The 144,179-nt window shown below is 40.6% G+C and overlaps 6 protein-coding genes across 12 annotated transcripts; 3 read left to right on the top strand and 3 right to left on the bottom strand.

Moving 5' to 3' along the window:
• Window positions 1-33,688: 33,688 nt before the first annotated feature.
• On the top strand, window positions 33,689-50,919 carry s100p (S100 calcium binding protein P). 2 transcript variants are annotated; one of them, XM_085264758.1, is made up of 5 exons: window positions 33,689-33,771; window positions 47,456-47,563; window positions 48,034-48,204; window positions 48,336-48,531; window positions 48,688-50,919. In XM_085264758.1, the coding sequence occupies exons 1-5, from the start codon at window positions 33,722-33,724 to the stop codon at window positions 48,970-48,972; spliced, it is 810 nt and encodes a 269-aa protein (XP_085120884.1). In that variant the 5' UTR covers window positions 33,689-33,721; the 3' UTR covers window positions 48,973-50,919. The 2 variants fall into 2 exon arrangements, with proteins under 2 accessions (XP_085120884.1, XP_085120883.1); XM_085264757.1 differs by lacking the exon at window positions 33,689-33,771 and adding an exon at window positions 42,522-42,647.
• Window positions 50,920-53,504: 2,585 nt separating this feature from the next.
• On the top strand, window positions 53,505-70,687 carry LOC146546922 (meprin A subunit beta-like). 2 transcript variants are annotated; one of them, XM_085265277.1, is made up of 16 exons: window positions 53,505-53,645; window positions 53,782-53,809; window positions 54,009-54,059; window positions 54,147-54,190; window positions 54,365-54,463; window positions 60,430-60,508; window positions 60,598-60,715; window positions 64,486-64,664; window positions 64,823-65,041; window positions 66,918-67,067; window positions 68,558-68,773; window positions 69,009-69,265; window positions 69,522-69,732; window positions 69,822-69,998; window positions 70,119-70,375; window positions 70,491-70,687. In XM_085265277.1, the coding sequence occupies exons 1-16, from the start codon at window positions 53,604-53,606 to the stop codon at window positions 70,533-70,535; spliced, it is 2,172 nt and encodes a 723-aa protein (XP_085121403.1). In that variant the 5' UTR covers window positions 53,505-53,603; the 3' UTR covers window positions 70,536-70,687. The 2 variants fall into 2 exon arrangements, with proteins under 2 accessions (XP_085121403.1, XP_085121404.1); XM_085265278.1 differs by lacking the exon at window positions 54,365-54,463 and having other exon boundaries at window positions 53,507-53,645.
• Window positions 70,688-71,970: 1,283 nt separating this feature from the next.
• On the bottom strand, window positions 71,971-84,919 carry uhmk1 (U2AF homology motif (UHM) kinase 1). Its single transcript, XM_085265279.1, has 9 exons — window positions 83,241-84,919; window positions 82,471-82,600; window positions 81,543-81,729; window positions 80,557-80,754; window positions 80,356-80,450; window positions 80,201-80,277; window positions 80,008-80,106; window positions 79,787-79,875; window positions 71,971-79,088 (listed from the first exon to the last, which is right to left on the bottom strand). The coding sequence occupies exons 1-9, from the start codon at window positions 83,539-83,541 to the stop codon at window positions 78,942-78,944; spliced, it is 1,323 nt and encodes a 440-aa protein (XP_085121405.1). The 5' UTR covers window positions 83,542-84,919; the 3' UTR covers window positions 71,971-78,941.
• Window positions 84,920-85,379: 460 nt separating this feature from the next.
• Window positions 85,380-91,466, top strand: akr1a1b (aldo-keto reductase family 1, member A1b (aldehyde reductase)). Of its 2 annotated transcripts, none has more exons than XM_085265281.1 (9): window positions 85,380-85,421; window positions 88,024-88,119; window positions 88,769-88,888; window positions 89,059-89,210; window positions 89,490-89,685; window positions 89,775-89,974; window positions 90,379-90,451; window positions 90,544-90,630; window positions 91,152-91,466. In XM_085265281.1, the coding sequence occupies exons 2-9, from the start codon at window positions 88,039-88,041 to the stop codon at window positions 91,215-91,217; spliced, it is 975 nt and encodes a 324-aa protein (XP_085121407.1). In that variant the 5' UTR covers window positions 85,380-85,421; window positions 88,024-88,038; the 3' UTR covers window positions 91,218-91,466. The 2 variants fall into 2 exon arrangements, with proteins under 2 accessions (XP_085121407.1, XP_085121406.1); XM_085265280.1 differs by lacking the exon at window positions 85,380-85,421 and adding an exon at window positions 85,440-85,556.
• lg23h19orf44 (linkage group 23 C19orf44 homolog) lies at window positions 89,874-105,297 on the bottom strand. Of its 3 annotated transcripts, none has more exons than XR_014890770.1 (11): window positions 104,843-105,297; window positions 100,493-100,660; window positions 100,239-100,360; window positions 99,619-100,144; window positions 98,772-99,141; window positions 97,477-97,556; window positions 94,511-94,982; window positions 93,688-93,777; window positions 92,641-92,807; window positions 92,086-92,441; window positions 89,874-90,010 (listed from the first exon to the last, which is right to left on the bottom strand). XR_014890770.1 is itself a non-coding variant. In XM_085265276.1 (10 exons), exons 1-10 carry the CDS (start codon window positions 104,960-104,962, stop codon window positions 92,352-92,354), a joined length of 2,205 nt encoding a protein of 734 aa, XP_085121402.1. In that variant the 5' UTR covers window positions 104,963-105,297; the 3' UTR covers window positions 91,423-92,351. The 3 variants fall into 3 exon arrangements, 1 of the variants encoding a protein (XP_085121402.1); XR_014890771.1 differs by having other exon boundaries at window positions 89,895-90,007; XM_085265276.1 differs by lacking the exon at window positions 89,874-90,010 and having other exon boundaries at window positions 91,423-92,441.
• A 5,726-nt stretch (window positions 105,298-111,023) lies between these two features.
• Window positions 111,024-127,989, bottom strand: LOC146546918 (protein shisa-like-2A). Of its 2 annotated transcripts, none has more exons than XM_085265797.1 (3): window positions 127,887-127,989; window positions 117,883-118,019; window positions 111,024-113,685 (listed from the first exon to the last, which is right to left on the bottom strand). In XM_085265797.1, exons 1-3 carry the CDS (start codon window positions 127,970-127,972, stop codon window positions 113,498-113,500), a joined length of 411 nt encoding a protein of 136 aa, XP_085121923.1. In that variant the 5' UTR covers window positions 127,973-127,989; the 3' UTR covers window positions 111,024-113,497. The 2 variants fall into 2 exon arrangements, with proteins under 2 accessions (XP_085121923.1, XP_085121922.1); XM_085265796.1 differs by lacking the exon at window positions 127,887-127,989 and adding an exon at window positions 127,437-127,865.
• Between the last annotated feature and the right edge of the window lie 16,190 nt (window positions 127,990-144,179).

The raw sequence follows: 144,179 nt of genomic DNA, 5'->3' as shown, positions 1-144,179 counted from the left end.
TATGCTGCAGTTTGGTGTGTGTGTTGTTTTTGGAAGCAGGGAATAAGAAAATGCTGAGGTCACTACTTTGCCTTAAAGTGAATGTCTAGCATTATTTAAGGATTTAATTAAGGTGAGGAAGTTTGAACTGGACTGTCGGAGTGACTGACTGAAGAAGTGGACAACTGTGCACGCCCACTACAAACCACAGGTTTCTTCTTTCCTTTTTAGCCTGCACTAATGGAAGGAGGTTACTAATGGTGAGGCTTCACTAGAGACGGCCAGACAGTGGTTGGATTGCTGGATCAGGGTTAATGAATGAAATCCCATTGGGACCACAAACTACTTATACATAGACATGGCAGGTATTCAACTTAAGTGTGGTCATTATTCACTCAACGTTAGTTCCACTGCTGTGGCAAAACCCCCCCCCAAAAAAACAAAAAAACAAACAAAACCTTGACCTATTTCTTTTGCCCCATCCAAAAAGAATTTGCAAGATATTAGTAATGTCAGAGGAAACAAACCAGATCTCACAGGATGTCTGCTGTTGAAACAAAATGAAAGAAGAACTTGAATTAAATTTAGAAACTAGGAAACAGCTGCCAGGTGAGGCCACAGTGCTACAATGTTTCCCAAACTGAGAATGATGAAGGTAACTGATCCCAGACTTAAACATAAAGCTGCGCAGCGCTGCCAGCACTGGGATATCTTCCATTAAGGTCAAGTATGCACTAATTCACATCAGAATGTTCTCAAAAAGTCACAGAACAAAACATCTGATTATGTAAACAGAGAAAGAAACAAAACTGGAGTTTCCCGTAATTCTAATAATAATAATAATTAAAAAAAAAACCCACACATGCACACACTCATATTTTAGATGAGGAAAGGAGCAGCAGTGACTCATGTCTTCCATGTTAACCTGTGGAATTTGATTTTTAGAGTCAGAACTAATGAAGAACACATTTTGTAGACTGTGGCAAAGACAGCTGTAGGAACCAGGATGTCAGCCATTAGTTTTGGACTTTGGTTGAACTAGTTTTAAAGCTTCAAGGGCAAAAATTGCAATAATCGGACAAAAATGTTGTTATCGATTTTTATCAGTTGCCAACTGCATCCAGACCCCTAACTCCAGTGTCCATGTGCGTTAGCTATTTAAAAAAAACAACAAAAAAACAGTCACCCTTGTCATAATTATTATGCAATCCATTGAGAACAAAGGGTATTTTATCATCAAGTCAAGATCGGAATTAGATTAGTTTTACTTTAGCTTTAGACATACAGCTTTATAACAAAGCTTAGCATGCAAAAGGTAGCTTTCACCGTCTAAACGGGCAAGCAGGCATTCTCATCTTGGTTATTATCACAAATTGTGGCTAGCAGTCTCAGTGGGAGCTTACATGGTGCAAAGGAGCTCAAAGACCCACAGACGATGAAGGAGAAAGTCCAGTAAGCTGCAGTGATTCTGTGTACAATCCACAACTGCAGTCCAATACTGCATGTTACTATTATCAGAGAGCATTGCCATGTCCTCTTTCAATCCATCAATCTCTGTGTGTGAAGATGGAAGAAGAGACAGGCTGGGTTAACAGTTAATGAGCGAGAGACAGGGGAACATGATGGATGTCGGGGTGGGTACTAAATGAAGAGGGGAGGTGAGCAGAATGAATCACAGGGTAGTGAGAGAGAAACTGGAGAGTTAGAGAAATAAAGGACAGCATAATGAGGGAAGTGAGATAAAATTAGAGGGTGGAGGCGGTGGTAGTGGTGGGGGGTTAAAAAAATGGGAGAAGGAGGGGGAGGAGTCAGAAAAAATAAGTGGGAAACTGTAGAAAAGAAACATAAGGAGAAGTCTGCAGATGTGTGTGTGCTGCAGGAACAGGCAGGGTGATGGGAGGCTGTGGTGCATGATAAGCACTGTTATTTATAGATCTATGGAAACAGGCGAAGGAAGACTGCAAACCAGCGCTATCAGCCGTCTCATATTATTCCCGGTTGAGTGGAGAGGGGCACATGTGTGGAGAGTGTGTGCGCAGTCCTGTGAGAACTGAATACAAGCATTGAAAGATGTGGAGAGTGTACTTTGCCAGTCTTATTGCTAGCTCTGGGTTAAGGCTCAGCGCCAGGCTTTTTAAACTTCCTGTCCATCCTCGTCTTGTTATCCCTGTCCCGGGAGACAAAGCCTTCTGTGTCCAGGCTCCAACACTGTGGAAGTCTGTTCACCTTCATTTTCTCTCCCTGAGCTTGGTTTAAAAGCTGTACTGCTGTGTGACCGTTAATGTTTCTGGCCCCATTAGTCATGTTATATTAGGAATAAATTATAAACTCTTGTTATGTCCTCCTATCTAGAGGGCTGAGGCACAACATGATAAATACATCGACCCCCTCCCCATGTCCCAAGCAGCCAAAGAAATTAAGACGTTTTAATCAAGAATATAAGTTGTATTTAGTCTTCAGCAGATTTATGAACACAGGACAAAAGAACAAACAACACTGTTTACCAATAAAAGCTCAGATAACCTAATCAAAATTAATTAAGAAAATACGAGCGCTTATCTACCTAGACTAACAAAAAAGGAGAAAACGGTGCAAACACTAATCAGAGCTCATCTTGCTCCATCTAAATACAGATCAAACTTCAGTTACACAAATGCTGGCTGGGTGGCTGAAAGGTAAGCAGATGGTCCGCTGGAAGTGGCAAGCATCTCAGCTCCTAATCTAGTGTGTAATTAATACACGCAATGCAGGCATTTCCATGAAAGGAAATACAAGGTAGACATAATGAAACAACTATTATTAATATCTATTAGCTCTGGATACTGGCCCGTCCGGTGGATCCGGTGAATAGTTTCTAGGCGTCGGGTCATCTTCTCCTTAGTCTAGTCGTCCCGTTAATTTTTTTCTTTAGGCCTATATTGTAGTTCTACTAACCTGCTGGATTGTTTTTTATATGTGTGAAATAGCTAGATGTGTCCTCCACAAATGCACTTCCACGTGTGTTCATGCACAAACAAATAAAGTCAGCAGTTACACTAAACTGTAATTTAAAATTGAAACAAAACACAGAAATATCGTCCATTCGTATTTTGAGATAATGATGGATCTGTGTAGCTGCTGCTCGCCCACACGTCCTTGTTGCAGGTGTCATTGTATGGAGAGAAACTCTAGCAAGAGAAATCAACTTTAATAATGATGATAATGATCTAATACAGTAATAGGAAACCAGATAAAAACAGAACAAAAAACGTCGACGCTGGTGAGATGTTGGTGACAACTCTGAGCCAAGATCGTTGTCCCTCAGCACAACCCTACAGAGATACAGTATACGGGAGAAAAAACATGCTCATATCTATAAGCTTCACAGTTAATGTCCGTGAACAGTCAGCCACAGATAATAATTTCATCTTTACAGATTCCATCAGCAGGTTCAAATTCCAGACCATTCTCCCTTTTTATCTCTTTTGTGTCCCACGAGTTTCTCAGAGTCAGCAAGTCTTCTGAGCAAATGTATTACCATGCATTAAAAGGTGAATGCGGCACTGGAAGAGTAAAACTACAGCCCCTGAAACATGCTGATGTTGAATTATTTACCGAGATGTATATCCAGCAACAGCTTTGGACCGAAACAGAATCACGTAGGACATAAAGCTCTTTGTACACTTTTTAGTAACCCGTTCTTATTCATTAGAAAAGAGGTAAGTTGGGAGAAAAATGGCCTGCATGCATTTTTTTTAATTTTACAAAACACAAATATTGATGCCATTAAAGTGTCAGAGGTTCAGTACAAGCTCTCCCTGCATTCATTCTTTTCTCTTTCAAAAAAAAGAGGATTGTGAATTTTTGTTGTGAATTTCTGTTGTGGATTTTTGTGGTGAACACTGACAGACTGTTCTCAAACGTATCAAACTGAAAGGCTGGCCCACCCACTGAGGCAAATAACATGGTTAAAGGTGCTATGTTGGTCACACAAGTTTTGGATGACTCACCAAATCCTCTTTGACATATTTAGAGCAAAGGCTTGGAAATCTGTCTGAAATCTGTCAAGAGCTGGAACCAGTTATAAACAGAAGAGAACATTAATTTCACACTGAATCTGGTTTTTCAGTCTTGAAAAAATTTGTTTGGCTCTGCCTCATCTCGTGGCTACGCAGATATTGGGTAAGGTGGAAGGGTTTTGTTGTGGCATAAATCTGCATGGTTAAAGATATGACTAAAAGTCATGAAAATGCAACCGGCAGCAACAGGATGAGATCTTCAGCCTTCTTTCAAGGTCCCCCTTTAACTCCTAAATCGCAGACTTTTGGAAATACTGCAACACAACAGCAGCGAGTGAACAAAAAAATCCCCAAATTCAGTCAGTAACATCTGTGACCCATGGGGAACAGCCTCACACTCAATGGACAATGATGACATGAACTGTCTGTGGCTCAGTGAGCAGGGGAGATAAATATTTATTTAAAAAAAAAAAGACATTTATGCTTTCTGCTAATAAAAACTGCAAATAAGAGAGTTTAACATTTCCAAGTTTATTATGCTACATTATGTACTTTCGCTTTTTGTCTTCATTAATTTAATCTTCACTTTGTCATCTCACCTATTTTTAATCCCTGTGCTGGATTTATCTTATTTAAACATTGTAACACTTTATTCACTATTAAGTATACATTAAGTATACATCCACCACTTCAACCCTAGCGTCATTCATTTTTTCTTTTTCCTTTCTTCATTGTCTCTGTGGAGAGTCTTAGGTGTGTTTTTTTTAAAGAAAGTAACCTAAATTACTAAATTACTACATAACTGTATCAAAATTATGTTCTTAGCTTCAGCGTGCTTGAGTAATGTTAATTATCCTGTAATGCATTAGTACTGAAGCTGGGATTGCACTATGGTATTCAGTGCTTCACCCCAGCTCTATTGCAGTGACACTGGTAAAAGTATTATGGCAGAAATCTCTTTCCCAGCACTTATTTGCATGAGAAAACCATCTCAAGGACACTTTCACCTCCCTCCCTCGTCTCCCTCATAGTGGATGATGAAAGCAAAAGAAGCAGAAAGAAATGAAATGGGACCGGCCTGCCTTTGGAGTGAACAGTAAAGGTTAAAGTGACATTTCATTTTGCTCTCTACTTTGACTTTGTTATTAGTTTTTGGGGGGTTTTCAACGCGTATCCGGTGTTCTAAAATTAGTGTTGTCTTCATATTAGACTCCTTAACACGTCCTTCATAAGTCTACATTCCACACTTTTATATATACAAAGGCTGGGTTGTGTTTATAGAATCATTAGCGCTTCTCAAAAAATGCACAACTCAGTATCGTCCCACTGAAGCACACATGGGATGATTCTGCACCTTTTGATTTACATCCAGCATCAACAAATTGAATCAAACCAGTTTCCTCCTGGAGCGACTATAAAGGAGGGCCGCAGCCACCGTGGCACCAACCATTGTTTTCTTGACTCCATCTGAAGCCTCAGTGTTTGCATATTTGCCACCACCGTGTTGTTATTTTGGAGCTGCACGTGTGTGGATGAAAGGGGGGAGTGCTCTTTACTGATGGCATTACCCAGAGGCGTGTGTATGTTTCAAATCATTTATATTTCACAAATAATTGTGCGCCTCCTTGTTTGCCCTGTTGAAGAGTTAGTTGTTATTAATGGTTATCATGTGTGAATATTTTCTCATGATTACAAGTAAAAATGGTTCAGAATTAATACAGGCCCTCAGTAAACTACCAAGCTCTCCTTGCAGCCAGTAAGATCATTGAAATATACAGTAGTGGGATTGTATCATTACATATTATATCATTACAGGCAAAGACCATTTTACTAGTTCTGGGCTGGATCCACAGCTGCCTTTAAAACTGCCTTAATTTTATTCTAACATTAATTCAACAGAGTGCTGGGAGCATTCCTCAGAGATCTTGGTCCGTATTGACATTGTAGCATTGTGAGTTGCAGCCTTATGTTTCTGCTCTTAGCTGGCAGGAGTGGCGCCTGCTGCGGTCTTCTGCTGCTGTGCACATCTGCTACAGGCTGAACCATTAATGGTTCAATGTGTTGTGCATTCAGAGGCGCTCGGCTGCATACACTGATTGAGAGTTTATTTGAATTACTGTTTCCTTCCTATCAGCTCAGAGCAGTCTAGCCATTCTTCTCTGACCTCTGGCATTTTTGCTCATAAAACTGCCACTCACTGGATAGTTTTCTCTTTTTAAACCCTGGCAAAACTCCCAGTAGATCAGCAGGTTCTGAAAGTTCCACGTGCATTATAAAGCATTTGAATAGATGTACTTCAGCAAGTGTGTATTGAATTATACCAGATGTACTGGTAATAGTTACCTTCGACAAGGAGGTTATGTTTTTGGTAGCATGCATGTCATCATTTTGTTTGTAAACAAGATAAGTCCAAAAGTTTTGCCTGAATTCTGATAAAACTTTTTAGAGGTCTAGAATGGGGTCATGTTAACAATCCATTAAAATTTGGCTTACATCCGCCAAGGTCTTCAAGGTCAACTCAATGATTTATTGGTTGAAAACTAACAAAAAGCCTTACCTTAGAAACAATGATTTTTACAAGTGTGGTGTGTATTGTCGACATATAGAAAGTACCCTAAAAAGATTTTAAAATATCACATCATATTTTACCTTTGACCTCTTCTTCAAGGTCCACAGACTGATCTGAAGGTGAAAGTAATAATAATCCTGTCTTTAAGTGATGACGTGATGAATCCTGCTTCCGGGCCGAAACTACTCTGAGTTTTTATTAAGGCTGTTGTGTTTTTAACACGTTTTAATGTTTTGTATCATATTCTGTTTAGTCTCAGCAAGCCCCTAAAAACAGTCAGTGATCACAGCCTCTCTCAGTTTTTATTACTGCTATTCATTTTAAAGCTCAGTTTTTAAAAACTTATGATGTAACTACAGCCCAGCCCATGCAGCAGTATAATGACTAACCTCCTATTGTGGATGGATTATCTCAGATGTTCCTGACTGAAGTTTGGTCCGTTTACAGCATCCTGCCATGCGATTGCATTTGTCCCTAACCATCGGGAACCCTCACGTTAACTTTTATCGAGTGGAAAAAAGTTAGCATTCATCCTCCAGCTATGTTAACATAGCTGTGTCGCTAGCAATCACGTAGCACATCATTATATGCCAGCTAGCCAAACTTGAATCACCCTACAAAACATCACTGCTGTTGACATTCCTGTCTTCATTTATGTTGGAAGCCATAGCAGAGCTGTATGTCTTAATTTGTTTCAGAAATCCCTCAGGCTGAACATGGTATATTATATTTAGATGGAAACTAGTGAGCTAACTTCCTGCTAACTTCTAACTCCGTTAAATGTAATAAATTCTGTTTTTATGGATGCCTGGATGTTAAGCTTAATTGTTACACCTGGTAAAGCAGCAACACTGATCATTTTATTACAGATGAAAGAATGCAGACAGTTTTTCAACTCTCAGTGATCCCGGAGTGATCGTTTGACTTTGAGACGTGCAGCGGAGTTTGGACTCAGACTGGGCTAATGACGTCAGACTTAAAGACCGGATAATGTTTTATATTTCCATTTAAAACTGTTTATTCCAGCCATTGTTTGTATTGAAGGGAATGATATGTGGAGATTCTAAATATCATGTTACTTTATTCTGACTTTGTTATGCACGAGCCAGTAACAGGTTATAACTGTGTAAGTACATAGCTATTTGTTCCTGTGCATGCATGAAATCTATTTCACTTGTATGCTGCACATAGAGGGCCACCATTAGTCAATGTTCTCTGCAGTTTGAGAACACTTATTATTGAGTTACTCAGAAGTGACACAGGAGGAAATAAAGAAGAAAAAGGCTCTTCAATCTAAAAGTGGTGCAGGTGGAGAGGAGCCAGTGGGAGGCTGAAGAGGTAGGGACACTGAGGCCATGTGAAGGCAACGAAGAGGAGGAACATTAAGAAATTGGATGAATTAATGATGAATCTCTGCAGGCAGGCAGCCAAGAAATGAAAGAGTGTTCGGATGTGTAAGAAAGATACACGTATTCTCATTCGTGCGTGCACACACACACACACACACACACACACACACACACACACACACACACACACACACAAAGAGATAAACACAGTGGAAGATGGGGAGAGGCATACAGAATGAGAGCAGCAGAAATAGCTGGTATGAAGCAGAGGGTGTATATGAAAGAAGTGGAGATGGGCTCAGTGCCAGCAGAGTAGCAGAGGCACGTCTGTTTCTGTACAGTTGTTGGGCTGGATGACAGAAACTGGGAGGTTTGAAAGAATTCATCATAGAAGTCAAGGTTTATTCCAAGGTTGAACCTAGATCACCAAATCAATTTTATATTTAGCATTCAGGGATCTTACTTACTTTATACCAGGCCATTTGAAAATGCTCAAGGCTTATCTTGGCTATTGATATTTTTTTCACCACACTGCCACTTTTAGTTTAGGGCTAACGCTTTATTTTTTCCCCCTCTGAAAGAAGTCGTGTCGCACAAGAAACAACCACTGACAGCGAACTCAGGGGAGCAAAGAGCCAGAGTGCTGCTGCAGCTGTTTGGCACGTCTTCAGCTTTAATAACACGAGAAGCAGAAGGTGATGTAGACCAAGCGATCTGGAACTCTGTGTGAAAAGTGTTTAGATAATGATCACCATCCAACAGCTATCAGTTTTATGACTGTGAAACTGATGCTTTCGGCTATTTTTTCAATAGAACAAATTCTAAGTCCGAATCTAAACAGCGTGATGACAAAACATAAAATAATTACAAAAATTAAATACGACAGGAAACAATCATTGTTTATTCCTGCATATTTGAAAGTAATGAATCTGACATTTTTAATCTTTAATGCACCGAGCTCATTGCAAAAACAATTGACACGAGATTCCGAATTTTTCAGTTGCCACACCTCCAGAATTTAGCGACATAGATAGCCTCAGCCATTACTTATTTTTATTTCTGGCTCTCTTTAACAATGTGTTATTGACTTGCCTTCCTCCCCTCATCACCCAACCAGTTCACGAGCCTGGTTCCTGGAAGCTTTCTGTTTTAAGGGAGCTTTTCTTTCCCACTGTCGCCAAGTGCTTTCTCACTTGGGGTCGTTGATTGTTGACCCCAAGTGAGAATTATTGTATTATTGTAGAGACTCAAATTCCAAAGTGCTTTGAGGCGACTGTTCTTGTGACTTGATACTATCTAAAAATACAATGAATCGAACTTCTCATGCAGCTCTTATCCACTCAGGTCCAAAGAGTTTCTCTGTATATGCTTTGAATGTGGGTTTTAGTGTGATTATCCGGATAGTGTAGCTTGTAAATAAAATAGTGATGGCAATAGTACGCTCTGTCTATGACAGTAATTTGATTTTATTTGAGCCAGCGCAGCTAATTGGTGAGTCCAAACGGGCTGTGGATATATGAGTATGTTAGTTTGTTGTCCGATGATGGAAATGGCAGTCACTGAAGGGTGTGGTCTCCCTATTGCCCTGAGCTGGATAAGCACTTAAGAAAATAGATAGATGGATAGTTTTACTACATGGATTCATTTGCCTTAGAGAATTGTCATTTGTTGCATTTGTATAAGCACTTGGAAAAAGAAAGCAAACATTGCATATTATGGGCTAAATGGGGGCAATTAACAAATTAATAGTTTGTTTGTTTAGAGGCCATTGGTACATAATGTTTCTAACCTAACAGGAGTCTGCTGTTAAACTCAAAAAGCAAAATAAGACACTAAAAACTGCATATCCCTTAATCCTTTCATCTTTTTTTTTTTTTTACATTTGTCAGCAGAATAATCAAAGTGCAGCTCCTGCCAGGTGGCTTTTCTCTCTCTACTCTGCACAGATGACTAAAATAAAAAAGGCTTTTATGCAAATGTTAGAGAACCTGCGAACTGCAATGGTGCCAGCACAAATATCCAGGCTGCCAGAGAACGCGTGTGCACGGAAAGTGAATGAGAAACCGTCTCTTGCCAATATTCCAGTCAAGGTGCCTTTGAAGATGCTGCAGCAGAAGAAAAGTAGATGTGATTGTGTTGTAAACATCACGAGTGTGAAGGATGGTTTAAGGCTGCTGCCGAGAAAGAACATAGAAACCATAAATAATCTCACAGTTTTATATATATATATATAAAAACAGGTGCCAAATGTACAGCAATGGTGCGACGCGGGCACTGTTGGTGTTCTTTTCTTGACTAAAGTGTGATCTTCCATACAGCTAAAATGCATGCGTGTGTCTGTGGAGGACTGACATGATATCGTGTGACAGATTGAGGCCACCGTGAAGCGATCATGAAAGAGTGGCTCCAGTTATTGATCCTGGGATTAACAGTGGAGCTGCATAGATAACACCACACGCCGCAGCGGAGGATTTTCATGATACGAGGCTATTATGCTTTATCGTTTTAGCTACGATCATCCGAATATTTGAAATCTGTCAGATACTGGTTCTTATCCCAAAAAACCTGTGTTGCATTTAAGATTTTACAGAAAAGCACGGAAACAACCCGAGGATAATAACGTCAGAAAAACAGGAGAGTAGCTGCAGGTGACAGACTTCACTCGACACCTCCACCCACTCAGCATCCCAAAACAAAGAGACACAGATTTTTTTTTAAAAAATGTAGCTGTTTCAAGGTCTGACTTTTTACTGTCAACATATTTATACAAGAATATTTATGCCAGCTTATGTAATTGAGCCTAAAGCTAAACTCTTTAGTTCACTTAAACATAATGCTAGGTGTAGGCCTATAAAAATCCCTGAAATTTGATCTTTCTTTCATCTGTCAGGATCATTTACAGTTTCTCTTCTAACTGAAACACGGCCACATTGAAAGTGATAATAAAATAAATAATCTCTCTAATAAAATGCAATATCATTTAGAATCAATTAAGCAAACAAACCCAGAAATGCTAAAAGGAAAAACGGCTGTACAGTGTCCAAGATTTGCAAGCCATTTGCACTCAGAAAGTCAGCTATGTGTCAGTTTGTGCAGGAAAAACATGAACAGGAGACAACAAATGACCTCAAAATGCTTGGAAGGATAAATGCTCCAACACTCTATGAAAGGAAACCAGGTTTTGTTACATCTTTTCCCTCTGAGAAATACGCCAGCTACTCTATTTCAAACCATATCACGACTTCCTTGATCCATTGTATAAAAAAGGGGGAGGCAGACTACCCAACATCACACTAACAATGATGTAAACACTGTTTAATTTGCAGGGTATGAAGTAATGAAATGGTCCATTTGGGATGGGGAGAGGGGACACGCTATTGTCACAGTGCCAGAGCAACTTTGAAACTGTAAGCAAAGGGCCACAGACTGAACAAACAAATGGAAACATGACACACGAAGAGCTGAAACATGCTGAAATCCAAGAATTTTAGTAGACATGACAGATTATTTTGAAATAGATCTGGGTCCTCGCTCCAGAAATCAAGATCTTTGTCCTTCCGTCTGTCCGTACATATCTAGTTCAGGGTTGCGGGGTGGCTGGAGCCTAGCCCAGTTGTCAAAGCAAGGCGAGGGAAAGAGTGTGCTGCCACTAACTTGAAATACAAGCCTGCATCAGTAAATGGATAAAATAAGCATTCACAGATAAACCTTTGTACATATACATTGTTATATTCATGAATATAAATGAAATCATTTCTGTTTTGACATGCAAAGCTAGCTAATACAATAGCAGTTCAGACCTGCTTCAATGACTGAAGAAAAGCTTGTATAATATTTATTATTTATGAACATATTTGAATGTATCCCCACACATATCAAATGCTTGTGCAGGCTATAAATATATATTTTTTTCTCATTTGAGACAAATGAACTAAGTTATTCCACCTGGTCTTATTTTGAAAGTTCACGAGGAGGCTTATCAGGTATCTGTTGTGAAATTGGTCTTAAGGATGGACAAACTAAGTCCACTGTTTTGAACTGCAGCTGGTGATGGCACTCCGTGGTCTACTCTGAAGATCTCCTGTGAGCTTCTGTGAGCATTGAAATCTTAACTTGAAGCTGACTGAGAAATGGTCCATGCACTGCTGCACTGTTGGACAGTGGACAGTGGCGTTTGAGTCCACACACATGATAAGAAAATCAGTAGAAGGACAGCTAATGTTTGCTCAGCTATTTATTGTAAAAAATATGTATGTAAGAAAACATGGGTGTGCCTCCCTTTACATACACATGCACCCCACTGAAGCAGTCTTTATTGCTTCTTCTTTTGTTTGGTTTTTAGTTTTCATTTTAGGACATCGGGTACCGACTGATCCATGGACTGGTTCTGGGTGTATTTTACCCATGTCTGGGTAAAAGTTATTTAATGAGATATAAGTTGCTGGTGATTAGTGTCACATGTCAGAGGTTGAGAACGTTATTAAAATTTAGCCACATTTTTTTATTTCTAGAGTTGCAAATCCAAATCTCATCACATTTTACAGTAACACCACTTTACAAGTCCACAGAGAGAGATCCCAACCCCTGAACAAGCAGTGGGTAACAGTGCAAATAAAAACACTGACTTTTTTATTGGAATCACAAACATTATTGAAAGCAGATATTTAAAGAGAAATTTGACTTTGTGTCTCCCCGCTGAGACTTTAATTAGAGACACATTAGTTCAAGTTTAAATCCCTGGGGTGATCGGTGGGAGATTTGACTAAATATTATCATTTTCCAAGTTTATATCTTGTTAGAACATAGACAGAACAGCCCCTGGCTCCTCTGCTTCAGAGGTTAGCTACCTTTCATTGACCTTCTGTTGAATAGTTGAGAAACTCCAACATGACTAAATATTCATGGCGTTTTCTTGTCATCCATAATGCATTGTATTTTAAATCCGGTGACCTCTTTGCACCTCTCATGCTTCTCTGCAAGTGGCTCTACACATGGGGAGAAGTGAAAACAGACTTTGCCACGTCCTTTAAAATAAGCAGCTACTTCCTGATACAGTTACTTTCTACAGTGATTTGGATTTGAAAGTAAAAAAAGAAAAAAAAGCTGGCATTACACTGAATCACATCGGAGTGAGGACAGCAAAGTGTGAGCACACGCGACATTCTCATTCCAGAATCTTATAATAATGCCGTTTCTTGTGCATCTCAGTTATTGCCCGCAGTGTATTGCCAGGTTCTAGCATTAGTAAGACGGGGCTGTCACTCATATCTTGTTATTTTTCAGTTTTGTAGGTTACTGCGGTGAAGGGACATGCTCAAACCCAAACCACATCTTTTCCTAAACCTAACAGTTTACATAGTAGTTTTTAGTATCCAAACCTAACTAGAGACTGAATGCAAAAGTTAAGGCAGTGAAAAAAAATTCAAACAGCATGAGGAAAAACAATAGTGAAATAAAACGCAAACCACAAAATTTCACCATGTCTGGCTGTTAAATCTGAACCCAGCAATAACACCTCCGACTTCTTCGACTTTCCTGACAACTCTGCAGATCTTTAAGACGAGGCCATTACCTCTCGGTGGCCCCTCATTATTTAATGACATTGTTTGTTCCTACCAACGCAAACAAGCTACTGTGAGGTTTCCTGAAACTACTTAAATGCAGCCAAGTCCCGCTTCGTTTTTAAGTTTCACTTCCGTTCTTTAGATTTGAACTACAAAACTACTCAGCTTGAGTAAGATCAAGAAAAAAGTTGTATGGAATGAAATATACCCTTTTCAATACATGATAGAAAGCTGCATGTTTTCGGTTACAAGGGTTCACTTCAGCTTGGAAAGCACCTGGTTGCTGACAAGTCAGCCAGCCGTTGAGATCAGATCAAAATATGGACGAACTCACGAGTCATTCTCACACATACAGCATATTACCCGACAGAGGCGCAGGTGAGAAGATTCATACCTAATGCAATGTGACTAGACACTTAAGGCTCTTCAAACTGCCAGGACTCTCACCCTTACAAAGCCTGTGTGATATCCGACTCCCCCATGTGACAAGAATGCTGGTAGCTGTCCACTGAATTTGAGTGAATGCACCCCGTATCCTACCTCCTGTCATAGAAACCAGAGCATTTCCATTTTTGAAGACTGTGTGCTACATGTGAGAAGTATAAAGTAATAATAGGTAAAGTAGAAATATATATCCTAATGTAGTCTGTGGTGTGAATGAAAAGTGTGCACATGTTAATACCAAGTGTTAATGGGACAGTATTGTCCGTTTTTTAGGGACAGAGAAACCACACCCAGGTAATTACATGGGCTTCCAACGAGGACTTTCCACACCCGGTGCAGCATGTGTACTGTGGTTTCTATACGACCAAAGCTGTGTGTGGTCTCAGAAATACAACCTCAGCTGTGATGCTGGGTGTGGTTCTGCTGACTAACCAGGTCAGTGCAGCTACGTTTACCTCCTTCTAAAAACACAAACTAGTGTGGAGTTACACTTTAAAGCTGCATTATTCATATGTTAGTTGTGAGGCCTGTGAGGCTCCCCGCGGCCTTACACATGCTTTACCCATTAATCTTTCGATATCTTTTGCTTGAACAGCACTTACACAAGCATCTTTGCATACCTGATCCTGACCCTTGCCTGAACTGGCTCATCATCTGATCTGTATGCCTTCTCTGATTACCTACCTACTCTCAACCTTGCGTGGGCTGTGCAGAGAGCTTTTTGACTTGTCTTGCTTATGAATTAATATATTAAGCTTCCTAAGAAGAGTGATGCTTCTCTCTGTCAAGCGTTGGCTTTAAGCACAGAAAGCTTTTCACAGACGTCACTAGACACTGAGCAATGCAGTAGATGCATGTTCCAAATATAAAATTTGCCATCTCCAGGTCAAAATGCTCCTTCAGTTTCCAAACAAGCAAACAAGTACTGAGGCAACGTTAAGAGCTAAAAATGATCTAAATTATTATTATGTTCATCTTCAGTATACAATCAGTGTATCTGTTCTCACGGGCATTAGGGTCAAGCGTAGATGACAGAATTTACAAATTTAAAAGGAATTAAACTCCTTTTCACTTAACACAGATTGCACCGACACCCTTGAGGCTTCAAAACGGGACTTCAGAAACGACTGGATGACATCACAGTAGACATCGCTTTTGAAATCTCAAGTGGCCACTAGGGGTACTGCAGTTTTTTGCAGCTCTGTGTTGACTTCATTTTTAGCTCTGGAGGTTGCCAGTTGATTTAGGGTGACTTGGCGAGGTACCGCATGCCTTGAGGTAATAGGTAGAGACACGTGCCATCATACAGTATGGTGACGAAACGATATTGATATTGAAAAAACAAAACAAAATTGCAGCCAAGGGACTGTTTGAGATTGTGCTGATGACAACAGGTGAGTAATTAATGTTTGGCCGCCTGTTCATATTTGCTATCTAAAAGTTGTGATCCTAAGCCAAGTCTCTGCACAGAAAATTTCAGTTGGCTTGTCAGTGGATAATTTCTGAAGCCTTAAAATACTGGCGTGTGGGAGACTGTTAGCTGGAGGGGCTGTAGTGTACAGCAGCTCCTGTGGATTGCTCAAGCAATGACAGCATTTGTGGTGCCACATTTACTCTGTGCCGCCAAAAAGATTCTCATTTAAAACACAGCGCAAGCCTCTGTCACCGCGGTGATATTAAGTACAAAACGCTGTACAAACACAGGTGCTGAGAGTTTACACTATGTGGACATTTTATGTAGGAATGCAGTGAACAGTTCATCGTGTTCTCCTGCTCTCTCTCTGTCCTCCTCATGCAGCACAGTGTCCTCATGCAACTCTGCCAATGTCAGTTATAAATAGCACTGTAGCCCCGAGTGCTCACAGCTCACACCCCAAACACACACACACACGCACACAAATAAAGCCTGAGAATACATTCTGCATGATGAAGACTTTCATTTTCATTTAGGTTTGACCGGAACTGGCGGAACCAAAATGTCAGCTCCCCTCTGATTGACGACGAGTGTTGACATGTCAGTCATAAATCTGGAGAGCATTAAAGCTGATATTAATAAATCAATATGCAGCTGCAGTATATCACACCCTATTAACGGGACTGACATGGCCACAGTGAACTTTGCTTGGGCATTTTAACTTAAATTGAACTTTTAAAGCTTCTGTTTTAATCACCTTTACACCTTTTCCATCTGGAAATCTATTGCAGCCTTGCCATCTCTTCTTCTCTGCCTGCCTTTATCTCTGCAAGCTGGTAATCCTCGGGGTGTCTGTCTGTCTCTTCAACTTGTCTCTCAGTTGGATATGGAGTGCTACTGAAGACTTTTACTGTCTCTCTGGAGGGAGTGAGAAGTAGAGGAGAGAAGGGAAGTGAGAAAGAGGATGTATGTTTTGGACACTGACAGGATTTAAAATGAACCCTGACTCATGTCGGGCTCATTACTTCGCTGTTGAGGGTTTGCTAAACTTTACGCTGAAAGCTCAGGATTATACTGGTGATTATCTGTAAAGATGTAGCTACTGAGGAGACAAAGAAAAGGAGGAAAAGAGAAAATAATGAGTAATCTGGACGATCACTGTGCTAATGTGTCAACACAGACAGAGCCAGTTCATTACAATAAAGGCCAGCATTCTACCAGGAGCATTGAAAGGGGCAAGTGCACTAACTAAAATAACACAATGTAAGCTCTGGTTTCATGCATCTTTTTCTCTGGCAGCATGGCAGTTCAGAGGCAGTTGAAACAAACTTGACATGGTTTGGATATAAGGGTGAAGTCTTCTATTAGAAATAGCTGGAGACTGTATGCCGATATACGTTTGTGATCTGTGGATGACAGCTCAGGTGGAGCGCATCATTCATTTTGAGGAGAGTTACCGTATTACAAACTATTCCACAGAATAAACCTGAAAGCTGACCTGTGTGATCTGCAGAAGAATGCAAAATATTTCTAACCATCAGATGATGCGTGTTACTGCAGTCGCTTTTACTGTGGGTTAAGGTTAGAGTTAGGATGCATGGAAACGTATGTGTCACACACTGAAGGATGAGGCATGTCTCAGGCTGAGGGTATTTATTACACACACATTTTATTTTTAAATTCAAACATTCAATTAACGCACTTCATATCTTTTGACTAAGTGGCAACCTCCATAGCTGAAAAAACGAAGCCGATGCAGAAGAAATAAGAATTGCAGTACCTCCAGCTGCCACTCTAGACTGACTCCAAAGACGAGTGAATATCCATAGGCTCAAATGTTAAATGTCGTAATCATAAATTAGCAATAAAAGGCATATTCATATCCCGATACAAAAAATGATTTTGCTACTTCTAGGCTTCACCTTCTCACTGTATGTGAGGTGTTGATGCTTTTGGAAGAATTTATTTATTTATTTTTATGTTTTGTACAGTCTGGCATCTGTGCCAAATATACTTGGAGAAGTTTTAATGAACTGGTTAATGGACAGCTGCAACATGTGATGAAAATGCATGTGGCTTAACCATGGAAAGAAGTAGATACTGGCTCATTGAAGCATGGTATAAAGACAGGAAATGGGTAAATTGCCAGCCTGGATCTATCCACAGTCAACATCATCAACTTTTTTAGAGGTCAATAATAAACATCTTTTAATCCCATTTCATTTTGAAGGGTGTGAAATACTGATATTGTGTCGAAGCTGCTATTATTTCCAAATCACACAGAATATGTCCTTTTGTGTTGGTGCCGAAAGCATCCGGTTCATGGTAACAGTGCAATATGTATTACTGTAAACTCATATGTGGATGTTGTGAAGAATCCTTTGGCATCACATTTTTACCTAAAAGACAGACAGGACTCAATCTTTTCATGAACATTATAAAATTAAGATAACAAATTAAGTAATTTTTCAGTTTTTAAGACCTGTGCAAGTAAAAACAAAATATAAAACAGGATGGTACACCACGGTAAACAAGTTGAAAAAATGTGGATTTATTCTACTGCCCCCATTACAGCCTCAAAATGTGGACTTTTGAAAAGTCCACATTTTGAGGTGTGATAAAATAGAGAAGCCAGCAGCAAGAGAACAGCATCATTTTACGCCCTGGGATAAGCACATGTTGCTTTATATCTTTGGTTTAATCGTCATAAAAACCAAAGAGCAAAAGAAGCATTTCACCATTGAACAATAAAGGAAAATGGTGCACTATCCCTTTAAAGTGCAAAAAGGCCTGACAAAAATAACACACTCAGATGTCAGTTCTCCATCTGGTTCTCACATTGATGAAAACAAAAAACGCCCCCAAAACCCCTCTTTTAATGAATATAAATCTGTATAATTACAACCAACCATACAGGGATACAACAAAGCCAGGCTTCCTGATGAAATGCATCCATCTGATCTGAGCCCCCACCTCATCATTCAACTGCAGCAGAGCTTCAGTAATTTTTCTCGCTTTGGCTCCTTTTTTTGATCCTGCAATTCATATCATCGTCAGTTTCATACCTGTCAGATTTCCCATGCTCAATAATCCCATTCATTTCTCAGTGTGCTTGAACGATGCCAGGCCATTTGGTGAGGTTAACACAGAGACGGAGCTGTGGGACTGCTAGCAGTGAACTGATGTTCCTGTTCTATTTAAAGCTCCTGCAGCAGTGAAAGACAGATAGCTTCCCTTCATTAGTCTTAACCTGAAATATTCAGCAGGAGGCAGATGGGGAGCCAGAAGGAGGTCGACGGGGACAGAAGAGAGGTAAATGTTCAGAAGCCTTCCTAACTAAACTCCTTCAGCATTATTAGCTCTTCCTATCCAACTGTCAGATCCTGTTATAAAGATCCCAATCTGAGTTACACCTGCAAAAGGGCCAACTGAAGTGCAAAAGGGCTTTAAATTGGTGATAATCTCAACTGACCTCTAAAAGAAGAAACCTGAAGATTTGTACTGACGTGTGGGAGTTTTCTAATTTCATAAATGTCTTTGATGTTATTAAAGCCCCATGTGATCTCGTGAAAAATTTCAGTTGCAATTTTAGCTTCCAGCAACTATGAAACCAAGATAATGTGGATAAACAGTTACTTTTGTATGCAATCCTTACCCAATACAGCTTATTCGTTGTTCATTTCAGTTTTATGTTGATAATTATAGCGACAAAATGTTGACCCTTAGTTAACAAAACTACAAGAGGTTACCACTGTAAAAGACTTAGGCTACGTCCACACTAGCCCAGATAAATTTGAAAATGGCGTATACGTCTGAAAACGCTCCGTGTCCACACTGTCGTTCTCATCTGTTTTCACAGAGTTGTTCATCCACATCTTTAATAGGGCTGTCAAAATTGAGAGCAAACAAATCAACTGCTGTGTAATGCCCTCCGCTATCTTAGTTTAATTGGTCACAAGACTGCATCACATGACTAAAATGTGTCATCGTTTTCGAAAAGGCTCCGGGTTCGCTGTCCACACTGCGACGCGAAAACGGTGTTTTCAAATGTATCCGCTTTGAGGAGAGCTTTCTCAAAATGCTCTGTTTTCCATGACCGAAAACGCCGTCTCAGTGTAGACGCAAGGCCAAAAGGGAGAGAAAAAGATCCGTTTTCAAGCTCTTAGATTAGCGAACCTGTGGAGGAAACATTAACACAGTGCAGCTAATTTATTTACGGATCTCCAAGGGTTTCTCACCTGGTCACCTTTCAGGGCTTTTATTTGGCTGTCAGCTCTTCATCACTCTCTGCATGGCTACTGTGCAGCTCTGCTGTGGTGTTGCAGTCTCCCCTGTCTGAATGTGACATCTACAACGTCTTGTTTTAATTAGATGAACAGCAATCATGCAGTAGCACTACTATCTGTGAGATCCTGGTAGAATGCTTTCATATGCAGGGCATCGCTGAAGAAATGTTTCACTCAGAGCTTGTTGGCTTTGCAACTGATTCCACAGCTGTTATGATGATATGATACGGAGCAGCAGTCACACTCCTCTGTGGAAAGATCAGTCCTAGCCCGACAATCATTCACTGCGGGAATCACAAGTTGGAACTTGTGATTAAAACAAATTAAAAAGCTGAGTCATTTTCAGATATTTATTGACTCTCTGTAAAAAATCCTGCTCTTCATCTCAATAAATTGGCCACCCCACCCCACTACAATCAGCTGATTTTTGGACATTAGTCTTATTTTTATTACTCAGTTTTAATATGTTAAAATTGAAGGAATAATCCCATGTGTGTCCTTCTTAGTGTTGGGATTTGTGTTGGTGTCTGGGACTGTAGCACCAACACAGTCCCAGACACAATATAGACAAGGTTTATACTTTTAAATGGTAATTATTTTAGGTTTTAGGTCATTTTACAGAGTACGTAATGCAAAGAGTAGTGTATAAAATTGTTTTTAATGGTGAGTAATTAGTTAGTTATGTACTGCATTCCTTTTAAGAAAAGTAACAAGTAATTGTATAGATTGCTTTTTTTGAGCAATGACCCCAACATTTATAAGGACTAATGAATAACTACACAGAACAAATGTTTATTGTTAATGTGTATTAAAAAAATAATTTCAGACAATATATCGTAATTTTAAATGACCAAAAATCAGTATCCGTCTTAAGACAGATAAATCAGTTTGGCTCTAATGTCCATCATCGTAGCAGCGTGTTTATTTATTTGTTTTTTTGGCTGACATCATATCCCGTGGAAAGTTCTTAATTATCCCAATTCACAGTTCAATCAATGCCGCATTAGCCTAATATCTCGTAATTACAAGATCTTGTGGAGAAAATTGTAAATATGAGATAATGTACCACACACTGATGAGGCATGAATTGCTTCAGAAGTGAGAATGTTTTTAAGAATTATTCAGTGTCAAAGCCATTTCAGTTACAGTTGTCAGTATAGAAAAACAAATCAATTGTTAATAGCTAATCATTTTATTTACTTTGGTTTAATATGTAGAGGAATGAAAAGCCACTTTCATCATTTAACATATCACAGACCCTCTGGATGTTCCGTTAAGTTCAATTTTATTTATACAACACCAAATCACAACTACAGTCGCCTGAAGGCGCTTTATATTGTAAGGCAGACCCTACAATAACACATACAGAGAAAAAACCTAACAATCATATGACCCCCTAAAAGCAAGCACTTTGGGGACAGTGGGAAGGAAAAACTTCCTTTTAACAGGAAGAAACCTCCAGCAGAACCAGACTCACGGAGGGTCGCCCATCTGCTGTGACTGGCTGGGGTGAGAGAAGGAAGACAGAATAAAAGGCATGCTGTGGAAGAGAGACAGAGGTTAATAACAAGTATGATTCAATGCAGAGAGGTCTATGAACACATAGTGAGTGAGAAAGGTGATTGAAGAAGAAAAACTCATGGCATCATGGGAATCCCCAGCAGCCTACGTCTATTGCAGCATAACTAAGGGAGGATTCAGGGTCACCTGGTCCAGCCCTAACTATATGCTTTAGCAAAAATGAAAGTTTTAAGCCGAATCTTGAAAGTAGAGATAGTGTCTCTCTCCTCAATCCAAACTGGAAGCTGGTTCCACAGAAGAGGGGCCTGAAAACTGAAGGCTCTCCCTCCCATTCTACTTTTAAATACTCTATGAACAACAAGTAGGTCTGCAGAGCGAGAGCGATGTGCTCTAATAGGGTGATATGGTACTACAAGGTCATTAAGATAAGATGAGGTCCGTTCAATGCTAAGTTCTTTTTTGTTGGTCTTGGATCAAATCTAGTCATTTCCTTGTTCTGTTTAGTCTTGGCCAGGAGAATTAAATGTACAGATCCAGTCAACATTGGATCTGGAATAGATCCTGTCCAAGGAGTGTTTTTCCAAACTGTTTCATCAGAGCCATAGGTGTTTCAGAAAGCTGTAAAACTGACAGTGATTTAGAGACACTACCCACGGCCTTCTGTACCACATCAATGTGAGACAGTAAACCTAAGAGGCCTGTTAGCACTATGAGTTATGACAATAGTTGTACTGTGATAAATGTATTATAATAAGTGACTTAATGAGGGAAAACTGAGACATTAGGTTATCACTGACAGTATAAAACATAGACGCAACTTTGACATCACCCATTTCTTATCAAAGTCCCGGCTTTAAGCCTCAAGCTGAGAGTTTTCTAAACATCTTGGTGTTCTGAAATCAAACTTGACGAATAAGGGATGGATCAGACTATGAAACGACTCATTCGTGACCATTAATGGATAATCCTTCTTTGTGACTCTTGGTAACCAAAATTCTGTCGAAAATGTAATGAATGGACGAAATATGACTGGAAAGTGTTTACTGAGGTCACAGCGATGGGAGTTGAAGCCAGTTTTCCCAAACACTTTGATACACCCTAAAATCTTTTCGCCACCAATGATGTCGCCCCCTTTTGGCCATTGAAACAGCTTTCATTTCTAGCTTTGGAAGCAACATCCACCTTTTATACATTTTCTTTTCTTCAGACGTCTTGAGCCATTAATTATCTGCTTTGTAAATGGACCCACTCAGGGGATCAGACTGACCTCTTTTTCTTATTAAGATAAAACCAGAGTGACTCAAGCATCAAAAAATATCCTGATGTAAGCCAGGCATGACTCAGAGGCTTTTCAAAGCCACAATCAGTTATGCCTTTTTATTGAAGCTCATCATTTGGTGCAATTTTAGAAATGGGGACTTTCATTTTTGAAGCAAAATTTAAGATGTTTACGGTCAAATTTATGCTTTAAACACCAAACCTGTGTGTGCAGTGTGGATAAGTGTTTTTCTCTCTTTCTTTTTAAGTAGGAAAATTTTTCTTTGGTCAACCTAAAGTGCTTTTCAGTTTCAATTAACAAAACACTGAATATCCAAAAGTTAGTATTTAGTTAAGCTTGTGCATCAAAAAAGGGTGCATGACTCATTAAAGTGACTGGTCTTCATGTAGCACACTTACTGTTTGTTTATGTTTTTCTATTTCATATTCAGGCACTGCTCGCTCATCAAAGGTAACAGTACACTACTGGAAAATAAACTCTGACACTGTTGACATCAGTCAAATCGCTTGAGTTCAGTGGAAAGCATTCTGTTTGATGTGGTGTTCAGGTGTGTCAGTAAAGGTTTTGAGGGCACGCAAAGCAGTGTTTGCGTTGCTACTTTTACTACAGAGGGATTTGCACAAATGTAAATAACATAAAAATAATCTCAAGGGTCACTTGTAACCAGTTAGTGGTGTCTGCGGTGACTGTCGGGAAATAGTAATACCATATGTTGTATTAATGAAAAAATGCTTACTTTAATTTAAAATATTTATTTGTACTGATGTACTTATCTTTTATTTTAGTTGGCTAAAAGTACATTACTGCATCATGCCCTGCAGCTATCTGTTTCCTGGTTTCGAGGCACTCAATCATTCTTTGTTTCATTTATGTTTTGGTGTAAAATTTAAAAGAACTCCAACACCATATCCTAAATATTTTAAAAAAGGCAAGCTAATATCTACACTTTGTTTTGAACAGGAAGTTATCATGCATAATGACATCTTTGAGTGGGAAAATATTCACTGATTGCATACACCAGATAACTGTTCTCACTCCATACCACTTCCACTTTTCGCTTTATGAAGACTGCACAAAGTTCAAAAACCTACGACTGAAACATGAAATGAAAAAACAGCGTCTTGACGTATTTCAGCGTTCTGCTGGGAAACCTTGGATTGTCATTTGGAGCCTGAGACCTCAGTCCGATCAACAATTTATGGGACGCATCAAAACTCGATCCAAGAAGGTGTGCAACCTAAACAATATCAGACAGGCATTTTGAATATTGTGTGTATTGGATGCGTATTTAAAATACAAAATATGAGTAACTGTATTCCATTACAATTACTGTTTAAAAAGGTGGTATTCAGAATACAGTTACTTTGTTGAAATAAATGGATTGCACGGCGGTCTTTTCCTGTTTCATATATTAGGCTATGCTCTCTCTCGTTTTGGTAATTCCACGCCGGTGGAAACCCAAACATAACACCATTAAGAGTCTCTAAAGCCTGTGTCTCAGTCTCGCGGCACATGTCACCCCTACTTCCGACGTATTAGCCAGAGGTCCCTTTACTACGGTTCGGGGCCGCGGACCTGTTTTATATATGCGTGGAATAGTTTTCTATACGAGATCGCTGCAAAAAGTGCAGCCTTATCTAATGTCCACCTATTCATTTTATATTAAGATTTAAACATCTAGTTGATATTGGTATGGCAAGTAACCTTCAGTTATAGTAATAAATCACACAGCAATAGTACGTTCATGTAGTTGTAAAAAGCATGATAATATATTAAGTAATACAAAGTATTCAGAATACATTACTCTCATTGAGTAACGTAAAAGAATACGTTGCAAAATACATTTTGGGGCATGTATTCTGTTATCTGTAGTGGAATACATTTTAAAAGTAACCTTCCCAACACTGGATGTATAATGGCTTGTATGATTTAAAAAAAATAACTTATATTTTACATGTACTTATTATGTATTATGTATCTCTTATTTGTATTTCCTTTTATTAGTCAGGTATTAGTAGAAAATATAAAAAGAAAAGTTGAGCAGTCTCAGTTCAAGTGGTCCAATAGAGCAAAGATAAAACCTCCCCAGTAGTGCATAATTAGTGACTTGAATAAAGAGTCTAGAGACAGATGTTGGCAGCTTTCCCCTTAACAGAGTCACCAATCATTCTGGATGAATTTGTGGGACTCCCTGCTTGGCATGGCCATAGCTCTCTGGGTTTGACAGCTACATTCAAAGAGTTGAAAGTGAGCACAACAGGCACCAGACTTTATCCACGGAGTTCCCTAAATTCATCAATTAAAAGCTCCATAGCTGCAAGGACAAAATGAACATCCTGCAGTTCAATGGGAAACAAAATATCTAATCTACATTTTAACTTTGGCCCAATCAAAACCGCTTAGAGTAAATAACAGCTGTTCAACATGAGTCAGCAGCAGGAATATTGCTGAATTTCAGCAGATACCACAGAATGTATAAAAACATTCTATAAAAAGTAATTTTAGTCTTTACTGGGTGCACCATTCTAAACGCGTTGGGTTGTGCTCGGACTTTCATGGTGGAAAGATTTAAAAGAGAAACTCAGCCCTCATAAAACAATAAAGTTTTCAGTAGCTGTACAATATAAAACCTTAAAATGCAAAATTCAGAAAAGTGGAAAATAAGCTTTAGTCACACAATGTATTTCTGTGACACAATGCAATACAACACACTATGTAATATTTCCCTCTGCATTGCAGTGCTGTCTTGCACTCAGGTGATGTCCTTGGTGAATAAGTAGGAGGTTATTTGCATCTCCAGATGGCTCACTTATCAATAATTCATCGCGTGTTGAATACGTCCTCTCACACTTTGTTTTCCTGCTGCTGGTATTTTCACATAAAATGCTCATCTGGAGCTTTTTTCCCCCCACAAATCTGTGAAATACAGACTTTGTATCTTCAAACTAGAAACTCACTAATCTGTGGGCATTTTTGAGATAAAGATTGATGAAGAAAAGTTTTATATTATTACCATACATGTAAGTAAAACCGCTCATCACTTGTATTTTTTTTTAATGATGCCAGATTTCTGTCCTTTTCTGCTAAGCACTAAAACTGAAATAAAAGAATGAAAGTTTAAGACCAACGATCTGTATTTTTTCTTACTATTTTTCCACACTTTAGGCTCAACTGGGGTATGGGCCAGATCATATGACCTGGTCAAACAGCAAACTTTCAGTAGGGGCATTTGGCTCACCTCACTCTCATTTTTCATTGAAAAAATTACTTTGTGTGCAAAAGAAGAGGATATAAACTAATATGCACATAAGTAACCACTGAATTCACATTTAAGACAGCACTGTGAGAGGCAGGTCTATAAAATGAATAAACCTAATCAATGAATAAACACTGGGATACCTTTACAGGCTACTCAGTACTTGCAAGGACGGTATGCACGGCTACAAAACGCTGTACACAGAGTTCTCATAGGAAAATGTAACCACATTTACAAAAATGCAGTCAATAGTTGTCTTTGAGATGGCAGTGTACAAAGCAGCACCGACTGGGAGTGCAGAATCTCAAGACCTTTCTATTTTCAAGTGAGATTATGATGTAAAGCTAGCTGCACACACTAACTTTTTTTTTTTAAATTTCCAATGAGACATGAAGGGTACTTGGATACTTTGAGAAGTCTGATGTGTTAGATATAAGCATCAGCTGCTGAGCCCCAGTGGGGTCTGTGCTAGTTACCTCTGCCATGGCTGATGCACGGAGGTACTTTTAAATGAATAATTAGCATAAGCTTAGTTGTGCTGCTGTTACTTATTGCTGCTGTGAGTATTTAAGTCTTTTGCTACCAAACTCCGTGCCTCAGTTTTAAAAGTAAAGGTAACCTGAGGGGCACAGTGACCTTTTTTTTTATTGGTCCTGGTCCCTCGACCTGCTCATAGCTCAACAATTAGTTGACATCTACACATATACAGTACTCCAGCTCTCCTATTCAGTCTTTGATAGATTGCTTCAACAGCTGTGGTAGAAAATGCCTCAAACTTCTCTTGTTTCTGGAAACTATTGCTGGATATCTTATTTGCTAACTTGTCCTTTTTGTGGTCCAGACTGTCTTCATGTGCCAGCCAGTCCTTCTGGGGGCCGAATGGCAGATTTTCTCTCTGGCTTTGCCACTCTCCACCACCTTTTCTAGTATCAGTCACTGCTCTGCTGTCTACCTACACTTCTATTGTACATTTAAACCTATAAAAACTGTAAAACCTCTGTTTTCACCCAATCATGTTTTGCTCCATCAGTTCTTGTTTTTTAAAATGTAAGGAATATTATAAAATGTGAGTTTTAAAGAGCCTTTCACCTTTTACAGGGAGATTGAAGATATAATTTTGATACTATTATGTTATATTTTATGCTCTGACTGATGTTTTGTTTGATCTCAATCAATGGTAAGTAAAGATAGGTACACTATAGCAGTTGGTGCATCAGTAAACAACACTTCCATTTCATTCTTTCTAAACTGAGGACAATATTACTGAATAACTATCTTTTTTAAATATAATTTAGATATTTGGCCACACTTTTACTCATGTCTTTATGGCTTTTTTCCTTTTATATTACCAAACAAAGACAGTATACAGTACCAGTGACAAATAGTGCAATAACACCAGAATCAATATAAGTGCTACATTCGTTGGCTGATATCTAATTTTCAATTAAGAGATCGATATTGCCTCCACACACCAGTAATCACAGATATCTCTGTGAACCTTTTTTTGCCCTGTGTTTCAGCGCTTTCTCTCATTTAAGCTGGAGCACATAGCCACTGGTCTCCTAGGCAACAAGCCAGGTTTCCCGCGGTAACAGATCGCTGAAGCCCATTGGTGGGAGGATGAGGAGCTCCCTGCAGCATCCCCATGGCAACCAGCTCTGTGGTTTCTGAGAAATGATGACATGTTTTTTTTATAACTCTGTAATACCAGGCTCACCCCCAAAGTGACTCTTCACACTGCACACCGCACACACACACACACACACACACACACACACACACACACACACACACACACACACACACACACACACACACTTTTCTCAGCTGGCAAAAGCAATAAACCTGCTCTCTTTTCATTCTTCTTTGTTAGACTGGCTCGATTAATTCACATGAGCAGATATTGTGGTTTCAGTTACACATTACTGACTCTATGCTTTTCACCTGACAGACAAAATAAACAAGCGTTATCTGTCTTTTTGGTGTTAGTTTAGACACACCACAGAGAATAAAATGCAACAAAGGCCATTAGCTCTGTTGAAACATTGTGTGTTATTAATTGTAATGTATCAACAAAATCGAGCCAGAATATATTACCGTATGGTGTGACTACAGACTGTGTATCAACGATGAGCCAAGCCAACATTTGTGAGACAGTCCTTGATTAACAAGATGCGAGACAAAAAAAAGCCATGAATTTATTTTTGTTTTTGCAAAGATATAGCATTGATTATATGTCATAACTTAAATCACTTTCTTTCCACAAAACCAATTTTGCCCTTAAAACCTGAGCATTATGGATTTACAGGAACCTTCCCTTGATGGTTCCTGTTTACAAACGCTGACTAAAATAGATAAAAAGAGCAAAATAAAATCAAAACAGGAACGTAAACATGTTCTCACAAGCAGCTGCTTGAGGCACAAAAACGTATTCATGGTACAATAACATCAAAATGTATTTTACTAATTCAAATCCTGTTTAAAAAAATGTTATTATTGTGACTTAATGAAAATTAACATTATATTTTGGACAAAGCCTCATACGGCATATTCATCTTGCGAGCTGTGCCATCAAACTGGACGTTTAGTGGGAGTGAGGGTTGTGGGTTCTTTCTTTTAGTCAGCCCCTCCCCAATAATCCAATTGCATAATGTAAAACAGTGAGAAAATGAAGCTACTGCTACACTGATTTACTATCCCAGTTAACTTTCTCCTGATGTTTGTTTAAAACAGGGTGTGGCTTAACACGGGGCCACTTTGTGACTGATAATCCACTATATTACAAGTGTGCTTCAAAACGGCACAAGCCTATGTCATGGTGATGTCATGGGGGCAAAGAAGCGAGTCTCTCCCTACACCCTACCATTCTACAGCCTGCTCATGTTGTGTGTTTTTTACTTTTAGTCAGATGTGAGTGGTTATAGCTCTTTAATTTGAAGCCGGAAACGTATTTCTTCATCTGTGGGAATGGTGTGCAGATGCGCATAATCTCAGCCAACGTATTTTATCTGTGATGTAAGGGACTGTCTCCCATTGCCAGAAACACATGCAGGGAGCAAATGACAAGAGAAGCTCGTGATCGCCTGATTATTTTTTTAAATGCATATCAAGGGGAGCTCCTTTAAACCTTTGTATTGACTGGGTCTCTTCTGCAATGTGCTCATCAAACTGCTAGATCCTGCAGGGGTTGCTTCTTGACACAATAACATTGCCATTCTCTACCGACCAAACCACCCACAGGGAAACAGAGGGAAAAAATCCAATCTCTTTTAACCCTTCTTGTGAATGTAAACAGTAAGAAAACACTTTTAATCAGCTGTGTTTTCATTTTAAAATGACCATCTGTAGGACTTAAGGCATCTATCTACATGTTCAGTATAAAACAGAAATAAACGTTCATCCTCATCTCCATCTGACTTTAATTCACCCTCAACTGTATTTCAAGCATCCACACAGGTATTGGGAATGTCAGCTGTCGTCACTAGGTTCAACTCAGTCCCCCCCCCCCCCCAAAAAAAAAGAATTATGTGTTTTTTATTACAGCTTAAAAATCCCAGTGTAGACACCATCTTTAATGTCCAGTCTGCTTTTTTGTTATAAATACTAAGCTAGTTTTCTAAGCTAGAGTTCCTCAAATGGACACCTGGCAAAAAAGTGAGTTATTCCTCACAGCCTCATGTTTATTTATTACAGGTCATCTTTATTTCTGTGTGTCTGGTCACTGAGCCTCACAACACTGGTGGTGGTGGTTCTTGGTGGAGCGTTTTTTAATGGAATTTATGGAATGTTATAATCAGCAGGTCTGTGTCTGTTCACTATAGTCTGCAGATGAAGCTTTCTAGGTAGGCTTTATCAAGTGAACGTTTTAATTTTTACTCTATTTTTAATGACATTTAATGCATATGTTGTTTGCAGATTGAAAATGCATAATATTAATATTATATTAATATTAATATAACAACATTCACACTTTCTGACATATTTACTTTTTTATTATAGCCTGTCTGCAGTCTGCACCAAAAGGAAAAATAATCAAGTTATTACAAACCTACGTTCATCCTGGTTCTTCAGGGCTAAAATACCAAACTGTGTTTCTTTTGATACCTGATCTCACTGAGATGATAGCTTCATTAAACTGTGGAACTGCTGTACCGCTGGCACCACTGGTTCTTATCAAACTCGAGCAATTTTGCACCACTGATGCATTATATATTACTCTGTATATCCAACACTGTATGAAGCCCCCAAAAGCGCAGAAACACACACACACTCGCACACACGCACACACACACGCACACACACACTCGCACACATACACGCACACACACTCAGGCAAACACTGTAATCAGACCCTCTTTGATCATCCTGGTTTGGCTCAGTAGTTGCTATGCCAACAGGCGAGAATAAAAGCTTTGAGCTGCAATAATATGTCTTTCATTACTGATGCAACATTTAGCACAACCCCAACACTGCCCTCACTCACTCACACACACACACACACACACACACACACACACACACACACACACACACACACACACACACACACACACACACACACACACAGGCAGGAAGTTTCTCCTAGTTTTTCTCCAACAGTTTGGCAGATTTAGTATTTAGGTCACCTCTTTGTATAACAAGAGAGGGAGGAGGTATAAGGAGAGAGGTAATGGTTGCTTTTGATTGGTCAGACCCCCCCCCCCCCACACACACACACTTGTTATTGATTCTGATTCTTTCTTCATCCCTCTTTGACTCTTTCTGTCTCTCTGCCCCTGACGTTCCTTTGCCTCTGGCCACATCAGGGCTGGGAGTCTTTCAGGTGTCTTGTCCTCGTCTATTATCCTCCCCCTTGTCTCCCTCAATGTCCCTTCACTGCACTTCATCCTCGCTCATATCTTTGATGACCTACATTTCCTCCTAATGTCTTGGCCTTTTAGTTCCTCTCCGTCTTTTCTGCTTTCCCAGATTCTTGCACATTGTGTTAGAAACACACACACACACACACACACACACACACACACACACACACACACACACACACACAGAGCAACACAGCAGGACGGGGGTGGGGTGAAGTCACTAAGTCCATTTAGAGCTGTTAAGGGTGGAGTTCTAAAATGGGATGCCAAGTTAAGCCTTGAGTGAACCCTGTTTCAAAACACGGCATGTGTTTGTGTGTGACATAGAGAACAGGGATGGCTGTGGATACAGTGCCTCCTATGGACAAACAGCATCTTGCTCCTGTTCACATGTGCAACTCCATACTGACCCCTGCTGAGCCTTGGTCAAAACTGCAACCATGTTGAATTTTTGCAGCACTGTCAGATCCTCCTCTCTGCTTCCACCTAGTGGTAAAAATAATAAGAGCGCCTCTCATTCTAAATTTACTCCATGGACTGCATGAACAGTTTTTCCTAGTAGTAGAGTTTGGTTTCCACATGTAATGCAGTTTTGTTTTTTAAAGTAACTTAAATTAAAGAAGTATTCCACAAATTTTACCTTGTGAACTTGTGGCTCTACAACAGCCTTCAGTGATTCAAAGCTTTTAAAAAAGTGAATTATGCAGCGATTAAGGTCTGTGTCTGAAATAAGCATTGAGCCTTTTTTGTTTAAAAGCCCCCTCTTTCCTAAAAGTGCACTTTCTTCTGATTGGCTGTCCCTTGTGTGGCTTCCGCAAGCGAGAGAGATTCCAAAAAACATCCTATTAAAAACATATGTTCTCATTCATGAAATAAAATTCATACTGTGATGCATACAAGACAAGACCTGTATGCTTCCATACAGCACCTGCATGTGGATCAATAGCTTCCTCTCGGGCCGTAGACAGAGAGTCAGAGTTGGCCATCACACATCCTCAGCCCTGAGTCTCAGCACTGGCTCACCCCAGGGCTGTGTGCTCAGTCCACTGCTCTACTCTCTCTACACACACGACTGCACTCCTCGCCACCACAGCAACATCTTTGTGAAATTTGCAGATGACACCACAGTGGTGGGGCTCATTTCCAAGGGAGACGAGTCTACGTACAGAGACGAGGTGGAGCAGCTGACGTCATAGTGTAAGGCCAATAACCTCCTCCTCAACACTTCAAAAACCAAAGAACTTATAATAGACTTCAGAAGGAAAAAGGCAGAGATCCAACCACTATTAATAAATGGGGACTGTGTAGAAAGGGTGGCAAGCTTCCGCTTCCTGGGAGTCAATATAGAGGAGAACCTTTCCTGGAGTGTGAACACCTCCGAGCTGCTGAAAAAGGCCCAACAGAGACTGTACTTCCTGAGAATTCTCAGGAGGAATAACATCACACAGAGACTGCTGGTGTCCTTCTACAGAGCCACCATTGAGAGTGTTCTAACTTACTGCATATGCATCTGGTACACTAGCTGCACAGGGGCTCAGAGGAAAGCACTCCAAGGGATCATTAACACCGCCCAAAAGATCACTGGCTGCCCTCTCCCCACACTGGAAGTTCTACACAACGCCCACTGTTTTAAAAAGGCCCAAAACATCATAAAAGACACCTCACATCCTGGCCACTCCCTGTTCGAACTGTTGCCCTCAGGCAGACGGTACAGGGCAATCAGAGCAAGGACTAATAGACTCAAACACAGCTGTTATCCAACTGCAATAACACATCTGAATACTACAAAAAAATGTCCATCACGCCACTCTTGTGTTAATCTATGCACGGTCTGAAGCATGTGTGTGGGAATGTATGTGAATGTTTTACTGTTATAGCTTATTAGTATTTTAAGTATTCTATCTATTTTATTTATTGAATTTTATTGTTTTATTTATATTTTGATATTGCTAGGGATGATGCAATGATCGGGGACCATTCTTAATTTCGTTGTTCTCATGACAATGACAATAAAGTTTCTGATTCTGATTCTGATACACTGCTGAACCGTTGAAATAATGTTGCAGTCATTAAGCAATCTAATTGATTAATAAGCCAAGGCTGCTATTAGCTAATTTTCTAAAAGGAAGATTGTAACAGTTGCTAAATTATAAATGTACCCGCTGTCTGTGCTGAAAGTGCGCGTGATGCTACAGACATTCGCAATCTAAGTCTGAGCCAGACCATGTCTGTGCAGTCGACTTGCAATCAAAAGTGGTTGCTCAGAAGTTGAGGGTCTTGTATCCTCAACCTCTCGGTGATCAGTTGAACAGTGCAGCTACCTGCAATTGTTCTCTCACAAAAATAAAATTCAATTCAGTAATTGGACCATAAACATTTCCTAGTTTCATGAAGGTTGCCATCCTATTATTATTGTAGCGTGACTGAGCAAACAAGTTGGTCTTTGCCTGCTGCTGGTTAAAAAAAATAAAAATTAAAAAAGAAGTAAAAATTGGCAGAGGTTCAGTGCATCTACAAAAAACAGCAAGTTGTGGAACTGTTTCAAAAATAATATTCATCAATGTATAATGTGAAGACTTTGAAATATCTCATCATCTGCAGTATAAAATATCATCAAAAAATTCTGAGAATCTCGAGAAATGCTGTAATTCAGTATTGGATGCCTATGATATTCGAGCCTATCACCCAGAAAAGTAAAAAACTGTCAGACCAGAATGGGATAACGATCGTCGCTCAAAAGTCCTGATCTCCCGAGTTCCCAGATGTTTACACACTGAAGTAGAAAAGGCGATGCGACATAGCTGTCACAACTTTTGTGTGCTGCTGCCATCAAATTGAAAATGAGCGAAAATGTTCTTAAAAGTGTATTTTTCCCCCCTATGTTCTGTTGTGAATAAAATATGGGTTATAGAGCTCAAGCTTAAAGCATCAAGTATGCAAAAAAGTTTTGTAATTTTGAATAACTGTGAAAAAATTTGCATTAAACTGTCAACTTTCACTGGATGGAAGGCTGTAGTTGCAATTGCACATCTTTCACTACCAGGAAGGTGACCAAAGCTTCCACTTCCTACGATTCTTTCTCTGTTTGTTTATAAGATTCCGCCTCTTCCTGTGGACCTCATATCATAGTTCACTGACTGTGTGGACTAACTGTGAAGCCAGTCCACAGCTACTCAGTCAGTCATAAACACAGCAACAGCATGCTACACCAGAGGACCTTCAGAAAGACCACCATCCACTGCACCCCACGGTGAGATCACTGCTCTGTTTCTCCTTTCGGTCCAGACCAGATCATACGCATTTCCTTTTTGTTTGTTTTTTTTAAAAGCTCTTTTCACTCTTTTTAGCTTTATGTTTATATGACACAAATAAAATACATGTTTTACTGTCAGATTATGAGAATCTGACTAACACATGTACTGGAAAAAACTTTTCTATAGAACCTAAACATCCACATCCACATTTAGATGTCTCTCATTCCACACATTTGTTTTTTAATAATAGAATTTCAACAATAATCTTTAATGTTCTTGGAAAATAATTATATTACAACAATAATAATACTAGTAATAGTATTTTTTCTCAACATGGATTAGTTATAGCCATGTAGAGATGGATGGATGGGATGAGAGTCTGTTTAATGTTAAGAGGCTCAGTTGTAATAACACCATCACATAATCATGAATAGGTAGTACCTGACCATGAGTACTGTCTTTAAAGACTCTGAACCTTTTATTCTTGGACTCTCTTAGAGTAGCTTTGCACTATTCACAGTTCAAAATAATGCTTATTTTTCTTCTTCTGTGTTGATAGCCAGTGCTGTGTATCTGAGATCACCATATCAAGCACACCCCCACTCAATGACATCAAACACAGTCAAGAATAGAAAAAAAAAACTACCTGAAAATTGTAAAGTGTAAATTTAGAGCCATTTGATTACTGAGCTTCCTGCTCTGAGCAAATAACTGCATCTCCTGACTTTATTATCTGAAATATTGGCCCTGTTTAATGTGACTTTGATGTATTACACATATTTAATGTATTCCTTTACTTAATTACTCACCAAGAAAGTAATTTTGTGACTTTGTGTTACTACTCATTACATTGCTTTTGTGTTACTCTCTAACCAACTCTCTGGCTTGACATGCATTGTGACACATACTAACACCAGTCCCTATCCTAAAGAGCCCATACATACAATATTTCTTTTGTGTTGAAGCTTTAGCACAAAGAAAAATTGAAAACCAGCCCGAAGACACTTCAAAACAATCACCACTGTGTTCTACTGTAGAAACCAGTGCTGGGAGAGAGGGAGGGCAGACTGCCTGCTCATCACTGCCTGCTGAAGATCAGGCTTTGGCTGCTGGGCTGGAATTGGTATCCACTCAGCTTTAACATCACTCTGGGCTTTTCAATAGCTTTGTGTTAACATGCGGTCTGCGCAGATATTTTCGAAAGCCAGTGATGTGTTTGTTTTTGTATGTCCGGAAAACAGCGGCCTGTGTGCAAATATCTGAAGCTGTTTGTAACAAGAGTACAAATATAATCGGAATTGTATTCTGATTACTGAATTTAGTATAATAATGAGTTGCACTGCTGTCTTAACAAAAACGTAATCTATTACTTTGTAGTGCATTACACCCAACACTGGTCCCCTTTAATTTAACTGTCTTGATTTAGAACCAAATAACTAATCATCAAGGCCTAAACAGCTTAGGGCGCCCAGCAGCACAGATAGCCCAGATTGCCCCAGACTCATTGATCAGCATCTAGCAGCTGACAGATGTTTCAGGAAACATCTAGAATAATTGCTCCTATAAAGATTAACATGGCAGACTCTCTAAGAGATATTTTCCCCATCACCTTAGTTGTTCTTTTTTCACCTCTTAGTTCGTTTCCTGTCACTCACTCTTGTTTCCCTTTGCACCAAACACCCTCTCTCTCCTAAATCCCACAATCATCATCACACACTAATTATTAGTGGGAGCAGTGAGGGGCAGTGTGGCTCCTCTGGCTGTTGTTCAGTCTGCAGTATGGGAGGCATGCTGAAGGCTGCCAGAACTGCTCCATGCCTCATAGACATGGACCGCCTGTTGGCTCAGTCTAGAGGACTCTTATTTGATGAAGCCTTGGATATTAAATGCAAAATGTTCACCTAGCCAGGAAACTTTTTGACTGCAGCTGCGTTTGAAGGTAAGTTCAGACAATTTATGAAACTGAGACAAGGTGAACAACTGTTTGTGAAGCTATTGAGTCCTCTGGTGATATATTTGTGGATTAGGAAGGTGTTTGATTACACTGCTAAAGGTTTCAGAGGGGGTTGGGATTATTGAATATGACAGAGATGCAATCTTGGCATCAGAGCAGTTTCCACACTAAGTGAAGTACCTCTGTCTCAGCTGTGTAAAAACTGCCTTTGTCAATCACTGATAAGAAAACAAAGAGATGCTATTCCTTTTATGACGGCTGTAAAGTCTGATGTGAAGCTTGATCATTTGAGTCGATGTTTGTGTATCAGCCCGGCTGAGGAACAATGTTTAAATTAAACACTGAAAAAAATACATAAAGGCTTTCTATAGCAGGGTGTTAAGGTGTGTTTTCTGATTGGTTCAGCTAGATTATCATCACAAGTTAATGCAACCTCTATGATAGTCAAGCAGAAATGTACTTACCTGCAATAAAATGCTAACACGGGGCTACAAACAAATCACACGCTTGCACGACTTCAGCATTGGCACCACTAAGCTTGTGTGTTTGGTACAATGCTGCTGATTGTCCTTGACAGCTCCTGTAGTCTCATTTTTCCACTCAAACACCGTCAAAAGTCACCAACTGGGTAATTAAAGGTAAAGTAATGTAAAGTGTCAAATGCAAATTAATTTTCTCTATTGTAGGACTCATTCTAGTGGCCTTCTATTATGGTGAAAATATGACATATTAACCAGGAGCTAGAGATGAGAAAAGACTTCTGATTTAAAGGTTGCTCTATATTTTAAATTAGTTATAGCGGCTGTATTAATGATTTATATTAATGATCAAATGACTCTGTTCAGTATGAAAGAGGTCACCCACAGTGACAAACCCACAGAGAATAATATTATTATTATTAATTTTCTATTCTCAGCTCTGTGGAGCTTTTTGAATCTTTCAGCAAGTCAATTGTGAATGTTTTGGGACTTTTTTTTAACCAAACCTACATTTTTCTGTCTATATATGAAGACAACACGGATTAATACAAATGTTAGCATGCAAATAAGACATTTGTAGCTGTTGGTGGTCATGGCGACTATAAAGCCTGCTCATACAAACTACAAATTGTACAAACGGTTGTTATATTTCTAAAAAAAAGAAGTTGTTTTTTCTTTCATAATTCAAGTTTGAGTCTGTTTGTTTGTTTTCTCCTTCTCCCTTTGTTCACCATTACTTCAAATGTGATAAGACTTCATGTCCTCATAGCTCCTGTCCACACGAGAACATAAATTTTGCTGCCTTCAGTGTCACATTTTTAAGAATTGAATATACGCATGAGGAAACAAATAAAAATAAAAATATAAATTTGATATAGTCTCAAAATGTTTTCTCCATATTTGGACTGAATGATGCCACCACAGAGCTACTGTAAAGTGTAGCTGTTAATTTAATTACAGCAGCAAAATGACTTTCCAGCAGTCTGGATCATTCCATTAATATTACCTTGCCGTGAGGAGCCGCGGAGTCTGGTTCTCAGCCATTAACACCAGCTGTCTGCACTGCTCTATTAGCAGTCATTGTAACAGTCACAACAAAATATGTGCCAGATGAAGCATCTTTAATCCAGTCTACAGTAAATCACACTGCTTTACCATCTCTTTCACTTTTTCACCTACAGGATGAGAAAAACAGTGAATGTTCATATTATCATGTGGTTTATTGTTTGTTTATATTCTCCTGAGAACCAGCCCATTCATTTATGTCCTCTGTAATAAACATTTGTTTTTGGTCTATATCTTTTGACTTATTTGAGCTATCCTAATAAGTCCTGATGGACTAAATAGAGGACATCCTGGTCTTTCCATTGATATCTCATGTGTTTGGGTGGCCTCTTTTAGCTCCACAGAGAAAGGAAATCGCAAATAACATTCAATGGGAAGATTCATTTTTCCTCGATTATCAGGATATGAAGAAGTTATGAACTTGCAATTTTATCTTACAAATCTCACCGGACTATTATTACCTAGAATCATCAGATCTACTAATTTATAATAATTGCTCGGATGACCTGTGAATGTCATCCCACATGTGTTTACTGTTTATAAAGACCACATATTACCTCCCTTATTATACCAAAAACAGGAGATCCTGCAATGGCTATTAGTCCCAAATGACAAATAGTGACCTGGTGATTTGAGGTTGTTTTTTGTTTTCTCTGCTCACGTTTTCTGCCTCTCTCCAACTCAAGGTTTAGAGAGGCTGCGTTTCTTTATAAAAACCGTGACTCACATCTCTACACACCACAGGGACCCATTCAAACAAATGGAAAGCTCCATTTCCATTATAAGAGTAAAATCTTAAAGCATGATGAGACGGATGAGATGGATGGCAGCATGCATTAAGGAACATCTTAATGTCTTTCAAGTGACTCAACAGTTATTATCTGGCAGCCTATTAGTAACATGAGATGTCTAGTTGAGTGTACCAGACACTTTCAAAATTTTAAATTCAGAGAGATTTTTCAGTAAATTGGATTAAAATATGCATAGCATGAAACACAGATATGGGTCGGGAATGGAGGTTTCTTTTTCTCAGGAATGGTCTCTGATGCCTTGCAAATAGGGCGTTATGCAAAACCAAATTGAGCTATGGACTTCAGTATCCACCATTGAAGTCAACCAATATTGTCCATTTCACCTAGTTCTTGATTTAAAGGAAAATTCAATGAAAGCTACATATGTTTGAAGCATGTTTTCTGTTTGCTTGTCAGCCAGTTATGTAATAGCCAACCGCTGATTTCTAATACGTACCTTGCTGTAATCTTGTTTGCGCTACATTGCTTTGCTTCCCTCCCTGAGCCTGGTCCTGTCTCTTCCTGTTAAATGGGAGTTCTTCCTTCCCACTGTCACACGTCTTTGTCAGGGCTTCACAGCTGGTTAATTTCTTCTTGTTTTATTATATTTTAAGGCTAAATAAACAACTGTTACATGGATAAAATTTTAGTGGTTGGCTACTGCATTTGTGCCTTCAAGTAAACAACATACACTTGCTTAACCAATCACATTGCACCTCCATTTTTAAAGTCAAGGGGAAAAGACCCTGTAAACAGAGTTCTAAGAACTACAATGATCCTCAGTTCCTGCAATTATGAAACAAGCAAGGGAGCACTACTTCGAGCAGTTACTATAAAAGTGAAACATTTGAAATTCAATGTACCCTTTGACGTAAGCCTTATTGCTAAAGCACATGCCACATAACTGTAATGCCCCTGGTCTACTTCCAAATAGGAAGATGAATGCCACCATAGCTTCTCTTGCCTCATGTTTCAAATCTGCCTTCTAACTGATGAGGGTCAGTTAAAGGGAAAAAAAGACAAATAGATAATGTTCAAAAAGATATGCATCAATGCAGAATGATTTCAACCTAGGTGAAAACAATCCTGTCACAATAACCATTTAGCATAAATGACCTTGCCATAAACAATTAGTTGCTTTTGGGGACAACGTGGCCATCCACCTGGGCTTAACATCACAAGCACATCTTTACTACTTTGTCCAAGCATTTCACTACATATCGTACTGTGTATGACTGTGTACGTGACAAATAAAATTTGAATTTGAATTTGAATTTGAATTTGAATTTTGAATTTGAATTTACTGTTTATTCCTCTTTTATTAGTTCTTTCAGTCACAGTACGTATTTTACAAGCTATAGAGTGCAGAATTTCAATTCTAAACAAAGCTGAACAGCTGTGTTATGCTTTCACGGTCTGCTCAGCCGCCACTCAGAAAAAAGACAACTGCAGATTACACACACTGAACAGATGCCATCCGAATAACCTTCCAGAAACAGACCCATGACATCACTGCTGAGACACACCCTCAGTGGCAACATAAATCTGTTTTCATGGTCACTCTGTGGTGACAGAAAGCGAGTGCACATTACAGAAACCATTAAATTTAAGAGTGAAGAAGTGATTTAGGGGTTTTGTGTGTGTGTGTGTGTGTGTGTGTGTGTACGTGTAGGCATGCCTCTGTGTCTAACCCTGTCACAGAGAATGGCAGCACCTGTGGTATCGCTACACCACCTGACGCTCCTGCCTTCCAGGAACACTGAGAGGTTTAAGTTGTCAAAGAGAGACAAGTGCTTAGGTTATGACCTGCTTGAGATGACGCCAGCACGTGTGTGTGTGTGCATCATGTACATGAGGACAGTAATATGTAGGCACCAAGTCCGAGCACGTGTTCATGGCAGTATTTTTGACCACATAAGACTACATTCCTCTGGTGGACATGCTGGCCATGACCTTTTTAACAGACGTAGTGGAAAAATAACAATGAGTTTCTGCTTTTTATAATATACAGATTTTTAGGATTACCTAAAACCAACTGCCATCAGATTAAATTCACAATGCACATGATACTAATACATGACCCATGGATACAGTGCAATAGCTGAGAACACCTCAGCCATAGTTTTTATTTTGCAAATATTGCTTTTAGTCTAGTTCTATACATGTGTAATAACATCTTAATCTATTGATTTATTTTATTTTATTTTATTATATTACATTATTTTATTATATATACATATACAAAGCTGTTGTTTCAAATATCTGTCACTTAAAGGTCAAACTCAGAGCATGTCACATGCTCACACTCTGTGTGGTGCCAGACATTAGATGAGGGCAGTATAGAAAAAACAGCATTAAGAAAATTATGAAAGAAATCAGTCAGTTACAATACTGTATAAGATTGAGAAAAAGCACTAGAATAATTGAATCAAAAATAACATAATAAAAACTCTAAAAACAAATACGATGCAGTAAGTTTTATAATTTAAGCATTTCATTTCCAGTTTGGTCGTCAGTGGTTTCTATAGTCTAGTATTGCTTGCAGCATAATTTCTCCAGGTTTCTATTCTTACAAAGTTCTATTCATTGTTTTCGTATTTTAATTTTTTTTTTATAATATTAACATAAATTTTCCTACTCTCCGAAGCACCTTGGGCTGGAATACAGACTGCATAAAAAACATTGACAGAGCCACCATGACAGCGCCCACTAGTCTGTGAAGCGCTTGTGTGAAGCCTCAAGCTGAGCATAGTGTCATCAGCATGTTCCAAAGCCAGGAAAGATGAGTGAGACGTATATTTGACTAAGAAATAGAAGATGCTCCACACTCCCAAGGTATCAACCATAATTCAATTAAATTCAGTTCATTTTTATTTTATTTATATAACGCCAAATCACAACAACAGTTACCTCAAGGCGCTTTATATATTGTAAGTTAGATCCTACAATAATACATACAGAGAACAACCCAACAATCATATGACCCCCTATGAGCAAGCACTTTGGGGACAGTGGGAAGGAAAAACTTCCTTTTAACAGGAAGAAACCTCCGGCAGGACCAGGCTCAGGGAGGGGTTGAGGGTTGAGAGAAGGAAGACGGGATAGAAGACATGCTGCAGAAGACAGACGGAGATTAATAACAAGTACGATTCAGTGCAGAGAGGTCTATTAACACATAGTAAGTGAGAAAAGTGACTGAAGAAGAAATACTCAATGCATTGTGGGAATTATTTACCAGAATTACAGAGCATTTGGAGACGGATGTTAATCTTGCTGTAGATTTTTATACAGTTAGACAACTCTTTGTAACCTACAGCTGGTCATTAGAAAGAATACAAGTTAAAGCCAATTCCACAATGTCTTTGTTTCAGAGGAGCCATAATATACTAAGAATGAGAACTAATTGTAAAATTGTTTCTAGTTAAACCCAGTGGCCTTGTGCTTTCATTTCTGAAAGCTGCACTAACCTTTCCATTAGAACAAAAATATATCTAAAATGTTGATAGGCCTAGCAGCACTCAACACAGCAGAGCAAAAGAAAGCTCAACAACATGGCCAGTTAAATGGGATATTGATGTTTCAGGATTGCCATAAAACAGGCACAAAGACAGGATAAACTATACGCAACACCAAGACCAAACCAATTTGCTATAATATGCAGCCAAAAAGTGTGACTGAAAAATAAAATTCAAACTGTTTCCTAACAATTTCAATTGTTATCCATTCTGCATTCCCCAGTTGCCACTAAAGCTTCAGGTTCCGCATCATAAATCAGGTCCATCAGGGCAAAGTCAGTCAGTGTTCTGTCAGTCATACTCCTGAGATATGTAGCTAAGCATCATAAAGTGCTGACAGAGTCCTAAGCACTAGCAGTAGATGGTATTAATGGCAGCCATCATGGTTTATGCTCCACATCATGATTCTTGCAGTACAGCGTTTGCAGATTTTCAGCAGGATCTTCACTGCTTAGAATGATTCGCTCTCTGTTTTTGAAAACCTAAAAAAAAATAAAAACTGCTTTAATGTGCTCATTTCAAAATCCAACATGACCAAAGTGGCACCAGAAGCCATGACTTAGAGACTTGACAGTGCCCCTCCCTTCCATGCAGCACGGACACCTCCCACAACCACCCTAAAACATGCAGATGAGGATGATGTAAGCTCAGTGACTGAGATTTGACCCATCAGACAGAGCAGCAGTCAAAAACAGAGCCACAAGGCTTCGTTCGCCCCAGACACAGAGAAGGGGGGGTCTGTGCTGTTTTTTATTTTTAGAACAATCGATCAGAAAACTACATTAATGACAATTTGAAAACAGCAACAGGAGCTTTATGTACGAGAAAATTATTTCATTGTCTCTGACACCGGTAACTGTATTCTTCTTGTTGGGTTTTACTGAGAAATTAAAGCACTGCTGAGGCTTCCTGAAAGGCATCAGTCATAGCATTAGATCTAGTCTTTAGATAAAGAGCTAAATTATCCAATGGGTGAAGGTGTTGTGAAGCATAAGGTGACATGGTAGGGGACAACTGCTCCGACAGTCTGACCATTGACTTTTATCCAACACCGCCGTCAGAAATCAGGTGAGCTCTGTTTCATCATCACTGCTCAGGTGGGAGCCATAAAATCTTAGCAATGCATCCTCTTCTCTAGATTTAGCATTTTCATTTAAACCACCATCAGTATGGAACTATTTGTTACAATATAGCATATTTGTCTGTGTTAGTCCTGGGATACTGAACTCAAGTAAAAGTATTGTTACTTTATTTGCATTTTCAAGCAAAAGCTGAATTTAAAATAGACAAATATTTACACATTAAATGTCAGCCAGTTATTTTATATCTGATGGCTCTCATCTTCTCTGCCACAGACAGAGACATATACGTTACCACCTCATACCACAATACGTGAATTTATGTGTTATTAATTATTAAGCCCTTTTTATATTATATTTACACTTTCTTTGAAGAAGTTCTTAAATTTTATATTAATTTCACTTCTTCTATATAAGTTTTACCTGATTAAGCTATTTTGCCTTGTTATAGTGTATTTATTTTATTAAGCGTTTACTGTTTTAAAGCTCTGTTAAGAGCTGTGTTTAATGCTGTGAAACAGCAACATAAAGGAAGCATATCTTACCTTTTGTCTGGAATAATACCTCCGTCTTCAGGTTGGAAACCTCTGATTTAGGCCCGTTTTATGACATTTCAGTCATAAAACGGGATTCTTTGCTTCCAGTGTTGACATTTCCCACCACTGATCGTCTTATCGTCAGAGTAGACTTCAGTGAAGGTAAAGTGTCGCTAAGCTGCCACTAAGAGCCCCACAGTGCTGTGCTAAAAAGCTGGTCTGAAACTGTTCACCTCAACCAACAGTACAACACACACCTACAAGATAAGTAAATATTGAGACTCAGGCACCCATGGTTTATCAGCCATTGCCCGATTTTTTAACAGACTGTGTGCACTGGCGTGAATGTGAATGTCAATATTAAGTCAATATTAAGCGCTGTCATGTTGACCACTTCTGTTTAAGTAGACAGGTGCAATCAGCAGATTTGCTTCTCTGCTTGTTCTCGTCTCTGAAACAATTTTTGTATATAAATTGAAAAACACAAGATGAACATGAACCTCTTTAGCTTTATTTTTTTTCTGCTTCTGCCCTAAGAGCTCACAGAACCCTTACAAAATGTTATAGTGCTCTATCAGGTTGTTTTTGAATCTTTTTGTGGATTGCATCCTGTTTTTCTGTAGCTAAGGCTTACCATCTGACATGTATTATGATTTAGGACCCAAATGCAGGCTGGGCTAACAAAAGGTGAGCCTTTTATTCACACTGAATCCAGAGTCCAAACCAAGACCAAAGGCTAAGTCCAAAATGGCAACAAACAGAAATCCAAAAATATCAGGGAACCACAAGGAACACATGCTCTGACAAAGAACGAAGACAAGGGCAGGCCAGAGTGACTAAGCACAGACTTATTGGCATAACCAATAAATCAAAATACAAGGAACCCAATAAAATAACCATAGGTACTAACAGAAACTAGAATATTAAAATATCAACAAACTCATGATAGTACAATAATTATTGAAATACAAAGAAATCAAGGGAAACCATATTTAAATCAGAACAATATAAAAGGCAACATAACTGAGGCCGGGGTACAAAGAAACAACCCCAAACCAAAAGCCTTTACTTTGTATTTATAGAAACCAGGAAAACTCCAATAACAAACAGATCGACCGTGACACCAGAGGTTTGCAACTTGTGGTGAATCCTCTGTGGTTTTGGTCATGAAGTCTTCAGATGTTTGTGAACATCCTGGAGGGATCATGTCCTTGACTTGCTGTGCATTCTTACAGAGCTTTTCAGTCAACCTATTAATGGTTTGCAAATGTTTGTCTGTATTTCTGCTCTCTATCTCATCTCCTGGGCACACCTCTTACTTGGATCACATCTTCTAAACTATAAAATGGTGCTATAACTTATAAAACGACACTAGCATTTACATAATATAATGTTTCTTTCTGGTTCAGGTGAGAATGGTGTCTGACCTTGGTGACGTCGGCTTTTACGGACAGTGTGGTGTCTATTTGTGCAGGAGGTCTTAAACTGCACAGGAATGGGTGCAATGTGGAGTGGGCAGTGTGTCCACATACCACTTCATGTGTGACCGTGGAGTTTTTCCATTAATTTACAGACATAAGTGTCCAAATAGCTGACAAATATAACACTCGAAGACACACAGGGCACCCTGCGTAGGCATGCAGTCAGTCAACACGTTCATTACTCATAAATCAGACCCACATATGTTCTCAGTTAAGACACGTGCACAGACACAAGTGCCATTCACACTTATTTTAGCTTACAGCGTAAAAAGAAACTGCAGGCGAACTGATGAATTTAATGCAATCTTGCATGTCCTTGTCAGGTATTAGCAATAAAAAATATTGTTTTAACACTAGCACAACTGATGTTAAAAGATCTGTAAAAATATTTAAAAAATGTGACCCTGGACACACCTACTGTGTGAATAATAAGTCTTACAGTAATAAGTCTACACAGACTTTTGGTTTCATGGGGCACAAATCCCAGTCTCCTGCATGAAAATCCTGCATTAAACATCCTCCCTGCATGGATGTTGTTGCCATGAAGGCAAACCTTTACCTTTTACTGTCCTAGAACACCACACGCTACACACATATACCTTTCACAGCAAGCTTGAAACTCTTATTAATGACTGATGAATAAACTTGGGTGTGTCAGCATTTAATGTAACTGGGTCTCTAGCTGTTTACCATGATGTGAACACACATCATGGTAAACAGCTGGGGTTGCTCTCACCTACTGATGTTTGCTGCAGTACAGTAATGCCTTGGAAACATAGTATTCAAGACATGTTTTGTCTCTAAAGACTGTCTCGTGATTAGGGATGGGTACCGGTATCCGGTGCCATGATGGCACCGGTTCTGACATAAACGGTAGTAACCAGACCGAAAAGCAGCGCACATTTCGGTGCTTTATTTCGGTGCTTCTTTTCCTGAGCTGTGATACGCTTTAGATTCTAGCCAATCATTTTACGTCTCCGAGGATAGTAGGCGGGTCCAGGTACATACGTTCTTTTAGAGCAGAGCTACAGATTAAAAATGTCCAAGGCGAAGTGGTCAAAGTCTGGCTGTACTTCACAGCAAAATATGCAAACTCAGCAGCCTGCAACAAGTGCTTTAAGCTGATACTGTGATACTGTGCAAAGGAGGTAACACCTCGAATCTGATGAAACACCTGGCAACGCATAGCGTTTTTTTTAAAAAGCCGAGAAATGCGCCATATTTGATAGCTTGCTGCAAGACCTCACACCGAGCACATCTACTGCGGGTGTGGTGCCTGTTATCGGGCCCGGAGTTAGAGGAGAGTCCTGGCCCCTAGCCCTGCCAGTGTAGCAGAAATGATGACGGATGATGATGGCAGCAGCAGCCGTTCTTCTCTGCATGAGTAGCTTCATGTTGTTCGTGTGTAATTTACGTTGAGTAGGCTAACCACGTTATTACATTAATGCATGTAAGGTGAACTAGCAAACATCATCATAGCTACATGCGGCTGTCTTCTTGTTTGATGGCAGATGCTCCCTTCACCCTGGCCAAAAAGGCTAAAATGACCAAAGAAAAAGTGGAAAACATGAGAGGTTTTTGGACAAAGTTTGTGTTTTTTCCATTGTTTAAGCACTGCTTCCAGCCAAGAGTGATACCATATATGCCCTATAGCTGCAGAAAAGGCTAACATTGTTATCTTTTTACAAAAAAACAGCTGAACATGAGAGGTGTTTTGGACAAAGTGTGTGTTCTCCATTCCTTAAGCACCGGTTTGAGCACTGTTTAAGCACCGGCACCGTTTCAAAAGTACCGGTTTGGCACCGGTATCGGATAAAACCTAAACGATACCCATCCCTACTCATGATAGGATCACACCAACTGCGATACTAGTGACTTTTCAACTAAAATAAGCCCATCTTCAGCTTCATTTTCATGTTAAAGCCAGCTACATTCCTATAAGGCTTTGTGACTATAGTATGAATGGTTGAGGTACGATTGTCTACAGAAATGCAGAGTTGTCTACAAGTCATTATTTGACTTGGGCTACCAATTAGCCCTCTGGGATTAGGAATTGGAATTGGGCAACCTGATATCGCAGCAAAATGTGTAATAGACACGCCAGTCCACCGTGTCCATTTCACACTTTAGAGAAGTAAAGTGTGAAACAGACAAGCATGCAGAAGAACCAGCAGAGGGAGATATCATATTTCAAGCCAACATGAAAATAATCATGGGAAAGTGTTTCAACACACATTATTACAGTATTTTCATGTATACATAGTAGCCTCCTAGTTTAATTGTTTCTGGCAATTAAGGACCCTGGAATGCACTTCATATGTTTTTGCTTACTTCCAACTTCTTGATTTTAAATATATTATCTCCCCCTGGTGGTAATGCAGCGTGAAATAGACACGGAGGTCTGGCGTGTGTATTACATGTTTTGCTGTGAGACTGGGTTGGATTGGAAATATAGAAGAGTAATTAGCTAGGACAAATCCTAGTACACACCGAACTTCTGTTCACAGACAGGCAAACACCCACTAATGTAATGACAAACGCATTTGTGGTAGTTCCTACTTTCAAATGTGTGATGATGCGCACAATACAGTATCAGTCACACTTTCACAGCTGGTAAGAATCTAAGTATTGTTTCTTTCTTTTTTAAATGTGTGCATTCAACACCAACAGATCAATCTAGAAATACCTTCTGAAGCTGACCAGAAAACTGTCAAGACAATAGAAATTATATCTTGCAGGGTGTGTTGGTTCTTAAATGCTACTTTTTGTATGTTTCACAGTTGGGTCAGCACCTCTGGCAGCAGCAGTGGACTACAATTTGAGCGTTCCTCAGAAAGAATGTTTCTGTGGGCAGGAAGTAAAGCAACAGATGGAAGATCTGATCGCAGGTGTGATATGTGTGTGTAATCGGAAGGTTGCCGGTTCGAGCCCCGGCTCGGACAGTCTCGGTCGTTGTGCCCTTGGGCAAGACACTTCACCCGTTGCCTACTGGTGGTGGTCAGAGGGCCCGGTGGCGCCAGTGTTCGGCAGCCTCGCCTCTGTCAGTGCGCCCCAGGGTGGCTGTGGCTACAATGTAGCTTGCCATCACCAGTGTGTGAATGGGTGGATGACAGGTTGTGTAAAGCGCTTTGGGGTCCTTAGGGACTAGAAATGCACTATACAAATACAGGCCATTTTTATATGTGTATGTATATATATATATATATATATACATACACACACATATATGTGTGTATGTGTATATATATATATTTATTTATTTATTTTTTAATTAATTAATTAATTTTTAAATTCAGTCTTGCTTATTATTATAATTATAATTAGGAGGAGATGCTTCATCAATATTCACCTTTTTTAGATCCATCTACCAGAAGATTCGTGAATATGAGGTCCTGGACAGGAGGAAGACAGTGACAGCTCTGAGGGCAGGAGAGGACAGAGCCATCCTGCTGGGCCTCAGCATGGTCTTCTTCTCCATCATGATGTACTTTGTTGTGGGAATCACCATCCTGCGCTCTTATTCTGACAGGTAATAGGCTGAATTAATTTCAGTAATATTTAAGAAAGGTCTTGCGAATAATCTTATCAGAGGAGTTTCCTTGGAAACTTTCTGCTGCATATCCTCATAACATCAAGTGGAGTCTTTGTCTTTTTCTCCAGCGTGTGGACCGATGAGACAAGCTGCACTATTGTCAACTCCACTATAGTTTGGGATGTGAACTGTTCATACAGCTGTGGAACAGAGTGCTGGAAAAGGTCTCGCTACCCTTGTCTCCAGGTGTATGTCAGCCTTAACTCATCTGGAAAAGTGGTACGACTGTTCCATAACGAGGAGACGCAGGACAACAACCCTGAGGTACTCAGTAATTGCTGGCATCTTTGGTGTGCACTTTTCCATCCAAACAGCACACAGCAAAAATGAGAGAACAGCAGTACACTTTACACTAGTAGCATAATCTAAAAGAGTTACCAAACACAGCTGTTACTTTCACTCTTCTTCTATCCTGTTCAGTGCTTCTACATCCCAAAGTGCCGTAAGGACTACGCAGCCATGCAGGTCTTGGTTCAGAACATTTCCGAGCGTCTTCGGTCTCAGCACACACTTCAGTGTTTCGTGGACCGCACAGACAAAACAGACAGCGCCATCCTGACACAAATCTACAGTCAGATCGCTGTCTTCCACTCCCTCTTCTGGCCCACCTGCACTTTGATTGGAGGAAGCGTCATCATTGCCATGGTGAAGTTGACTCAGTACCTGTCTGTCGTGTGCGACAGACTGAGCCGCATCAAGAGGTGAAGGGTTTCGAGGCTACAAAGACAAGGGGCAATAAGCAGAGTCATGGTGTCAAGACTGAAACACAAAAAGGCTGAGATGTGGTTTGTCTGTGGCAGCTGACACGCTATGACTCGAACATTTTCTGACAATCACAAAGAAGCGTTTCTCTTTGTTATTATGCTTGACTCCAGTGGAGCCTGTGGGTAAATCACAGGATTTTTACTTATGTCACTTGTTACATACATATTTAAGTGCCTGTTCTGCTTTATATGTCTATTTGTTAAATAATTTAGCAAATACTCTTATTAGCCTTTTTGCTAAGAGCTGGATGAGAAGGTCGCTGTAGTGCCAAAGCAAGTGAAACAGCTACCCAAGTTTCAGAAAAGTGTAGATTAACCCTCCTGCCAGTTGCTTTTTAAATTTGTAATTGTCTTTATGCTAAGGAAACGTAGCATAAACATCTTAGCTTAAAAACTAGCATACAGACATAGCATAGTCCCTAGTCATTAGGGGTGTCAAAAATTCATAGGCTGCATCCTCCTGAGGACCCGGCCTTCACGGTCCTCCGAAGGCCGGGTAGGCCGGAAGTGAGCGACTGTGAATTGGACGGTCTAGCCTTCAGTTTTGCGTCACTAGCTGTCTTGGTGGAGTTTAATAAACTCGGCTGTCTTCTCCTTTCTACCTAAAATATAACAGGACACTGGCGTGAATTCTCGATCATCACACACTAATGTTTAATCGGTTTTCTGTTTGACTGATTTATTCAGCTGTGTGAAAACTATAACTTTAATCTCAGCCAAACTGATTTACTCAGGAACAAATAAAACACTGAAAAAAGCCAAACAATAACAGTTTTAAGTTATCTAAGTGACTTATATATCATGTTTAACCTGAAAAGCAAAAGACAGCGGGGATCTGAAAACGATGTGCCGGGAGTCCGGTGTTTATCGCCAGCTCTAGTGAGCAGTGAACCCCGGCTAGCTTATTTGACCAAAAAGTCAAACTATTTCCTTAAGAACAGATTAGTTCTTAAACTTTAGCTTAGTATCAAATTTTTTATTTAAATTATTGTGGTTTCCATATATCAAAGGCTGCTAATGCTTAACCGGTCTTGTCTCTTAGAAGTAGGTTTTTAAACTGACTGGAAATCATGTTGGGGTTTGGTGAAGTGACTGCTGCCTGAAATCTTACAATCTTATTTTTTTGGCTTTAGGGGTATAACGTGGCATAAGATAATATAATAATCTAACAGCTCTTATAGCTCCCTCAGTCAGCTGATGACTCTGAAACCACTTCAAGCCTTTGGTATTTTACAATTTTTGCAGATTTTGAGTCTGATGTTCATTTATTCACAGCTGAGGAGTAACAAATATGTCAGAATTTCTGGGTTTCCATAATGTTTGTCTTTTAAAAATCTACTTTTAGCAAACAATCAAACCCTGACAGTCATTTTTTAAAGCCACACTTATGTAAAACCAGAATTCTTTCTGCACAATAAGTCAGGTATTTTGCAAGTTATATAGTCTCTCTGAGAGATTTTGTTTTTTCCTTTTTCATATCAGGTTGAACTGATTCAGCTATACAGTGTTAAGTAAAGTGAGTTTTGAAATGTGTTTTTAATGATTCTGTGGGAGGAAGATGGGAAATGGTCGTTAAACTAAAATAAACTGAAAACAGCTGGAATTAAGAGGAATGATGGTAAACAGAAAGGTTATCAATGAACTTTATCATCAACCATTAACCGAACATTTTTTATCTATTTTAAATCACCGAGCTCGCTTACCAAATACAGCACATTAATCTCACTCTTTTTGACTTTAGAACAAAGGATAAATTGGTGGTAATCCTTTACAGCCTCCTAATTAGGAGTCACAGCTTCACATGTTATACTACAAACAACTTGGTTTTACATTTTCTTTCTAACATTTTGTTGCATAAATGATTGTACTACCAAATAAACACAAGTTGCCTGTCAAAAAGAAGTGGTGACTGTTTAATAAAGATTGTTATTTATTCATTTATTTTGGTCACTGTACACACCTCCATAATACTCTGAAAATGTCAATAATTGCAGTAATATCATCTTATATGTGTTTTCTGTTTTTAGGTTGCAGATAAACAGATTGTACATGTAATTTAAGTTCAGGCTTCAGACAGCTCCAAACACCCATTTTTCAGGCACAGAACACTAGTTCTGAAAACAGAAGCCACGCCCACCAACAGCACCCACAGCCATCTGTTGGGGGAGGGCTTCCAATCAGAAGAGAGTTGATTAAAGGTAGAGTAAAAGGATAAACTGTGAGGGGAAAAAAACTGTGAATGATGCAAAGTCACTACAGAAGAGTCCAAGAACAAAAATATAGAGCTGGATATTTTTACAGGTGTTAATGTCATGCAACAAGCAGATATGAGCTTCTAAATTGGCCTAAAAGTAATTTGTATAAAACAGCATTTCAGGTGTTGTGGAAAATTTAACACTAACCTTCAACACAACCAGTGAGCTTGATTTGAAGTGGGTTTAATAAACACATTGCAATGTGGAGAGAGCTTCCCAGTGAAACACTTGGACCATCTCTGAATCGTGGCCGCCGCCCTTACATCTTACATACAGAGACACAGACAAAGAACATTCCACAAACTCTTATATGTTGGCCTCTCTCATGGGGGGGGGGGGGGGGGGGCTATACCCCCTCCCTCACAGAGAGAATTATGACATTGCTTTCTGCTTGGCCGTCACCTAAGGATTTACATCCCCGATAAGGAGAAGGAGTCCCACTATCTGTTCAATATCTCCCATTACAATGGCCTCACTGTGTTAACATTCCACATGCATGCAAACTAGTGACAGGAGTGTTCTTACAACAGTAAAGTGAGAAAGTGATATTACTATAACTAATGTGATATGATTAAATATGTGATTAATACATGAGAAAAGGAATCTTCCACCACACCAGTAAACTCAGTATGAAGGCCATTGAAAAAAGTTGACATTTATGGATGTTGCACATTTGCAAACCCACAAAATAACAAGAATATACACTTAGTCTTTTTCAGATATTATGAAGTGGACTGTAGAGAGCAATTTAGAATTAGCTGCACATTTTGTGGTCACATGAAAACACTGTATCTCTCCGGATCAGACGGGACCTGGAAGTGAGGATTATTGTCGACCGCCATCTCATGGAAACATGGAGGCGCAAAAGATGTAGAAGATTTCTGCTATGTAAATAGCAGAAATAGCAGCTGAGAGGGAAGCTGGAGGGAGCCGGAGTAGGCAAACAGCTGACTGCATGGACCCTCGACTACCTTACCAACAGACCACAGTATGTGAGGCTCCATGACTGTGTCCGAGGTGGTAATCTGCAGCACGGGGGCACCACAGGGCACGGTTCTCTCACCATTCCTGTTCAGCCTTTACACTTCAGACTTCAGTTATAATTCGGACGATTGCCATCTACAGAAGTTCTCAGATGATACAGCCATCATTGGATGCGTATCAGATGGCAATGATCAGGAATACAGGGGGGTCATCAGTGACTTTGTTGGCTGGTGTGAGACCAACACACTCCAAATCAACACCGGAAAGACAAAGGAGATGATCATAGACTTCAGGAGGAAGTCACCCCCACAACACCGGTGAACATCCAGGAAAAGACATCGAGATAGTGGACTCTTACAAGTACCTGGGTGTTCACCTCAACAATCAACTGGACTGGACTACAAATACAGACATCCTGTATAAGAAGGGCCAGAGTCGACTCCACCTGCTGAGGAGACTGAGGTCCTTCGGAGTCTGCAGGACTCTGTTAAGGACATTCTATGACACTGTGGCAGCATCTGCCTTTTTCTATGCAGTGACCTGCTGGGGGAGTGGATGCACAGACAGGGACAGGAGCAGGATTGACAAACTGGTGTGGAGGTCTAGCTCTGTGCTGGGATGTCCTCTGGAGTCTGTGGAGGGGGTTGGCGAGAGGAGGATGTTAATAAAGCTGACATCCATTATGAACAACCCACATCACCCACTGCACGAGTCTGGGAGTGCGCTGAGCAGCTCCTTTAGTCAGAGACTGAAACACCCTCGCTGCAGGAAGGAGCGCTTTCGCAGATCATTCACCCCAACAGCAGTTAGACTTTATAACTCCTCAATCACGATGTCACGACTCACTGGACACTGTGAACATCCACGGTCACCACTTCATGCATAATGGACCTTCCATGTGTATGGACATGTGCAGGTACTTATTTGTATTTTTGTATTTCCTTCTGATATCTGTACCTGAGGTAATGCAAACGTTTCCCCGTCGTGGGATCAATAAAGTCTTATCTTAAATCTGTGTCACTGTCTCTCCCAGGTAAAGCCGCATCTGCATCTGTGAGTCTCTCCTGTGCTTCTAAACTTCAAAAATTCAAACCTGTTATTTACTGTCGCTCCAACAACACCAGATAAGTGTTTGGATCCCTGACGCCATGAGTTGAACTCAGATAAGCAGTAGAAAATGGATGGATGGAATTAATAATGAATTATGTAACCACACAATCTTTAACAACCTGAGTCATAAAATGATCGTGAAATTCTTCAGCACAAAAACAGGTTAACAGCTTTAGTTGAGACACAGCAGGCCTTCAGAGAGCATCGCCCTGCAGCTGGAACCATGAAGCTCAGGTGGATCATTCTGCTCTTTGCTCTGGGTTTGGTAAGAGAACCTCTTCATGTGGATACAATGAAAATATTACATTTCCAGGCAGGATTTGAGTCCATTCAGTTTCACGGGGATAATATTAAAGTCTTCTCTGTTGATTGATTGTTGTGCCTTCTAATTTACTTTACAGACAGCAGCCAAACTAACCGGTGATACAGGTGAGCTAGACATTATGTTTTAGGTGGTGATGTTACTGAAGGAATGTTGGACTTATGTCACTGTTCCATATACTTCTTTGTATTACTCTTGTCCGGATATTAATGCTTTAGTAAAACAACCATTTTCAGCCAATTCTGTGTTCATGTTATTAGAGTTCACAGGCCTTTTATCTTATTATCACTGATTCCTTACCTGCAGAAATTGATGTTGACGAAGGCCATGACTGGGACATCATTAACATCAATGAAGGTTTGTTCTCGTTCACTGTTCTTGTTTCATTTTGCTTGATAATGTCTCTGAGGAGTCGGTGAAATTATTTTATTGTTTTCCCTTTAGCGGCTGGGCTGGACCTATTGGAAGGAGATATTATTCAGGAAAAAGTGAGTTTATCCTTTGTCATGAAAAGCCTGAGTTTTATATTTTTATTTCTTTTGGGTTTTTCTATATTTTAGTAGTGCCACTGTGTTAAGTCTGGAGTTTTTACCATCTTTGTAATCTTGTTTCTGTTAGTGTTTAGGATTATTTCGAATTTTGATTGTTTGTGTTTTAATTAGTCTAGCGTTCCTAGTGTCTTCCTGTATCTTGCCAAATCTTTGTCCATGTCACGGAGGAGCAGGGAGGACTCGGCGCAGACTGAAGTCTCAGAAAAACAGGTTTATTTACACACTCCAGGTGCACTATATACAGGTGAGGGAGAAGGGGGCCAGGGTTCCCAGGGGTGCAGAGCGGGGTCGGGAAAAGCGTCCAGAGTCTCCAAACCAAAACACGAGAAATCTGCATACAGAGAACAAGGGTTAGCACGGAACTTTTACGGACAGAGCTCAAAACTGGCTGAGGCTAAAGTAGCACTGACGAGCGTTATTCAACAGTCCAGCGGCGAGGTGCTCTCAGTCACTGCCTTAAGTAGCGGGAGCAAACAGGGTGAGGAGCCACAGGTGATTGCCTACAGGTGGTGGAGGCCGGGAGCTCACAATGAGCTCCGCCCAGGCAGCGAGCAGAGAGAGAGGAGAGAGAGAAAAGACAAAACATAACATGTAGCCACACAGGGCCAGCCGAGCAGGCACGGGGACCGTGACAGTACCCCCCCCTCAACGGGAGCCTCCCGGCGACCCACCAGGCTTACCCGGATACCGACGATGGAAGTCCCGGATCAACTCCTTGGCCAGGACAGCCGACCGGGGCACCCAGGACCGTTCCTCCGGCCCGTAGCCCTCCCAATCCACCAGGTACTGGAAACCCCGTCCCCGGCGCCGAGAGTCCATAATACGAGTGATGGCGTACACCTCCTGACCATCCACAAGCTGGGCGGGCGGAGGGGCCCTAAGAGGGGGGCACAGCGGGCTGGAGAGCACGGGCTTGACCTGAGAGACGTGGAAGACGTTGTGTATGCGCATATTGCGCGGCAGCTTCAGGCGAACAGACACCGGGTTGACAACAGAGTCAATTTCAAAAGGCCCAAGGAAGGTGGGCGCCAGTTTCTTAGACTCGCGCGAATAGGCACAAAGCGAGTGGACAGCCATACCTTCTGACCCGCGGCGTATGCAGGGGCAGGGGTCCGACTGCGATCAGCGAGGGCCTTGTTTCGCTCCTTAGTTCGGAGCAGGGCCGCTCTGGTAGTACGCCAGGCCCGACGGCACCTTCGGAGGTGGTGTTGCAGAGAGGGGACCGCATGCTCGCCTTCAAGAGCAGGAAACAGCGGCGGTTGGTACCCCAGAGAAGCCTCAAACGGCAACATTCCCGTGGCGGACGACGTGAGGCTGTTATGAGCGTACTCAATCCACGGTAACTGGTCGCTCCAGGTGCCTTGGTTGTGGGAGACAACACAGCGAAGGGCAGCTTCCAGCTCCTGGTTGGCACGCTCCGTCTGTCCGTTGGTCTGAGGGTGAAAACCAGATGAAAGACTAACCTTTGTTGCGCCCAGGGTCATGCAGAACTCTTTCCAAACCCGCGAGGTGAACTGAGGGCCTCTGTCGGACACGATGTCGTCAGGGATGCCGTGCAGCCTAAACACATGTGCCGTGAGCAGTTGAGCAGTCTCCAGTGCGGTCGGGAGCTTTATGAGGGCAACAAAATGTGCAGCCTTAGAAAAACGGTCCACAATGGTTAGTATTACTGTGTTACCTGAAGAGGACGGCAGCCCCGTGACGAAGTCCAGGGCGATGTGGGACCAGGGCCGGCCAGGAGTGGGGAGAGGCTGGAGCAACCCGGACGGCGGTTGGTTGGGACGCTTGTTTTGAGCGCACGTGGGACAGGCGGTCACATAGTCTCTAGTGTCTTTTATCAGGGAGGGCCACCAGAAGTAAAGTTGCAAGAAGGAGATCGTGCGATGAAGTCCAGGGTGGCAGGAAAAGCGGGCGGTGTGACCCCACTGGAGAACACGTGACCTGACGGACGTGGGAACATAAAGCCGCCCTGGTGGGCCTGTCCCTGGGTCGGGTTCGGTGACTTGCGCCTCGAGGATTTGGGATTCAATCGCCCAAGTGACTGCTCCGAACACGCAGGAGGAGGGGAGGATGGGCTCAGGGTCAGGGTCTTTCTCCGTAACGGTGAACAGCCGGGAAAGGGCGTCAGGTTTTACGTTTCGTGACCTGGGCCTGTAGGTGAGAGAAAAGTCAAACCGTGAGAAAAACAGAGCCCACCTGGCCTGCCGGGAGTTGAGACGCTTCGCTGACCGGATGTACTCCAGGTTTTTGTGGTCTGTCCATACAATAAAGGGATGCTCAGCGCCCTCTAGCCAGTGCCTCCATTCCTCTAGTGAGAGTTTCACAGCCAGCAGCTCTCGGTCCCCGATGTCGTAATTCCGCTCCGCTGGTGTGAGGCGGCGAGAGAAGAAGGCACACGGGTGGAGTTTACCTTTAAAGCGCTGAGACAGGACTGCCCCAACCCCCGTCTCCGACGCATCCACCTCCACCACGAACTGTTGGTTGAGGTCAGGCTGTTGAAGGATAGGAGCGGTGGCAAACCTTTCCTTTAGGCAGGCGAACGCCTCCTGGGCTGGCGGGTCCCACTGAAACGACACCTTCGGGGAAGTAAGTCTTGTGAGAGGCAATGCGATCTTACTATAATCTTTAATGAAGCGCCTGTAGAAATTGGCAAAGCCCAAAAAACGCTGGAGCTGCAGGCGATTTGGGGGCTTGGGCCAGTCTAGGACTGTTTGGACCTTTGCCGGGTCAGGCTTCAGATTACCTTGAGCGATGATGTACCCCAAGAACGCCACTGAGTCTACGTGGAAGTCACATTTCTCCACCTTCACAAAGAGTCTGTTCTCCAACAGGCGCTGGAGAATCTGTCTCACATGGACTTCGTGCTCCTTCACAGTCTTTGAAAAGACAAGAATGTCATCGAGGTAGACAAAAGCACAGCGGTTAATAAAATCCCTGAGGACATCATTGACTAGCGCTTGGAAAACAGCAGGGGCGTTCGTCAGACCGAAGGGCATTACCAAATACTCAAAATGACCAAGATGTGTATTGAATGCCGTCTTCCACTCGTCTCCCTTTCGAATCCTCACTAGGTGGTAAGCGTTTCTCAGATCGAGTTTGGTGAACACTGTAGCCCCTTGAAGTAGTTCAAAGGCAGAGGAGAGAAGGGGCAGCGGGTATTTGTTTTTGATCGTGATTCTGTTGAGGCCACGATAGTCTATACACGGCCGGAGGGTTTTGTCTTTCTTGCTGACAAAAAAAAAACAAAAAAACAACCCCGCACCTACAGGAGAAGAGGACCGCATAATGCCCGCGGCCAGCGAGTCGGTGATGTATTTCTCCATTGTCTCTCTCTCAGGTTGGGTGAGACTATACAAGCGGCCAGAGGGAAGCGGCGCCCCCGGGAGGAGGTCAATGGCACAGTCGTAGGGCCTGTGGGGGGGGGGAGCATTTTTGCTTTGTCCTTGCTGAATACTGCTGCCAGGTCGTGATAGACAAAGGGAACAGCGGACAAATCGCACTCCTCTGTGGGCTCAACTGTGGTTAGCCGAGTGACCGGGGGGGGGTGGCAGTTTTAAGACAGTTCATGTGGCATTCCACACTCCACCCCGTAACACGCTCTTTCTTCCAGTCTATCTGGGGGTTATGTTGCACCAACCAGGGGTAACCTAACACAAGTGGTGCAAACGGTGTCTTGAACACGAAGAAGCTAATCCTTTCAGTATGGTTACCGGAGAGTGTGAGAGACAAGGGTTCAGTAATATGAGTGATGTCCGGCAAACGTTGGCCTGATAAGGCAGACACACGGAGCGGATTAGGCAAAGCTGTGGTAGCAACGTTCAGCTTTGTGGCTAGTGAGATATCAATGAAGCTCTGCTCAGCACCAGAGTCTATTAATGCAGAATGAGGGTGAATCGCTGTCTGTATCATGAGCTTTGCGGGCAATGTTAAACGTGGATGGGAGTGTTTACCAGACAGGTCGCCCACCAGTACCCTCTCCACTACTGGTGGGCGCGCTCTTTTGCCAGAGCCGGGCAGGTGGAGATAAAGTGACCCTTACGGCCGCAATACAGGCACTCACCAGCGGAGAACCGACGCTGACGTTCCGCGGGTGAAAGGCGGGAGCGTCCTATCTGCATCGGCTGCTCTCCTTCCTCGCCCCCGCTGTACTCACGGGCTCCTCGTGACTCGGGGGATGGGTCTCTTGTTGCCCGCGGCTCCCGCGGTGCGTGCCTCCGCACGCTCCGGCGCGCACGCAGCCGATCATCCACCTGAATACACAGCGACATAACAGCCTCCAGAGATTGAGGGAGTTCACGCATCATTAATTCGTCCTTTAGGTCGTCATTGATGTTGTTTAGTAACGTGGTCCTTAATGCCTCCTGCCCCCACTTTGTTTGCGCTGCCAGGGTCCAAAAATCAACAGAATAATCAGCCATGCTGCGCTTACCTTGTTTAAGGTTGAGTAAGCGGTGACCGGCGGCTTCTGTGCTGGAGCCCTTATCAAACACAGCCTTAAACTTGGAAAGGAAGTCAGCATACGTAATTACAGGGTTTGCTTGAAGTTGAGCCTGGGCCCAGGTCAAAGCACGGTCACGTAACAGCTGAACGAAATAGGCGATCTTGACCTCATCGCTAGAAAAGACATGTGGCAATTGGCGAAAATGCATAGCGCACTGCATCAAAAACCCCGCGCACTTCCCCAGCTCCCCCGTGAATGCCTCAGGTGTGGGCAACAGCTTATCCAAAGACACAGAGGAGAGAGGCGGTGCAGCAGCGCTTGCAGCAAAGCCTGATGTTACCTGAGGAGATGAGGCAGAGGCTGGGCGCTCCGGGGGGCTCGCCTCGGGGGGGCTCGCCTCTAGTGGTGTTCGTTGGGCGACGGCCAGAGCCAAGGCAGCCACCTCTCCACTGAGCCGGACTAACATCTGCTCATGCCGGTGTAGTAGCTCCTCCAAGGTAATCGGGGCCGGGGCCGAGGAAGCAGAGTCCGCTGAGTCCATGGTTGGCTGGACTATTCTGTCACGGAGGAGCAGGGAGGACTCGGCGCAGACTGAAGTCTCAGAAAAACAGGTTTATTTACACACTCCAGGTGCACTATATACAGGTGAGGGAGAAGGGGGCCAGGGTTCCCAGGGGTGCAGAGCGGGGTCGGGAAAAGCGTCCAGAGTCTCCAAACCAAAACACGAGAAATCTGCATACAGAGAACAAGGGTTAGCACGGAACTTTTACGGACAGAGCTCAAAACTGGCTGAGGCTAAAGTAGCACTGACGAGCGTTATTCAATAGTCCAGCGGCGAGGTGCTCTCAGTCACTGCCTTAAGTAGCGGGAGCAAACAGGGTGAGGAGCCACAGGTGATTGCCTACAGGTGGTGGAGGCCGGGAGCTCACAATGAGCTCCGCCCAGGCAGCGAGCAGAGAGAGAGGAGAGAGAGAAAAGACAAAACATAACATGTAGCCACACAGGGCCAGCCGAGCAGGCACGGGGACCGTGACAGTACAAGATGATAGAGATTTCCTTTTTAGTCGCTTCCTGTTTTATTTTGATAGTCATTTGTTTCTTGTGTTCAAATTTTAATTAAATTTCCTGTGTTGTGACCTTGGTTGTTGCAAGCTGTGTTTTCTTTTATTTCTGTTTCCGCGTCCGTTGTTATCTTCTGTGTATTTATGGTTTCTGTCTGCCCTCAGTACTTTGTCATGTTGTACCGTTTCCTGCCGGACTGGATTCTAGTGTTTTCGGTTTGTGGACTCATTTTAGCCCCAGTTGTGGATGTTATATTTGGTCACTTTGGATTTATTTATCTTCTGAAATAGCTTATAGGACCAAATTAGGAACTTAACATCTCCTTCTATTAAAGTCAGTGAAACAGCACATGATATTTAACATAATGAAAACACAGACTGCATATAGAAGATGACCATAAATTCTTGGTCAGAAAAGTGATGGCAGTGCTAAAATGATTTAAATCTGCATATTCTTTTAATGGCACGCAGATGGCGTCTCTTCTGCTTGCAAAAAAACATCCATTTGTTTGTAGTTTTCATTATAGGCTCGAACACTAGTTTCAAGTCATATTACATCATTGAATTCGTTTTTTAAATTTTAGTAATTAGTAGAGTCTTAAAGCAGGATAAAAGAAGGTTCACTGGCTTAGCAGGCATTTTTACAACATAACAGTATTCGTGTTTCCTTTTAGACATCTGACAGAAACTCCATCATAGGTGATCAATATCGCTGGCCAACAATCATCCCCTACTACTTAGAGGACAGCCTGGGTAAGACATTCTGGAAACTCTCATTCACAGCAGTTGTGACTCTATGCACCAAATCATTATGCTTCCCTATTTTATTTTGCACTTTGTAGAGATGAATGCAAAGGGAGTGATCCTGAAGGCTTTTGATCAGTACAGACTGAAGACCTGCATCGATTTCTCGCCGTGGAAAGGAGAGGAGAACTATATCTCTGTTTTTAAAGGCAATGGGTGAGTCAGCCTTCAACCATCTGGTGGCTTGTTAAAGAAACTACAATAACATTTGGTAATCATTCCCATGACCATTCCCTATAAATATGGTTCTAATACACATATACATATATATATATATATATACATATATATGTATGTGTATATATATATGTATATATACATATATATAACAGGGCGAAAACAGGGCGTTGTTGGAATGCTACTACGCAAGTAACCCCGGCGGAAGGGGCTACATGAATAGGATGAGGGACCTATGGATTCTTCGATACCCAACATCCACAATGACGGCGAAACAACTAGTAGCTCAGTGTTCCAACATTCGAAAGAAGGGACTGCTCTCACAGCTAGAGATTGACGAGGTACAACACAAATGCTACGGCAAGGAGGAGTCAGGACGCCAGGTCAGGGGGGAGATATCATCACCCCCACCCGAGATTGGGTACATAGCCCCAAGTGCGATAGGAGAAGGATCGTTGAGTGCGAGAGGAACTGACCTGAAAAATAGGATCATGGCCAAGCTTGAAACCTGGATCCCCCGTAGCCGGTTACCAAGATTACGTGAAGTACCCTCAGAAGGTCTGCTAGATGATGTTAATGCAGCACTACGGGCAATACCTACAACCACGATTACCGACACTAACAAGCTGATCTACAATACGGCAGCAGTGATCAGTGAGATGCTTGGCTACAAGTTGAACAGCCACAAGGGGCAGTACCCTCCATGGAGAAGGAGGCTAGAGGGCAAGATCAAAGTAGCACGGAGGGAGGTTAGCCAACTAACAGAGTTGCAGAAAGGTGCGACAAATAAGGTGCCTAAGAAATACAGCAAGCTGTCCATACCTGAGGCCTTGGAAACTGCCAAGCAAAGACTCACAGCCTTGGCCAGCCGCTTGAGGAGGTACACCAGAGAGATAGAAGGCAGGAGAATAAACCAGCTGTTCTCCACAGAACCAGCAAAGGTGTACTCTCAGTGGCAAGGGAACAATAAGAGAACAGCACCACCAAGGCTGGAGACGGAGCAATACTGGAAGAGCATATGGGAGAAGGATGCAACCCATAACGGCAATGCTCAGTGGCTAGTGGATCTGAGGGCAGACCACAGCGACCTCCCTGAACAGGGTCCAGTAACCATCACAGTGGCAGATATCCAAGAAAGGGTCTCCAGTATGAAGAGTTGGACAGCACCAGGGCCCGACATGGTTCACGCCTACTGGCTGAAGAAGCTGACTGCACTCCACGAGCGTCTGGCAGCACAAATGAACCAGCTGCTAGTTAACGAGAGACACCCGGAATGGCTAACTGAAGGCCGGACGGTCCTGATCCCCAAGGACCCCAAGAAGGGACCGGTCCCCTCCAACTACCGACCAATAACCTGCCTCAGTACTACATGGAAGCTCCTGTCAGGCATCATATCGGCTAAGATGAACAGGCACATGGGTCAATACATGAGCGGGACACAGAAAGGAATTGGCAAGAATACCAGAGGTGCAAAACACCAGCTACTGGTAGACAGAACAATCAGCCGAGACTGCAAGACCAGACTGACCAACTTGTGCACTGCCTGGATTGATTACAAGAAGGCCTATGACTCAATGCCCCACAGCTGGATACTGGAATGCCTAGAATTGTACAAGATCAATGGGACCCTAAGAGCCTTCATCAGGAACTCAATGGGGATGTGGCGTACAACACTAGAGGCCAACTCCAAGCCCATAGCACAAGTTACCATCAAGTGCGGGATCTACCAAGGAGATGCTCTGTCCCCACTGCTGTTCTGCATAGGCCTGAACCCCCTCAGTGAGATCATTAACAAGACTGGCTACGGATACCGACTACGGAACGGAGCAGTTGTCAGCCACCTCCTGTACATGGATGACATCAAGCTGTATGCCAAGAGTGAACGAGACATCGATTCACTGATCCACTCTACCAGGCTATACAGCAATGACATTGGAATGTCGTTCGGACTGGAGAAGTGTAGTCGGATGGTAACAAAGAGAGGGAAGGTAGTCAGAACTGAGGGGATTGAACTACCAGAAGGCAACATTGCAGACATAGAGGACAGTTACAAGTACCTGGGGATCCCGCAGGCAAATGGGAACCATGAAGAGGCCGCTAGAAAGGCTGCAACCACCAAGTACCTGCAGAGGGTCAGGCAAGTCCTGAGGAGTCAGCTGAATGGTAAGAACAAGATCCGGGCCATCAACACATACGCCCTGCCCGTGATCAGGTACCCTGCTGGGGTAATAGGCTGGCCAAAGGAGGAGATAGAAGCCACTGACATAAAGACAAGAAAGCTCCTGACCATGCATGGAGGGTTTCACCCCAAGTCCAGCACCCTGAGGCTGTACGCTAAGCGGAAGGAAGGGGGCCGGGGACTGGTGAGTGTCAGCACCACAGTCCAGGATGAGACAACGAACATCCAAGAATACATTGGGAAGATGGCCCCAACTGACCGAGTGCTCAGTGAATACCTCAGGCAGCAGAAACCCAAGAAAGAGGAGGGAGACGAGGAACCATCATGGAAGGACAGGCCCCTGCACGGTATGTACCACCGGCAGATAGAGGAGGTGGCTGATATCCAGAAATCCTACCAGTGGCTGGACAAAGCTGGACTGAAAGACAGCACAGAGGCACTAATCATGGCAGCACAAGAACAAGCTCTGAGCACAAGATCCATAGAGGCTGGGGTCTATCACACCAGGCAAGACCCCAGGTGCAGGCTGTGTAAAGATGCCCCAGAGACAATCCAGCACATAACAGCAGGGTGCAAGATGCTAGCAGGCAAGGCATACATGGAACGCCATAACCAAGTGGCCGGCATAGTGTACAGGAACATCTGTGCCGAGTATAACCTAGAAGTCCCGAGGTCAAAATGGGAGATGCCCCCAAGGGTGGTGGAGAATGACCGAGCTAAGATCCTGTGGGACTTCCCGATACAGACGGACAAAATGGTGGTGGCTAACCAACCGGACATAGTGGTGGTAGACAAACAGAAGAAGACGGCCGTAGTGATCAATGTAGCGGTTCCGAATGACAGCAATATCAGGAAGAAGGAACACGAGAAGCTGGAGAAATACCAAGGGCTCAGAGAAGAGCTCGAGAGGATGTGGAGGGTGAAGGTAACGGTGGTCCCCGTGGTAATCGGAGCACTAGGTGCGGTGACTCCCAAGCTAGGCGAGTGGCTCCAGCAGATCCCGGGAATAACATCGGAGATCTCTGTCCAGAAGAGCGCAGTCCTGGGAACAGCTAAGATACTGCGCAGGACCCTCAAGCTCCCAGGCCTCTGGTAGAGGACCCGAGCTTGAAGGATAAACCGCCCGCAGGGGCGTGCTGGGTGTTTTTTTTTTATATATATATATATATATATATATATATACATATATATGTATGTATATATATATGTATATATACATATACATAAATACACATATATATATATATATGTATATATATATATATATATATATATATATATATATTACTATGGTTTATGATACAAAATATATTCATGAACTTTTACACAACTTGGTGACATAAATAAACATAATTCATAATACTTGACATAACCAGTAACTGGTAAATGAAATCAATTACAAAATCTAAAAAAAGATAATAATTAAGTGATAAATTACATTATTAGTGGTAGCTTTAATTGTATTACCTGTTTGCCTTCTGCTAATAGTCACGCAGTTTGTGAGTTGAGCCTGGAAGATGGGAGATCTGTGTGTTTAGAGATTTGTACATCCAGATTTCTTCCTCTACAGATGCTACTCCTCTGTTGGCAACCGTCATGTGGGGAAGCAGGAGCTTTCCATTGGTAGTAACTGTGATAGGCTGGGAACAGTTGAACATGAGTTCCTGCATGCTCTCGGCTTCTGGCACGAGCAGTCCAGAGCTGACCGTGACGACTACGTCGACATCATTTGGAATCAGATTCAGTCCGGTAAGAGTGACAAGTGTGAATTACACCTCATTTAATGTAGAATTAGATTAGACAACCATTAGGAGTTTGTGTTTCTCTTATATCCCTGTTGTCAGAATAATGACAGACAACTGAAATATTGTGTCAAATAAGGGTAATTTCTTCTTGGTATTCCTCAGGTAAAGAGCACAACTTCAACACATATGATGACACAGTGTCCAGTGCACTGGGGGTTCCCTATGACTATGGTTCTGTGATGCACTACAGCAAGACGGCCTTCAACATCGGCTCAGAGCCGACCATCGTCACAAAGATCCCCCACTTCATGGATGTGATTGGCCAGAGGATGGGGTTCAGTTCTAGTGACCTAACTAAGCTCAACCGCCTCTACAACTGCAGTGAGTCATGACAACTTGTCAGAAATGAATCACATATAGTACAAGAAATGCAGAAACCGTACAGAATATTCAAAGGTGAGGAAGAAAACATTCCACACCACAAAAACTAGTGAGTGCTAATGAACTATTAATATCATAAATTAAGTGTTAATGGCCTTTTTTTCTTAGAACTATGTTTAACCAAATACTAATCGTGTCATGCAATAAAAATCTCTTTAGTCACTCTAATGTGGATTAGCATGCTAAGCTAACACATTGGACTAGATAAAATCCCCTGAAATAGATTATTATTGTATTAAATGGAGCGAAAACTGAAAATATTTTAAGAGGTTGTTGTTTGTGGTGACTCTTTGAGCATTTTCCAACAATTTAGACAATTATGGCAAGGAAATTTAAAATTTACCCATACTCAACCCAAACAAGTTCTGCAAAGTTCATGTGGTAATTTGTGCATAGTGTAGCAGAAAAACAGAACTGAAAAACATGAGATTCCAAGTAGGAACTCTAAAGATGTCTAAGCACAGAGCATGAAACAAAGCATGAAAGAAACATTTGCTCTTTGTGTTCAGTGTGCAGCGAAAGCTAATCTAGCTCATTTTCAGCATTTTCATATCTTCATGTTTTTCTTAAGTCATCATCAGCTGAACATCAAGATGGGAAGAAGCATGAAGATGGGAACCAATATTTAAATTCATAACACATCATGGGTGTTGTTGTAAAACAGTAGATAAAAATTCTACACGTATATTGAATCTACAGTGACCGATGGCACTTTGAACAAACAATAAATTGAATCCGTTCATTAAAACCAATGTGCAATGATAACCAAGCAGTGTTGCACAGATTAAAGTCTGTCTGGCAGAAAATGATGAGATTATACAGTGATAATCTTGGACAATAAACCATAATCAGTCTTCATAGTTTAATAGTAAACCATAGTTTAATCAACAGATTAACTTCCCTCACGCTACACTGTACAGTGTTATGTAAGGCACAGGTGCCGATTTGTTTCCTGTCTTCAGGTCAACACACAGGAGCTCTGGAAGTCTGCAAGTTGTTTTCTAGACCTAGAAGCTTTTTGTACTATTATGATACATAATATAGCCACATGTGGATGGTTGTACTCTTGCTGTTTATCTGCATTATCACAACTTAGTTGTCAGGCTCTTTATCAGCACTTTGTTTCTTTTTAACAGACTTCAATGCAGCCCAATAAAACTTGGATCTGTGATAACACAGGTGAAGAGAGCGGAGCACATCAATAACTCTTGCAAAACAAGTTTCCATAAAATAAAAAAATTTTACTAGGCAAGGAAAGTTTATTTATATAGCACGATTCAACAACAAGGCGATTCGAAGTGCTTTACAGAGACACTAAAAAACAAAAACAATAAAAAGCATGATTTAAAATTGATTAAAAAAACAGTAGATAAAATCAGAACAGTAGATAAAATCAGTAGTTAAAATGTAAGTTTTGAAATTTAAGCTTAAAAGTGTGGATTTGGTGCTTTATTCAAATGCAGCTGAGAACAGGTGAGTCTTCAACCTGGATTTAAATAAACTGAGTGTTTCAGCTGATCTGAGGCTTTCTGGGAGTTTGTTCCAGATATATGGAGCATAAAAGCTGAATGCAGCTTCTCTGCGTCTATACTATGATATAATATAATTAGAATATATTGATTATAAAATTATACCAATAAACCTTAAAGACCTTATATTAAAAGTGTCAGCTTCCTCTCCTTTTTGCTAATTTCTCAATTTTAGTCATCTCTTTTCCCCAAAGTTAAAACGTATTTTTTGTAAAGAGGGGAAATGGCAGTGTTCTGTCTGTAGGACTAGATCGAGCAGTGAAAGTGTGATTGCTTCCTCTCAACAGCCACGTCTTCCACCTTTGTGGACAGCTGTAATTTTGAGGAGGAGAACATCTGCGGGATGATTCAGGGCTCTGGGGATGCAAAGTGGGAGCAGCTTGCTTCAGTGGCTGGAGGACCTGAGACTGATTTCACCAATTTGGGACAATGCAAAGGTAACCATGAATAATCACAAAAATGTGTGTTATTATGCTAAGCCTTCATGGAAGGATCTTTCCATGCACAAAGGGATTCTTAATCCCAACAGTTCTCCCTTAGTTAAATAAATAGTGTGCACTACAAAAACATTTAGTGCACTTTCAAAAACTGGACTCTGGTTTGTGGAGGGTGGGGATGTCTGAAGAGAGATGTTGAGAGTTCCAAGGAATGATTACCTGTGTGCTCTTATCTGAGTTAAGAGCTACTGCTTTGGTTACATGTATCTGAAAAACAAAGAGAGCTGAGGTGATTTACAGCAGTGACCTGTGCAAAGTTCAGACTGGAATCAAGATAAAGGGATTTATTGTTTTCACAAAAACACGCTTAGTTTGTTAGAAAAATAACTTGCAAGTGTTTATACGATAAACTCGGCAAGGATAAAATGCTTCAGTACTGATCTCACTAAAAGAGAGAATCATTCTTTATTTGGTTTTCTATTCGTTAAGTTGAACTACTGCTGTGCTAACAACAAAAAGACAAACCCAGTATCCCACTGCTTTAATACCAGTGGTACATCAAGAGAATAAAAACTGATGCCTGCTAAGAATCTTCAAACCTATATCCTGTTGTTATATAGAGAAAGCAATGAGAAAAATGTTTGTAGGACTTCACAAACAGATTGGAAGGTTTTTCAATGTGAAAGATTTAAAACATTCAGAAAATAAAGTACTTTATTGTACCTTTAAGGCGCACAACTGCTTGCTACTGAGGTAATACCCTCTAGGTACTACTGCTACTGCCTAGTCTGTACAGTACTTGGCAAAATTCTCATGACACTCCTAATTTCTCTATATTTTGATTCCATAATCAAAATAATAATATCAAATAATCTAAATTTGAGTCCATCTTGTGATGTTTAAAGTGGTGTTGAGCAATAATTTTTCATTCTTTCGTCATTGGCTGCTTTTTCACTCAGTTTCAGTTCAGTCCTTCTACATGACCATTGTAAGCAGAATGCTTTGTTGTTTGTTGAACCACTAACCACTGACCTATTATTCATTTAAGCATTATAAGCACTTAACTAATTTGATGGACTAGTGTTGTGTCTACACAAAACAGAAAATTTAGCAAAGAAACCATTTAAATTGGACCCGTAGGCACTTTGTTACTAGAAGTCTGTTGCAAAAACACATAATTTGTTTCAACTTCTTTAGTCAAACCTAGGAAAATACTAAAGATAATGTTTTTGCACCAAGAAGTTGATTCTCAATTAGCTGATAATTTGGCATATCTCAAGATGTTGAGTCATTAAAAAATCTGAGGAAACTGGGCAAAAGAAAAAGACAAAAGAAGAAGCAGATGCCTTAAAAAGAAGAGAGATGCAACAAGCATCTGTAGTTGTTTGAAATACAGTATTTCAACAATTATTTGTCTTTCACAGGCAATCAGATTTGCTGTAACATCCCAATGTTGATACTTAATATCACCATTGATTTTTGCTGTCCAGGGAAAGGTTACTTCATGCACTTCAGCACAGCCTCTGCACTACCTGGCGAGCGTGCTTTTCTGGAGAGTCGCTGGCTTTATCCCAAATCTGGAGCCCAGTGTCTGCAGTTCTTCCTCTATAACTCCGGGGCAGACGATGATGTTCTCAACATCTGGGTGAGAGAGTACGACAAGGCCAACCCCAACGGGAAAATGAAGCTCTTCCACAGCATTTCAGGTAAGAAATGACATACAGACCGAGTTGTGATTGTGAAGGTTATTGTTAAAGGTGTGATTTGGAAAGTTCTGAATTTGGTGACACTTAGCGAACGCATCAATACATTTAACCGAGATTTGTAAAAAGAACAATTAAATTGAGTTTTAAATGAATGAAAAACTTTATACACGGATGTGTTAAAGTTCGGATATAATTGATAAATTAAGAATTAACATCTGTTCTTCCATCTTTGCAGGAGGTGTCATGGGCTCCTGGGAGCTGCATAACATCAACCTGAATGTGACGCAGAAGGCCCGAGTGGTTTTCGAGGGCGTGAGGGGAATGAATCCATCAAAGGGAGGTTTCTCTTTGGATGACATTAACCTGTCATCCACAAAGTGTCCTCATCACATCTGGCACATCCGTGGCATCAACGAGCTGCTGGCCACCACACCAGCTGGAAAGAGAATGAGCAGCCCTCGCTTCATGTCACCAACAGGTTACACCTTCCAGGTAAATTACTATTTAATATTTATATATCTTTTTAATTCTGTTGCATTAAAAATAACTGGAAACACTTCAAAGTACGGTCCTCCATAATAAATAAAACACTATTTTTGTTTATTTATGACGTTCAAATACATTTAGTCACTATTTTAGAGCCTGTCTTTTTCAAATGGGAGAGAAACAAAAGGTTTTTGAACCAGTGTACATTAGGTAATGAACGTGGAAACCCTGTGGTAGCTTCATATTGCCCTGCCCTCTTCAGGTAGGTGTTTACCTAAACGGGCAAAGCAGCAATCCAGGGTATATGGCCATCTACTTCCACCTGACCTCAGGCCCCAATGACGACAATCTCAAGTGGCCATGTCCATGGCACCAAGCAACCATGACCTTGATGGATCAGCAGTCCGACATCAGGCAGCACATGAACATGAACCGAATGATCACAACAGACCCTGCGAAGATGTCCTCTGATGGTAAGAAGCAGGGCAACAGGTTAACTAATTATTTGTCAAGTCATTCCGTGTTTTCAGTGAGCTGTTGCGTTTCCATGTTTTCTCTCCAGGTACTGAGTTCTTCTGGGATAATCCCAAGATTGTGGGCTCTAAAATAACTGAGTCTGATGGCAGTTATTACTATCGAGGCCCAGGGTTTGGAACAAGTAGCTTCATCACCCACGACAGACTGAGGAGCAGATACTTCATCAAAGGAGACGACGCCTTCTTCCTCTTCAGTCTGGAAGGTGAGGAAGCTTTTAGACAACAGATGGGAACCACAATGTTTTGATCAGAATTACAATTCTGAGACAAATATTATGACCCACCCCTGTTTGGTTAGCCTTGCCATTTTTGGCTTCCCTCAGATCTATCGGACTTGTTGAAGCCGCAGCCTATGCCCGACTCTGTCGTCCACGGTGATGAGAGACCGATAAAGGCAGCAGATCAAGCAGCTCCACAGGGAGCTGTCAATAACACCACTGTAGTCATAGCTATCGCTGGATCAGTGGCAGGACTCATGCTGGTGGTTTCCATGCTGATTGTGGGGAAAGCCTGGAGGACGAATAAGATGAAGAGACAGCAGGAGGGGGTGATCATTCATAACATATCTGGATTCGTGGAAGTGAGTACGACTAAAACAGAGTCAGCACATCTTCAGTTGTTACTGTGTCCTTTCTGTGCTGATTAGTCTAAAGAAAATTTGATCAAATCCACATTAAATTTCTTTTTTATTACAGGAGCAACCAAGTAAAGATGTATCACCTCCTTTCTCTACACCGTGATGGGCAGTCAAAGGAAACATGTGACAGTGGCCAGAACAGAAACTACAATATGAGTGAATCAGTGATTTCAGCAATTGTTTAATCAGATTGTCACCAAGTGCAATCGGACTTTGAATTAAATAAAATCTGACAGCATTTGTCTTTATAGCATTTGTCCACTTTCTGACATCAGTTATATCTTCAGCGCTACAACACAACATCTCAGGGAGTTTTATAGTGTAAAATGACAACATGGAAAATTATAGAGAAATCCACTAGAAGTGGTGGGAAAAATTCCCTCATAGAAGCAGGTGCATGGAAAGCAGCCATCTGCCACAACCGGGAAAGGAAGGAGAAGAGAAGATAAAAGTGATAGACACAAAAAAGCACTACTGGAGCAATGACACAAAGTTAATGACATACAATAGTGGCATATAAAATGGATGGGGAGTGAAACTGGGGTCATGAGTGAAAAGAAGAAAGATATTTAGTGACGCTGAGTCTGTTTTCACAAGACTCCTGGGAGAATCAGGTCAGGATGTTTAGTCATTTATTTTTAATGCTGGACACAACTAATACACATCAGGGGATTATCAGTGTTTTTTCCCTGGTTCTGAACCCTAACCATCGATGTGTACGCATGTATGCATGTCCATCTAAAATTTAATTTACCTGTGTTTACACTACTGTAAATGCTTTGGTTCAGGTGGTAAGTGCAGAACGCAGGACACATGTCCAACGCTGATGGCTGAGGTGCATCAGTGAAATTAGAATGAGGGAATTACGTAAACCAAAATAAATTACACAAAGGATTGGCTGATGATATGCGTTTTTACCTGAACATTATTCTGGATCCTCCCATTGAGTTGGAGAAATATTTTTGGGGAAAGTAACCTAGGAAAAGGTTTGGGAATCAAAGCATTAGTTTTTAGATTTTCAAAGGTGAATAACCTGGATTTTAAGTTTAACGACACAATTACCTTTAGTCTTAAGAGCTTGAGAAAAAGGCGACTGGACTTCAAGTTGTTGGTTTTTTTGAAGATTTTCACCTCTTATCCACGAGGCATCTTCAGTTCTTAATACAATTACCTCATTACTAATGTACAAGACTTTAGAGGATCTCTAACCAAACCTCATCAATCTGGTAAATGGAATTCCCGAGTTTGAACCATGCTGAGATGGTTTCTCACCATACCTGCTGACTGCAGTTCCAACAGTGACCACTAAGAGGCATTCCACTCCATATTACTGGACAGAATGAACCGCAGAAAAAACACAAATTGACTTTTTATCCCAGTGATGTAATTTATTAAATATCATTTTATACTGGACATAACAACCATATTTAATTTTGGACTGTTAAATGAACATTTGTTCTACATATAGGGGTCTTTTTAAGACTTCTGAGAGAAAAAGAGAGAAAATCCCGAGTCCCGAAACACCAGACAGACTGCAGTTTCAAGTCAAGCATTGTTTTTATTGTGATACACTCAAACACAGTGAGTGCCATGGGTTACTGTGATCTGGAAGGCTCTATAGAATGGATTAACACACACAGGTTCACACGTGTTGCATGCATCTTGCATACAGTGACCTTCTTACATTGTGCTTTCTCTAAGCAGACGATCTGTAACAATCAAAAACAATCATCTGTTTTCAGTGACCGGTGGGATATTCAGTAAGAAGGACTCATCACTGAGGACAGAAATCCTCACATCGCTGTGATTTATGAGCAATCAGTCAGGTTTGAGCTTCAAATGGACCCACTGCTCTCTGGAAGATCATCTAACTTTAACATTCAGTAAACTGCTTCTCAAACATAAAATCAACAAGAAGGCCTCAACCAAGAACAAAAGGCAACACTTGTCTTGTGGATTGTCTTTCGACTCTTTAAATGATTACACTAAAAGACCTTTTTTTTTTAATTTGTTCGGACTCGAAATGACAACAATTACTGTGCAAGTTCTCTCGCTTCTCACATCATTTGGTTTCACTCAGCTGGTACTCCGGTCTGGATTTGGTATTTCTGAGCCCTCAGAGATTGTGCTGCCTGCTTGGCATTTATACCCAAACCTGATTTTACAACAGTAGTTGGTCAGATATTAAAGAAAAAGAAAAGAAAACTCAGGTCAGTACTCTGGGACCTGTTTGTGCAGAAAACACACTTTTAAAGCTGCACTAATCAGTGTCTTTGTTGTCAAATGATAAAGGGTAACGTGAAAGATGTCATAAGGAGTGACTGTCTCCTCAGCTCCACAGAGCTTTTTTTCCCTTAACCCATGTAGAATTATTGTTTGGATTGAAAATGAAACAATTACTGCAGCTTTAAAAGATTTAAAAAGAAAAATGACAATTATTCACACGAAGAACACTTTTCTAAACACTTTGTCAATATGCAGCATGTTAAATTCAAATTCAGCAAAAAAACAAAAAAACCCTGAACCAACAGGACATTTCTACTGTTGTAGTGTTCTTGCTCACGTTTAGCTCGCTCATTTCACTGTCAGTTGATGTTTTGTGTAAATGAAGCAGCTGATGTTCTTTATATTTGATCTAATCTTCAGCTTTTATCTGCTGTGCTGTAAAGAATTTCAAGATATTCCTTTGATAATGTGCTTTCAGTAACAGGACATCATACAACAGTTGTGTTAAAGATTAAACAGCTGGCGGCACTTTTTCATATTCACTCACTCTTCAGCTCTAAACTGACTCCCTGTTTGTCATTTCAAAGGATTTTTCGATTGCCTTTGCAAGCAAGCTGGTATATAGAGCCATATCACCACACACATGCTGATGGAGCAGTATAGTCCCAGCACACATTACACATCACGCCATGCACACAGCTAGAAGGCGTTTAACTTTTTCACTGCTATTTCATCCTCCACACAGGTGTGCATACATATAAGACACTATCTAGATGCACAATAAATGTGCAGTGAAGATAAAGTACACTCTGAAAAAATATATCTTTGATGGCAGAAATATAGAAAATGGACTGACTTAAAGCTGCACCTTGATTCACTAGCAGCTACAAGGAAAACAAACCCAGAATTTAAGTGAAGCAGATGGAATATGCAGAGAACAAATCTCATTTTTACAACTTAAAAAAGTTGGAAAAGTAAACACTTATGAGCCACGTTTGAATCACAGCATTGGATTTGGGAAGAAGGATGGAAGACTACAAGAGCAGGCAGGATGAAATTGGAAAAAAGGGGGAAAAGAAGGATCAAAATCCTCTGCACACACACTCAAATGCAGGTCAAAAGTGGGACAGCTAACTGGAAGAAAGACAAAGAAAATCATCGCCCACCTCTGAACCCTAATATTTTTAATTTCTCTGCTGAACAACATCATAAAATACTCGAAGGAGCTCTAATGCCACAAACACACACACAGAGAACCAGATACTTCAAACACTAATGCAGTCGCACATAAAGTAGTGTGCATTAGTGCTGCAACAAGCAGTCGTATAAATGAAGAAAAGAAATTTATAATCAACAACCTTAACTGAGTGCCTAAGAAGTCTATCAAGACAAAATAATGGATTTAAGTCTTAAGTGAGAAGCTGCCTCAGAGACAAGATAGAGATACAAGCCTCAGAGGGCGTAAACAGGAGGCGTAACACTACCGTGGATATTCTGATTTGCTCACACTTTGCTCTATTCTGAGTGATAAAAGTACATAAATACAGTTCCTATCTGCAGGGTTTCAAAAATGCAGCCAGACAACCATCTGTGGATTACTTTCAGGCCAACGTACGTTTTCAGTTGCTCGAGTTGCTGCGAGTGCCAGCAGCATGAGGCGGCGCGGAGCGTCTTTTCTGCCTTGAGCAAAGAAATGTTTTTTTTAACTAATATATTAAAAAACAACAGTCTAAATAAACTTTACCCAATCTCAAAATGTAAAGCTGGACTGTGGCAGACAATCAAGGTCTTTCTAAACACAAAGCTTATTAAGCTTATGATTGCTCATAGAGTACTGGAGTTTTAAATTTGATGCACTGGTAGCAACGTGTTTTATGCCTACCCAGCAATAACTGGGTTGCCGAAACTGAAGAGTTAAGCAACCACAGTAATGCAGAGAGAGTAGAGGAAAGTGGAAAAAACCTAGGAAACTTCCAAGAAGAGTTTCTGATGATGTGTCTAAAAACAGTCATGGTCAGCATGCGTTAACAGTGTTGATGAAATGACTTCCACTGTCAGACACGGGAGACAAAGCTCCACACTGCAAGTTTACCTAAAGAAAATCATAAACAAACTCAAAAAACATTGTTTCTGCATCATAGAGCTCACATCACCATCAGCAAACACCTTAAAAAAAACTGCAACCTGAATAAATATTCCACTCAAACATTTAAAACTGCCAAAGGATTCCCCCCACGTCTCTCTCTCACAGCTCTGTGGACACATTTTCTTTTTATATTCATGCTTCCAGTGAAATAAAGAGCAGCACTGGACTCAGACATTCAGGTAACAAACGCTTCATAAAATCAACGAGTATTTCTATTCGTTTATAAAAGCCAGGCTGGTCACATTATCATTTTGAAGGTGCAGCCACAGACAGACCTGCTTTGCCCTTTTCACTATAAACTACTAACAGTAAAAACCAGAACTCAACTGATTATATACGACAAAAACATATGAAACTAACCATGTTGCAGCGCTTTAACGACAACAGTGTGGATTCATGTTCTGTTCTTTTTCAGTCGAACATCTTTAACTTCGTCTCTGTGCTTCTCTGGTTTATTGTGTGTTGTGGCTGGCAGTCCAAAAGAAACTGTGGATGGCCCCAGTCGTATTCATGAGTAGTGAAACCACCCTTACAGCCCATTTTAGGTGGAGAATAGCTTACTATTTTCCACATAAACAAGGAATTCATTCACAATATTCAATCTCTCTTTGCTCTGTGCTTACATGCCACAGATCTACAACCTGCTTTATCATAAAGTGGTTGGAAGGACTCAAGTTTTAAAAATCAAGATTTCAGGGCAGCGATGCTCTCAGCTCTCAACTCAACAGAGATGCTCTCAACTTTGGAATTCACATTTCAGGCAAAAACATAAAGTTTGTAGAAAAATACATCTTTAGACCTTTCCAAGGATAACGCTGCTGTTTCTCTTTCAGTTTATATTTTAAGTATAATCCAAATGAAATTGGATTATATTAAAAAAAAAAAAAAAAAAAGAGTATAAATGCATAAACTTATTCTCCTCATCGACGTCACCATCTGGTTTCTATCGTGTTTTTATGTTTCAGCAGCATACCCAGCTGCTGCTTTTCACACACCAGACTTTAAAGAAGACTTATTATGCCAGCTCAATATCATTATGACTGGACTCCAATACAGTGACTGCATGTTTCACTCTTCAGAATAACTCCTTTTACCACATACTGAGCCTTACTCTTCAGTCCACCCTGTCTGAAACAAATCGTTTCCTCTCCCTTGGAGCCAAATTTCTTCTGACTAGCAAACCCTCACAAAACACAAGATATATTATGGAAATCTGCCCTCGGCGGCAGAAAACAAGGAAAAGCATAATGGGTCAACTGTAAGGGTAACTTTGAGCAAAAAAACTGAACAAAAAACCTTTGTTCTGTTTAATATAATCAAAGGTGTTTTGTTGCTAGTTCAACAGTAACCACCCATGTTTCTAAGAGCTCCGGTTCTAGAAGTGAATATCCCATTCATTTTCTCCATTGATGTGGACTGGTTTGAATTTAGCGCTTTTCTACTCTAAGCACTCAAAGCACTTTACATGTTGTTGTTCAGAAAGTTAAAGAGTTTTAAGCCTCGAACCAAGCCAACCAGCTACGAGAGGAATCATAAAAAACAAACAAACAAACAAAAAAAAAAAACACAAAAAGATTTTTGGTTAAAAACAATAAAGGGAAAAAAGCAAAAGGTACAATAATATGCGCATAAGTTACTTTTAACGGAGAAGGAACTAGACATCCCACAATGCACTGCACACCCCAGATTCCAGAGGAAACAACTTTCAGCCTTCTTGAATTTAATCGTGTTCCCCATCATAGTGTTGTAAAATAATAGCTGTCAATATATTTTGTAGTTGATGTTTGCGTATGTAGTAAAGTAGAAGTTCTCAATAGAGTAAAGGACTTTGTTCCTGCCTGGAATCACTGTTTGTGGCTTTTCCATTTCAAGAAGGATTCAAGTCAGAATTTGAGGATTTAGGTCGTGATTGTGGGTGAAGTAGTTCTTTTCCATTTTACTCTACTATGAATAAAATGCTTTTTTTGTTAAAACAAGGTTGCTATCTGCTTTCTACAGGAGCACACAGCACTGCTTCATAATGTTGTCGCCTGTAGCCAGTCTGCTTTGGATGGTTACAAAATTACAGCTCACGATCAAAATCAACATGAAGAATATAACGGGAATTTCACTTCTAGAATCTTGCAGTATTAGCATTAGTGTTTACCGCAGCTAACACCTGCACTGTCAAATGTAGCTTCGAGCTTTTGATTAATAGCTACTTGGGCTATAAGAAGAAAAATTAGCAGTGAGCAACTAATGAAGGAGAAAAATGATTTGTTCCAGGTTATTGTTGGTAACAGTCCACTTTAATTTGTGTGGACACTAAAACTGCTGGAAGGTTATTTCATAAGGCATCAGCAAAGGCTTTAGCTATAAGCACATGCCGCTGTAGCACAATCAGCTGTCATAGCAGCATTTTGGTTAGTTAGCTAGCCTGTGAATGTCATAGGGCACTTGTGTAGAAATTGTCTGATGTTTCAAAATACTTTCAGAGCGGTCTTGGTGTTTACTATAAACCCAGTAATGGAAAAGAATAAAACCAAGAAAACAAAAAACACATTCCACTGCAAAAACACCAAAACCTGCTGCTAAAAGATGCAAAATATTAACTTTGTTGGCTCCAGGAAATCTTTATCTCAAGGCTACATGTTTTGTTTTGATTTCTTTTTTCCCCCTCATCATGCAAAAAGCAGCATTTCAAGAAACTGGCTTTAGTATGAAAAGTACTAACTACCACAGGACGATGATGCTACAACACTGGGCTGGCAGTGTACAATCAATCACCTGGATCATGCACCAACACACTGGAAGCTTGTCATATATTAAACCTTATCTAGTTAGTACAGTAGCCTTCACCTTGCAACAGTACTGCACAGCCTTTAAAAGCCACAATGTGCAAGATTTAAAAACAGTGATGACAGCAACACGGACTGTACCAACTCAAGATTGTCTTAAAAAAAAGTCCTAATTAAAGAGGCTACAAATATCCTCCAGGTAGTGGCTTTACACCACTTGATCAGGGTAATCTCCAATGTCCCACTGCACACATCTGCATCCAATATCTGGTTAATGCTTTGGCTCCGGACTACAAAATTACGAGGTAAACGGAACACATCACTGGCTCAAGTTAGAGGAAGTTAGAAAACATTTTCGCCTCTGCTGGAACCTTTTTTTGTTCACAGGCTTATTTACCTACTAGTTCTTCAGTTTTATCTCTTAATTTTCTTGCTTGTGTGCTGCAGTGAAAAAACAACAACAACAACAACTATGCTTACTGCATGTTTTTCTGAAAGGTTTCACACACAATGAAAATAATCAAAATAGATAATAGAGCACATTGGCTTTAAATGAAAGGCTACGACGCATAAGGCTACAGGAGAGGGTGCAGAGACCCCTCGGCTTGCTCAGATAATGGCAGTGAGTTAGTGAGTGAAAACTACCAGCTAGTGGAAGCATTAGTCAAACAATATCTCCCTGAAAACAGGCAGAAGACACCTGGATATTCCCCTGGTACCATGTCATTTCCTCTAAAATGTTTAACCTAAAAAGATATATAAATAGGCAATATTAACAGATTGCTTTCACCACAGTAAATTTTCACTTTGAAGGGGTGTGATTCTCAGGGTGTTTTTGTCATTAGTTTTGAGTTTGATGCATAAAACTCCCTTTAAATTACTACTTAACATCTGCTACATGTTTTTAACAGCATTCTGTATAAAGCTGATGAAGTAAAGTCAATATCTATATATTTATCAAGTGAGATGTCCTTTAGAAGTTTTTAAATGCAGCTATAATTTTTCATCTTGGAACTCTGATGGGAGGTTTTATGAGTGAATGAAAGTGATACGGAAGCTCGAACAGGCACTACGGTCCCCAGAACGCAGGCCTCTGGCTAACAGATATTAAATGAGACAGATCTAGTATATATTAAAGCACTGGATGGATAAAAAGAGCACACAGACTGAAGGTGGAGGCTACACAGCTCAGTTTGCACTCTGCATGAAACACAGATTTGCTGTAGAAAACTGCATGGAGAACTACACTCACTCATATCTGAAAGAGCTTAAACTGCAGGGCAGCTACTCATTGGTGACCTTTGCAGTTGTGTTTTTAACATGCAAACTATGCTGAGGTGTAAATTGAGGATTTAAAAGTTCACTGGACAGTCTGATAGAGGTAACCTCTTTTATAGGCGCTCAGAGGGTAGAAGGTAGCCACGACAAACTTCCCATCGAAGGTGCGGCCTGTCAGCAGCCTCTGAGCCTCTTTGCAGTCGCTGGAGTTGGCATACTCCACAAACACCTGTGGACAGAAGGGAAATGAAGATTTAGTGGGTGCATTTGTTTGTATTTCACGGCTATGCTGAATACATGCTTTCAACTCATTTAGATAATGAGCTGCAAACAATTTTCCTTTATAAAACATCTGATTTAATGGGACTTCATGTTTAAATAAAGGTAAATAAATTTAAAATAAATGTGTTTTCTGCTGTAATGACTGCATTATTAATTGAAGGATATAAAAAAAACAACAACAGCAATAGAATAATATTAAACACAAAGTGAACCCGTCTTCCTTCATTAAATAGGTTCTTTTAGATGTTAAGGAGGAATTGACTTAACCAGGCTGGCGGAGAATGAAGACAACCGGACACCAAATAAAGGTAAATAAATTTAAAATAAATGTGTTTTCTGCTGTAATGACTGCATTATTAATCAATCTTCTGAACTGCATTTATAGATATACATTTATATACAGTGAGACGAAAAGTCTGCAAATAAACAAAAGATCGGTCATGTTTTAATATAAACCTGCAGCAGCAAAGGAAGTGTGAACTGTAATGTTTTCTTTCAAGGCTTCTCTTAATAAAATACAGCAACTGTAAAATGATGGAAGATTAAAACCCTCTCAGATTTCAATTCATTTGAAAGGTATGAAAAAGCTGTATTTGTTTAGAAGGAAAGTTTAAAAAGCAGCTTTAGAAGGACAAAAAGACTCACCTGTCCTTTCCCTGGATTTTCCTTGGGGATGAGCAGAGAAACCACGGATCCGTACTTCTGGCACTCCTCTTTCATGTCCTCCAGGATATCTGGGAATGACAATCCGACATTTTTACTTAACTGAGGCAAGCGATGGAATAATAAAGCTTCGAGAAATCAGTGAAGGATAGAAGCAACACAAAAATATGGAAAAAAACAAAGTAAAAATCATGCTGTTGTACCTTCATATTCATCCTCATTGTGCAGGTGGCTGTCATCGATTAGGTTGAGCAGACGCAGAACAGGAGAAGGCAGCAGAACCAGGTCGTCAATGTGAGGTGCTGTTACACACACACGCACACGCACACACACCTAAGTATAACACACCAGAGAGTTGTGTTTATCTTAGTGAATGTCTCAAATATTGACACTTACCAAAGGGAATACTGAAGAATGGGCTCAGCAGGGCAGTTTCAGCTGAGCATCTTTGTTTTGGATCAGTGACAAGCATGCTGCAGACACAAAGTAACATGAGTCAACAACCAGAGCCATCATGATAAGACTTCACTGTTTAGTGCATGATTCTTTACCTTTTAATAAGGTCTCTGAGGTGATAGACGGGGATGGCAGGGCATGCCAGGCTGTTGTTGGCAAAGACATGGTCTACAATGGCAGCGCTGTTATCCTGCAGGGCAGAAAACCATACTGTGTAAGCTCATGTCTTTCTATTGCACCAAAGGTCTGTGTTATTAGATTTTTCTTTGCTTAAAACTTGGAGAGCTTTGCCATACCTTCCACTCTTGCGAGCGGACGGTGTCTTTGAGTTTGATTCCTGAGAACATCTCCAGCAGGATGATGCCCAGGCTCCACAGGTCGACGGCGGCCGTGCAGCCCGAGTCTCCCTCCATTTCCACCCCTGCCTGAGCCAGGCTGTTCTGAAGCTCAGCCTCCGGTGCGCGGTACCCGTCTGTCTGGATGTACTTGACATCCTGCAAGATAAGGATGTCGTAATTTCACAAACAGAGCTATCCCTGATCCTCTTTTATTAACATTCACATCTAAATACACACTATTTTATCTTTAGCTAACATAAAAACAAAATGAGCACAAAACATTTGTTCTAGTCATCTCTATTAAGTGCATTTATTTCTTTTCAAATAATGTGCTCTAAATGCATTTGATACAGACTGATTCATAAAAGCTTAAACTCAATCGCTAGTTGGTTCAGCTCCAACCAAGAAGACAAACAGAGAGCCTGTGTTAAGAAGTTCTGTCAATAAGAGGAAAAACTCTCAATGCCTTCATAAGGTGAAGCTTGGAATAACAACAGCTGCTTTATCTCCAAATTGCTCAGGCTCTCTCATGGTCTGCTTTCAGCAGCCCGCTACTGGCTGTCAGCTTTCTTTCGTCTGCCCTAAGTCTGCCACGCAAAGTCTCCCGAGGTATCCATGTCTTCTAACACCTAGACCTCTCTTTAGTCTCATCTGCACCTGCAGACATCCTGCAACAACGGCAGGAAACCACAGACTAGTGGCCATCACAAACTGGTCAAAACCCACCTAATCAGTGCCAAACTCACTATTGAATGAACCTGTATCTTCCACCACATCCACCTTTTTCTGGATTTTTAAAAAAATCTGTTGAACAATATTTAAAGTTAAAGAAAATCTCCTGTAAAAAAAACACATCTTTAACTTCAGTCATTGCATCATGTTTTTTTAATGTTGGGGAATAAATTGTTGAGCTTAAAATATTGAGAATAATAACAAAACCCCACCTGGTTTCCCTGTTTGAAGCTGAGGCCAAAGTCAATGAGCTTGAAGGACTCGTCATCAGCGCTCCAGAGGATGTTGCGTGGTTTGAGGTCTGCGTGGACGTAGCCTTCTTTGTGAAGGAAGGCGAGAGCCTCGAGGATGTCTCTGGCACAGTGCTGGACAAGCCACATGGAGTGGCCTTGCTGGGCTCTAAACACAAATGTTGAACTAGGATGTTACACAGGTAACTCACATCCTCTTAGCAATAACAAAATCTAACATTATTTATTATATAACATGATCACTGGTCCAGATGCTGTTTATATTGTTAAAAATCTTGTATTACAGCTGGAAAAAAAAAGGAAAACTGAACAATCTTCACTCCCAACAACTGATAAATAGTGCTGTCAAACTATCCCACAATACGTCACTTTATGTTGTAGTACAGCCACAATACATGCAGCATATTTGTTTGACCAGCAGATGGCATTATGTGCTGCTTGAATGAGGTTTTGACACAGTACACGAGTATGGCAAAACATGAAGCCTTCTCTCCATGCTTTAGGAAAAGAAAACTATGTTACTATCCAATGTATTTAGAAGGTAATAAAAGATTTAACGCATAACGTTGCAAAAGTCTGTAATGTAAATATAGAAACTACTGCCATGAGAAATGCCACTAACTTTTGACAGTTTAAGTTGAAAAGTAGACATGTACAAAATCATAAAATTTTGTCATTTGCAGAGACTATTGACAGTGTCTGCTATTTTAACCTTTGATTATTTTTCCCCACTTCTTTCACTTTGTTAACTTCACTGGTGCTCTCATCTGTTCCAGTTCAGCTTTCAACCAATCAGCATTCTATCTATTCACAGTTTCATCCATACTGCCTACGAGCTATGGCTTCTTTTAATCACTACTCCACACAATAGTGATATCACCTCACTTACCTTACACCTTGGGTACTACTGTTGCGCCTCACCAGCAGCTCAGACACACTGACATCCAGGAGCTCCAGCAAAAGACAGCGTGTGGTCACACCCATAGAGCTGTGGTTGGTAAACACTCCATACAGTGTGACTGAGAAACAAAAGGGGGAAAAGAATGCATCGTTACACACATGGTGAGAATTATATTACTTAGAACTTCATTGAGGTTTTCAACAAAAACAGTCAATAACAGTGCAATGCCAGCAGAAAGACATACCAGTATAAGACCATCTTGCTGATCTGTACAGACATGATCCCCATGACATAAATGGATTATTACAATCCACTGAAGTTAAGCTCTCACAACAACTTTTAAGAACTACTTAAGGCCAGATGAAGGTGTTGAAGACTAGCATGTTACTAGATATGAGTTCATGAGTTATTATAAAGGAAATAAACAAACTAGGGTGGGGACAAATCAGATGACTGGGTTTTCTAAGCAAATACTGCAAAAATAGGCAGTGATTTTCTAATACATTTGACATTTATTGGTTAAAAAATGCTTCCTATTAAGCTTTTCCGCTGTTGTAGATCCACTCTGATCTCTTATACACATGTACTGTTGAAATGGCAGTTTTTCAGATATGTGAGGTTGTTCTACGTCTGCTTTGTAAACGAATGATTAGGTAGGTTGTGCTTCTATACAGGAAAAGAAAAGTAGTTTGTTATGCAACTGTTTTAATGGTCCACATGAGAGCAAACGTTTTACACAAGTGAAATAAGGCTTTTACCGATGTTTTTATGTCCCTGGATGTCTTCCAGCACGGACCTCTCCTTGTGATACCCGTAATCTCCTCCCTGAGTGTCGGCTTGAAACTCCTTCACAGCTGCAGTGGCTCTGCCCGAACTGACCCGGTACACCGAGGCCGAGACTCCCTGGCCGAGACGCGACTGGACGGTCCAAAGCTCGCCGAAGATCTCAAACAGCACCGGCTTCATGCTCTGGTCTACGCCACCCTGTGGGGGCAGGATGCTGTCCGGGTGCGGGGCCTGTACCTTTGCGCTGGGCTCAGAGGAGCCGCAGTGAGCCATTAAGGGAGGGGGGAAAGTAGGAGAGGAGCCAGCTAGATGACTGGTGGCAGCAGCTGCAGGATCATTGCAAAGACGACTGTACCGGGACGCGTCAACAGCAGCGAGAACACTCTCTGACTAAGCCTACGTCAGTGTTCAAACTAACCCGAAAGCAATATCCGAGCATATCAGACGACAGTTTTCTACCCGAGACGGCCAAAGTAAGTTCAAGCCAGTCAGCTGACAAAAAGTGAGCTAACTTATCTCCAAACTAGCCATTGAGTTTGAGCACAGAGATAAACCGCCGCCACAGCGCATGGGCTGAAGCTTCCCCCATAATGCACCGAACAATACTAAAGCGTAAGAAGTTATAACAATAACTTCAGAAATGTTATCCGCTACTGCAGCAAAGTTCGACTTGAGTTGTAAACTCAGGTTGTTGATATTGATCTTACTTCCGTTTCTACCACCCTCCTTCCTTGTTGGTGGTGCATGTTTTTCCAGCACTCTGCCCCCTACCGGTAGGGAGTGTACGTACACTATTTTAGATTAAACAAATATATGATGGTTAACTAAAATTAAACTATAAGCTAAAACGTAGTTTGAAAAACAAAAACAAAAAACTAATATTTAACCGTTTTTTTGAGTCATCACAGGGTACATTTGCAGTCGTAGCGCCTAAGCTGTGGAATAATTTACCCCTACACATCAGACAGGCTCCTACTGTCAATCTTTTTAAATCTTATCTTAAAACGCATTTTTATTTACTGGCTTTTAATACAGCATGAGAGTTATTTGTTATTTGTTAATTCATATTTGGTGTTTGCTTTTAATACTCTAAGTTGTTTTATTATGTATGTTGTATTCTTGTACAGCACTTTGGTCAACGCTCCTGTTGTAATTAAATGTGCTATATAAATAATTAAACTATTAACTATTAAACTACATCTGCATCTATTTCACTCTATCCCTAACATCCCCCTCTGTCACACCAACACTCTGTATGTCCTGTGTAAATACCTCCACGGGTCTCCTCTGAGGTCTTCTTTTCCTCCTGTCTGGCAGCTCAGTATTTAACATCCTCTGTCCATTGTATCCGCTACCCCTCCTCTGCACATGACTCTCTAACTTTGTCTCCAAATTGCTCAGCCTTAACTGTCTCTCGAATGTACTCACAGGACTGTGTAATCCTGTCCCTCCTGATCACGCCTAAGAAAAGCAGGTGAACTGTGGGGCTGTATGAGCAGGGCAAACCCACATTTGACACACCTGCGTCCCAGGTGGATGTGTCCACACAGAGCCCACAGCAGTTTTGTCTTTTGGGGCACCCATATGCCCCAAAAGAAAGAAAAACCCATATGGGGGAAACCCACATTTTTCTTTTAAATCATTGATACAATATCATGCATATTCGTTAATATCCTACTACATAATAACATACTTGGGGACATCCGAAGGACTTTATTAATTTGTTTATTTATTATTTATAAAAACGACGTAAATTTGAAATGGAACATCGCTTCTTTTGTTCTCTAGATAAATTACATTTGGATTGATATCCGATATATGCAAAGTAAGCCACTAAAGCTAGTAACTATTTGAAAGTCCTTAAATTAAGATAATCCAATAGTTTTTACTTTATTTCAGAGTAGACCTTTTCCCGTTCTATTACACGGTTTCTGCATTTTTACGTTATTATTATTATTTTTCTGTGAACTACCTTTAGATTCCCCGGAAATGGAAGAACTATCATACCGGAAAAGGAAAACGTCAACAAGATGAGGTGGTGTTTTTGAACATTTAGCAGAAAACAGCACTCTATGCACAGTGGTCCTACGCTGCAGGAGGACAACCGGAACAGGTCGTTGACTGAAGTCGGCAGCTTTTAAAACCTTGAAACAGTAAGTTGACGAATCAAAGTGAGCACAGAGCCGTGAAGGAGAATTCACGTCACATAATTTTACAGCATGCAGTCACTGAAGTGTCAGCTCCTAAAGCAGACGCTGTGTCGTTTGTGTGTCGGTTTCGGCAGCAGGGTGAGTGTGTGCAGACTTCTACTAAAAACCGACTTTAAAGGGAGTAACGCGAGAGAATGTGAGAGTTGACTTCAATAGAAGCTACAACAGCAGCCGGCTGTTATTTCAACAGAAAGTGTGGCGGCTGATGTTTTTAACGAGCAGCTGTTACATTCATTTTTTTTCTCCTGAAGACAATCTCAGCAACAAGCGAAGCCACCGAGTGACCACACAGCCACAATACTTTATCTAACCGTAGCTCCCTCTTTACTAAGTGTAGCATTGTTTGCTACCATTTGTTACATAATACAAACGTCACTCCTTATTTGCAGATTTGTTAAGGGGGGTTCAGCAGGTTTTTTTTTGATGTCGAAGGACAGTGAGCGCGAGGACAGTGGTATTGAGGTGTGGCAGGGCGCGTGACTTTCCAGAAAACCAGCTGACTTTCAGGGATTTTTTTGAAAGATCTGGAAAATACTGGTGTTTTTGCAGATTGGTCAGTCGAGTTGTAAACCAAATTAACACCGCTTTCCTTTCCTGCAATAAAAAAAGAATGCAAAAGGAAAACAAGTTTAACATACGACATCAAAAAGAGCCGTCAGACCTGCTGAAACAGGGCAAAATATAGCTCTAACCATAAAAGTCATTTTCTAGTTGGCCTCTGAACACGGCCTCCGCTTCTCCCTCTTCTGTATCTTCAACCAACAATAGAACTATTTCAAAGGGCAAAAAGCAGCATGCACCTTGTAGGCGACCACTTTTTTGGAGCCATTTCAGTGGTCATTTGGATATAAAACTGCATGCATGCATGCATTCAACAGCCAAAACAAAGAAACTGCCCTTCTTCCCTCTGGAATCATACTTCTATCAATAATGCTCAGTTATTAGAGTGTCATGTGTCTCTCTATAATGCTTTCAAAGAAAGACATCAGGTGCTTAAAAGCTGACATTGACGTGGGAACCACAAAGTGTGTGGGCCTGTTAGTGAAAGCTACTGATGTCAGTAGATGATAACCAAGAAGTTCACAGATCATTTGTAGATTCTGACTAAATTGTTTCCGAGGAAAGTTACTCCACCCTCTGTTATCTAGTGATCAAGCCTTCAAAATCTCAAAAGGCACCAAGTAGCCACCAGAACTGATGTGGTGTTATGTGGAGTTTTTTTTTTTTATTTTTTATTTTGTGGCTTCATAGTGTAGTAGTTTACACATTTGCCTAACAAGTGAAACATCCCTAGCAGGCACCCAGAAGGAGAGACAAATCCCTTTGAAATTGCATAAGACATAAAGAAAATCTGTTGAATACGGAAGCAGCTGAAAGCAGTTACTATTTGTGCCATCAGTGGAAGATGTCTGAGAGGAATGTGGAACAAGCAGATAGTGTTTGTGTTAGGCGGTGCGAGTCAGAGAGGGCGGGTACAGGTGTCTTGGATCAACAGGAATGTAGTTCCTTCTACACGCTGCCACACTGAGCTCTTTTACATCTGGGCTTGCACTACTTATTGACTGATACACATCTATGGCAGGTATTATCAAAGCAGATGTGTTTCTATGGTGTTCAAAATTAGATGAGAAACAATTTTGCATATATGGGTTTTGTATAATTAATGTTTGTGTGAGTGCACTTTGAGAAATTTCTTTGGCTGCTGAATCTCAAATCCAACTCTGAGAAAAATCCTCAAGTTTCTTACTTTCAGGTCTTTTTATTTGAAGTATTGTAATTATTATATAGTGAGGGGAATGATCACATCCCTCTAGCTGTTGAAAATGCAAGTCAGCAGCCTTCATTTCCTTTCATGCTTCCTTTTCAGCTTTTCCTTTTTCCCTTTGGTGCAAAAACAACTTTGGAAATTCTCATACTTTAAGATGTGCAAGCTTTCAATTCAGAAATGTTTTTCATAAGCTAATATTTTTACTCCTGTATACAAACTTAATTCTAGTGTTCTGGCTGCATTCTCATCATGAGATCTTGTGTTTAATCTAAGCTAAATTTTGATATGGATATATCGCTTACAAAGGCTTTGCACAGTCTCTCCTTGCATTTGTCAGTCAATATGAGTTTAATTGGATCTTCCTTTTACTAGTTGGACAGTTGCTCTACCAGTTCTTCAGCTGTTATTTATATTCATTTGTTTGACTGTGATGTTTGGGATAATAAGTATATGGATCAAGAATCCTATCTGTCCAGCTGTACCTGCTGGACTCATTAATGGTTTGAACTCTGTTTTCAAAGCATAATTGGTCATTCTACCTGAGAATATCAATAATAATGCTATACTGTGAAAACTGTGACATACTGTTGTTACACCGTCATATATTTCCTTTGCTGTCAGTTTCTCCTAAGACCTGTGTTTGTGTGCATCCTTGTCTTTGTCTTAAGTTTATGCAGTATAAAACTACCGAATGGTGTACACACTTCCTACTTTTTCACAGCCACCTGAGTTGAGCAGGTCTTACTGACTGGCTCTTACTCTGCTTTTCTTTTTAAGGTGCTTCTGAGAGGCATGAATGACTTTGCAGTTCTTAACACAGGGCGCAAGATGCCCCTCATTGGACTGGGAACATGGAAGAGTGAGCCTGGAAAGGTAGAAACTGCACTTCTGTCCTCCTGTTTTTAAGCCATTTGAGACTTTCTAATAAAATAAAATGGCGTTGTGTTTACCCCCTTTCCTTCATCTTAATGTCACACAATAAAGTTGCACTTTTTTGTATCCTTAATTAAATTGGCATGTGTAAACTGAGAAGTGCTTTCTGTTTTTTACAAATTCAACTCTGCAGTTCTCTCAGCTTTTTGGATTGTTTTTTTTGTCTTGTCTATTTTATTTATTTATTATTTAAAAAAAAATATTGACAGGGTAGTAATGAAGAGTAGACAGGAACAAGGGGAAGACATTATTTTCACCATATATTATTTTCAATGTATTAGAAATGGGGGAAAAATACAGTTTATTACATTTAGATTGTCCTACATTTAAACTGATTTTGCCCATAAATTCCTATCAATATGCTTCACTGCCCCCAAGTGGACAAGAAATCGTTTGATAAGCTCTAAGTATCCAGTGAATGAAAGTCTAATATAGTATTGTTTTATGTCCGGTAATTGCAGCCCATTTATTTTTTTCACTTGTTGGTCTGAGAATTTAGCAGATTCTGATGTTAAGTTTAGATTTTTTGGTACAAACATTAAGAACGTGTATGGGTACTTACTGAAACTTGTATATTTATTTCTAACAGGTGAAACAAGCAGTTATTTGGGCACTGGAAGCTGGGTATCGCCACATTGACTGTGCATCCATCTATGGCAATGAGGCTGAGATTGGAGAAGCCCTGCAGGAAAAGCTCGGACCCGAAAAGGTAGAACTGCTTCACCAAACTGTTCAAAGCTCCAGTAAAAAAACACATAAAATGTGTCCCCTGAGAGCAACTGATTCTAGACTTGTCAGACTTTACTGACCAGTCTGGTCTACTACTGTCTTTAAAAACAAAAAACAAAGAATTCATATCTATCGTGTTCTGTGCTCCAGTCCCTAAGAAGAGAGGATGTGTTCATCACATCCAAGCTGTGGAACAGCAAGCACCATCCAGATGATGTCGAGCCAGCCCTCCTGAAGACCCTGAAGGACTTGAAACTTGAATACCTGGACCTCTACCTCATCCACTGGCCTTACGCCTTTCAGTGAGCTCAGCCTCCACATGGTCCAATAATGAGACAGTTAGCTTATGTTCCCAAAACCACCTTTGTTATATCAAGATAACTGATGGATTATTGTATATCTTATGCCAAATTAACCTGCTCACAGGTTAATAGTTTTAAAATCTTAAAACGATTTTGACAAGAACTATACTACTTCATTAAAAAGTGTTTATAAAAAAATTATGACATTTCTTAAAAGTTAGTTGATGCTCAAACTGATAAACAAGCCTGTATTTTGAGACCTTCTTGACTTGCTCCTAGACGAGGAGATGTTACTTTCCCCAGAAAGGAGGATGGCACCTTGCTATATGATGACACAGACTACAAGCTGACCTGGTCTGCCATGGAGAAACTGGTGGGAAAGGGTCTTGTCCGAGCCATTGGCTTGTCCAACTTCAACAGCAGGCAGATTGATGACATCCTGTTGGTCGCCAGTGTCAAACCAACTGTCCTTCAGGTACAGGATGTTTGTGATGTTGATGGTAATAAAAGGTGTTTGTAAAATGCCGGAGGTGACCCTGGTATTGCTTCATTTTTGCTGGACAGGTAGAGTGCCACCCCTATCTGGCCCAGGTAGAGCTGCTGGCCCACTGTCGGGATCGGGGCCTGGTGATGACGGCCTACAGTCCACTGGGGTCTGCTGATCGAGCCTGGAAACATCCGAACGAACCCATCCTGCTGGAGGAGCCTGTGATCTCTTCCCTTGCAGAGAAATATAAAAAGTCTCCAGCTCAGATTCTCCTGAGGTAAGTCTATAGATCAGAATATCCAAAAGAACTCTGCTAAAAAAAAAAAAAGAAAAAATGCAAAGATCACACTGTGTCTCTGTTTATCTTCGACCTTTTTACATAAACTTGCCTTGCCTTACATTCTTTGTTTCTTAAGGTTTCCAATTTTACATTTCAAATGATATCATCAAAAACACATCCTGATTCAGCTTGTTAGTCTGTAGCTCAGCATGCATCTAAACTGTGTAGTGCATGGCAACTTTACTCACATTTGTAGTCTTAAAACAGCAAACTAAAGCTAAAAAAAGCAGCATACTACTTGTATAAAACTCGTGTGCTTGATGCTCTGGGCAGAAATGCACACTGGTATGGTGACGAAACCCTTCAGCAGCTTCACATCAACACAAATCCTGTATTTCCAGGTGGCAGACACAACGTGGAGTCGTAACAATCCCTAAGAGTGTGACCGAGTCCCGCATCAAAGAAAACATACAGGTGAAGTGAGATTTAAATAAATGTTACATTTTGTGGTCCAGCTACAGTGAGGTATGTTGTGTTGTATGTAAAGGGTTTTGTTATGTTGTCAGGTGTTCGACTTTACCCTTGAAGCAGAAGAAATGAAAAGTATCGCAGCACTGACCAGAGGCTGGCGCTACATCGTACCAATGATCGAAGTAAGTGGACTTAATCAGTACTCTAATAAATCTTTATGTTGGGACATAACCGCTAAGGAGCTCTTACTGTCTACATCAGCTCTGCAGTGATGAGCAGAGACAGAGATGCAACACTGCACAACGTTTGTGTAAATCTTGTAAATACGAGCTGAAAATAATAAAAATACTATACCTATCCTATGATTATGAAGATGGGGGTGGGTTGAAGTTAGTTTATATTGGATTATGGAGCTCTTATGTGTGATTTGGAAAATGTTCATTATATGAATATTAAATGTTCCATCTCTTCATTGAATACAATAAAGTCATTAAAGAATTATTAAGTTGGCTCATTTTTAAAAAATAAAAAAAAATTTATTAAAAGGAGATGGTTGATTTTTACCAGCTAAGCCATAGTGGAATACGTATTTTCAGACAGTTTTGGTTAAACAGGAAAAAAACAGTTGATGTCAAGAATTAACACATGAACTTGCAAAATGCAAACAAAAAAAGCTAAATGTGTTTAACTTTTGTTACTGCAGGTGGAAGGAAAGCGTGTTCCCAGGGATGCCGGACATCCCTTCTACCCTTTCAATGACCCATATTGACAACTCACACTACAGCCTGAATTTGTGCCTTCAACAACCCCATCAACACACCTTCACCTTCCCACATCACCGATAAATGTTCCTGGGTCCTGCCATCGAAGTTTGTCTTTAGATTTTGTTCAATTCTGCACTTGCCGTTAGAGTAATTCAAGTTAATATTGGTGGTTGAGACTGAAAAACTGGTAACTGTAAAAACACCGTACAGTATGTGTTAATTTTTTAATAAACATTTTGTTACTTCCCTTGCAAGCGTTTATTTCACTGAATGATTATTGGCTTAAGCTGTCTCTTTAATATTATATCTTAGAAGAAAGTGCTTTTAAGATTCTGTTTGGTGTGTCCATTTAAACCCATTCATTTCATCTGGTCTACATGACCACCTCAATCATGCAACAAAAACAAGTCTGTATAATACAGTCAAGTAATTAATAGTAATTTGTGAATTGTGAGTGCAGTTCTACAAGAAGGCTTACATACACCCAACAACCTGTTTCACAAGCATGACATCCATGGTTTGCATGGGGTGAGCATTAAAACCAAATGCATCCTGATAAAGAAGTAATGAAACTTAAATTTCATTAAAAACGCAGGCCATGAAACTAACTCCACATAAAAATTAAAGTTGAGAAATGTGCTGTAACTCCATGCCTTTTTTTTTTTTTTTTTTTTTTTTTTTAAATTCTGTGACTTTGATGCCTCCTTTCTCCACCTATGACTCCAAATCACTGATGGTGTATGAATTCAAAAATCACATTCTTTGAAAACAGAAGTTGTCTAAATAACTATTAAGGCTATTAAATCTCACTTCTGATGAATTTGTCTACCTTCAGCATCAGCTTTCAACTTTGTTGCATTCTGTGTTAGTTACCTTAACTTGCAGGTGCTGTGGAGGTGTGCCCATCTTTACATTAGCAGACCACAGCCTTATAATGTCCACTCCAGTATTAAGAACCTAAAGTGATGGATTTGGCTGCCAGCTCTTGATTTTGACACTTGATATAAAATTCCACGCAGTGTTTTATGAATAATAGTCATTTTCCACTGAGAAGGGAAAAAAAAGTTTTTAAAATGTGTATAAAAATGTCTTTAAAAATAAAGACACAATCCAGCTTCTGGTCCTTGCAATCACAGTGGTCACATACAATGGTCTTCTCTCATCTCCTGCAGTACCTCCTCTAAAGCTTCCTTCATTGTCAGTTTGGGAGATCTGTGCATGTGGATAAGCTGAAAACAGAGGGGAAAGTTTCACTAAGTCACGCTTTGACCAGTATTGTTTTGAAATTACTTTTGTGGAGATGAAAAATAAAAATAATGAGCTGGAAATTAGTACAATGAGTACACTTTAAATGTCTGTTATTTCCATTACTGAGCCAAAAAGCTACAGATAAGTGTTATTCACAGCCAGTGCGTGAGTATACTTTACCTTCTTGGTGTCCTCGAGAGTGGTATATCTGTAGTTTGGTGGTTCCAGACTCTGCACCAGGCTGGAGTGCAGGTGGCGGTTGCTTTCAATGAACCGCCTTGTCATGGCAAGCTGCTGTTTTAGCAGTTCATTGAGAACAAATACAGCTGGATTGAAGGTGCTGATTGCTGATGGAGAACCAAGGGATACACATTGCAGGTTTAAGTTGAAATATTTATGAATGTTTAAATGACAGTAACAAAAAATGTCTTTTAACTATTTAACTGATCTGGAAGGCACTGTCTCCCAGTATATCACCTATAGATGGCGCTACAGCTTCATAATTTTTTTTTTAAATGGCCCCACCACAGCCATCAGTATGACTCACTTGAAATTTGCCATCATCCTTGTACAAACCCTAATAATCCCTGAGAATTACCATCTGAATCCAGGTTTAAAAGATTTTCTGTTATCAGTGTGACAAATCCAAAATTTGACAACTTTCTAGTTTTCTTGACAAAGTGAAGAGTCTCAGTGAAAGTGTGTTTTCAGTGCTGTCTGTTAGTTAATCTGTCAGCAAGATCATGTGGAAAATGCCATCAAAAATCTTATTTTTGAAACATTTTGGAGAAAATCATGATCACTTTTTTTAACCAATGAGGAGCATAATTGGCCTGATGTACTAGTACACCCCAGGCTCTTAGTAGGTACACCTATGGTATGAATTTTAAAATAATACATCGCTTTGTTCTCATGTTATTGCATTCATAAGATTTTCTGAAAACTTGAGCTCTGACCTTGACTTTGAGGTCAATGTCACTGAGATTCAAACTCATCGAAGATTTTTTGTAGGTGATTCTATGGTATCAGTTTGAAAACCCCTACTGCATGCCTGCCCGCCTGGCAGGGTGACAACAATACCCAATCAGACTTTTACAGCTGAGGGGTAAAAAAGCACGTGAAAGAGCAAAATTTTAAACATCGACCATGGGAAGAGTACATATGTTAAAAAATATAGAATGTTTTTTTTAATTATTTTGTATTTTATTTAGTTTTATTGGTTCTCACCTTCTACCATTTCTGCATTGAGGGTATGACTGACCACTGGAGAAGGATTTATGTAGGTCATGCTCACCATAGGGTCCACAGCAGGAATATCTGAAAAAAAAAAAATTAAAGCTCAATGCGATAAGACATAAGTTCTAGTTGCCCACTCAGAAAATGGGGACCTCTCTGGTTCACATCGGCATACATAATCATGGACTCATTTACGTTAGTCCCTGTCAATCAACACCAACGTGAAACAGCGCTCAAGCTTCTCTTCTTTTGTGAAAAGAAGCTTCAGATATTCACTCATGAATTCATCTTAACTTGTATTGATTTCTGCAATTCACTGCTTTCGTCACTCATTAAATCTGCCTTCCAGTGCTCGCAGGCAACGCAAATGCCAAATGGCTGCTCCTGTGACACTTGTTGCATTAAGGATCCAATTTAAAATTCCTTCCTACCTACCTACAGAGTATTGCACAGCCAAGTTCACTCTTTATCTTGCTCACTCAAGTCCAACAACCTAAAATTATTCCTAGTTCTCTGCACATGCCTGAAGCCACGGAGCCTGACCTTTAAAATGCTCTGAAGTTTGTGGATTCTGTGGACTTTCTAAGTCAGCTTCAGACATATCAGTTTACTCTGGCATTTTAGTTACAGGATTTTAAAAAGTAAATAAGTATTTCTCTTAGATCCAAAGAACAATGCAAGATAAAGTTCAGATTAGCGCCTTCATACAAACAAGATCTCCTTTAACTTAATAAGATGATTTAAAGGAATTTTGGTGAGAAATGGTGTCTCTCTCACATCTTAGATAGACAAATACTATGTGTAGCAGACAAACCTGTTGGCCATGTTGAAGCCAGTGGACCAGAATGGGTCTGTACTGCAGTCTCTTTTAAAACCTTTCTGGCTGAAGTACATCTCCTCGACTGTTGATATGAAGCCTGGCCCTCATGTAATAATGACGGTCTGGAGTCCTCACTTCTGCCTTGGCTGTTTGACTTGGAAGTGTGACTGCGATCTGAGGTCCGTGAGGTGGAGGAATGACTTGCTTCTGAGAAAGCTCTCGAATAATCATCTTCTGTCCTCCCATCAGACATGTCTGAATCCAAACCCCCATCTCTGACTTCTGACACCATCTTCTCTTCACCTCCATTTCTCTGGAGATCCTCTGACACTTGACTGGCACTGTAATCTGGCTCTGTTTTGCTCTCACTCTCAAAGTCACTTTGGTAATCCAGCAGCTGGTCTTGTTGCTGTTCCTCCTCGTGTAGCTGCTGCTTTCTGTCTGGAGATCCTGGAACAGGGCTACCCTGTTTCATGAAAGCAAAGATATCAGTCTAGGGAGTCCTTCAGAGAATTTAGAGATCTCAGACAAAGGGTCCCCTGAAGAATATTATACGTATACTAACAATCAGCCTTCACCTGCATGCAAGGAAATTTGACAAACACAATAAAATGCAGTAAACAGTTGCTTTCTCCAGCTGAAGAGTATCTCAAAATGTAAGTTCATCCTCTCAAGAATAGGAGCATTACTACTGCCCCATTTATCTCCTTGAGACAGGATAACTAGAATTCGCTGTATATATCTCAGCAGAACAGCTGTCAGTTGGTTCACCTCCTTCAATTAAAGTCTGTAAACTGGACCACTCAACAGTATTTGTGTTGTTAGTATTTTTGGAGCATTTCTACTTTTTCTACTTGCGCACTTTATACAACATGTCTCATCAACTCATTTACATCAGCATGTTTTCTATGCCTAACTGCTTCTATCTAACATTCACACATCTACTCAAATTGCGGTATCTTGCCCAAGGATACTTGGCAAGCAGATTGCAGCAACCAGGGATCGAACCACCAACCTTCTGATTGGTGGATGACCTGCTCTACCTGCTCTGAGCTATAGCCACCCCACTAATAATAATACAGGTAATAATACGGTTTGGTGTGCGGTACAACACAACAAGAAGTTTGTGCTCTAGTGTAGGTGACTGAACTTTCTAGCACAGCTAATTAGTGTGGTTATTTAGCACCAATTAGCAGATACTTCTAGAATATAGAGTGAATCTGTTTGATTCCCTCTATATAAATGTATCTTATGATATAGGTTTATTGTATAGGATAGCGTTGTTAAAAAAGTTACAAATGCTAATGTTATACTCAGTCTATTTAAAACGTAAACGTAAACCATCTCATTTCTGTGGGCCTCTTAGAATTCAAACTTAGTCCAAGGTTCATTTTTCCACTGCCACAGTGGAATAAAATTTCTATTTCTATTTAGTTTATTTCTATTTAGTTTATTCTAATAAATCTTTAGAATGTTTTTTGACCATTTTAGAGCAGAGAAAGAATCATATTTAAGATATGACAGAAAACAAACTTATAATCATAACCCCTAGGATATCACATGTAAATATCCAGATTATTGCACATATGTGTTTTAATGCTTGTGGTTATTAATGTGAGGCTTTAACACATGGCTGTTTTATGATGTAAGATTTTTTGGTTTCGTTATTAATGCAAATTTCAGTGCACCACGCCAAGGAGAAAATGTCCTTGTGGACAGAATTTAGAGTCTCCAGCATTAATATCAGTGGCGTTACATTAACTTCAGGGTGTCGATTATCGTTCATCACTATCACAGACACAAGGATACAACTTTGCATACATACAGTTATTATCTTTTTCTAAATAAGGATTTATTTAGTGTGTGCACTGTGGAATAATGTTTGCACATAACATCAGGAACCTGTGATTAATACCTGAGTCACAGCTCCTTGCGCTTTCTTTCTCACTATTTAATGCCGTAAGGAACATCAGGCAGTCAGTGAAATCACATCAAGAGCAATTTAAAATATTTCTTCCTTTTCTTTGACACTACTCTAGCTGGTGGCTCCCTAGGTGGCCGGCTATTCTTGTTATATAAACAACAAATCCAGTGTCTATAATAAAGTCTTTCTCATTAAACTCATTGTTTTTATTTTATGTTATTTAACCAAATTATTTTGGTAATCATTGCTGCTCTTTGTCTGTGGCAGCAGCAGTCCTAACCCAACAGCAGACAAAGTAAGCAACAGCTAGGGATCATAGTGAGGCATTTAGCAGCCAACTACCTGGCTGTTCCATTTGGAGCTGATGAGCAAATCAGAATTCTAATAATTTTAACTGCAACAATTATGTCTTGTGGTCCAAAACACAGCTGTTTCCCCATATCTGAAAAGATGATATGTTGATGATGTGTTCATAGCTTGTTTTGACTTTGTGTATAACATGTTTTCATAGATATAATGAGTGCAATTCAACAAATATTTCCTTTAAAGTGGACCTGCTATGCTCTTTTCTTTCATGCATTTACCATTATAGTGACTGACATTCATTTTAAAAATGCTCAAAGTTTAGTCAGGTCATATGTGCAAGTCATCTATGCGGGCCAAAAACTCAAGTGTAGTCTTATATGGTCATCTCTGGCACACAGCTGTGTGGAAGAAGCCCAAGCCACCTACTGCTCAAATCATGAGTTTATGAGGGGTAGCCAGTCAGAGCAGAGTTGGTTGGATGGGTTTTTTTAAGGGTGAGTATGAACAGAGGGGGCTGCACCAAGGCACAGATATGATGAGTCGAAGATAAATATGGATTATTTTGAACTCTGAATCATGCAAAGCTACTCTGGCAGAGTTCAAGAATACAAATATGGTGCTATAAATGAGACTAATAGGTCCTCTTTAAATTATGCTACACTGAATGGCAAACTTTCTCCTTTCTTCTTCACTTTATACTTGTTTAGAACTAATTCCTGTCATTTCCCACCTGTTTTCTTGGCGTTTCTGCATTAAATTCAAGGCGAGCAGGTGCAAGGTCATCCAGTGTCATCACATTAATCTTGAAGTCTGCAGAAACATAAAACCACAATGACAGAATTTAGAGTGTATATTCACGTAGCCAACTATAACATGTTACTCAGTTTATAGCTGCTAGCAGTGCAACGCATAAGGCTACAAAAAGACACTAAAAACACCTGATGATTAAAAACTGAAAACTGAATATTGAAAGAGGCTAACTTGTAAATTGAGACAATCTCATAAAACTGGTTTATGTGACAAACTGGAACATATCGAAGTCTATTACAATGCACGTCAGGGTACTAGAAATAAAGCTCAGGTCACTATGACTGCCAGTAGCATACTGCTCCAACAGTATCAATTACTGGTAAAGATACATTTATTATCAATATTATCAATATGTCTTTGGGCCTAGAAGTTGTACCTCCCATGTGGTAATGACAGGGACACTAGATCACAGTTATTAAACCAAACTATTACATTATTTGTACATTTACACAGCGCTTCACTAAATAGGAATAGTTAAAAAAGAACTATCTATACATATATAATTTTAAAAAAGAATATCCCAAAACACAGATAGTCTAAACTAAGTTAATTCTTTGCACGTTAAACTGTAGTAATTTAAAAAAAAAAACTGTGCATTTTGAGGGAATGACTGATGATGCTGCAAATATGGACATGCTTGAAAGACGGATGGTTTAACTAATACCCGTGTTTGCCATTGTGCATCAGAAGATAAAATCTATTCTTTTTCTGTTGTTATCAAATTAATCCACTATCAAATGCAGCAGCTTGTTAAAACTCACAGTGGCTCGATACAATAAAAAGGTTCTCGAGACACTGATAATACATGCTTTATTCCCCCTTTTCCCTCTGAAAGCACAAATGTTGTTTTCTGCCTTCATGAAAAGCTTTCCAAGAACTGCCAAACAAATTAGATTCATCCTGTGAGTTCATTTTGTCATTAATAATTTTTCTTCAAGTATAACATTACTTCAATATTGAACAGAAGAATGACCACACTGTAACCTTCTTTTATACGAGCAGTAATGAGATGTTCATTTGGACATTAGTGATTTTATTTCAGATATAAAGTCATTAATGTACAAAGGAATGAGCGCCATGTTGCTCTCTCTTTCATAGGAGTGATCAATACATCATACTCCTAGATTGCTATTAATAGTTAAACACAAAGAACACAGCTGAGTCCAATCAACTCTTGAACACTAGGACTAAATGCATTTGATGAGCACCTCTCACCTTCAGAAGAAACTGAACTCATCTCACTGAGTGGGCGTTCAGATCCCGTCTCCACAGGGAAAAGCTCGTCCAGAGAGAGCACTTCACTGCGTCCTGAGAGGGAGGACAGGGATCGCTGTGGGCTTTCTGGCCTATAGGAGGTGCCCGGTCTTTCTGGAGGATGTGGGGAGGAGACACGGGGTGGAGAGGGAGAAGAAGAGAGCACAGAGGGGCTGAAGTGGGCCTGGGCATGGCCAGTGAATCGGAAAGGAGAACTCCGGTTAGAAGGAGAAGCAGAGGAGCGAGGTGGTGCTGTGTTGGAGGGTGGTGAAGGAATTACTTCGGCAGTAAGTGGAGTGGAGTGAACTTCATGACTGCTTTTGAGGAATACCTGTATGAGTAGAAAGCACAGCTGCTTTGAGCTGATAAAACGGTGTCTCTGAGCCATCAAAGTGAAAACATTATCAGGTTTTCACTCTAACCCTTAAAGTGAAAACATTATCAGGTTTTCACTCTAACCCTTAAAGTGCAGGTTGCAGGAAAACAGCCTGATGTCTTAACCACGTACATGTCTGGCATGATTAACAACCACTGTGTGAATGTGGCTTGTCATTATTTCCACAATGAAAGTCTGTCATGCATAAAAGTCTGTCTATTATGTTAAAATGATTTAGCTCTGCCTGCGTAATCATTCAATTTAGACAATTTCCAATTTCCTGTAATAAACAACTTTTTCTTTTATTAAAACTGGGTTCAAAATGTTTCTTTTTCTTATTAAAACTGTTTTCATGCCTATCAGAATGATGCTGTCAGTTTATAGGCTGTAAGTAATGGGAGTGAACCAAGCAAAAAAACCACCCAAGTGTACCTTATCTGACTTTTTCATGGAGGCAGGTCTCCCAGGTCTTAAGAAGCTATAGTCTGTCGAGTCCAGCGAGTCTCCAAGCAGTTTCTTCATGTCTTCTTCATCACTTTCCAGACTGACACCACTCGTTAGTTTAACTGACTTTGTCTCCAAACGCTCTGAAGATGCTACACGATCTGCTGCTCTGGACCTGACTCTCACACTAACATCTACACTTTTTGGAGCCATAGTAAGAGATGTATTAGTGTTTTCAAGAGCTCCAGCTGCTTTCTTCTTAAGGAAACGGGTTCCCCTCAGGCTCTGGTCACTGCTAGACTGTACAGACTGTTGCACAGATGTCTCTGGGGTTTGGGTGACTCTTGCTGGTGCTGATGATGACACTCCCAAATCCGAAGTCAGAATGAGGGCAGATTTTGTCTCCTGTCTGGCCTGTTCCTGCGCCTGCTTGCGGCTCCGGATGCGACTCTCAATTTCAGCCAGTCTAGTCAAGGATGCAGTCTGAGTGGCACGCCGTGAAGATGATGCATTTCTGACCAGCGATATTAAAATAGGTAACTTCACATCAGAAAACGTTTTATTCTTTGTGCAAATTAATAACCACATTTTTATATGTTGAATCTTACCTTGATTCAGATTCAGGGTGCATTTGGTCCCGGTTGACGGGTGACTGGCTGCTGTTTGTTGGTGGTGGAGCCTTCTTCAAAAACCTGCTTCCTCCTCCCAGAGAGCTCTGTGGCCTGAGACCCTAACCAAAAAATTATTAATTAATTAATTAATAAAAAAAATTATACAATTCATGTCAAGTTGGATTTACTGGGTTCAACAACACTAATATGTAGTCTTCCATTATTGAGCAACAGCAACAATTAGCAGTTACCTTGTTTGAATCCAGTTCTCTTCCATGGTTCTTTTCAGCATCCGTAGCTTTAACATCCCCTCCAGACTCAGGAGCTGAACTGACTGAGGACAAGTCGCTCAGATCTGGGAATAATTTGTGTGTTTCGGGGGGAGCAGATCTGGGTTTGAAAGATTCACCTACAGAAACCTACAAAGAAACAGATTATATTTATGTAAGAAGTGCTTTAAGATTTAATCACTGTAGTACCTCATTCTGCTCTTACATGTGAATTATACTTCAGAGTCACAACGACTTGAATGACATCTCTATCAAACCTCACTCTGGATCTCACTGGGAAGCAACTTCTGGCATGACCAGTCATGGAAGCTCCAGTACCACCACATCTGTCACCAATCACTTGAAGGATACGGGGTCCCCTGACCCCTTAACTGGCCCCACACCAAGCATTCTCATTCTCTAAGAGCTCCTCAGCAGTCCTGGACCAGGATAATTCAATTAATCTGTTTATTGACACAGCCATTAAGGTAGTCCGAATGTGGGTTTTACTGGTTTTCAGGAACATCTTTTACAATGTAATTATATATTTTTGTCAAGGAAATATCTTGTTATAATAGCAGCTGTTGTGTTGCTGCAAACTGCATGTTAAAAAAAAAACTAGCTAGACAAGTAGCTTGTGGTTTGTGTTTGTGACTATTGCTAGTTGTCAAATCTAACCTTTAGTAATCATGGATATTGGCTCCTCTCAGGGTAACGCCAGTGGCGGCAAGGTTAAGGATGTCGTGTCCCACCCTTGCCCAGGTGTCACCTACTTTCCCTTGACCATCTCTGAGAAAACCCCATCCCCTCTTCATTGCCTGTATGGCAATCAGGGGGGAGGAGAGGGATGTGTAAGACAGAAAAATATTGCCCACTCGCCAGGCACCCATCAAGCAGCTCATGACTGCTGTCCCAGTGTGTATAAAGAAGATGAGCCATTACTAAACATTTTCCTCAAATTTTGGGGCTCATTTTTTAGCGTGGAGCAGTCAGTGGCATTTCATCTCTATCTGAACAGACGTTCACTTGTGTCAGTGGGACCAAACCTTCCAGGTAAGATGGAGTATTTCACAGCCTCCATGTACCAAAAGGTTTATAAATCAGAAGCGCAGTCAATATAAAATCTGAATGTGGTCATCCTGCTCTCAGCCTACCAAGCTGAGCTGTTTCAGGACATGGGCCCCCTGCTGGATAAGGGCTCAATCAAGGCTCAATCTCTCCAGCCTTCCTGGCCAAGACAAGGTCATTATGAATTCTCCATATAAGCCATCACGAGCTAGGGGATCGTTTGAGGAGGCACTAACTGCTATGCAGCAGGTTAGCGACCTGAGGAAGAAGCAGGGTGAAGCTTTTGACCTCTGGCTTCCCCATAAAACCACGCCACACCAGCCTCCGCCTACCTGCCCAGGCAGCAAGAGGATGTAATGTAGGCTTCAAAGGTCCTACTTAGCAGCTACCGAAGCAGCAGGTGCCTCACCAGCAGCGTCCATCCAGGCAGAGTGAGAAGGCATCATACCTTCTATACGAATACTATATAATCCATTGTTTAGTGATAGATAGATACATACATAGAATAAAGCTGGTCTTTAGGAAAGATTAAAGATTCCATCAAAATATGAAAGACTTAAAATTACACAAATCAAATAATTATTTAAAGAGCTCAAATGCACTTATTCAAAGGAGCTTGCAAAGAAAAGCGTCTGGACTTCTTTAAGTTGCTTGAAGACGTTTCACCTCTCATCCGAGAAGCTTCTTCAGTTCTAAGGTCAAATGGTGGAGAGTCCCAGATTTAAACCTAGTGGGAGTGACCCCCCACAGAGGGACAAAAGGACCCCCTGATGATCCTCTAATCGCCTGAGCCAAGGTGGGAAACTGGGTGTGGGTCCCAATCAGCCAGAGTTTCGGGTGAGCTCATTGTGAAACCTGGCCCCACCTTATCATGCGAATTCCTGAGGTCAGATGGCCCAGGATGTGAGTGGGCGTTAAGGCGTCTGGGAAGGGAACTCAAAACTGGATTATAAATGGCAGAGAGTTGGTGTCGTAAACCCCCGCCTCTGTTCAAAGATGGTCGCTCACAGTGGACATAGATGGCTTCTTTCACTCCTCTTTCAAACCATCTGTCCTCTCTGTCCAAAATGTGAACTTTGGCATCCTCGAAAGAGTGTCCTTTGTCCTTAAGATGCAGATGGACTGCTGAGTCTTGTCCTGTGGAGGTGGCTCTTCTGTGTTGTGCCATGCGCTTGTGAAGTGGCTGTTTGGTCTCTCCGATGTAGAGGTCCACGCCCAGTTTCCCACCTTGGCTCAGGCGATTAGAGGATCATCAGGGGGTCCTTTTGTCCCTCTGTGGGGGGTCACTCCCACTAGGTTTATATCTGGGACTCTCCACCATTTGACCTTAGAACTGAAGAAGCTTCTCGGATGAGAGGTGAAACGTCTTCAAGCAACTTAAAGAAGTCCAGACGCTTTTCTTTGCAAGCTCCTTTGACTACGATGACCTGGATGACTGAGAACCTTCACAGACAAATGCACTTATAGTATCTCACAAGAAATATCTCACAAGAAATACTTCTTTAGAAAATCTGCTGGTAAATTTCTACAAGAGCACCACTGAGAATGTCACATTGAAGTGTTGCTATTGAAAGGAAGGACCTGCATCACGCGGTAAGCACAGCTCAGTGGGACAAAACTCCTGGACCTGAATAGCAGCAGAACAGCCAACTGAGAATGAGAGCCAGGAGTGAAAATACCACCCACCGCGTTCACAGCCTGTTTGAACCACTGCTGTAAACTAGTATCAACAAGCTGAGAAACAACCTCTATGACACTCCATTTTTCTGCTCCATTAAAGCACTGGTAACAAGGAGTAGAACTACACCCACACAATCTGCAATTTACATACATACCGCCCTCAGAGATGTGAACTGCAATGCAAAACCACTTTAAAACCTCTATTTGATCATTTTCATCAAAATTATAAATTTTTATCTGGATTTAACTTATTTGTTTATTCATATCTGCAGTACGGGGGGCCCACAGGGAACGGTTCTGGCTCCGTTCCTCTTCACCATCTACACTGCAGACTTCTCCCACAACTCCACCCAGTGCTTCCTGCAGAAGTTCTCTGATGACTCTGCAATAGTCGGCCTCATCACTGATGGGGACGACAAGGAGTACAGAGGACTGACCCAAGACTGTGGACTGGTGCCAGCTGAACTACCTCCAGATCAACACCAGTAAAACCAAGGAACTGGTGGTAGACTCCCGCAGGCACAAACATCCTCCACTGCAACCACTGAACATCCAAGGTATGGACATTGAGGCTGTGGACAGCTACAGGTACCTTGGTGTTCATCTGAACAACAAATTGGACTGGACTCATAATTCGGAAGCCCTCTACAGGAAAGGGCAGAGCAGACGGTACCTGCTGCGGAGACTCAGGTCGTTTGGATTGAAGGGCCCACTCCTGAAGACCTTCTATGACTCTGTGGTGGCCTCAGCTATCTTTTACAGTGTGGTCTGCTGGGATGGCAACATCTCTGCCGGGAACAGGAAGAGACTGAACAGGCTGATCCACAGGGCTAGCTCTGTTCTAGGATGCCCTCTGGACCCAGTGGAGGTGGTGAGTGACAGGAGAATGGCGGCTAAGCTGCCATCCCTGATGGACAACATCTCCCACCCCATGCAGGAGACTGTGACAGCACTGAGCAGCTCCTTCAGTGGCTGCGGCACACACGGTGTGGGACAGAGAGATTTCACAGGTCTTTCCTCCCCACTGCTGTCAGACTCCACAACAAAGACTCCAACTGATCAAACACACACACCCACACATGTGCAATAACACTAAGTGCAATACTCTTTTTCTGACAAAGTTGTATTTTTACTGTTGTATACAGCATTTGTATTCTATTTTTATCCTATTGTATATCTTATTCTATGTATTCTACTGTACATAGTGTTTTATTTTATTCTCTTCTGTACAGTTGTGTACAGTATTTTATTTATTTTTATTGTACTCTAATTTTTGCTATATAACTTTTGCACTGTCCACTTCCTGCTGTGACAAAACAAATTTCCCACGTGTGGGACTAATAAAGGTTATTTTATCTTACATGCAAAATTTCATTGCATCAGAGTAAAGTTACAATAAAGATTCTGATATTATTGTTACCAACCGTAACGCAAGAAAACAAATTAAATTATTTCATCGCTTTTAACTATGATGCTGAAGAATTTCAAATTTAATTTTACCACAGACAAGGTAACTTTCCCGTGTAAGAACAGACAGCTCTTAAAAAGGGGGGAGACGACAGCTAAAGAAAACTCGGTACATACCCGTGTTTTGGATGAGGACTCTTGCCTGGAGCCCTGAGCGTCTCCTCCATTGCTCCTCTTTGCGGACAGCAACGCCTGAGCTCGATCCACAGCGGAGTTTCGGCCGCCTAGTTTCCACATTTTTAAAACACTCACTTTCTGGCAAACTGCTCCTTGATACAGTTCGATATGTAATATCACATGTTTTGTACGCAATTTCCACAGTAGCTAACCCATGTTATCCTGCATACGAGAGACTATTGTTGACTAGCAAGTAGCTAAAGCTAAAGCTTCTAACTGCACAAAGAAAATTCGACATAGACTCACTTAGATGCCTTTCCTGTCAGTATAGTTAATTATCAATTATGCAACATTCAGGAGTTCCCAATTAAACTACATTATTTCCGTATCCCACCTACTACGTAAACGAGTATGAGTTAGAAGCGTCTGTTGTTTCCATGGAAGAGCTTCCGCCTCCGTCTTCTTCTTCTTGGTAGTAAGAAAGTTCTCCTTGGAGCGCCACCTACAGTTCAGTACAGAAGCTACGTGTATGTGTCCTACATGGGCACCGTTATGTTTTTTTTTCATTCAGTCCATTTTTATCTCTGCACTTTAGTCAAAATTAAATCTAAGCTTTGCTATTTTATGTTTACTTTAATTATATTAAAGCTATTTGGCTGCTATGTTTTATTCATTATCAAAGAAGGTTCGTAATTTGCGATCTATTCTGTTTATACCTCTGTGTCCAAGCATGCGCCCATTTCCCTCCATTCCCCCCATTCCACATTAGTATTGTTTTGTTGGTAATAATAGTAAGTTAAACTAGTTTAGTTATTATTCTATAATTCCATAAATACTACAAAAATCATGGTAGAATGGCAAGAAAATGCAAAATGGAAATAGTAATATATCCTAAACAGACTGTAGAGGTAACCCTGGCCCTGTGCGATCCAGCAGGTAAATGTGAGTCTTTATGATGAGCATGTTTAATTGTACACCAAATTTAACATGCGCTGATTTTAAAACATGCGATAGCAGAGGATGGTTTCGATCCATCGACCTCTGGGTTATGGGCCCAGCACGCTTCCGCTGCGCCACTCTGCTATACGAAGATAACCGTCCGATTAAGCAATATTAACAGGCTTTAGTATATTGTGTGATCTGAATTGCTGTTCATTAAGAAAATATATAGTCTCTCTGTCTATATATATATGATTACATATTTTCGCTGCTAATATGAAAGATAGAATTTTTTTTACATCGTGCTCTTATGTCAGAGTTTTCAAGCGATCAATAGCAGCAAGACAAAGACAAAAAAAATCGTTAACAACTGCTTTGTGTTTATTGAGTTTCTACTAATTATTTTCAAATGTTGTGAGGCGACTATCAGAAGTTTTGAGATAATCTTTTTTGTATTATGAGACCAAGGGGCAATTTAAAAGGAATTCAATTAAATGCACGCATTTTTCTATGGATATTTCGGAATAGCTTCACAGATGCTGCTGAATTGTGCAAATAAACTAAACAAACAGATCAATATATGAAGTACCTGCATCTGGCTGCCTGCAGAGGTTCAGTGCAGATGACACTAAGATGTTCCAGGTTTTTCTTTTTTTTTTTTTTTTTTGCCTTCTTCTGGCTTCTCACATCCCGGAGATAAACACAGTCTGTCTTTTTCACTTTTTCCCGCCCTGTGTCAGATTGCGGCAGCATAAAAGTCAGACAGCTGACAGGAAATGCTGTTTCTAGTTCCCACACAGGGCTGGAGTCACCAATGGCCACGGCCTTGGAGCTGTTCTGTATTATTGAGTTTGTTGTTTTTTCATGTCCTTGTGCCAGGCTAGCTCTGCATGTGCCCAGTCAACATTATTTATTATCAGCCTGTGTGCTAAGAAATCACCTGTTATTGTATCAGGCTGCTGATTCTTTAATGACAAGATAGAATCCCCTTCAGGACATTTTGTTTCCCGTGAGGAAGCTCAAATCAAGCCTGCGATCTTGTTTTTGAGTTTCAACATCATGGGAGTGTTCCATAATTTTAAAGAAAGAAAGAAAGAAAGAAAGAAAGAAAGAAAGAAAGAAATGGTTTTCATTCACACTAGCAGCTCTGTGAGACTGGGCACAGTCCCAGCAGTGAATCTAGCATGATAACATACAGATTAGACAAATGGGAATGTCATTTGTTTTGCAGGTATTTTGTCATAAACAAAATCACTGGACAAATTGAATTTCTGACCTGATGATAGTGCTAGACAACAAAGGAGACGAGATATTGTTACAGTGCCAAAAGAATCCACAATATACATGAAATCAATTTGATTTCAGTCAGCACTTCTGCACTCAAAAGACTATATTTTATATCTGATCTGCAGTGATCTATATTTGGAAATGGTTTATTCAGAGACTTACAGAGAGCACAGCTGTTTCTGGATAATAGAGTCTATTTTTGTATGCTCATAGAAGCAAGACAACAGAGCAAATCAGGCAGGAGTGATGACAGATTTGACCTTAGTGAAGTGAGTACATACATTAAAAGGAGGATCTGGGGTAAAGTGGGTTGCTGATACAGCATAACAGCATTGTAGGCTAAAGAGTTAAAAATATCACACCCTATATGAGCCTATAATTGCCAGCTGTTTAGAAGGGAATTATGTGACATAGCACTGAAGTGAACTGCTGGGATTGCAGTTGAATGTCGCCACATAATTTGCTATTGAGCTCAGGTAAGGTCAACACCTCTTGTTCTTCGGTCCTTAAACTATTTCTAACCAGTTTTTGCAAGTGTGGCTTAGACAGGCCAACGTTTGCGGAGTGCTGGTGTCTTGAAGGTGGAGGTTGTCCCTAGGTCTGTAACAATGCTTGACTCAGCTGTGAAATCTTCCAGTTTATTTCAGCAGTGTCTTTCTTATTAATGTGGCTCTATCTGCCTCTATGATTATGATAACTTTTCCCTCACTTTTTACTTAATGTAAGACCAACGTAGTTCATGTGTGGCGTGTAAAGAGGTGAGTACTCAGCATAGGTAATTCTTGAGAGATCAAACACCAGTTTCGGGATGCCAGTGTTCAAGGCGCAAAGTCAGTAGCTGGACTTCTACGGCTTGAGTTTCTCTCTTATCACAATGTAGAGATTTTTCTAAATCTTGTTCCCACTCAGCAGTTCATTGAGCTGAGCTGAGTTTCAGGCTGACAGAACCACAGTAATTAAAAGCAAGTAATGCTACTGATAAACTCACATCAGTCCCTGTGATTGATATTACCCCTGCTCTACAGTTGAGCTGTTCTCAGTACTTAGATTAGTTGAATCCCGTTGCATAAGCAGACTGAGAACACACAAAACTGATGCAGCACACAGGTGGAAGACTTTTTCCATCCTGTAATTCTGCCTACACATGTCCTTCTATGTGTTAAATCAGTTAGCAAAGTCACTACTTACGTCTAAAAGGCCACACATTTTATAACCTCAATCAAAGAATGGCCGTCAGGACAAAACAGAACTTGCTGTTGCAAAGTCTTTGTAATGATGGGATACCTATAGCACTGGAAAGGACTGAAAAAGAGCAGTACTGACTGTCTGGTCAGAACACAAAAATAGTCTCCCCATCTCTTCCTTTGTTTGTTTCATTGTGGTGATACTAGGAGAACATTTATTGAAATGACTCACGCCTCTCATTAAATTCATTAGATCCACTTATTGGATAAGTGCTATGCCAGAGAGAGCAGTGCCATCCCACACATCCATCCATCCAGTGTGCTGACCTGCCACAAGTCATTTACAAATTACACCATGGCACTATAAGTTCATTCAGTCCTACACACACCATACTGTCTTTATGAATCAGTGTTCTATATCTGATACAGCAGCTCCTCAGTCCTGCGTTATTGCTTCCTTTCCAACTTTCTTTTTGCTTAAGCAGAATTTCACATTTCATTGTTTATTTTCATCATCATTGTATTACTTAACCATCTGCGTGTGGCTGGAAATTTAAAGTGCTGTGAGTTCAAATCGTGTCTCTGTACACTGCCAATACCGATATAATTTCATGGAGAGGCCTCTTTCAACTTCTTGAGATTTTGTTGTCATCATTCGCTACGATTGGCTCATCTGTTTCGAAACAATGAAACCAGTGATGGATTGAATTTGAATTCCCCGTCAGACTGAAATTTTACACTGTTCGAGAAATAAGCAGAAAGATCATTTTTATGGAACACTTCAGGTTAATGCTATTACTTAAATAAGATTGAAGATGAATTTGAATATGAAACCTTTTCCCTTGGTAGTTTTGCAGTCTGCGTAAATGATCAAACTAGCGCTTCCTGCAGGAGTAAACCTCAGGAACAAGAGTACACTATGACTCATTTCAGATCTGCCACCTACTTCCTCTCCCTACATTTGGTGCTAATTATGTATCCGAGTGAAGGATCTGACATACTGTTCCTAACCAACTAGGCTTCAGACTGCTCTCAGTATGGTAGCTTCAAATTACAAGAGTACAAATGAGCACTACCTGTCAAGTGTACAGCAGCAGTACCTTAGAGGGTATTGCCTCAGTGGCAAGCTGTTGTACCCAAAATGAAATACTTCATTTTCTGAGTGTTTTTAAACAGCCTCAAAATGAAACATCTTTTAATTATTGTGATCTCAAAAGAAATTCACTGCAGTTCTTTGGCTGCATCACCTTCCACATGCAACACTTTTCATTCCACTAGTGAAACTACACTGCACACTTATGACAGTGTTGAACCTTCATCCCCACTAAACATCACATACTGTCTGGAAGCCTCCAAAAGATCAAAGCACAAGCATGAAACCGAGCTGCTGTGCCTTATATTAAAACATATAAACTAAAAATTACCATTAAGTGAGGCACCACTCAAAAGATTTGTAACACCTGCTCACTCAGTTTTTGCTTTCACTACTTTGAGCTGCTGCTCTTTACTATCGTCCCGGTCTCTCAGATTAGCTCACCACCTGTTCAATTTCACTTATTTAACTAACCCGCAAGAATGGATTTCAACTATAAGATGTTTATATATTGATGTTGTGGGTCGTGAAAAAGTGCCTCATTTAGCCTAAATGATAGCCCGTCTTGTAAGACCACCAAACTCATGGCACCATGATTACTATCAGACGGTAAGTAAGCAAAAGGTAAATAAGTCTGAACCATTTCAAGAACGTTTCTTTAAAAGTAGTTCCAAAAATCATCAAACAGTGTGATAAAACTGGCTCTCACATCACTACAGGAAAGAAAGATCTGAATGTTCCCCTTTTTCCGTTTTTGCTGTAGATAAGAGGATAAATTCATTTCAGTTACCAGCCTCAGAAATCACCAATTAAATTTACTCCAGGTAAGAGTCGATAAGCAGATAAGCAGCAGACACATCAACATTAATTGTCTGGAATAGACTGTGGCAATCAGGCAAAATAAAAATAAAAAATAAAAAAAAAGGGACACCATGAGGTGAACACTACACCAGTGAAAATGGTCTAATGAGCCGAAATTGTTGTATTTGTAAGACACAGAGAGGATGAAGATGGTAGTATGGCTTTTGCATTGAAGCCTGGATGAAGAGGCTCAAGTTTGACTGCTTTAAAAATAAAAACATTTGTGGCTACATTTGAACTGTTTTGCACAAATTTCATATTCATACGCATACATTTAGGTATAACTTGAAACCATGAACTACTACTAAACTATGCGCTTGGATTGCAGAGGACCAAGAGTTTGCTGGAAAGACATTTGGAGTCTTGATGGTGCTGTTGCAAATGTAAAGAGCGGGGCTGTCTTCTGACATGTGGTTTGATATGAATGACTCATAAAAACATCCTATAATAGGGAGTAAATTACCAGTGAAACTCCAACAGCAGCTCCGGTGCGTCAAACTATAAAATATTCACGATGAACATTGAAAAAAAGTATGTTGAAAAAAAAGCGTACCGTAGTAAGTTCAAAGCTATGTAATAAAGGCAACAAACAGTATGCACACACACACAAACACACACATATAGCTTCATAATCTTTAATAACTTATTTATCAGTAATAGGCACTTGAGCTGCCAAACATTTTTCTGTAAGTACATTTCAACAATAAGAACGATTTATTGTAATTCATGTAGGTCATTAATAAGCCTGACACCTATCATTTAAATAAACTGAGCAGTTGCATTAACATGAAAACCCACAACTACAACATAAAGCTGATTTATTTTTCTTTCTTTCTTTCTTTCTTTCTTTCTTTCTTTGCAAAGTAAACACAAACTGTTCCATAATGTGAACGGGAGATATACAAGTGGGTTTGAAATTCCTCCAGATTCTTTTCACACTCAGCAAAGCACAACAACACTGATGGATTAAAGTGTGGCCAGACCTAGTTTTCATTCCTACAGCTGACTCAAAAACACTGAAATTACAAAGTCAAATCACATAATTCAAATGTTTTGGATTGAAAACAAATAAAAACAGCAAACCAAAAAGGCACATAAAAACAAAGCAAAATCTGTAGCTTTCTTTTCATTTGGTGGTTGCTGAACGAAGCACAATGTACAGTTGGACTGCTTTAAATGCAGTTTTAACACACCCTTGCTCTGCTCTGCTCTGCAGTGGCAGTTTCCAGAGACAAACTGCTGCCATTCGAGCTGGAGTGCCAGTATCAACCACATGCATGGTGCCTACTTTATACTCCAGTACTTCAGGTCTGCATGGATGGCTATAGTTTCTCGTACAACACAAAGTAAGAGACTGCAGCCATGCTAACAGCTCTGTGAGCCCGAATTTAAGGCACAGCATTGTTGTGAGACAGGTGCTAATACTACTGTAACATGCTCACAATGACAACGCTAAGGTGTAGTTGCTAAGAAAGAATAATGATCACCAACTGTTTTAGTTTGGCTTGTTAAACAGCGCTAAATATATGCATACAAAACAAACCAATGTAGCCCCCAGAGTGAACATTTGACCTGATACTGGTGATCGATCTTGGAGTTTTGTAGACATTTCCTTTAAAATCACAAATGTTCATCTGTCATGGTTGTTGGTTTTTGTTACAACATCTTATTTTTTCCTCGCTTTGCTGTCCTGCAGTTCTCTTTTTCTGTTCTTTGTTTCTTTGTGCAAATTATTTGCGTCTCTTTCAGCTGTCTTGATTCACTTCACCTGTGTCTTATTGTCACTTTCCTTTTTGTGCATTTAGTCTGTGTGTTTCCTTCAGTCATTGTCATCTCGCTTTGGTTCTTTCTCTTGTCGCCATTATTTTATCATTTATTTAGGACTTCCTATCACTTAGATTTGTCCTATTTTTAAATAAACTTGGTCCACTATCATTGAACAAAAAAGGAGAAAAAGGCCAAACAAAAAACGGAATTTCTCATTTGCAATAAAAATTATATATTTTTTTCTTTGTAAGAGCTCTGTCTTTATGAAGGCCTGATTGGGAGTGGCAGGAGCAGCTAGCCATTGCTGCTGCACTGCACAAACATATACGCACCCAGCCATTCTTTAGTGACAATGCTGGGTGACAAGTGTGGTGGTTGTAATGGTTACGCTTCACTACAGTAAACAAACACAATGCTGACTGGCAAAAGTACTGTTTGGCAAGAATTGCACATGTACTTTAGCTCTCATAGCCGGGGTCGTGAGTGTTATGTGTCAATGTTCCATGAGAGAAATTGGCATAAAAGTAACCCATGTGTGAAAGACAAAAACCATTTTAAGAGATTGACAAAGCCAGTAATGTTACCTGTCACATGCTTAAAAGGACTTACAAATAAAAAATGTCTAAAATGTGTAAAAAAAAAGAAGGCCGACAGGATTCGGTAGCAGTGAGATGCTTCGGGTTCATTTTAACTCAGAGTTCAACCCTCTCTTTATTGAATGTCTCTTCACCTGTGCTCACTGTGTTTAGAGCCACCGTGTTAAATGAGAAGAAATGGCTCAAATAAATCAAACACACAGCATGTGGGCAAACTCAGTGCGCCCCTCGCCCCCACCCCAAACCCCCCGTTATTTGAATGAGTCAATGAGTTTGTTTGTTTTTTCTCCCCTCAAGGTCCATGTTGGGGTTACTTATCATTTAAAGAAATTTTTTAGAAGTAAGCTCATCCATCTAAAGCCATTTCAAACTGTGGATTTTAAATAATGTGCAATCAACATTTTTCAGTAAATATATTCTTTTGAATACTCACTGCTGGTGATTTGCCAGCATAGAAATATTCAACTATCCATAAAGTAGCAGCCTGTAATTGTACTGTTTAGTTGTATTCCTCCAAGCAGCCTTTTGGGACAGGCAGCAAAATAATGATTTCCAATCAGAGGTTTTGCTGTCTCTGTTGATTAAGTGGAACAATAACTTCTGGGTTTCAGTGCAACAAATAATAGTTGTGACTCTTCAAACTAAAAGTAATACATGCAAAAGATTGCGCCATCAAAATCACATTTGCATCTTTGGCTACATTTTTAATCAGCTGAAACCTTTTCAGTTTGTTCTTTTTCTAAAGCAGGAAAAATTTGTCTCAGGGCTCAAACAGAAATGTTTGCATTTGTGTTCTGTTGAATCAAACATGACAAAATGTAACTATGTGGAGATCAAACTTCAGCTCAGCCTGGATTGTTATAATGCAGAAAACTATAGTGGAGTGGTGACAGGTAGGCGGCCAAGAAACACCAAGAAATAACTCTGGCTAAGCAGGACCCTCCACTTTGACAGACGTAACCGTAGCCAAGAAACAACGTTGGAAAAGGCGGTCAGGGTCCGGGGGTTGGTTGTCACAGTCCAGCCTGCCTCTCAGGAAATGTTTCCTGAGGCCTTGGGGACCAGGTGGGACACTGCTGTTACTGGGCCCTGGTGCTTGTGGGCTAGATGTAGAACCTGGAAGAAGAAGTTCACGGACAAGAGAAGAAATGATAAGGCTTGTGGTTCCACTTAGTACCATTTACTATGATAACGCTGATGATATCTGTAAAGTGAAATCAGAGACTACCTGTTCACCAGGGAAACAAGATCACACTTTCAGCATGATGAGGTAACTGTCCATAATATTGCATGGCTACTGGCTGTCAACAAGAATGACCAAAATGCATGATCATTTAGACAATCTTTATTTAAGCATCAGTTTTCTAAGTGATCCAATTTAGGGTCATGAGGGTGCTGGAGCCTACAAAGAGCAAGATGCCCAGGACAGATCACCAGTCTTTAGAATCACCCATTAACCCAGCATTCATGCCAGATTACCCGACATGGGAGGGAGAACATTCAAACTTTACACAGAAGTGGAGTTTTTTTGTTGGATATTGCAAATTCATGTGTTTTCTTTGCTATTTATGTGACACAGCATGTGAAAAGCCAACCAAAGACATGTTTGTTATCCTAACTTCAAATTTTATTTGTTACATACACAATTCGCAGTACAACATGCAGTGAAATGCTTGTCCAAGCAGACAGGCTGCAGGCGAGGCCACGCCATCTCAGGTCTACCCAGTTGCTGTAGAGATCGTCGTGTGTTAACGCAGTGTGCCAAACTGGCAACAACTTCACTGTCCACAATCACTCTCACAGCTATGTCAGAAAAATATGGCTAACTGAACACTTGATGACGCATAAACTGCAAATAAACAGCACATTATTTTGTCTCAGATATTCCCCTGCTCAGCACAGGCACAGGAGTAACCTGTTGAGTCAGCCAGACAACTTTAACACTATGTGAGTTGTGATCAGTGGACTGTTTCTTGATAACCCAGTGGCATTTGTAATTAGAAGTTTGATCATTTACAAATGTGTTACAAGTTACTATTTATCTCTTTGCACTGTTACTAAACCACAGTAATTCAAAGAGTTTGCATAGTGTGACATCTTCAAGTTACAAATTTACAGAAAATAAAGAAAGAAATCTGTTTTCACATGACTTAAAAAAATTAATACATTGTGGACTTCAACCTTGGCTAATGATAAATTACCAGAGAGTATTGGGAACATCTTAATCCCCCATCTCACCCCTTAATGTTAATCTTGTTTGAAACGTTAAGCCTTAAATTGAGCTTTCCGACTGAGTTAGGTTATACGGCCTCTACAGATATCACTATAAAATGCAAATATTTCTTTTTCTGACTGCAATGCCACCTGTGTAAAGTGAGTGGACGGACAGAGTTTCTGATATACGTTTTGAATGCCCTGCACACCCACACCAGTGCTGTCAATTACTCTGGCAGACTGGACCTCCATTCAAGTGGAAGATTGGAATCACACGATGTCCCCAAACTTCATCGACCAATTATAATGACAGCAGTGTCTAACAGGTGCAACAAACCCCACAGCGGGGTGAATGAAAGAGCAGGTTGTAGATGTGTGTGAAGACCTGTGCAGAAATCTAATTAGGCAACTCGAGTGAAAACAACATTAAAGATATTTAATAATTTATATGCATGAGCAAAGCCGAACGGCACAGGAGACAGGGGTTACACACTTTGTGCACTTCGCGTCTGCTTGTGGAATTAAAGCTTTGTTTGGAGCAAATTATTAGAATGACAACATGTCTCTTTCTTAAATTCAGAACTGCATCCCCATTGTTCTTTGTTCAGATTCAGTTTCTGACCTGAGACAGGTAGCTTTAATATCTGAACACGCACACATCTAAATCTTCAAAGGGACTGCTATAATGCACACAAAAAGTTCAAACTAAGAATCTTAGACCTGCCAAATCAACAACAGGGTTGAAACAACGATGAACATATCAACTCATTTTGAGTAGAACAAAACAAAAGACATTAAAAACTATGAAATAACACATAGGAAACAAAGTTTTTAAGAAAAAGTGTGACATATTTTAAACAAAAACAGTCCATAAGTGCATGCACATTAGTTAATCTGGAAAATTTCAGGAAACTAAAAGTGTCACGGTCCTGAGTCTGTGGACTCAGTGTTTTTCTGTTTGTATTAGTTATCTTTGTTTTCATGATGTGTTTTGATTCTCTTGGGTTTGATTTCTGTCACTGTATCCCCTAGTTTAGTCCACGTCTGTTCAGTTTCCTGTTTTACTTTGAAAGTCTGTGTACTATGTCAATGTGTTGAGTTTTGCCTCCCCTTGTCTTGTCATGTCTGATGAGTCCCAGCTGTGCTCTCCTCCTGTTTCACATTCCCTAATCACCTCAGTATGTATTTAAGCCCTGTGTTTTTCCCTGCCAGTTGTTGCGTCCTCCACGTTTGTTGTGTGTGTATCCATGGTCGTCTTCCTTCAGCATCTCCTGTCTAGTTAGTTTAAGTTGTTGTTATGTATCGTCCAAAGGTGACTCTCCAGCAAATAAAGCCGTCGTTTAAGTTAATGTTTTGTCTCCGAGTCCTGCACGTGGGTCCAGCCACTGACAGTCACACAACTCATCGTGACAAAAAGCACAGATGCAAAACTATCAAGAAGTAGAAAAGAAGTGCTAAGACCAAGGAAGACAGGAAAGAGATATTAGATTAGTGAAAACCTGATACCTGCATGTGTATTTTCCACCCTGAAGCATGGAGGAGTGTGATTCGTGTGATTATGGATATCTGGTTTAAGCAGCATATTTTAATTCACAGCAGACACTGATTAACATCTCTCCAAACTTGGAAGCAGAATGATGCCAATTTTTTTTCAATATATTGTTTGGTCAGAAGATTTTTTGCATATTTCCTGAATATGAAGGGAAGGCTTGAAGCTGAACAAATACATTTATAATAACAACACCAGCTACATGAGCTGGAGTCATCACAAAAACATGCAAGTCTAATAAAGCATGTGAACAGAAGAAAAAACTAACTTGACTTAACTTAACTTCTGTCTTGGCGATAAAGTCTGTTATTCACTCTATTTTCAGTTTGTTTTTATGTCTAATAAATAGTGGGATGAACATGTAGGTCATAAGATAAGATAAGATAACCTTTATTAGTCCCACACGTGGGAAATTTGTTTTGTCACAGCAGGTCATATTATTATTGTCATTATTAATTAACTGTCTGTTTCCTGGTCCTGCATGCATAACAAAAATGGATTTACCAGAACCTCTCTTAAGGACAGCACAAGCTCTCCAAAAACAATTGCTGAAGACAGGAGTGAGAGTGACCGTGGTAAAGCTGTGAGTCATAAAATCAAAACAATGTGCACAGTGAGACTTAAAAGACTTAAAAATTATACTGTGGCCATTTCTCAAACAGCCCACATGAATGAAAAAAAATAAGCTCTAACTTATCTTTCAAAATATCCACCCAAACCCTCCCAGAGTCGTCCAGTCACAGCTCCACAATTGTGAGGCACAACATGGAAACCATTTTACTGACACTTAAAATCATTTGGAAAGAAATCCAGACAGAAAACTTCTAATTGCCCAAACACAAACTTGAGCCAAATCAAAACTGAATTGGAGATAGCGGTTACAAAACACCTGCTCTAAAACATTTCAAACACAGCTCCACCAAATGTAATTTTCTGCAAACATTTTTTATCTAGTACAAGGCTGCCTCCTCACTCAGCAACAAAGTTCGGCTGTCTTGTCAAAGAAGGTTTTCCAGTTTTTTTTGAAAGGAAATCATATCAGGTTCTTTAAGCATTCCTAAATGCCGTGTTCTTGGTTTTTCATTCAAAATACTTCTTTGGAGTAGCACACTGTAAAGGTCACAAATTTGAGATAAAACTTTTGAAAATTCAACTGTAACATCCACCCACACTCTGTGGCTGATGCATTCTACAGTTTAATGCTTCAGTAATTAAGAAAAAAAGCAAAATGTTTTGTTTCCAGATCAAGAAACGATCCAAAGCAAAGCATCTCTCATTGGTTGTGTAGTAATAACTTTTGTGCTTATGAATATATTCATCAGAAGTCTTTTGGGATTTTTTCTTGCTCATCAAGTACATTAATAATGTCTATAATAAAACAAAAAGACTGGCCATAAGGCAAGGCAAGAAATTAGCATTATTTTAATAATAAATAGAGAAGATACCAATTGACGTATTTCAGAACCTTTGGCTCTGACTTTGTCAGAGGCCCAGTTCTACTTAACTCTGTGTATTTTATTGATATATTAGCAGAAAGTTTAACTCTGTACCTGGTGCTCGCAGCGGCAGTCCATTGTCCAGACCTCTGGGTTTGGTGGTGATGAACAGATAGCAGAGGACACACAGAGTGATGATGAAGGCGAGAAGAACCACAGCTGCTATTGAGAGACCCATGAGGGCTCCGAGACTAGAAGACACAGAACAAAGACACACCAGAAAAACACTTCCTGGTTACTGTAGCTCAGAGAGGTAACAATATTGCTGATGGCTAGAAATGTACAGGATGAACAACATCAGGCTGTCAATTTTGGCTCATCCATGGTTACCCAGTTCACACAAACTACCAGACTACTTATTTTGTTGGCCAGTCCTGGTTACAAATTTTGCCATTGTGCTCATATGAGAGGAAAGTTAAACAAAATGCAAACTCTTAAACTAATGTCGCTTGGCACACTGAGTAAGCTGAGATGTAGAGGAGGACAAGGATCATTTACTAGGAGCTCCCCTACAACAAAGTACAAATCATTAATTTCTTTAAGAGATCAATATGGAGGCTAATGTGATGGGGAAATGTCTGCTTGTCTGGTATGTGTACACCTTATCAAGAGTCACTGCTTGAAATTTAGCACTGTCTGTTCTTTTTTATATTTTCTTCTTTGTTCCAATTGTGCATTATTGATAGAGAGTTAAGAAAAATAAGTAATCATTTTGGGTACACCTTCACAATCATCCCTGCTTCTTTTCATCGCATTTTGAACACCTGCTATTTTACTTTCGCACAAATATGGATACAGGCGTTTTGCTTTAAGCACCTGGATGGAGTCTCATGTAGGTCAGAAATTTGAGTTTGGACCACTGCAGACTCCTCAGCCTCATTTTCAGCTCATTCAGTTCTCATACCAACCTGGCAGCAGATCATTATTAGGCACTGATGCTACGTATGCTACGGTTTTGTTAAGTGTCAAACTGTGGGTTCAGAATTTGGCAGTTTTGAATATTTGCAAATTGTTTTAAAAATGTATGTAATTATGAATGCAGAAAAGAATTGTTAGATTTAAATCCACAATACAAAACTATCTGGAAAGCATATGGTTGATTCTGTTCATCTGAATGTAATGTTTTCAACAGTACAGTTTGGACTGTTTATAAGATTGGGGAAACCTGCAGTCAGCTGAGACTGAAGAAGTCACTTGGATGTTTCTCCCATTGAAAACGTTACATTACTACCTGGATGATTGAGCATGCATCAAAATATCTGGAGAGCATCTAACTGCTAATGGTTTCTTTTTCAGTGTGACAATGGTCCCAAACAACTGCCAAAGCCATAGAAACATACCTGAATAGAAAAACCGATATTAGCCTCGGCAGTTGTTTGGGATTTACTTACCTGGATGATTAAGCATGCATCAAAATATCTGGAGAGCATCTAACTGCTAATGGCTTGTTTTTCAGTGTGACAATGTTCCCAAACAATTGCCAATGCCATAGAAACATACCTGAATAGAATAGTGTTTGTTGGGCAGCTTAGATAATGTCACTTCAGAAAAGAATATAGCCCATATGGTTTTCACTGCCCTATGCACAGCCAAGAAAACTGTCCTCATGAACTGGAAAAATAAAAATAATCTTAATTCTAACCAATATAGAAATTATCTATTAGATTACATTAGTCTTGATACAGCCTCTGCCACCACATCAGATCAATTGCTCTGGGCTCCTTTGATCAGCTCCATCACCTAGTGGGGGTGGGGGGTCATAGTTTGGTCCTGCCTTCACTGTTGTGATTGGTGTGGGGGTAGGGACAGGCTTAGGGTGTCGGGGGGTTCCCCGGAGGCATCTTTCTTGGGGGGCTCAACCCGGGGTAGCGGTCATGTCCAATTAGGGGCTCTGTTGGCTCTCAGGTGACGGTTTCCTCGTGGCTACGTGCAGCGGGGCTAGGGGAGGGTCTGTGCTGACGGACGTGGGTTACTGACCTGGTAGCCTGGCTGCCCCTGGGTGGGTCCGGGATGGGCGTGAGGTTCTGGGGGCGCTCCGTCTCTGGGCTGGGGCCCTGGCCGGGCCTCGGGGGCTTGGGTCCTGGTTGGTGTGTTGCCGGGGTTGTGGGCAGGTGGGTGCATGGGGGCCCAGCCCTGGCGCAGGGTGCCGCCGGTGTGTCGAGCCACCTGAGGGGCTCTTCAACTGGTGAGGGAGGTTGTCACATCTTGCAGGAGCTTTCCTCTCTTCAGGAGCTCTCTCTGCAGGAGGGGGAGATACAGGAGAGGTGGAGGAAGATCTCAGCCTGGGTGTTTATTGTCTTATGTAGTCTGGAAGATGAGTGGATGGTGGGGTGGGTGCAGTTTTCTCTGTGGTGGGATTGGGTGGACTGTCCCGGGCTCTGTGGGGCCGGGAGGCGCTGCTGCACTGGGCCCCGGTCTGGATGGGCCTGGGCCCCCTTTCCCTGGCGGGTCGCGGAGTATGGGAGTGCCTACTGGGGTCAGCGGGGGAGCTGGCCCCAGGGAGGGGTCACTTGCCCCTCCCTTCCTTCCCTCCCCATCTCCATCTGCCTCCCTCTTCCCGCTCCACCAAAACCACCCACACATGCAGGACCTTGGAGTAGGGGTATGTCACCAGGGTGCAGAGGAGGCTAACCCCCCCCTCTGTCCCCTTCTGGCTGCCTCTGCCTCAATTTTATCCCACAACTTAGACATTCACATTACTCACACTCTCATTACGCATACATATAGGATCTTGGGGGTGGGCACGATACACGGATTCCAAAAGACCATCAGGGTGTACACCCCACCCCTGGCGTCGTTGCCCACCTCTCAATGTTAAATACACGTAGACATTGAGGGCTATCAGGAGGGACTATGCGCTTACCTGCTGCTCTCTGGCAGGTAGCTCCATGCCCTCCTGGGTTTTAAATGCACCTTAGAACACATATGCATCAACATTACAATGAGCGGGTGGAGGGAGGTTTGGAGTCTTCTCTCACCCCCGTTCTCTGCGGCCTGCTGGAGCGGGGGGGCTAGAAGGAGGAGTTGGCCGTCCAACTGCGGTCTGGAGTGTGGGGCCTCCCTGCTGCTGCGGAGTCGGGGTGGTCTGCCTCTCCCCACCGCAGGGAAAAGGGTAACACCACCTGGGTCTGGGTGCAGTTCCCCCCTCCAGGGGCGGGGGTACCTAGACCCGGTTCGTAGAGTAAGCTTGGGGAGTGTGATCGTGTGTACAGCGTCTCTTTATGTCTGTCTCCACGTTGGTTGAGTGTGGAGTAAGTGCATATGAGAGCATGAGGGTGGGAATGGATGTTTGTATCTGTGTGTGCCTGTATGTCTGTGTCTATATGTCAGGTTGGGTGTCAGGCGCCACCTCTCTGGGGACATCTCAGACCCTCCAAGGTTTGGAGGCCTATCTCCCCCTATCACCACTTCCCCTGCCAGTGGCGGACTCCCTCAGACATCGGTGCGTTGGTGGTTCTTTGTGTCTGGGGGTGGGCGTCCAGGTACACACCGGCTCACTCCTTGGCGGCCGCTTATCGGGGCCTGGAGCCTGGGGCTCGCTCGGGCCCCTTTGGAGGTGGGGTGCCCCCGGCCACTCGGCTTGGGGCTCAGTCACTCAGGCGCAGCTGGCTGCCGGCGGAGCTCACGGGCGCGTAACTGCAACTCCCCCTGGCTTCTGCTCCGCGGCTGCTGAGTGAGCCCTCATCTGGGACTCTCCTCAGCTCTTTCTGGGACAGTGGCGCGGCTGCCCCTCTGTTGGTCTTCCTTGGTCTCTTGTGTTCTGGGGGCCTCTGGATGTCTGGAGTTTTGATCTCCTCCATACCTGCTTCATGCCCTGGAGGACGGGGCTGTGGCCCCCCCACACCCTCTAGCAGATCATTACATGAAGGAACCTTTTAAAAAAAAACAAGCGCGTCCATGCTCACAGGTGTACACACGGGTGATCACACCCACAAACTATACCCTTTTTGGCTCCTACCTCAAAGCACACTGTGTTCTGTTGATCTTATGTGCTGCACAATAATGTTTAATATTTAGTATTTACTGTCATATTCCCATATATCATTGTGATGATGTCTATTCTATTACTCTTGTTCTCTTCTGCTTATTTTCTTTTTTCTTTCTCAACAGGTGATCCAGGTGATTGATATATGCTTTTTTTATTTCTTTTTTTTTTCCTGCTCATTCTGTTGGTTTTTGTCTTTTGCCCTTCTCCCCCGTCCCTCTTCTCAGCTGTTTCTCTTTCCCTCTTTCTTTCTCCCCTTCTTTCCCCCAGTCAAGTCTGTCCCGTATTCAGCAAGTGAAAATAAAATAAACAATAAAAGGTGAATCAAATGGACCATTACGGCAAGGCTGGGATGGTCAATTTGGTAAAGTAAATCTGTTGGGCATCTTTCTTTGCCTTTAGACAACAATTCTGATGGCAAAAGAGCCAAACGGGACAGGCAAAAAAAAAGAAAAAAAAGAAAAGAAAAACCAATAATAGCCTCCCCATGTCATGACTGAGGGTCTAAGACCCTGAGTTTTACATTTTTAGACTTCTTATCTTGCACTCCAGTGGACTTCAGGTAGCATGAATGAATCATTTGGCTTCAACGCTATGGTTCATAACTCTTACACTACTGACATATCCCATAATTTTTTTCAATGCTCCTTAAGTAAATCAATGTTGTCCCTTTTGTCTTTTCTATTTGTGCTCTACTTCCAGTAGTACAGGATGTTTTTCTTTTCCTTCTTCTTAATGCATTCTGTTAAGGACTTATTGAACCTATTATTAAACCTATTGCATTAAACCTATGAGACACAAGCAGAGTGAAAAAAGGACTAATTCTGAGAAACAGCAAATGCAATAAAATTCACTAATTCAGAATACATGTAGCCTCTGCTTATGCACGCTACAAAGCAGTGACTCTGAATCTCAAACTTAACCTCACAGCACTGTTAATATCAGTACCATGGTTAATAATAATGGATTGGATTTCTATAGCAGTTTTTAAGGCACCCAAAGCGCTTTACAATGCCACTATTCATTCACTCTCACACACTGGTGGAGGTGAGCTACAGTTGTAGCCACAGCTGCCCTGGGGCAGACTGACAGAAGTGAGGCTGCCATATTGCGCCTCACACCAGTAGGCGGTAGGGTAAAGTGTCTTGCCCAAGAACACAACGACCAGGACACAGAGCCCAGGGATCCAACCGGCGACCTTCCGGTTAAGGATGCGCGTCCCAACCCCCTGAGCCACGGTCGCCCCTGGTTAAAACCAGTTATGAGGTTACTGAGGTCTGGACCTCACAATTAAAGTTTCTGCAGTAAAAACTGCCGTGAGGTGTTGACTTTGATGGAAAATATGACCTTATAGCTCATGAAAATCAGAAATACAATGTCTTAAATTATGAGAATAATTCCTTAAGATCATAAGACCAAAATGTCCAACATCAGAAATGTATATGCATTTATACAGGCAATACTTCGCTTGGGCTTCTTTTTCACAAATTATTTGTGGCAGTTCTGAGGTGTTACTGAACCTCAGGTTAAATTGATAAGGTACCAGCCTTCAGCTCGTCTACATTTATGAGTCAGGTGTTTTTCATCTTCCTTTTAACAATACCCCACAGAGAATCTGTCACGGCTGCACAGCAGTCGTGTGGTGAATTGAGAAAAGGATCCAAGATGCAGGTACCGGCTGGGGTGCGAGTGAAAATTTATTTGCAGAGGTGATAAAGTGACAAAACAGGAAGAGCAGAGCGGGGAGTAAACAAACCTAAACTGGGAAAACTAAAGAACAAAACTTAAACCAGACACTCACGGGAGGAGGAGCGAAATGCACAAAGAGAGATGGCAGAGAGACGCAGAATGAATACCAGGTAACAGAATAATGCAGACTGACATGGCGTTAAACAGACGACGTGACAGAGAGCACAGGAAAACACAGGGCTTAAATACACGGGGAGTAATCAGGGAATGGGCCACAGGAGGGAGACACAGCTGGGAGCAATAAGGCTAACGAGACAGGGGAGAGGTAAAACTGAACACACTGACATGAGACATGAACTTTCAGAATAAAACAGGAAACTAACAGACACAGAGAACCAGACCGGACACTGAACTTGACAGGCAGACTCATGAGCAGACACAATAACACCATGGACAGACAGAGGGAACACAGAGAAGTGGAAGCAGGCAGGCAAAGAACAGAAACCTAACAAATGGCAAAATCACAACAGAATACACACTCTGAATGAACAAAAGCATAAGGAACACAAAACACTGAGTCCTCAGACTCAGGACCATGACAGAATCGAAAGGGTTCAGGTCCTGCTACTTGGCTGGCCATGCACAAGCACAGTAATAACATGGTCAGCAATGGCTGGAAATGTCACACTGGACTTCAAACAGCTTAGATTCAGTGCCTTTTCCTCCAGACTCTAGGATTTCCAAATTTAATCAGCCTGCCCAAATTCTTGAATAGATTTTTCTTGACAATTCTCAAGGCTGCGGTCTTTCCTGTAGCTTTTGTACATTTTCCTACCAACGTTCCATTAATGTGTTTCAATACAGCACTCCACAAACAGCTAGCCTTTTCAGCAATGACCTTCTGTGGCTTACCCCCCGCCCCCACCCCTGCAGAGCGTGTCAGTGAGCATTAAATAATTAACTGAAAGATTCTAATGTTTACCTCTGCCGATCCATAGAAGCCTCACCCACCTTTTGTCCAAACTGTCTGTTTATTAGTAGCAGCCAGTCAGAGTAAGGCCTTAAAGGGGGGAGGAGCTAAAATGGCTCATTGCAGACAAACGTCGAACGGAAAGGCAGCATCAAACCCAAGAGTGCAAGAAGGAAAATGTGGAGTTGAAAATTAGCATCATATGTCCCCTTTAAGTTTGTTTTTATTTATGTTAGTTAATGGCGTAGCAGGAACTCACAAAATGTGTGGGATTGCACGTGTTGCCCACCCACCAGGCTCTAGCAGCAAATCACCACTGGAAGGTGGCAGTGACATTTTATTTAATATTTGGGAGATGCATTTTCCATGTTAATGTAAAATGTATTAATGCAAAATCCACATGTTAAACCCGGTTTTGATGCAGAGTCAAATAGAAATAATAATTTTTTTTTTAAAAAAGAGCTGCCTCTAACGCAAGGATGTCAAACTCTTTTTGCACAGTGGCCCACATACAGCTCACTTTGATCTTAGGTGGGCTGGACTTAAGATCAAAGGGAAACTCCCCTTTCTCTCGGTGTACGGAGGTTTAACTGCACTTTAATCTCTGAGACATCGCAATATAAGAAAAAGAAGTCAACAGAAGTGCAGTGTCAACTGTATGATAAAGAAATGCTGTTTTAGTTGATAAAATTAATCTGTCTGTGCAACTCTTTGGGCTTCAACTGAAATCAATGTGTAGAGAAAAGGTTCTGGTAGTTCATTTATTGAAGCAAATGATTTATGTAAATATTTATATATTTTATTTATTTATTTGTTTCAATTTGAATACACTGTAAACAATGTCTATTGTTTTTTGTTAATTGTTAATCTATTACTTTATTACTGTTGGTGTGTATAAATGGAAAGTGTTTGTCAGCAGAACAAGCTGTAAAATTTATGAAAATATTGTTAAAAATGTATGCCCTCCTTCACGTTTTCCAAAGATGTCCAGCAGGCATCTTGCCCAGGCTTTTTCTGGCCCCCAGGCCTTTACGTTTGACACCTCTTCTCAAAACTTTTCTTTTTCAACTGAAACACGTCTTTAAAAAACACCTTTGGATGTGCCCCTCGAAACCTGAAAAGGTGCCTCTCAGTTGGAAACACTGTTTATGCAGAACATTTATAGTTAATTAACACATTACATAATTAATTGCAGCATCATGAAAATGCCAGTATATGTATATATGCAGTGTATGCAGGCAGAATGTGAGAACTGATGAAAACCACCATCTTTCCTAATTAACATTTTACTTTACTGTCTGAGAATCCAGAGTATAGAATGTACTTGAAGTAAAAAATAAAAATAAAAAAAATCACAGAATAGAAGCCTGATTATTATTCTCTGTTCTCTCCCCCACACTAAAGACTACAAGAACATTTACTACATTCTCATATGAAGGAACAAGATGTCCTAAACATTCGATTTTTGCACCTGAGCAGCAGAGTATGCGAGTTATGCTCTCTGTTTCCTGCATGATGATATGAATGCATACTCTGTGGCTTAAAAGTGTTAAAGCACCAGTGTTTCACTGAAATTCTTATTACATATAATGACATATAATGATGCAGAGTAGCCATATGGTGTCCGCTGTTGGCTAGTTTCACTGACCTTAACTCCCACAGACATGAAAGCATGGATAGATTTTACACATACACAGCTACTGAGATTTTTGTGCGGAACAGGTGATGTTGCACTCTCTTTTGATGATGTTCTTTTCCAAGGTTTAGGTATGTGAATCTCCCCACTGTTGAACAATGGAGGATAATGTAATATTTTACTGTCAAATATTTTAAAAAAGGAAATAGAAAAATAATGGGCTATGAAATATGTTACATTAATTTTGAGAACAAAATAAGAACATAATCACAAATCTTAAATACCCAAAATAGGAAAACTGAAACATGACAATATGGCCCCTCTACATCCCTACTGGCATTGCAAGAGTGTCTAGGTGCTTGGGCTTAATTGACAATTGTCCACAACTTGAATTGCCTATGGCAACTTAATATGGCCACCATGCCATGCCAGTCATGCTCTCTTGGTTGCAGTTGACACAAAGCCCCTTTTCCTCCGGGGTCAGCATCCATTTTATGTTGTGGCTTATGAGTCATAACACAAATTGCAGAAATGATCCAATTATGTATAATAACCCTGGGGGCAAATTTTGGTTTAACCATATCTCTTGAACATCAAGCATAGAGGGGCCCCTGAGCACAAAAAACAAAACAAAACAAAACAAACAAACAAACAAACAAACTCAACAGTTCTAATTTACTGTTTTAGAAGTTACATCAGATTTGAACATTTACACTTTTTTTTCTTATATTTTTATTTCCGTGTTTCTGATTTCAGTTTCAATTTATTTACTTTAAATGATTAATTACAGTATGCGCGTGCATGCCTGAGAGCAGCGCATAAGTCATTAATTTATCTTCCATCATTTGCTTGCTTGTTTGTGGTACACCTTCATAATTTCCTCTGCACCGTATTGCAGTTAAAACTTCAGATTCATTGAAATTCGTCTCTGCGCTATTAAATTGTTCTAAAGGTTACCCGTGTTCTCTGTCTCAAAACTCCCTCTAGTCTATAGTCTCTCATTATAACAGCCAATTACCATGATTGGAGTTAAACAGACACGAGACGCAAAATGTCATCAGCAAGTTGGCTCTTAAATACAAAGCACTAATAGGAACACTAAATGATTCTGCGCTTTACAACCCATCCACGCGTTTACCTTATATTTCCCTCTGCGGTTCTGTTTAATCCAAGAGATGCCAGAAAACTGGCATCGCATGCTTCCTGCTCTCACTGCGCTCTGGAGATTGCCTGATACATGTTGATTTACATCAATGTCATGTACCATCTATAAATCGGAAAATTCTATGAAACACTCATCAGTGATTTAAGAGTTTACATGCTCTTACCTCAGCCACCACATGTATCCATATTCGTAAGGGAAAAAGCTGTTGGGGTCAGCGCAGCAGTACTTCAAGTCACTGAACCCGCAGCAGTAGAGTGCCGTGGTGTCACCGTCCGCTTTCGGACACGTGAAGTTCTCCACGAGCACGTTTTCTTCGGTGTAGTAACTCTCGCAGTCCGAACTCATGTCAGACGTAAACTGCGCGCACTCGGAGAGCCAGATGCGCGGTGATTAAAACCCGGTTTCATTCCGTCCATTTCCCACTGCCGCAACTTCTCATCACCGTCAAACAGTGTGATCCAGAAGCTGTACCGCACTCACACTCCCTCTCTATCTCCCCCACCCTGTCGTCATGGTACACAGTACATTCGTATAATCCGATCCCCGATATCTTTAACTAATCTATGTTAATGATCAACTACATTACCTAAATGATACATTTGGAAAGATTTACCTAATTAAGTTGCAGTATGCATTCAGGAAGCAGGCAGCTGTTGACCACATATAAAGACAATTCAAAGCTGAGGGCTCTGCCCTCATGGCACAGGTGACAATCAAGTGCGCCAAGCACGTGCCAGATGCATGTCTCTTGTCATCTTGCGACCATAAGCACAGTGGTGGGCTAGGTGAATTGGAAACAATGCATTAATGTGGCAATCATGACCAATCTCCTTCTTACGGCTTTCCTGGTCTGGAAATGCCGTGTGAAAGCGTTTTACATCAAATTAAATCTATCGTTTAATCATTTTAACATGAAAGTAAAGCACGATAGCGCTACCATACCAAAACTCTTCTGTAAAAGTGCTAAAGAGACCAAGGTCACAGGGGCGCCTCCAGAATTTTGTTTATAGGCGTGCAGATATGGGGGCCCCTACAAATATTATGGTGGTTTAATAAAAATGGAATTTCCAGTTTTATTATGCTGCTGTCAAATATAGGTTACTTGAAAAAATGTGGAAAAAAAGAGAAAAATAAAATAATTATCCATCTAGTTTATTTCCTGCTATTAAAATTGATATCATTATAAAAGTCACCTTTAATAATGCAAAATTGTATCGAACATTTAATATTTTAAAACTGAAGTGCTGACTTGTGTGTTACCCAGCTGGAAGCAGCCATTATGAGCTGGTAAACTGTGGTCATAATAGGATGCACATGGTTACAACAACACTGAGACTGTGCCCTTCAAACCATGATTAATTGCAATTAAGGGACGTCAAAGTGTGCAGAAAAAAAAAATTCCCCACATCACAATCAGCGGCCTGGATTGTTGACCCCGGGCGGGTCCATGGATTGATGCTGTTGTCTGTGTTGTCAAGCCTACTATCTGCAGCAGTCTTTAAAAGTCCATTTTTATTTAGCCTCTGCCCACTGCAGACTCAGGCTTCTGTTTGTGGCTGACATAGTCTTTTGTTTTTTAAGCCCATGCTTCACAAGACTGGATGGATTTTGCATGTGGAGAACCTTTTCTGTTCAGCACTTTTGTAAAGTGAACTTACCTTTCTGTCAGCTCCAACCAGTCTGGGCATATCTCCAATGACCTCTGTCACCTTTTCTTTTCTTGACAATCCACAAAACTGATGATTTTAGGCATAACACACCATACAAAATTGTCACTGTTACGTCATTGCTTCCCAGTGGTCTCTTGTTTTACTATGTGTTATATTTGAACCTGCCTTTTGTCTCACTTTTTTTTTGTCTCTTCAAATTTCAGCAGATCTGTATGAGCCATGACTAAAATGTTGGTTCATTCTGTCACACTGATGATCCCTTATAAAAATCTCCATGACTTGAAAAAAAATGGAAGGACTGCAGTCCCACTCTACATCTTGAGTTGATTTAAATGCTGTTACTATCTATCCTCTTCACTTCTTCACTCTGAATGGAGACATGAGAGACAGCAAGTGATTTCTTTCACAGCTACAAGCTTCTTTACCTGGCATTCAGAGGGCACTTGGTGCACTCATCCTAATCATCAAGCCCTCACATTGTTCTGAATTGACATCACAATCTTTTGGCCACTGAAAATTGAGAGCTTTATGCATAGATATGAGTATCCACACATCAGTCCATTTACTCCATTATTTATCTAATTCAGAGTCATGGGAGCCGTAATTGGACTTAAGACAGAAATGCTCTCACATACACATCTATGGTCAATTTAGAAAAATCACAAATTAGCGTAACAAGCATATCTTTGGAGAGTGGGAAGAAGCCGAAGACAGAGCACATGCCGGCACAGGGACAACATGCAAACTCAACACAGCAACGTCCAAGCTAGATTCAAACCCAAGACCTGCTGATGTAAGGCAACTGTCACATCTGCACTGAATAAAAAAGGAAAACCACTCCAATGCTCCAGCTCAGTCACTTTAGTCTGTTTTTCCTCCTCGTCGAGCAGAACAATCCTTTAGAAATCAAGTCAAACGCTTCACCTTTAAATACATTTGACTGATTAAATTAATCATTAATACACATTGTAAAGTTTATTTGTACAATTTCCTGAAGCCTGGTATCAGATCTAGGAAATAATATTTTATAGGTACACTTCTAGATGAGTTACCAGACCATTGGACAGTGTTTTGGAAAAATTATAGGAATAGAACTTTATGTAAGCTTCATATTTTTGTGATCAACATTTTTTGTTTGTTTTTTTAACATTAGTGACCAAATGCTAAATGAACACTCCTGTGATAAACCTTTAATACAGTAAAACTCACATTATCTTGAGGCGTTTGCCTTCAAAATGATTGGAAAGGCACGAACATGGTCAAGAGGTGCATTTATTTGTTTTACCCTCAGACTTTTATACAAGCCAACTGATTTTGGGAGAGGACTCATCCACTCTTTGCCATTAGAAAGACTGCAGTTTTATGAAACTTCTCCATTGGCTTTATTTTTAAACAGAATTTCTAAATCCATCTTTTGTGTTGAGTCTTTGCTATGAACCCAGCAGTTATTGAAGATCTCTGTAGGGAGAACCTGTTGTATGGGCGACCAACTCAGCTGCACTTATCAATTAATGGGCAGACAGAAGGTTGACAAGAAAAAGTATATAAAACCCACTCAAAGTCTGCCAAACATTATTTCAAGGACTCAAAACACAGACACACACACAAAGAACTATGCGCGTCAAGCACAGCATACTGGCAACATGTGTTATGGGGGCTTTTCTCTGTGGTAGGTACAGACAGATTGTTCAGAATTAAGAGACAAATACTGGAAGAAAACTAACTTTAAAAACATGCTCCAAAACAGCAAGGTTCACTCTTTATCACAACAGAGACAGGTCTCTGTTTCTACTTGTTAAGATGTGCATGGAATTAAATCCAGATATAAAACTAAAAAAGAAGAAGCAGGAGGACAGAAAAAGCACATCTTTTTAAGATTGATATGAAATCTACTATGAGGAGTCCGTAAGGATAAAGACAAACTAAATCCAACTAAGTTCTTAATCATTTAACAAACACAAAAGAGGGCTTAACAAAAAGCTAACAGGAGTGAGGAGAAGAACAGGATGATTTATACATATGAGAGTAATCAGGGAAATAGAGACAGCAGGGTAAGGAGACACAGCTGCATTTAATCAAGACCACTTGTTTGCAAAAGAGTGAGCCCCCTGGTGGGCTGCGAAGTTACTGTAGGTGGGCCACAGTACTAACAGGAATTCAGTTTAAAATGACTCACATGTACGTACAGTGAGATATTTATCTACTATTAATATATGTATTGATTGATATAAAACTTAAACAAAAACTGTTAAAATTTGTGATATTACTCATTACTTGGGACTTTCTGGTTCTTGAGTGGCCCACAGTACTCTTGACTTTGGGGATGGCTGATCTAAACAATGGGACAGGAAGCAAAACACATAAAATTCAAAGAGAAATGATTGATAATACTGATTGCTTCTTTTATATCACATTTCTTCTCTGCTTGAGCACCCAAAGTGATTCATACTAAAAGCCATTTTCACTCATACAAATACTTTCTTCCATTCCCAAGTGCTTTCTATCTAACATTACCACTGTGATGAGAAACTAGGCATTCAGTGCTCGAGGATACTTGAGCAACACCTGTGGTAGGTACAGACTGGAACAGACTGGCATAGAACCACTAACCTTCTGATTAGTGACTCTACCTTCTGAGCCACGGCCACGCTGATACCAAATAAGAAAATGCTGAAACATCAAATTTACATACAGGATAATGCTCAAACTGAACAGAGGGCAAAGAATACTATAGAACTACTGAAAAAATCTGAACCTAACAAAAAGCAAAACTGTGAACAAAGAATTTTGAAGCATTTTGAACAGCTTGCAGGTGTCATATTAGATCACAGCCAACTTATAAAGACATGCAATAGTCTAAACGAGAGGAAATAAAAGTGTGTATTACTCTCAAAGTCATGTGGTAGGAGGAAGGCTCTGACCTTAGTGAGGAGCCTTAGTTGAAAGAAGTTTGTCTTAACTACAGAGCTAATCTGTTTATTAAATTTTAAAGCACGGTCAAAAATCACGATTCCTTGCAACTGGATGACAGAAAGAGGCTAAGAGACTGTTTTGATGAGAGTTGTTATACAAATGTGTCTAGCCTACATTACAATAGAAGATCTCTTAAGATTTTTTGGACCTAAATAAAAGGAAAGATCCTGTCAAATTCAAGAGCACTGCATTCCTGAATATATGCTCCTCTGAAGTAACAATCTCAGTGAAACACTCATTAAATGACTTTTAACTCGATCAACTGGTCAAACTTTATGGATTTTTCTATATTTTCTTTTACTGACATAGTGTGATAATTAGCTTTAAGAGTTTTAAATAATGAGTCAGCACATGTACAAGTAATGCCTTTGAGCCAAAATGGGTTTGGTTTTTTTGCTACTCTTGGCACACAGCAGCCCAGTTTCCTAGCGTTTAAGTCTTTTGTTTTCAAGAGGCAGCCAATCAGAAGAAAGCTGAACTAAAAGGAGAGGTGTCATAAAGAAAAATGAGCTGAAGCTACTTGTTTCAAACAGGAGAAGTGTACAGCTTCCCAAAGGTCCATTATAGTACAAACAAGGGCTGCAACTAACTGCAAGAGAACCCCCACAAGACTAAAATATGTAAAGTAAAAAGGAACGGCATGAACTAAACTAACAACAATCAGTCATTATCAAAGACAATGGTTAATAAATAAAAAACAAAAATACATTTTAATTTGAATGATATCAGCACTTGCAGCTTGTAGACAGCTTGTACCTCTCAGAGGGTAAAAGCTACCTCAGCTTCTTGTTCTACACTTGTGAATGACTGCAAAGTTGATTTGAAACATGCCAGACAAGGTAATGAAAGACGGTGAAAGACTAGATCGTCTCAGGGTTCAAAAATAAGCGAAAGAACTTTAAAATCAATTGGCAGCCAACCAACTAACAAAGGACATCGACTGTGTAAATAGTGCTCTCTAGTCTGTTGTGAACCTGTAAATAAAATTTTGCCGCTGTTCTGCTTTATCTGAGAATTTTACTACATCCAAGCTCTGATGTCTAAAATACGTTTGAAAGGGCATTGATTGGTCTTATGTCACGAGGACCCAGGCGCATAAAGCATTGGATCGAAATATGATGTACTGCCAGTGCTAATGGTAAAGGTTCAGAGAAAAGCCAAGGCTTTTAAGCAATGATGACATTTTCTTTATTTATTTTTGTTGTGCATTTGGCTTTATGTATGTAAACTAGTCAGCTACTCTGACCCTGCCACAGCACTGTGCAACAGTCTGCTAGTATTATACCATCATTTTGTTTCAAACTTGGTTTCAGTTTGCATTTTCATGCTTTAGCTCATGGAAAATTATTGTGTAAGAGTAGGCAAACATTATAATTATAGTCTTTGACATAACATCACGTCCTCAGTCTTCAAATAACCTTTGTGAATAGATGAGACCTCAGTAGCGTATAAAAATATTCAGTTTCCTACACTGTTTAGTTCAAATCAGTAACGCTCACCTCAAAATCCTAAAACTGGTTATCATGCAGGAACGTTTACATAAGTCATGGAAATGTGAATAAAGTACTTAATGAATTAATAACGTTACCATATAGAGAGCAAATCAGTGAGAGGGTCGGATAACATTTTGTGGCAGTATTCATAACACTGATCATCCTGATGGGGGCACCATACCTAAAGGGCAAAATTTTGCATCCATGTGCTGACACAGTCGAAGTGGATAAGCTTGATGGTGTTTAGTGTTTTGATGTTAAAGAAATTCACTGTTATAAAAATAAAAGAAAGAGAATTTTGTTATAACGTAAATGAGGATACATGCTGCAGGCTTAGAGCATGTTTCACTTATTTTCAAGCATTCATAGAGTTCTTTTCCTTGCCTTTCTCTTCATGGCAGTCATTAGATGGGTTTGACTTTGAACTTCGAACTGGTTTATTGTGCGCAGTATCAAGCAATGAGGGACTACAAAACTCAGTGAGGGCTTTCTTTGAGAAAATGCTGCAATATTTACATTTTTCACCTTCAAAGGGGATTTTAATTTATTCTGACCTTCCTTCCACAAAGACTATGTTGTTACATTTAGATTTGATAAATTCTGAATTTTTTTTATTATTCTCCTCATAAAACAGTGTTCAAGACAAACTTTAGTTAATTAAGTTCACCAAATAACATCAGAAAACTCTTCTTTGTGTATTTCTCCCCTCAAAATCATGCTCACTCAACTTAGTTTCCCTTCATAGTATCCCCACGGTTGTTCACACCTGACCACCAGTGGTTTTGCTCTCATCAGTCGATCATTGTTCATTTTAAAAGTGGACAATGACCTGAACCACTTCAACTATCAGTAGTTATCAGTCCCATATACAGTTTCACCCCCCTCCTCATTCTAGCAGGTTCTATGGGCTGTAGTAATTCACTGTAATCAATAATTAGAAAAAGGAGCAGCACAGTGGCTGTGTGAAGGAGTGCAAGCGGAAGTTCACTTGTTCAGTGCTGTGAACAACTAGCAGATTGAGTTTCACAACATGTGCGAGCTATGGGGCGGGGAGACATTGTTAAATTTCTTTCCCGATTTCAGAAAAACACATGACCGGCAGGACTACCAGAGCACCTTGCAGCGATATGCCATTCCATTTAAAGTTCGTGGGCCCTTCATCAGTGAGTCAAAGCACACCTGCAGGGTCTGTAAGGGCTGTTTGACAGAGAATCAGAGTGATGGAGCACTGCACTAGATTACCTGACATCCACAATCACTGAAATCCAACTGAGATGGCTCAGGATGATTTGTAACAGGATGTGAATGAAAACAACAAGAGGTCAGAAAATGTGGAAGTTCCTTTAGGACGGCTTGATAATGTTCATGTGATGCATTGTATTGTATTGAATGTATTTTGCATTGTACTATGCAAAATACAACACTTAAAGTGTGTGTATGTGTGTATGTATATATATATATATATATATATATATATATATATATATATATATATATATATTAGGGGTGCAACGATATTCGTATCGATATTGAACCGTTCGATACAGTGCTTTCGGTTCGGTACGCATATGTATCGAACAATACAAAATTTGTAATTTATTTTATCAACTTTCCTTCTGACGATGCTGTCTGTGTTGAGCGCTCAGTGGATCTGCGTTCGACTACTCCGCCTAGGGTCGACAGTGCAGCCTAGGCGGAGTAGTCGAACGCAGATTCACTGAGTGCTCAACACAGACAGCATCGTCAGAAGGAAGAGTGCAGGGCAAGCTAGCGAGACAGAAGTTAAGCTCTCCTTGTAACATGGACCTCCCCCACCCTCATTCAGATCTGGTGTTTGGAATTATTTTGGTTTTCATGTGACGTATGACCCTGAAGTTCTGCTGAGCCAAATAAGACAGGTCAGGGTGAAGAAGTGACAGCCAAAGAAAAGCTTACCACAAAACGGAGAAGTTATGACAAATCAGACTATAAGGCAAAAAGAAAGTGCAGCTTTATGGTTTCATGGACAAAAGAATTTCTGTGGCTGCAATATGACGAGCTAAATAACCAGGGTTGCACATAAGTGGTCCGCAGGTGCGCATTCGCTGTCAAAATAAAAAACACGCACAAGGGTTAGGGTTAAATTTAAAAACTGTACTTTTGAGTTAAAATATATATTTATAATTTTAATAAATGACAAATTAAAAAGGCATGAACATTTTTTTTGTATCGAAAAAATATCGAACCGTGACACCAAAGTATCGAACCGAACCGAACCGTGAATTTTGTGTATCGTTGCACCCCTAATATATATATATATATATATATATATATATATATATATATATATATATATATATATATATATATATATATATATATATATATATATATATATATATATATATATATATATATTAGGGGTGCAACGATATTCGTATCGATATTGAACCGTTCGATACAGTGCTTTCGGTTCGGTACGCATATGTATCGAACAATACAACATTTGTAATTTATTTTTATCAACTTTCCTTCTGACGATGCTGTCTGTGTGGAGCGCTCAGTGAATCTGTGTTCGACTACTCCGCCTAGGCTGCACTGTCGAGCGCAGATCCACTGAGCGCTCAACACAGACAGCATAGTCAGAAGGAAGAGCGCAGGGCAAGCTAGCAAGACAGAAGTTGCAACATGGACCTCCCCCACCCTCATTCAGATCTGGCGTTTGGAATTATTTTGGTTTTCATGTGACGTATGACCCTGAAGGTAAGCGAGTCATGGACTAAAGTAAAACGGTATGTTGGATGTGCCATTCAATGCTCAATTACATGGGTGGGAACTAGTGTGTTAGCGCAGTTAGCTCGTTAACGTGTTGGCCGTCTAGCCCCATGCACGGGGCGATCCGCGGTAGCTCGTTAACGGAGATTTGCCGTGTTGTGGCCTTAAGGTCATTTCAACGAGATTAACCTGAAAGCACTAGTGGGAACACAACGAATATGACTGCACATTTACGCCGACATCATCCTAGTGCAAAGACAAAAACAACAAGCATGCTACTAACTTTAGCCGAGTCATTTAGACAGCTGTTAGCACATGATTCTCCTTATGCTGCTGAGAATATAGCCCAAAAGAAGCGGATAGTATAGCTTTTATTTTGGAAAGAGACATTTCTCTGTAATAAACTCTCTTTTCCAAAGATGAGTGATTCCTCAATCAGATACAGGGCTTGCAATATCGCTAGCCCGACGTCCTGGGGCTAGCGATTTTTTTCAGACGGGCTACTCTGCCCGTCGGGCTATTGTAGGAAGGAAAAATATATGTCAATGCTTTTGCATTCTTTCAGAAATGTAGCTGGGTAATTATGTCATTGTCATCGGTGAGCCACTGTCAATATGTGACATATTGAAATCGCGTTTGAATTTGCGCTTGTTTTTTTGCTTTCACTTTGCAATCGCGCGAACTGTGTATAGAGAGCGACAGCACTGATCTGTGAGTGATGATAATTTGTGCACCAATTCCTCTGACATCGTCTTATTAATCGTTAGCTTACTATGCAAACATGACAAGTGAAATCTCCCGCAGCAAGCTTAAACATGTGAGAGGTTGATCGCGCAGAGAATCGCTGAGCTTATGTGAGTGTGTGTGTAAAAGCAGCAGGATTTATATTTCAGTTCTGCTGAGCCAAATAAGACAGGTCAGGGTGAAGAAGTGACAGCCAAAGAAAAGCTTACCACAAAACGGAAAAGTTATGACAAATGAGACTAAAAGGCAAAAAGAAAGTGCAGCTTTATGGTTTCATGGACAAAATAATTTCTGTGGCTGCAATATGACAAGCTAAATAACCAGGGTTGCACATAAGTGGTCCACAGGTGCGCATTTGCTGTCAAAATAAAAAACGCGCACAAGGGTTAGGGTTAAATTTAAAAACTGTACTTTTGAGTTAAAATATATATTTATAATTTTAATAAATGACAAATTAAAAAGGCATGAACATTTTTTTTGTATCGAAAAAATATCGAACCGTGACACCAAAGTATAGAACCGAACCGAACCGTGAATTTTGTGTATCATTGCACCCCTAATATATATATATATATATATATATATATATATATATATATATATATATATATATATATATATATATTCATTTTGGTGTCACGGTTCGATATTTTTTCGATACAAAAAAATGTTCATGCCTTTTTCATTTGTCATTTATTAAAATTATAAATATATATTTTAACTCAAAAGTACAGTTTTTAAATTTAATGTTGCTGAAACAACAAAGTAATAAAAAAAATAATCTGATCGAGAAATCACTCATCTTTGGAAAAGAGAGTTTATTACAGAGAAATGGCTCTTTCCAAAATAAAAGCTATACTATACGCTTCTTCTGGGCTATATTCTCAGCAGCATATTAAACATATCAGGTCCCCATAAGGAGAATCATGTGCTAATGGCTGTCTAAATGACTCGGGTAAAGTTTGTAGCATGCGTGCTTGTTGTTTTTGTCGGCTTCCACGTGTCTTTGCACTCGGAGGATGTCAGCGTAAATGTGCAGTCATATTCGTTGTGTTCCCACTAGTGCTGTCAGCGTTAATCTCGTTGAAATGATGTTAACGCCACAACACGGCAAATCTCCGTTAACGAGCTACCGCGGATCGCCCAGTGCGTGGGGCTGGATGGCCAACACGTTAACGAGCTAACTGCGCTAACGCAGTAGTTCCCACCCATGTAATTGAGCATTGCGTGGCACATCCGACATACTGTTTTACTTTTGTCCATGACGCGCTTACCTTCAGGGTCATACGTCACATGAAAACCAAACTAGTTCCAAATGCCAGATCTGAATGAGGGTGGGGGAGGTTCAATTTGCCATGTTGCAAGGAGAGCTTAACTTCTGTCTCCTAGCTTGCCCTGCGCTCAGTGAATGTGCGTTCGACTACTCCGCCTAGGCTGCACTGTCGAGCGCAGATCCACTGAGCGCTCAACACAGACAGCATCGTCAGAAGGAAAGTTGATAAAATAAATTAAAAATTTTGTATTGTTCGATAAATATGCGTACCGAACCGAAAGCACTGTATCGAACGGTTCAATATTGATATGAGTATCGTTGCACCCCTAAAATATATATATATATATATATATATATATATATATATATATATATATATATATATATATATATATATATATATATATATATATATATAACAAAATAATGAACATTGGAATGTGCACCTACTTGTATAGTACACTACTGAGGAGTATACTATAGACTATAGTATATATACAAGTCTATACAACAGTTTCACATTTCACTCACTGACTGTTTGTTCTGTATGTTCACTCCACAGACTCTATGTACAAGATGGACATTTTAGCCATTATGAGGTAACTAACTGGTTCATGGACATTACCCTCTTTTTTGAGAGGCCAGAAGTGATCAGATTTGGATGTATGAATGGTAGCAAATGTGGAGATTGACTCACTTTTGGAGTCGGCCTTAAGTGGCTGAATAACCCCAAATTTTTTGGCATTTCATTTTTCAGCACCAGCAGTTGCTGCTTGCTTCACTTGTTATGTTACAACACTTAAAGTGGATTATCATGCTCTGCTACACACTTCACCAATGGATGGGAACAAATACAACTTCTTTTTATCTGTGTTTTATGACGACTAAATAACATCATACTTTATTATTTTTAAAAAAAAGCCACAGTACAGATGTCTTCCTGCTCCTCCTCATCATTCTGACAACATCTTGCTCACAAAGTGACTCACTTCTGGTTTCTTGTGGCTTGAGAAGTTCAAGGAATGACACAGTGACACACGAATGCCCCGCTGCTTATAATTATTTTGGAACTTTTGTCTGAATCACATTTTGTTTGTCTTTTTCTGACTTAGTGTTCTGCTTTTTGTGACCTGGCTGTAGCTGTGGTTCTTGTCACAGTCCTGGCTCAAATACTGTGATTAAGTAGTGGAGAGAACAATAAGTTATAAATAAGACAAAAACTAATTTATTTTCAAAGAGATATAATAAAATACACTGTAGTAATTCAGTTTGAGCTTGTATGGATATGTGGCAGTTTATATAAGGAACAGAAGAAACTGAAAATCTTGTTGCTGAGTGAAAAGGAGACTGCAGGAATACAGGAGTTTTTACAGCTGAGCATGCAGGTGCAAAGGTGTAGTTCATGTAACACTCTGATGAACAGCTGCAGAATAAAGCACAGCAATAGAAAGACATGGACGATAGCTATGGGGTGTTGTATTCTACATTGTAATTCATCTCTGATCCTCCTTTGTCTGCAACTAGAAGCTGTATTTAGCTGTCGTCTTTGAGTATTTCACATGATATTTTATGTGTCACAGTAATTGTTACATAATGTTTAATGTGCTGTAAAAATGTGGAGGAGGAACATATGTGTCATTCCTTTTTGACTGTATGTTAACATTTACATCACAGCTTCTTTCGTTTTAAAAAGCAGGTGCATTGAAACCTGCTGATTATATGACAGTGGCATTCACGAGGACATTGTGTCATTTAGTGGAAAAAATAAATTAATGCACTTGCAGTGGTATCAGATCTGTATGTGCACACACCTTCACACCTTATCTGAGCACACTGTTCTTCAGGCGTATTATCTTCTTTGTTCTCAGTGACCATTATTTGGTGCTTCTAAAGTGCTGTTCGTAATCATCCTGGCAAGCAGAAGGATGATGCACCATTTCTTGACAGATTAGTGTGGAAACTGTTTACAGCTACTGAAAAGCAAAGCCCATGTGTCCAGTGTTGGTCAAGTGACTTGAAAAAAGTAATCAGTAACTAATTACTGATTACTCCCCCAAAAAAGTAATCCCGTTACTTTACTGATTACTTATTTTTGAAAGTAATTAATCACTTAGTTAGTTAGTTACTTTTTAAAAACACGATTTACAACCTGAATAGGTGATAAAGCGATAGATCTTTCAGCCCAATTCTACTTTTTCTACATAATCCATCATACAAAATGTAATCAAATGGAAAAGTCTCTTTTTAAAACTTGTTTTATTAGTTTTAACTTTATGCATCAAGCAAAAATGTAATTATATGCAACATTTTCTGACTTGAAGAAATTTGTTTAACATTTAAACTTATTTTCTGCACATTCCAGCAAAAAATATTTTTTTGTGTGTATTTACAATCACTCTTTCAAATAGATGCAAGTAAAACAGCAGAAAATAAATAACATCAAAGACTAGCGGTCCTGTTGCTCTATTTTCACCTGTAAAGCAGGAGTAGGGTAGGCGGAGGTGTGCTCTGGTGCAGGTGTGCCTCAGCGGGCAGTTGAAGAATCCGCGAGTTTCTCGGTGAGTTTCCCATTATGTGGTAGCGCACTCCCGGTGCTTGCTTGGAAGTTTAGGGGTTTTTTTCGCTTTAAAAAGAAGTTTTATTCCCACGCACAACAGACACTAATGTTTTTGTCACTTTTTATGGAATCAAACTCAAAGTAAGGTCAGTACTTCCAAGCTTTAAACGTTGCACGCTCATACTCTCTCCCGCACTCGATATATTATCCATTGTTGATCTGCACACAGCTGTTGTCACGAATGTCGCACTCGCTTACGTCATTGTCATGAGACATTCTCGCAAAAAAATCACGGTTTTAGTAACGCAGTAACGCAGCGTTCCTACGGGAAAGTAACGGTAATCTAATTACCGTTTTTGCAATAGTAAAACTTGTTACCTGAAAAAAGTAATCAGATTACAGTAACGCGTTACTGCCCATCTCTGCATGTGTCTTAAAACTACATTTTTTCTAATGGCAAAAAGGAAGTTCAATTTTATAGTTTAGGTGAAAATGACCCTACTTCACGCTTGATTTAAGACTTTCCAGGTCAGTTCAAGCTCTCAGTCGCTACAGTAGGGCCGAGTTTTACTGGACACAACATGATGTAAATCATAGTCCCATTAGAGTCAGAGAACACAAAAAGCAGAGGACAATTTAGAATGGGGATACTTAGTGATTACCAAGTCACTAGTCTGGTTTCTGAGTCAGATTAACTCAGTAGTCAACACATCCCATTTCAAAACACTAAGGTGGAAACGACAGATGACAAACATGGTGTCAATTATTTGTATACAGTTCATGTTGGATGACAAACAAGAAGAGACAGCTAAAGAGGACGTTTTTGACTTACAGACCCTTAGAAAACAATAGAAGAAAAAGTGGAAAACTGAACTAAGCAACAAAAAAAGGGCTTTTCCCTTTCCCTGCGTACAATAAACCTATCTGTACGCAGCAATAACATTACAGAGGATTTTGAAGCAGGTTCAGGTGTTTTTACTGGTTTGGTTAGTATGAAATGGTAAATGGCCTGTATTTGTATAGCGCTTTACTAGTCCCTAAGGACCCCAAAGCGCTTTACACATTCAGTCATCCACCCATTCAAACACTGGTGATGGCAAGCTACATTGTAGGCACAGCCACCCTGGGGCGCACTGACAGAGGCGAGGCTGCCGAACACTGGTGCCACCGGGCCCTCTGACCACCATCAGTAGGCAACAGATGAAGTGTCTTGCCCAAACCAAGGACACAACGACTGAGACTATCCCAGCCGGGGCTCGAACCGGCAACCTTCCGATTACAAGGTGAACTCCCAACTCTTAAGCCACGATGCAATAATGTATATACTAGTTAAAAAAAAAAACAACTCAAATTTTACCTTGTGCAATACATTTTCAGACTTTGCGTTAAATCCATTTCTCAGTACATCATTTTAATCTCTTCGAAAACTTCTATCAGATGCAAGAAGGGAACGGGAGATCGACAGATGGATTGGTGCTGCGACTGCAGTGATGCAGACGCTGTACGGGTCCATTGTGGTGAACAAAGAGCTGAGTGTAAAAGCGATCTATGTCCCTCACCTATGGTCACAAGCTGTGGGTAGTGACCGAAAGTACAAGATCATGGATACAAGTGGCAGAAAAGAACTTCCTCCAAAGGGTGGCTGTCTTCTCCCCCAGAGATAGGGTGAGGAGTTCTGCCATCTGGGAGGGGCTCAGAGTGGAGCCGCTGCTCCTCCACATCAAAAGAAGCCAGTTGAGGTGGTTCGGGCATCTGACAAGGATGCCTCCTGGGCGCCTCCTGGGTGAGGTGTTCTGGGCATGTCCCACCAGGAGGAGACCCTGAGGCAGACCCAGGACACGCTGGAGAGATTATATCTCTCAGCTGGCCTGAGAATGCCTTGGTGTTCCCCAAGACAAGCTGGAGGAGGTGGCCGGGGAGAGGGAGGTCTGGTCTTCTCAGCTTAGGCTGCTGCCCCTGTGACCTGGCCCCAAATAAGTGGAAAAGGATGGATATGTTTTCATTTGATTTAACTCATTGTTCATCTCAGAATTTTTGCTTTCTGTTTACTGCGTTCTCAAGCTAGTGGCTTCATCTACAAAAAGTGTATGCACAACACTCTCATCATTGCTATCTCCATCACAACTCCATCTCTGATCTGTTGTTGGTGATCATCTGACTGAAATGAAGAACTCCAGCCTGTATTTTTGCCATCCTTGCTGCAACACCCCGCCCTGTGACTGTTTCAGATCCAGAGACTTATGCAGTCCATGCACAAAGCTTTCAGAGAGGGCCATACCGTGTATTAAGCATCTTGTATAAACATATGTTATAGTGATGTTGTATAAAATCTCTTTGCAAACTTGGATTTCTCTATTTTTTTTTTTAATGGTATTTGTCAAGAGCTTGGGTTCCGGACGTAGTGATGACTATTGAGTGAGCATGTCAGCAAGCCAGTGCCAGACTGAGGAGCTCTCAAGAGAAAAAAAAAGCACTCATCCAACACTTTTATTGAGGGTACGTAATATTTGTCATTGTGAAAGTTGCATTTAATAGCGTGCTGATAAATTATGGTCACATTTGAAAGCAGACGTGGACACCTTCTGATAGACAAGTTGCTACCATATAGGACTGCAGGGTCCTTGTTTGGTTTCAAGAGATGGCCGTGGGTTAAAAGGCTCAGCTCAAGCCTTCAAAACAGAGGTTAACAAATGTCTTAGTGGGCATTTTTATATACAGCCACTGGATACATTAAGCTGTTCATCAAAAAAAGTCCCTTTGGCATTCAAGGAGAATCTGAAAGTTATCACTAATTTGAAGAAAATGGAAACAGACTGAGAAGGACTCTTTTAGTCTGCAAGCCTGTGAAATGGTGGGGAGGACAGAGCTGTCCATCATCTGGTGTGCAGATGACAGACGCCTAAATGACAGATGCCTAATGAGCCTCAGCAGAGCACAATGGGAGCCTGGCTTAATAAGAAAAAAATTAAAAAATCATGACTGAGCCCAGTTTGAATCCAAACTGTGTCACTCTGCCCCCGTCATCAAAATCAAAATGCTCATATAGTTTTTGATTGGCTAGAAATGGGCATGCAATCAGAACATTTAAGATTAAAATGTCCTTTTACTGTTTATTGATCCTTGTAAAGCCATTCGGGCATCAAGCATAAATAAATTGTGACCTACAGTCAAAATCTGAGAGTGTCTTCCAGTCTCAGATTATTTCATCTGCACAGAGAAGAAGCCTGCCAGAGGGATAAAGCCCTGCACACTCATTGGCTGCAGCTCTGAGGTAAAGGGCAAGTGAAGGTAGCTAAACTACAACTTCAATACCACCCCCATTCTGGTGACATCATGCTGTCCTCACCGCTATGTTACGTAAACACAGAGCACATAACACAGCAATCCTGTCAAAGCAGCCACGTCATATAAATTATTTTACAGACATTTTTACAGCAATAAA

The sequence above is a fragment of the Mchenga conophoros genome, linkage group LG23 (assembly GCF_057382185.1).
Source record: "Mchenga conophoros isolate Kocher_MC1m ecotype Shallow Benthic linkage group LG23, M_conophoros_male_GT1.1, whole genome shotgun sequence".
NCBI lineage: Eukaryota > Metazoa > Chordata > Actinopteri > Cichliformes > Cichlidae > Mchenga > Mchenga conophoros.
This window is presented reverse-complemented; position numbering and strand designations above follow the sequence as displayed.

Coding starts and splice junctions, on each gene's coding strand:
- LOC146546918 (XM_085265796.1), bottom strand. CDS start 127,618: ATGAGTTCGGACTGCGAGAGTTACTACACCGAAGAAAACGTGCTCGTG. Junction 118,020..127,436: donor GGATACATGTGGTGGCTGAG/GTAAGAGCATGT, acceptor TGTGTCTTCTAG/TCTCGGAGCCCTCATGGGTC. Junction 113,686..117,882: donor ACTGCCGCTGCGAGCACCAG/GTACAGAGTTAA, acceptor TTCTTCTTCCAG/GTTCTACATCTAGCCCACAA.
- LOC146546922 (XM_085265277.1), top strand. CDS start 53,604: ATGAAGCTCAGGTGGATCATTCTGCTCTTTGCTCTGGGTTTG. Junction 54,060..54,146: donor CATCATTAACATCAATGAAG/GTTTGTTCTCGT, acceptor TTTTCCCTTTAG/CGGCTGGGCTGGACCTATTG. Junction 69,999..70,118: donor CTTCCTCTTCAGTCTGGAAG/GTGAGGAAGCTT, acceptor GGCTTCCCTCAG/ATCTATCGGACTTGTTGAAG.
- lg23h19orf44 (XM_085265276.1), bottom strand. CDS start 104,962: ATGTGGAAACTAGGCGGCCGAAACTCCGCTGTGGATCGAGCTCAGGCG. Junction 93,778..94,510: donor GGCTTCAACATGGCCAACAG/GTTTGTCTGCTA, acceptor TTTTTTTTTCAG/ATATTCCTGCTGTGGACCCT. Junction 92,442..92,640: donor CTCTCGAGGACACCAAGAAG/GTAAAGTATACT, acceptor CTCTGTTTTCAG/CTTATCCACATGCACAGATC.
- uhmk1 (XM_085265279.1), bottom strand. CDS start 83,541: ATGGCTCACTGCGGCTCCTCTGAGCCCAGCGCAAAGGTACAGGCCCCG. Junction 80,755..81,542: donor GCTTCAAACAGGGAAACCAG/GTGGGGTTTTGT, acceptor CTTATCTTGCAG/GATGTCAAGTACATCCAGAC. Junction 79,876..80,007: donor CAATGAGGATGAATATGAAG/GTACAACAGCAT, acceptor TGTCATTCCCAG/ATATCCTGGAGGACATGAAA.
- s100p (XM_085264757.1), top strand. CDS start 42,580: ATGGTAGGGGACAACTGCTCCGACAGTCTGACCATTGACTTTTATCCA. Junction 47,564..48,033: donor GATGGAAGATCTGATCGCAG/GTGTGATATGTG, acceptor CACCTTTTTTAG/ATCCATCTACCAGAAGATTC. Junction 48,205..48,335: donor CTGCGCTCTTATTCTGACAG/GTAATAGGCTGA, acceptor CTTTTTCTCCAG/CGTGTGGACCGATGAGACAA.
- akr1a1b (XM_085265280.1), top strand. CDS start 85,488: ATGCAGTCACTGAAGTGTCAGCTCCTAAAGCAGACGCTGTGTCGTTTG. Junction 85,557..88,023: donor GTGTCGGTTTCGGCAGCAGG/GTGAGTGTGTGC, acceptor TTTCTTTTTAAG/GTGCTTCTGAGAGGCATGAA. Junction 90,452..90,543: donor GCATCAAAGAAAACATACAG/GTGAAGTGAGAT, acceptor TTATGTTGTCAG/GTGTTCGACTTTACCCTTGA.